Raw genomic sequence first — 133,484 nt, 5'->3', positions numbered from 1 at the left:
AATTGAATTGAATTAAACAAAAAATCATGGAAACGTTTGGGAAATAGCCTACATTACCAGCAATGACATATTTATTTAGTAGGCTATGTCTACTTATTATGCTGGAAACTTTGAGAATGCAATGCCCATAAAATGATTAATTTAAGTAAGTAATTTGAGTAACTCTGGGTTGAGTAATCATTGTAAGTGTCATGGCCATTGGCCATTCATTGGTCAAGATGTGGGATCTCTTTATCATTTAAATCATATGTTGATGAATTAAAGGTGTGGCGGAGGATGGTTAACGTTTGCATGTGTTCATTTGTTGGTTAAAATATAGGCTACCTTTGTCCTCATTGACTTTTCAATCTTTGTGTCAAAAAGTAATCTCCCCCAGACAGGTAAAAATGTTACAATAATTTCGAAATGTTTTAAATCATTGTTAATTAATATTAGAACCGGTTGAATTTTGATACACATTTTGTGATCCATTAATAAGGGGTGAATTCAGGGTGATTAGGACAATCTTAGCCACTGAGACTTGTGTCTGATGAAAAGAGTGTGAGTGGGGATTTTGGGTTTGATAAATGTAATATAGGAATAATACATTTTTCATAATGGATCAGAATGGCATAGACACATGATAAATAAAGATAAATATGTAATAATAATAATAACAGAATACTTAGCCTATATAAACACTATATGTATATCTGCATGTGTCTCTATGAAGGCCTGTTGTTCTGCTTATGTGATGGATGTAAAGCAGCTTAACTCATGCCAAATTACTCTGATTAATCGCTAATGCGCCGTCCACACACACTCAACTCCTTCATACTCTGATATTAAACTATCTAGCACTAGGAAGATTTCCAGTGTAAAACATGAGGACTCCAGAGACAGAGAAAAGGCTTCAACATCACAAATTGAATGTGAGTTAACTCAGTTATTGTTGCTTTGTGCTGGATGGGAATGAAGGAGAACAGATTGCTTTATCTGAGAACATTTAATTATGTCCTGCACGAGGAAAGCCTGCATATGTGTGAGTGTTGCATAGCTCAGATGAGTGTTTGCGTGCGCACATTATCAACATGCATATAGGCAGCTTATGTTGAGCCTCGATATGCATGCATGCTTGACTAAATAGATTATGCAGGACTCAGAGCAAACCCTTGTTGTGAAGCATTTATATCTTATACAAAGTCCTCATATATTTAAGAAATATCACACGAAAGTCATTTTACTGAATATCAGCACGGCTGACTGTAGCTCAGTGAATATAAGTTAATATTGAGTTAAATATTAAAGACAAATCGCACAAATAAGTAATGAGGAATATTAATTAACAACATGCACTTACTATAGGCTTAGGGTTAGATTGTAATTATAATTTACTGTCATTACTATAATAAATTATGTGTAAAAGTGTTACAGTTTGAAAATAGATCCAGTAGAATTTGTTTTGTCACCACACTGTAAAAAACAAAAACAAAACAATATATCAATATATATATGTATAATTTATGTAATCATAAATTGAAAAAAAAATATAAAATAAAGCTGTTCACAGTGCAATAAAAAAGTGATTAATACATGAAAGTTCTTACATACAGCCTCTTTAATATTCCACATTTTATTTAAGTCATTAAAAGATAGGCTAAAACACAATTCAGAATTATGTAGTGACAAAAATATAAGAACCAAATTAAATCACATTTGAGCTTCTTCTGTGTCTATACTCCAGCTCTGTACACTATGATGCTTGTTAAACTGAATTGAATTTTAAGGCTGTTTTTCTTCACTATCTGCTCCAACTAATCAATAATAAAAAAAAGAATTTAAAAAAATAGTTTTGTAAAAAAAATAAAATAATAAGTACATAGACATAATTTCAAGGTTTTTAAGATCTGTGAAACGTGTCCAAACCTTTGAGTCACTGGTACTCAGCTGTGTCTCTACAACCCCATATTGTTGGAAGTGTGTGTGTGTGTGTGTGTGTGTGTGTGTGTGTGTGTGTGTGTGTGTGTGTGTGTGTGTGTGTGTGTGTGTGTCTTGTCAACACTGTCTTGTACAGCACTAAATAAATTCCTTCAAAATCTTGTAATGAGCTCCCCAAGGCTCGACAGATTCAACCGTGTGACAGCGGTAGCCATGGTGAGGGTCATTCACTCACACACACACACACACACACACACACACACACACACACACACACACACACACACACACACACACACACACACACACACACACTTACTGTTCACAAACGTGTTTTAGGATCACGCTCAGTAAATCTCCGCGAGGCCCCTGAGCATCAGAGCTTGTTTCGCTCTACATTTGGAGATTCTGCTTGGGATGATGAAGACTGTGAAATATCCTGTTAAATGTGCATGTTACTTTCTCAAACAGCGACATGTCAACGTGCCGCCACACCAATGCTGTGTGTGTGTTTCTCCACTGTGAAACAGTGGAAGATTAATTTTTTCACAATTCGGCAGACAGAAGTCCTGTGCAATTTTATATATTTGACAGTGAGGAGACTGACTGGCCATCTTTCACAACATTCATGCCTGAGAACCTTTTGTAAAATAAATGATTTTGCATCCTTTTCTTTCATCATTTCTTTTTTCCTTTGTCTTATATAACTTTATTAATTTGAGTTTAATCAACTTAAATCATTTACGGCAATCGGTTTCCTAAACCCTTTTGAGTATCTATATAGTTGTTAAGACTTGATTAGATTTATTAAATGAACTCAAACCAGTTAGTTTAAATGGTTGAAATTACTTTAAAAGTTTAATGGAATGAACTTATAATATTCAAGTTACATGTACTCAAAATGATTGACTAAACCAACACTAAATTATAAGTGAATATGACTCAATATATATAAGTTCACAATACTCATATGCATTTATTTTTAAACTTAAATGGTTTGCCGCAATCAGTTTCCTCATTCGGTTTGAGTTGAGTTAACTTGTTGGGTTTTACAATGTGCTCTTATGTCTGGTGAAGTGTTTTTTGTCAGTAAATGCACACTGTGTAACGCTCACATGGAGCGCAAGGTGAACGCTGTGACTGGACTGCATTGTTCGAAACATTTCAATCAATACTGTATTGAGTGTGCAAAACCAGACTCTTTCTTTATTGCTCTTTTGACAACATCTCTATTCATCTTCAGTTCATACAGAGAGAGAGAGAGAGAGAGAGAGAGAGAGAGAGAGAGAGAGAGAGAGAGAGAGAGAGAGAGAGAGAGAGAGAGAGAGAGAGAGAGAGAGAGAGAGAGAGAGAGAGAGAGAGAGAGAGAGAGAGAGAGAGAGAGAGAGAGAGAGAGAGAGAGAGAGAGAGAGAGAGAGAGAGAGAGAGAGAGAGAGAGAGAGAATTCAAAAGATTGAGGTTGATAAGATTTGTTTACTGTTTTTGAAAGAAGTCTCTTATGTTCACCAAGGTTGCATTTATTAAAAAAAGAAAAAAAAAGAAAAACAGTAATATTGTGATATATATATATATATATTATTTCAATATAAAATAACTGTTTTCTATTGTACTATATTGTAAAATGTAATGTATTCCTGTGATCAATGCTGAATTTTCAACATCATTACTCCAGTCTTCAGTGTCACATGATCCTTCAGAATCCTTGATGCTCAAGAAACATTTATTATTATTATAATGTTGAAAACAGATGTGCTGCTTTATATTTGTCGTAGCCGTGATAAGTATTTTCAGGATCATTTGATGAACAGAAAGTTGAAAACAACAGCATATTTGAAATAAAATACTTTTGGTAGCCTACATTATGCACATCTTTACTATCACTCTTGATCAACTTCCTTGAATTTCCTGACTCCAAACTCTTGAACAGTTATATATTCATATACACTCTTTAAAATAAAGGTTTCCATTATTGGTATTCCATGAAGAATCTTTAACACTGGAACCTTTCCATCGCACAAAAGTTCGTTATAGTGGAAAAGTGTTCTTCACGCTAAGAAAAACACGTTATTTTAAGAACTGTTCTCTAGAAGTTTTTTTGAGGAACCCAAAACGGTTCTTGTATGTCATCGCTGTATGTATAGCAGTTCTGTACAGGCAAACATTGAAAATCAAGTTAGTCATATATGGATCGTTGAGGAGACAAGCTACTTTCATGAGCGATCAGACTTAAGTTTTCACCAATCAGACGATAAAAATAGGCTAAAAATGCGGCAGACTTACATTGAAGGAGATCAGGCTAGAGACCAGCACAATATAGAAACTGAGGGTGCCAGAAATGGTCACATTTCACCTTAGAACTCAGAGTCAGAAATGTTAAGGAATCCTTAATAATTATAATTAGAGTCAGTTTTCTGAGCCCAATGTATCAACAAAGTAATTACTTGGAAATCAACATAACTTAAATATGAACTTGACTAAAGCATAGCATGAACGTGAAACTCAAAGCAGTGAACTAGCATCAAAAGATGACAAAGCTTGACAAACACACATGGCAAAATTAGGGCTATAAATACACAGACTACTAATGAGCAACACCTGAATGTAATGAAATCAATAAACCAATGAGAAAGTAACAAATGAAAACAAAAGCACATGGCATGAACACAAGGGAAACGTGGGGATCACATGACACATGACAACAAATAGCCCAACCAAAAACCAGCCTTACAATAATGGTCACTGGATAGATTTGTGGCTTTGACTGTCAGCTAAATTGACTGATTTATGAGGTAAATCCTCAGTGTGTGAGTGACTAGCTCTGACGGCTATCATCGGCCAGTCGCATGGCTGTAATTCAGTCCCAATCCCAATCCCCTAGAGTGCAGTGCTCTCAGAATGAACATTAGCTTATGACAGCTATCCTGATCGTGGCTCTTCCAGTTTTGCCGTGACCCATGTTACAATTTCACTACTTGTCAGGTCCTCTCTCCCCTTTTTAACGTTGCAGTGAAGCATATTCTCGAGAATGGGAAAAAGACGTCCTTTGGGCTTTCTCTGACTGCTGGTGATTTTCCCTTCCAGTGATGGATCTGACCGAGATAAATGGGTAACACTTTATTTTGATGGTCCCTCGGTTGACTATAAGTAACTTTGCAACTACATGTCAACTAACTCCCAGTATTAGTAAACTCTCTGCCTAATATCTGCTAACTCTTTATTGTGATGCTCCCCAACAGACATTCTACTGACTATAAGTAACTTTGCAACTACATGTCAACTTATTATAACTCTCTACTAGTACTTTACTAATACTCTAAAGGTGATAATACACAGGGCAACTTTTTGAGCAATGTTGCTGAGAAATGTTACCATCTCTAATGAGAGTAAGCAGACATGTAAGTGCAACTATACTTATAGTCAACAGAATGTGTTAAAGGGACGGTGGACCATCAAAATAAAGGGAAACCGATAAATGTTACATAATTGTGCCTTGGCAAATGAGTGTTTGAATAGTGGAAGGGCGCTCTGGAGGGAATTGGACGGGTAATATCTTGGCTTTTTTAGCGAGTGGCTGACAGACAGACTGTGACGTTTGCAGTCTGTTGTTCACGTGGCGCCCAGCCACAATCGAATCCAAGACAGAAGCACGTTCTCCTCCTCTCAGACCCACAGGTTCAGAAAAACAGTCCCCAAATCACAGCAATTCCCTCTGGGACCAAATCTCGCCGCGCAGGAGCCGAAGAACAATGAGCAATCTCTGTGAACAAGGCACTTCCTCTGAAAACAAGCGTCCGATAGCAGTAATGGGCAATTGTGACACCCCACCCATTTAGAGAACAAGGGTCGTGGTCAGAAAATGGTGATTTTTTTTCAGCATTTCATTTGAAAAGGTTACTGACTTTCAAGAAGACGTATTTTCCCACCACAGGAACAAAGGAACAGGGCCCTGATTGTAACTGCAATACATATTGGTGGACCACCGTACAGGGATTAGAGGTCAACAAGTATGCGTTTTCAGTTATAAAACAACAATTCCCAATGCTAACTCTTTAGTTTACAACTCTAAAAAGTAGCAATACTTTACCCTTTACCCAACATTATTCAAACTTTGTCATTAAGTTTGGAATTCATTCTGATACTGATATAATCTTTCTGTTTCAGAGAGTCTTACATTATATCACATATTAAAACAGCAAAAATGTTATCCATGACATATTTCTTCTTGGTTTTGTGCCAACCCTGTTACATCAGATTTGAATCATTCAGGGTTGAAACATTTCTTAATAATATAAATGTTGAATACGGTTGTGCTGCTTAAAGAGATAGTTCATCCAAAATTGAAAATCTCAGTTGATGGGCCCCATTGACTTCAATACTATGGATATCAATATCAACTGTTTGGTTTATACTGACATTCTTCAAAAATATCTTCTTTTGTGTTCAGTAGAAGAAAGAAATTCATACAGGTTAGGACAAACTTGAGGGTGAGTAAATTACAGAATCTTTTTTTTTTTTTTTTTTTTATGCAAGGAGTGAAATTACAGTGAGAACAGTGTATGTATATACAGTGGAAACAGTGAAACATCAAATTGGATCTCAACAGAACAACAGTTGAATTGTTTAAATTTCTGAATAGAAATGTATGTTTGTGTACATATGCTCTATATAGCTAATGACCTATTAGCATTAATAACATTAACAATATAAAAAAAAAACTATTCAAGGCAAATAAAACAAAAACAAAATAATTAACAAAAGAAAAAAAAAAAAAAAAAAAAAAACACTGTCAGCATTCCGACTACTTATGATAGCGATAGTAACAATAATAAAGATGATAATATCAATAATTACTAACATTACTTCCACCAGCATCATAATATACAATAAATAACTAAATGCAGTAGCAAATAATTACCGCTATTATCCAGTCGTGTTGTGTTTTGTCACGTCTCCGCCCTGCCACCCACAGCCTGTAGGATGTGCCCAGAACGTGCCGCCCATCAACAAGGGAAGATACCGCTGAGCCCAGAACACCCCAAGTACCCTGGCAACTCCCACCATCGCAGACAGGCCGCTATCACCAGATTGCCAACCCTGGCCTAGTTAATGTTACAGAATCTTAATGTTTGGGTGAACTATTCCTTTAAGTTTTTTTTCTTCTTCTTCTTTTTCTTTTGGAAACCATGATACTTGTTTTCTGAATTCTTTGATGAATAGAGTTCAAATAAAAGTTCAAAAGAACAACATTTATTTGAAATAGAAATTCAGTGAATCCTTTATGAAGAAAAGTGTTAATTTCTTTAAACAGAATTGTACTGAAAGAATAAATATCGAGTTCCAGTCATGAAACTTTGGAAGGCACAGACTTTGTTTTTAAAACACAAATTTTGTTTATCATGAAGTCAACCTGTGGCCTGTAAAACCTGTAAACACAATGAAAGTATAAATATAATCAAATGCTGGAGGAACCTGAAATATAAACTTACTTTTGTTTGATCTATGTGGTTCAAAACGTGGTGTGATGTCAGAAATATCAAACAACTATTGTTGGGGGGGGGGGTCGCATCATAATAGGGTTGAACAGAAAGCGAAGGTAAAAAAAACAAAAATGCATCTGCAACTTTTTTTTTAGAAAAACCTCAAATAATTACTTTAAGTATACATTAATTTAATATGTAGGTAGACTATTTTTCACAACCCACTTTATATTTATAAGATCTGATTTTCTATATAACCAATTAAAATGTAGATAACAGATATAAATGGTTACATGCAAACTGGAAGATATTTAGATGAAAAACATCACAATATTTTTTATTGAAAATTTACAGTACGCACTTAACCGAGTCCAATCTATCAAAAAATGTGACTATGTTGTGTACCCTGTTAAGTCATGAGGACACAAATGGGGTGCAAATGGCACCGTTTCCTGAGAATGACTCACAGAAAACAGACAAAAAGAGCTATTTGTGTGCGACATAAAATAGGATTATATTGTAAAATGGGATGTTCAAACCCATCAGGCGAGCGCTGCCACACGTGAGAGGTGAACACGTTTGGCAGTGGTTCCTCCTGTAGCTCCTGCCATGTGCTGAATACACAGACAACACGGGATGGTGCTATATGGGAGAAGCTGTCCTTCAAGATCTGGGTATTTTAGTTCGCAAGAGTGTGAGATTTGTATTCAAGTGCCGACCCCACCACCCTTTCACACACGTGAATGAGAGAATGAGATGCTGCTATCGTAAAAAAATTTAACTCATTTTTGAGGGCACATTATATGCACCCTCAGGGGCTGTTATTTAAAACATTATATTGCTGTCATTTTGGCTTCAGAGCATTTTCAATGCTCAATGTGAAGGATAACTATCAAATAATTAGGTATGTGTTCTCATTTCAATTTTTTTTTCTTCCCTTCCTGAAATTGCTTGTTCAGTTCAGTTAAGGGTTAGTTCAGGGTTAGTTCAGCCAAAAATGAAAATTTAATTAACTGAATTTTTATTTATTTTTTTCACTCACCCTCTTGTCATTTCAAACCCATAAGACTGTCATTCATCTTCGGAACACAAAGGAAGATATTTTTAATTTCTGTTTCTTCATTGAAAGTCTGTTTCACAAAAACCTTGAAAAGGTTCATAAATGTGCCATAGAAATAATGATTAATCAAATGGTTCAATTATGGGAAACAAAAGCTCCAAAACGTTTTGCTGTAATTAACTTTCAAAAGAGGGACAGAAATCTCCCAAGCTTCATTAAAAATATCTTATTTGAGTTCCCAAGATGAATTAAAGTCGTATGGGTTTGGAACCACATGGGCAAGCAATTAATGACAATTTTCATTTTTGGGTGAACTATCCCTAGATAGGTATATAATGATTTGGTTTCCCTCATTAATGATTATGTTCACCTGTGTCTTGTTTGGTTCCTCAGTTCACCATGTACATTTATATCCCAAGATTGGTTCTGCTCTTTGTCCGTTCTGGTCATTGTTAATTGTGATTCTGTGTTTGCGTTGATCTTGAGTTTGCTCGATCTTAGACTCTTTCTGTGTTTTTACTGTTATGCGGTAGGTGGCGCTATTACACATCTTCTGAAAGACTACAGAATCTCCTGGTCAAAACACAGGTGAAAAAGAAGCAGAAACAAGCGATTTCATATGAAATCATATGTATATGTAAAATAATGCGATGTTGGATATATAGACAGTGTGGTAGATTTTTCTCTATTTCGCACCTGACCTAAGTCTACCTGGGTCTCGTCTAAAATCAACGTCCCCGAATGTCTACAGTCGACATTAGTTTCTCTGGGTCTCGTCAGTCGACGTCCCTGTTCAATAATATTTATACTCTAGCGCGTCTACAGTCGACCTCGGCCGAGTCCCCTAACTCTAACTTTGTTCCCCCATCTAACTTGCTGTGCAGCAATAATAACCAGACAGACTTCAGCAAATGTCCTCTAAATGCTTTAATCACAGCCGGGAGAGTTCTCGAGCAATTCTCAGAGAATCTCCCAAGAAGAAGCACGACCGGAGGATCTCAGACAAATTTCAGAGAGAATCCCCCCAGCAAATGGAATACATCAGGTTTTATAGGATAAAGACAGACACAACAAATAAGATCAAGTCACGAACTCATGACTCAACTCACGTCACCTTCTATCAATGTGATTGGTTCAATTGGTAAAGCAAGCCCCCACCTTTTTACCCTCTGTTACTGGCATAAGCAAAAATATCATTGTAAAGGGTTAAGAGCTCAGTTGATGACTCAGTATATCATGACATAATAGAGAAAGTATTTTTGATTTTGTCATGGTCAGCACTTGAGAACACAAACAGACAAAGAACAGAACGTCTTAGAACATTGTGTTTCAACGTGTTAGATCTAAAAGGGGAAGTCAGGTTTAGATGTTAAAATTGTTAGAATCATGGATAATTTAAAATATATAGTTTATTATCTTATCTATTAAAAATCCATCACAACAGCATCAATGGATCCAGTCTAGACGTGTGATTCTTCTCATTTATACCCCGTCTGCCACATGCAGATCTTGTGCTGTGTTGCAGGACGTTTGAAAAGTCACAATCACGTCTTTATTCTGGGAGAGCTGGCTGTCATTCTGCTGGAGAGAGGACACACGTGACATGATAGACATTGTTTGTTCACACACAGCTGAGACGTCCACACCTAAAGTCGAGATTTACATTAATTCAGTGTGTAAGCTCAAGGAAAAGAGAGCTTGCACACTAGGTCAATGAAAAAAATCTCACAAAGAGGTCAAAAAGTGCTCAATGGAAAGGACTGACCTTTAATTAAGCTTTTTCTCTTTTTTATCAGCTGATTTAAAGACTTAAATATAGACATGGTCAAACTGTCGAGAGTAAACTGTGCTTGAGCTGTCTGGATCTGACATGTCGAGTGAAGTACTTGATTCATCTGAGAGGAGGAAATAAGCAGTCTGTTCTTCAAGAGAGACTGTCTTTCCACATCTGTATATCAATGAGTACAGCGCACGCTCTTTTTGATTCAATTGAAAGTGAAAAAATGTGAGGACACTTTTAAAGCACTCTAAGGTATTGTAAGGTATACTTCAGACTGGAAATGATGTTGGTACGGTTCACGTTTCACATTACCATGCAGTACGAGCTTCAATACTTCATTTGCTATTGGAGTCTGGCACTATAAACGGAAAGCGCATGTCTGTGCCTGAAGACTCAACAATAATCAAGAGTTTTAAAGTCACAGACTCCAAGACATTATGTTAGTGTAGTTCACAACTCGTTTTACTTCTGCAATCTAATACTTTTCCAAGTGAAGCAGAGTATCAAAAGTGAAAAAAGTGAGTGGAACTTAATTCTATCCATCGGAAATTGATTGGATCACGAGTAAGTGAGTTGAATGGAGCTGAAAAGGAAAGTAATTACAGATATTGAACTAGGTATTACATTTTGATTTTCCTTTGTCTTTGAATTAACATGCATGGATGAATTGTGCATTATAAGAGAAACGAGTATTAAAAATCATCACATTTTAATTGAAACATTGTGCCTGATATCTTTTGCTCATTAAGAAACCACAATTAGATCATAATAACCTAGCAAATTACAGACCCATTTCAAATCTTCCATTTATGTCTAAAATACTAGAAAAAGTTGTGTCCGCTCAACTGGGCTCTTTCTTGCAAGAAAATTATATCTATGAAAAGTTTCAGTCTGGATTCAGACCGCATCATAGCACTGAAACTGCGCTCGTTAAAATTACAAATGATTTACTCTTAGCTTCTGACCAAGGCTGTATCTCAATACTAGTTTTACTCAATCTTAGCGCTGCGTTCAACACTATAGATCACACAATACTCTTAGATCGACTACAAAACTACACTGGCGTTCATGGACAAGCATTAAGCTGGTTTAGATCATACTTATCAGACCACTACCATTTTGTCTGTTTAAATGGGGAAAAGTCGAAGATAACGTCAGTAAACTATGGAGTGCCGCAAGGATCTGTGTTAGGCCCTCTGCTATTCTCAATATATATGCTACCACTTGGTAAAATTATAAGAAAACATGGAATTAATTTCCACTGTTATGCTGATGACACTCAATTATATATTTCATCACGACCAGATGAAAACAATAAATTATCTAAATTAACAGAGTGTATTAAAGATATAAAATACTGGATGACATGTAATTTTCTGCTATTAAATTCAGATAAAATGGAGGTATTACTAATTAGTCCAAAAAACTGCCCACAAAACCTCTTACAATACAACTTTAATTTAGAAGGGTGTCCTGTTACTTTATCCTCTACAGTAAAAGACCTGGGTGTTATATGAGACCGCAACTTGTCTTTTGAAAATCATATTTCATATGTTACAAGAACAGCCTTTTTCCACCTTAGAAACATTGCTAAGCTACGTAACATGCTATCAGTTTCTGATGCAGAAAAGTTAGTTCATGCATTCATGACCTCGAGACTAGATTACTGTAATGCTTTATTAGCTGGTTGTCCTGCATCCTCAATAAACAAGCTACAGTTAGTCCAAAATGCAGCTGCTAGAGTTCTTACTAGGTCAAGAAAATATGATCATATAACACCAATTCTATCATCTCTACATTGGTTACCTATAAAGTTCCGTATCAAATACAAAGTATTGCTACTGACTTATAAAGCCCTAAATGGTATAGCTCCTGGGTATTTAACGGAACTTCTATCGCCCTATAATCCACCGCGCTCTTTAAGATCACTAAATTCGAGGCTTCTGGTCATTCCTAGGATATCTAAGTCCACTAAAGGAAGGAGGGCGTTTTCACATTTAGCTCCTAAACACTAGAATGGCCTTCCTGATATTGTTTGAGGATCAGACTCGCTGTCCCAGTTTAAAAATAGATTAAAGACGCATCTCTTTAGCCAAGCGTTCGCATAATACTTACCTTTTATACTACAGTTGAATCATATCGAATGCATTAATATTATGAACAGCAGCTATGCTAATTATTTCCCATCTGCTTTTCTGTTGTTATCTCGGGACGCTAGTAGTAAATAATTGAATTGAAATAATAAATAAATAAATAATGGAATTGAGTTCGTCAATTCCAGTTTGTATCCAGCCTCTCATGGAAACTTCAGATGCCCCAACACCTGTGAACAGACGACTCGACGCCTGTGAAGAGATGACTCAACACTGGCGATATATTATGCCCTAAATTAATACATGATTAACTAACTGTATTTTTCTATGTACATTTCTGAAATGCACTTTCTGTCAAGCTGCTTTGAGACTATATGTATTGTGAAAAGCGCTATACAAATAAATTTGAATTGAATTGAATTGTGTGCTCCATAGCCAAAAGAAAGTCATAGGTTCGGAACAACATGTTCATTTTTAGATGAATGTTTTTCCAAATGACCTAAATTTTTTGCCTATTTATTCAAGGGTACAGAGCAAAAATTATATCAACAGTTCACACGCCAATGTTTGTTTAAAAAAGGTAATTGATGCAATCAAATGGTTAATTTGTAACACCAAAATACTGTCTTTCCTTTAGTACTATCTTAGTTTAATATAGATGGCACGCTGGTAATTAAATTAGCAAAATCTCCTTTCCAAACATCTACAAAAATCAGTGCACACACTCATTCTCTGATATTAACAGCGGTGAATACAGCAGTGATCCAGTGCATGGGGAAAGGGTTTGATGTCCAACATGTAATCGCATTGTCTCCATTGTTGTGTTTTTGCTTTCAGGCTGGTCTGAAATTGAAAGGGAGAGAGAAGGGAAAATGGCTTAAAGATGTGTGATCTATTCACATATGTGTGTGAACACTCATCCACCTCGTGTCTGCCTATGGTTACATCTTTAAACAGAAACAGCATTTGGCTGCTTAACCTGCATCAGGAAAGCAATCATTTGAGCTTCAGCGACACAGCAGAAAATGACTCTATAACACAGAGAAGACCACAGGCGAGAAGTAGAGGGGATTTAAAGGGTCATGAGACCCTAAAACTGAGTCGGCATGAAGCAGAAGTTGGTCTTGTCTCCCCTACTGTGACATCCAAGTGAAATCATCAGAGAAAAAAGTTCACGTAGTGTAACAGCGCAGCGCTTCTGTGTTGTACGTCACACGTAGGCTCACTACTGGTCATGTGTGTGATGTGTGTGATGCGTGTGACGTACAACACAGAAGCGCTGCGCTGTTTTACTACGTGAACTCACTCGAGGCCCAGAGAGAAGGAAATGAATAGTGGAATAAAGTCGGTTTTTTTTTCGCACATAAAGTATTCTCGTCGCTTGATAAACTTAAGATTGAGCCACTGGAGTCACTTGGACTATATTAACGATGTGTTTAATAACTTCTCTGGGCCAGCAAGTTCCAATCCCTTAGAAGTCTATGGAGGAGTGATCAGCTCTCAGATTTCATCAAAAATATCTTAATTTGTGTACCGATGATGAACGAAGGTCTTGTGCGGTTGGAACAACATGAGGGAGAGTAATTACTGACAGAATTTTCATTTTTAGGTGAAATATCCCTTTAACACTCTTCAGCAACAAAATCAAACAATGAAACACAAATGTGATGTTCAGTTAAAGTCATTTCTTCTTATTATTAGTATGGTCACATTGGATCATCGAAGGCCAGCAGCAAAGACAACTGGTTAATAAAGTGAGATTGAATACATAAAGTATACGTGTGTAATTTAAAACATTTCATTATTGCAGGTTTTGAAAAATATTCTGACTTTGCATTTCAGTTTGTATTCATTTTGAGGAATACTGAATCTGTTTTTGTGATGAGTAAATGCCAGCTCACAATTAATACTAATCCAGTGCTAATAGGGCTTTAGTCTAAAACTATCATGTTTACATTCAGCGCACACACCACCAGACTCACGATTTCTGTCAACATGGAGACAGGAGAGCTGTCAGTCATTAAATGGGAAAACAAAGTAACTTGCATTACTTATTTGAAAAAGTAACTCAGATATTTTGTGGTAAATTTAAATGTAATGTGTTGCTTTACTAGTTACTTGGAAAAAGTTAAATCTGATTACTTAAGTCACGCTACTTGTAATACGTTACCATCAACACTGCTCCTGTCGTTCCAAACCTGTATGCATTTCTTTTATTCTGTGGAACATGAAAGATGTTCTGAAGAATGTTGATAAATAAAACATTGAGACATTTCTTTAAAAAAAAAAATCCAATTGTGTTGCACAGAAGAAAGGAAGTAATAAAGGTTTGGATCGACATGAGGGTGAGTAAATAATGGCAGAATTTCATTTTTGAGTCAACCATCTGTTTAAACCAGTTAAAAAAGCAAACCAGTTAGGGATTATCATTGTTATACTTTTAGTTTTAGAAGAGAGCAATCATTATCTTTATCATTAAGGGGAAATCAATGCAATGTCACTGTTGTCTTATAGGGCTGCTTTGGAGCTGAAATTGAAGTTGTTTAATTAGTGATGAATTTTGCAACATTGACTGTTATTTTCCTGTTCATTACTGCGAAAGCTGCTTTGAAACAATCTGCATTGTGATAATTGTAAATAAATGTGACCCGAAACACAAAATACATAAAGTCTGAAAGCCTTGACATTTGTGAAAGCATCTCGAAGCCACGCCGCCGACCATCTGCCGCTGACAGGTTTGGTGTGTGAATGCCAGAGCCGCTGAACTGCTGTGCTGTAAAGACTGAGAAGCCTTCTGACAGCATATTGGGACACAGTGAGAGACATGACACAGAGAGCAGGGGACAAACACAGCCAGAGCAGGGCGCCACCTCCTGGTGGACTCAAACACTGCAGGACAGGCCTCAGTGAAGGATGCCGAAACACTGAGACGGATTATTTCAAGACAAATATTGCCAATCATAAAAATGCTCAGTTTAGATTCAATAAAGCAGCACATAACTAATTTTTTGTTGTTGTTGCAAGGATCAAACAGATATCTCAGTGTGAATAAACATTATTGATCTGATCTCTTTTTATTTTAAATATATTTACACGTAATCTCTTCTCATGACTCACTCTTGAGTCTGATGTCTTCTCATGACTCACTGCAGCTGGGGAGGTAAAAGCACGAAACATCATGATCTTTCCCCTGAATTACAGTCAGGATGAGTCAACACAGCCAAATTTAGAGCCAGTCTGCAGATATCGGTCAGTTGGAGTTGACGGATTTCTGAAACTGCAATATATGGCTCCGTCCCAAATATTATATGTCAATGCTTTTTTCTTGCATTCTTTAAATGTCTTGCGTTCCCCTGGGGAAAGGCAAAAGTTTTGTGAGGGAATGCAAAGTTTTCGCGAGCGAAGGCAAAGTTTCTTGGGGGAAATGCAGAAATTCTTTTAAAAAGAGAACGCAAAAGCATTAAAGGCACACTATGCAAGATTTGTACCTTAATACAACAGCTTCGAAGTCATTTCGATGGTAAACGAACTCGTAGTTGGGCGAATCATCCTGATAGCGACTTGCTTTACGGCACAACGACACATACGTCAACAACATATGAAGCGGCCTCTGTGGAAGACACTAGCACACATTTCAGACGTGAATCATGGCAGAGTCGACGAAGAAAGCGAGGTCAGAAGAGTCATGGAAAAGAAAACGAGAAATGTATTTAAATACAAGTACTCCACAGCGACTCTAGGGGTCACTGTTTGACAAAAACGGAAACTGCATACCGTAGTGTGCCTTTAAATCGATTTTTTTCCTTCCACAGTCCCATCCAGTCGGAAAAGATTAAACATGTTTCACATTTTGAGCCGATTTTGGAGCACAATTTCAGAACTATTGTTTTCATTTGTCCAACATCTCCCAGAAACAAGGCACATTTCTGCGTGAGTTTGTTGTGAAAGTGGTCAGATCCTCAGTGCGATGGACGTTTTTTCCTCTGTAACATCTGACAAAGTTGGCAAGTCTATGTTTCCTAGTGTTTTTGCAATCTGTTCAGTTTTTAAAGGTTGAGTAGTGTATTTCAGACTTAATTGGACTTCAGTAACATGGAGCGCAACAACCTACACTCAACAGAGAGACAGCACTGAAGATCATGTCATTTATTGAAGGCAAGGCAGCACTAGCCAAAGAAAAAGAGCTATTGAGGCACATTTTAGCTTAAAGTGAAATGATGGTGGATAATTGTATGTGGCTCTATTTTACAAGTCATCGTCTGACTGACACATGGGCTTCTTAAGAATGAGATATAAGAGTGAAAACTGCTCTGTCGGATCATCTTTCCACAGCAGATACTGTACGTATTTCTGTCAGGGCTTTTGCTTTCATCATGATAGGGAGAAACGGGCTGTGTTTTCTTGGTCAAATGTTATCTGTTCTGACATCTTTGAAGATATTTCAGCCTTTTTTGCATTTTTCCAATGAGAACCAATACATTCTGCCATAAAAATCGGTTCAGGGAAGCCCATGTTGTTTTGAAGAATATTGAAACGTGATATAAAATGTCATCCATTAATTCTGAAGGATATACTGTACAAAGAAACGTATGTGCAAATATGCAGCTTTACAGCATTAACATACTGCATCTATTAGCAGTATTTCTGTTAATATATGTGAATTTCATAAAACCTGTCAAGAACACTCTTGGATCATATTTCAGCCCAAAAAGAAACAAAATAAATACATTATTTTCTGCCTTTTTCTGGCATTGTGACAATATTTTCATGATAATAGCATTTTTGCTTATTACCTTAATCCAAAAAATAAAAGTAATAATAATAATAATTCTCAGTATAATGTGGAAAGAAAAACAGCAATATATTTATTACAATAATATAATATAATATAATATAATATAATATAATATAATATAATACATCATGGAGGCATTTGTTGACTTAAATATTAGATTTTTTTTTTTGTTTTTAAGTTTAAAAAAGACAGTAACATGAGTAAGCTGTCATTGGTATGACGCAGAAGCTCTGTTCCTAACAAAACTTGGTTAATGTCTATGTTAAAGAGCATGTAATGCATAATGAGTTGTGTGTTTGCAGTGTTCAGTGTTGTGTGAAGTTAGCATTTAGCTTCAGGTTAATACAAAGACACACAAAACAATCTCTAGTCTGAGAATCATGTTCTATTCTGATATTCTTTGTTCTAAGTATAGGCACAACATGACAAGTTTCAGGTGTCGAGTGATATTTCTGTTCTCACGAAGCCTCAAAATCACAGTCAAATAGAGCAAATCTGATGTTTCAAACACAGCTAACTGAAGCGGGATTTTGGACCAATGAGGTTTCACTGTGGGCGGGGCCAACAAGATGTTTTGTCATACTCTGCTGCAGGATTTACGTTCACACATACAGTGATTTCATCAGCTCATCGAGTGGCAGTATATTTGGTCATTCCTACTCTGTGCTCAATTGATAATTAATCATTTCTTTTAGAAGGGTATATGTATATTGTAAATGTTATTTATATATAGGCTATAATTGCATAACGCATAATTAGTCATTTAAACAAGATTATTGTTTGCATGAACCAAACTCACTCAATTCGTCTAAACAATGACTGCCAGTTTTCCCTTTCAATAGGTAATATGTAGTACCTTTAAGGTACCAATCTGTGTACCTTTTCTGAGAGTGTACAAAACAGTGAAATCGCTCCTTTCCTCTCTCACACAACACAAATCACATGTGCTCTAATGCCTTTACTCCTAGTTGTAGTTTGTCAATTGTAATTTGCATAAAACTAAACCCTCCCGGACACGCCCACATCACATCATGTTGCCTGATGCCCGCTTGATTTTGGAAATCACCAATTCTCATTGAAAATGAGTGACTACTGTAAATCACTATATGTGTGAACACCCGTTAACATGGAAGAGATCGCTTGACACTGCTGTACTAAATGACTCAGTTATTTCTACAAGGCTACTCAGATAATTATTTTTCAATAAGGAAAAGTAATTGAGAAGTCAAAGTAGAAAATGACAAGTGTAAAACTACATACAGATCATTAAATCGTCACACTCAGATGGTACTCTCTCTCTGCCCTCAGAACTCATGTCTGTGATACATGTCTGGATCGTAGTATTTGGTGACCACCACACGGTTAGCAAACTTGCGTCCCGTCAGCGCTTGCATGGCCTTCTGGCATTCAGCAGCAGAGACGTACTCCACGAAAATCTGCAACAGAGAGAAACTACCGCTATAAGACAAGCCTTGGAGTATAAATAAGTGTTGAGAAGTATCAAAACAGCATTACTGAGATACTATTATAGTTTTCGTTAATATTTTGAATTGCCAATTCAGTGATAATCACAAAGCTAACTGCATTAGCACATGCATGAGTGCGTTTGTTTGCTAGCAGGGATTCGCGCTAGTTTTAATCATTTAGCTTCACTAATTTTGTTTTAAAAAATATTATTTTTTAACGCACTCAAATGAAATAAGTTTACAGTACTAATTATTACTAAAGTACAAATATTTAATATTTATATAAATGGCAATTTAAGACAGTTTCCTGAGTTAATCAATTTCATGGTATTATAACGGTAACATACTATAAATAAAATTACAGTAAAGAACTGTAAATTAACAGCTGGTCTTGTTTTCCTGCTTTCGCAGTTGTGCTTTGCTTTTACAGTACAATTGTAGTTGCTGATTTATGGTACTTTTGTTAATTTACAATCTTACTGGCAACCAAAATTGCCAGTAAGTTACTGTGAGTTTTACAGTGATTTTAAGTGTAGTTTTTATTTTCATATTTTTAATGTTAAGTTATTTTAAGTTTTTAGTTTGTAATGTTAAGTAATTTTGTTTTTGTCTTTTTATTCGTTTTTTGTTGATGTTTGAATGTCTATTTTGTTTTATGTTTTATTTTATTTGATTTAAGATTTAGCTTTAATTATTTTAGTACATCAAGTTCAAATAAACGAAAATGAGAAATGTTGCCGTGGCAACTACCCTAAAGTAAATAAGTTTTTAATATTTTGTGTTATTTCAGTTAATGCTTATTTTATTTCAAGTAAGAAAATGTTTTTTGGTTTTAGTTTTACTTAATAATAATCCTGTATTAAGAATAACTACAATGATGCAAACAGAGGCTATGCAGCCTCAGTAATAAATGAAAAAATGAAATAAAACTATAATTAGAATTCGCTCAAAATTTGCATTTTGTTACCATTTATTAATATTCATGCTGTTCCAAAGTTATATGTATTTTTTTTATAAATATCCAATATGTGCTCTTTTATAAAATAACAAGGTAAGTAAATGGCAGAATTTTAATTCACTGTAGAGCTGAACTATTCCTCGAATCCTATTAAAATCCGACCATGGTAAAGGTTTGGTTGGGGAATATTGATTATGTGAATGGACAGATAGTTTTCAGGTTATTTCCTACTCTTGAAGGCGCTCATCACCTTCCCACAGCCTGGCACCTCCACACCATCCACCGGCCTCGGGATCTCGATAGAGCGCACTGTGCCGTACTTGCAGCACTCCTCACGGATGTCCTCCAGGATCTCCTCATAGTCTTCGTCATCCAGCAGCTCCTCCGGCATGACCATGTTCAGCAGACACAACACCTCGGTGGGCAGGCCGGAGTTCTGCACCCGCTGCAGTCCCGGGACCTGGAGCGTGACTGGCGTCTCTACGACAGCAGTCTGCATGCAGAGAAGACGTGATGCGAGACTCCACCTCTGACACAACTGAGAGCTTGAAGATGGCCATATATAGTACTGTGGAAAAGTCTTAGGCATGTTAATTTGAGATTTGAGTATGCACAAGGAGTCTGACAACAGCCGGTATGATCTGATCTCACCATCATCGAGTCCGTCTGTGATTACATGAAGAAACAGAAGAAACTGAGACAGACTAAATCCAGAAGAACTGCGGGAACGTCTCCGAGACGCTTGAAGAAACCTATCAGCAAAGCTACCTGAAAAACTATGCGCAAGTGTACCTGGACAAAAGCCGTTTTAAACGCAAAGGGTCGTTACACCATATATTGATTTTAATTAGTTAAAGGTATAGCGGAGGATCTTTCCGAATTTTAGATAAGAACCGCCCTCTCCACTTTTTGAAAAAATGCACATGCGCAACACTCTGCTCCCGAGAGGGAACGCCTATTAAACGTGTGCGAGGTTCTCCTCGTGCACGCTCTGTTTACAAGTTGCTGTCGGCATCGCTCATTCAAGATTACTTTCCAAAAGAAGATTTGCACTTTTTCTCCAAATAGCATGCCAAACTTTACCTGTCGAGTAGAAACTTCGCGACTGAGGCATCAGTGGGAAGCCCAACCTGTGTTTTGCGCAGAAAGCGAAAACTAAGGGACGAGCACGTACGAAGGCCTTACGTAAACATATCACCAGAATGATTGACACTTAGGTGGACCAATAGTTTACACTACCCACCCGGAAAAAGAAAACCTTTAATAGAAGTTAAATCATAAATAAATTCAATTTGTGATTTTATTTTTGAAAGCATTCTCACTTTACAGCATTTTAACACAAGTGCCAGTACTTTTCCTAGTACTGTAGGTTTGCTGATAGGTTTCTTCAAGCATCTTGGAAACGTTCCCGCAGTTCTTCTGGATTTAGTCTGTCTCAGTTTCTTCTGTTTCTTCATGTAATCACAGACGGACTCGATGATGGTGAGATCAGATCATACCGGCTGTTGTCAGACTCCTTGTGCATACACAAATCTCACTGGATTATTACAATTAATGGCAAAAAGAATGTTTGGAAATGTAAACTGATATTTCCTACTGACACACTACAGCAAAAGATATAAATAACAGACTTAAAACCATTTTTTTTTGGGGGGGGGGGGGGGGGGGTATTAACATGCCTAAGACTTTTGCACAGTACTGTAAGTAAACAGCTTCATTGTTCTTGTCAATAATGACCAGCTGTTATGGCAAAATAATAAGACATTCACAAACTGCTGTGTTGAAGTGTTGAGGGCTGGAACTTACAGGATTGGCATTCTTGGCGCCCACACTTGCCCTCTGGACGATGAGCTTTTTATCGCCGAGCTGCATGCCATGTAATCCAGCTACTGCCTGAACAAAACACAACCGCTATCTGAGTCAATCTCATAAAGATATTTACAGGACATTTTTCACACATCATTGACCATCCTTAACATAATAGTCTTAGGGTACGTTTACACGACAACGATATGCTTAAAACTGAGAAGTTTTTACTTTGAGTTCTCCACTTTGAGTTCTCCACATACGTCGCTCTGTATATTTCTATGGCATTTCTGTCCAGGAGTAATTAACTTTTGAAGTGGATTTACTTAGTGTAAAGTTAACGAAAGTCATCACGAGGAATGTAATGTTTAAAGCAGATGACTTAACAAACGTCAGTCGACCGGGAAGATTTTAAAACGAGCCGTTCATTAATAAACACGCAAAATTCGCTGTGAAAATACAGACCGGAAGTCAAAAGACAACGAACGCAGCGCTGAAAAGGGGCGGGGCTACATCAGGTCTATAGACTGAACACGTTATACGCATGTACGTGACGTCATCGTCTTCAGAGATTCACGTTTTTGTTGTTTACATGGAGACCGTTCTCAAAAACGTGCACTTTGAAACCCGTTTTCAAAACTTTGCGTTTTCAGGGACTCAAAACTCTGCTGTCGTGTAAACGAACGGCCAAAACACATAAAAAGTTTTATGTTTTTAGTTGAAAATGGTTTCGAGAAAACAGTAAACTGTAAAACAAAATAAAAAAGTTAATAATAAAATGTATATACTGTATATATACACAGATGAGCCAAAACATTACGACAACCTGCCTAATATGATGTTGGTCTTCCGCATGCTGACAACAGTCATGCTGTGCCTATACTTAGAACAAAGAATATCAGAATAGATTGCTGACAACAGCCCCAACCTGTCGAAGCATGGACTCTAAGAGATCACTGAAGGTGTCCTGTGGTTTCTGGCACCAAGACATTAGCAGCAGATCCTTCAATTCCTGTAGGTTGTGAGGTGGAGCCACAGTGGATCGAACTTGTTGGTACAGTAAATCTCACAGATGCCCAAATGGATTGAGATCTGGAGAATTTGGAGTCCAGGGCAACACCTTGAACTCTTCATCATGTTTCTCAAACCATTCCTGAACAATGTGTGGCAGGGTGCCTTATCCTGCTTAAGGAGGCCACTTCCACCAGGGAACACCATTGTCATGAATGCTCAGGTGCCCATTGTAGGCACTTTGGGCGATGGACAGGGGTCATCATAGGCACTCTGATTGGTCTGTAGCTACTCTGCCCTATACACAGCAGATGCACTGTGTGTTGTGGCACATCCTCCCATAACCATCATTCAAATTGTCTGTGACTTCTGGTGCCACAGTAGATCTTCTGTTGGCTCGGATCAGACAGAATAGCATTCGTTTCTATTGTGCATCAATGAGCCTCGGGCGCCCAACACTAAGTCGACGATTTGTGGTTTGTCTCTCTTCGGACCACTGTTGGTAAATTCACACCACTTCTTACTGAGAGCAACACACAAGCCTTGCCGTTTCAGAAATACTCTGACTCAATCGCCTTGCCATAACAATTTGGCCCTTGTCAAAGTCACTCACATCTTTATTCCTGCCCATGTCTCCTGTATCCAACATGTTGATTACAAGAACTGATTATTTGCTTACCATCTAATCTACCCAGACCTTAATATGTGGCCTTGGAGATGATCAACGATATTCGCTTCACTTGTGTTTGGTCATAATGTTTTGGCTCATCGGTGTAGAGTCCTTGATATGTAATAAGCAAATAATTAGATAAATATATTTTTATATGTATGTCTTTGACATTTGGGATGAAATATAACCCGTATATGTCCTTGACATCTTTTATGAGATTCATTTTGACTTTTTGACATATTTGACCAATAATGATCCATGTAAACTAAGAGGATGTGTTCCTTTGATACTTAAACCTGAATTGACTGACCTGGTCAGTCGCGCTGACATCCACATATTCACAGAAAGCATAGCCTTTGGACAGTGATGTGGCACTGTCTTTCACAAGGTTGAAGGCTTTGAGAGGACCGAATGATGTCAGGAGCTCTTTAACCTGCACAACAGTCGAGGACGCACAGGTATGTGAACACAACAGCAGCAGAAAGCTCAAATCCTACCCAATCCTGTCCAGTGAACCCATGATGGGGGTGTACAAGATGGCAGGTCCAATAGAGCGCAACAGTGGCTTCTGGGAGTTAAAATCTCATTCACTGTCTCCAAAGAGAAATAGAGATTTTTTTAAACAATAATGGATAAAACTGCTTAAGCTCATGATTACATGATTCAAAATGCTTCATGGGTTGAACTTCATTCCCTCAAAAATACCTTATTTATACAGTCTTATACTTTTGTATACTCACTTTTAGGTTTTAAAGTCCCCCTGTGCTGAAAATCCAGCTTTTAATGTTGTTTATATGTCTGTGTGGTGTTTTTAATATGCTTAAAAGACAAATCATGTGTAAATTCATAAGTCTATTTTTCATAAGAGTATTTTCTCCTTAAAACTGCAGTGAACCAAAGACAGTCTCAAAAACAGTTTGAAATCGCTGGTGTTTCTGACGTCACAAACTACCTTGTAACCAATCAGATCAACGTGTGATCGTCAATGATCTCTGAGCTGGTGCGAGTGAGTGGTTCATTTGCATATTCATAGAACCACGTATACTAAATGAGGCAAGGGTGTAGAGTAATATTCAAGCTATTAAGGCATGAAGAAATTTTAAATATGTAATTTTGGTGATTGTGAGTTTTAAGGGATAAAAATATTGACTACAGGGAGACTGAAATGAAAAGAAAATATACTTCTGAAACCAAGGCCACCGAAGAGGTCAGCTGTTGCGCTCTATTCCTGCAGTACATCGACACACCATGACACATGTTGAACACAAGAAAACATCATTATCTTGATTTTCCCTTCTTTTTATGAATGCAGAAGGGGACGATTATAGTGGTCTTCACTCCAACCCTTCTCAATACTACAATAATTATTACGATTTGTGCTATACGTTTATTCAATTTAACTACAGTTGTGTTTCTGAGTCTCAAGGGGCGGTTACTCTACACTTTTTGTTCCACTGGCAAATGTGGAACACAAGAAACTAATTCATGTGAAGGTTTTGATGAAGCTTGAGGAACTCGAATTTGTCACATGAAGACGTGTGACCAATAGAAGAATGACCCGTCACAGGATTTGAAAAATGTAAAAAGAGTCATATGACGACGTCATATGTCGTCCATTGCAGTGTCCGAAGAATTTCACATGCTCAAAGCCTAGTGTAAGCGCCCCTTCAAACTGCCCCTCCTGGTTTAGACTATGACAAAGCGCAATTTCTTAAAGCAGTCACATACAAAAGTGCCCCTATTATGCTATTTTAAAGGTTCCTAATTTTGTTTTGGAGGTCAGGTTTACATGCATCCAAGGTAGAAAAAATAAAAATAAATAATATTTGTATTCTCATAATATATATTGCTGCATCACCTCTTTTTTCACAGTGTCTGATATTGTAATTGGTTTACTCTGCTCTGATTGGTCAGATGGCCCAGTCTGTTGTGATTGGTCTACTCTGCTCTGATTGGTCAGATGGCCCAGTCTGTTGTGATTGGTCTACTCTGCTCTGATTGGTCAGATGGCCCAGTCTGTTGTGATTGGTCTACTCTGCTCTGATTGGTCAGATGGCCCAGTCTGTTGTGATTGGTCTACTCTGCTCTGATTGGTCAGATGGCCCAGTCTGTTGTGATTGGTCTACTCTGCTCTGATTAGTCAGATGACACAGTCTGCTGTGATTGGTCTACTCTGCTCTAATTGGTCAGATGGCCCAGTCTGCTGTGATTGGTCTACTCTGCTCTGATTGGTCAGATGGCCCAGTCTGTTGTGATTGGTCTTCTCTGCTCTGATTGGTCAGATGGCCCAGTCTGCTGTGATTGGTCTACTCTGCTCTGATTGGTCAGATGGCCCAGTCTGTTGTGATTGGTCTACTCTGCTCTGATTGGTCAGATGGCCCAGTCTGTTGTGATTGGTCTACTCTGCTCTGATTGGTCAGATGGCCCAGTCTGTTGTGATTGGTCTACTCTGCTCTGATTGGTCAGATGGCCCAGTCTGTTGTGATTGGTCTACTCTGCTCTGATTGGTCAGATGGCCCAGTCTGTTGTAATTGGTCTACTCTGCTTACGCTTACAGCATGTGTCGGAAACTAAACGACCATTAGCATACCTGAATTTCAGCTTCAGATCTTCCTCAGCACTTGATAAACAGTGGCTATGTTGACATGCACAACTTTTGTTTCAATCAGACTGAATTCATTCCAATTGATAAATCTGAATGTAGTGTTTACATGAACACTAAACGTGATTGGGTTAATGTGCGCATTTATATGTCACAAGCTTCAAATCGGAATAGATTTTTTGACATGCGCATAGAATATACAGAGTTTCAAGCTGTTTGTGCATAGGCCTACTAACTTATATATATTTATCACGCAGTAAAAATGCCCAAACCAGTCGAAAGGAGAATTTTAGAATGATGGAACACTCAATCCGATCAAGTGTTTACATGTCCTCTCGATCGGATTAGAAAAGGAATAAACCACCCCTTTCAATCCGATCGAAATTTCAGTCGAATCGAGCTAAATCGGATTGATTAAGGTGTTTACATTTTAGTTTATATTTTTCGTTTACGGACTTTTCAGTCCGATTGAGCCGTCAATCTGATTTTTTGGTTGCATGTAAACGTAGCCTGTGATATGAACAGTAAAAATGGCGTCAAATTTACTGTATCAATTTGAGCGCGAGTAATTATCCTTTGGAAGTGCATGAAAAGTGGTTTTGCTTTTGCAGCGCAGAAAATTGTCAACATGAACCAAACTCTAACTCCAGACGTACCGTAGGTTCGAGCACGAAGTAAGCCTGGAATTACTGACGACATGTTTCAGGCGGTTCAGATTCAGTTCTTTCTTTTGGAAGACAATAATAAAAAGCATAATAGGGACACTTTAAAATAATGTAAAAAAGGTGCCTAAAGAAAGGTCCTTTCTTTGCATGCAATGATAAAAACATTGTTTAACAATCAAAGTTTCTGAAAAATCATTCAGACCAGTCAAAATGAGCCCTACGGTAGACATGAACTGGTCTAACATCAATGTGAGTCACTTCCCCGTTTGTTTTATATGCACATTGCAGAGAGCTGAATTTGCTTCAACCGTTCCAAACATTTCACATTCACAGCCCTCCAAAAGCCCAACCCAGTTACCCAAAGACCCTTTAGTGGTGTTCGCGCTCCGAGAGAGTGAAGGAAGAGAGAGGACAGCGAGGGGAGGGTCCCTGCTGACAGGAGGTGAATCCGTGTGAGGAACTGAATGTCTTACTTGCCTTGTGTTACATGTTGGCATGGCAGCAGTAGATCAGAACTACTGAACAAATTATGAGCGCAGACTTAACGATCTTACGGGCCCCTAGCTGGGGGACAAAGTGGGGGAACAAAAAATGAAAGAGCTGTGAGTTTCAAAGCAGTAACAGCGACTGCAAGAAAGAAAATATATGAGAATATGAATGAAATAAATACCAGGGTACATTCAGCTCCAATTGATTAAATTAGTTAGTTAGCTAAAATCCAATTAGATCAATGAGGTGCACCATTACCCAAACCCCCTCGGTTGTGTCTGCAATAGAAACAACAAACTTCTGCAAGCGCACTTATGAAATATGGTGTGTGACTTCTATCTTTACTCCATCTTCACCTGCACATATAACTGCAAATTTGCTGTAATTACGGGTCCTATCAAAGATCTAATCAGCTATATTCACACTGCAGCTGAATGTGGACCAGATCCCTCTCATGTGACACAAAATATGTGTGGACATATTCAGTTACAATTTTGTTTGCATCATTGTGAACAGTCAAGTCGGAATTCATTTGATTATTTCAATTTTAACTAATACATCACTTGGACATAATCATAGCATATTATAAGTTAAATATTACATTTGTGGAGGCACTTATTGTACCGTATTTATTTATTATATTCTTATTTTGTGAGCATTTTTCTGCATTGTCAGCCATTAAAATGCATGTTAAAAAGGTGACATTTGGCACAGTGGTTGGGGAAAACTGGAATATTCCTTGCACTACCAATTGCTCTTTTCATGGGTCAGAAGATTGGGTCAAATAATCAAACACATCATGACTATGACACATAGCCGCAGTTTTTGGAAGATATTGACATGAAACATATTTATAATTGCAAACAGAGTTAACAGGGTTGTTTGTTGTTTACAGACAACAAAACAATGTTATTTTACAATATTATAGTATTTATTAATATTTTGAATTAGCTTTTACTTTTATATTTTCAGGTTTAATTTTAGTTAAGTTTTAATTTATTTTAATCTGTGTTTTTGTCATTTTTAAATTGTATTAATTTAATTCCAGTTTCCACTTCAGTATTTTTAGGATTTTAAGTTGCCATGGCAGCTGCCTTTCTAATTTTCGTTTAAGTTTTTAATGTAAGTTTTCGGTTAAGTTTTATATATTAATATTTATATATTATTCAGTTAACCACATTTAATAGTTTAATTTTTATTTTTAGTTAACAAAAACAACATGGGCCAAAGTGAATGAAGGTTGGCCAAAAATCATTATAACCTTGGAATAATTTGGCCTATGAGATATATATATATATATATATATATATATATATATATATATATATATATATATATATATATATATATATATATATATATAACTATATATATATATATATATATATATATATATATATATATATATATATATATATATAGTATTTAAATATAGTCTGCAATTTGGAATGAATTTGAGCAGAAAATTTTAAATGGGCACATTTGCTTGCAGTGTGAACGTAGCCTAAATATGAACATGTATCCATTTCACTCTTTCAATGTGGTTTTAACATTTAAAAATGATCTACCAGTTAGATTAAAAGTGTCATGGCTGATGATGTTACACTAAAGGGATTTCAGCTACAGACTTTCTGTATGTCAATAAAGTAATATGTACTATTTCCACACATGTATATATTCTGACAAACACAATTTTGAATGGGCAATAAGAACATGGGATACTCTTTGCTAGTGTACACAACCAACTGACCTTAGGCCCTAATAACTGATTATTTGATGGAGAAGCAAGGTTAAAGTGTACCTGATCATCATTGAGATAATTTGGTAGACCTCCAATGAAGAGTTTATGAGGGGAGTCCGGTACAACTGTGGAAACAACACCTGAAAACAAGAACAACAGGATTTTAATGCCCTGGAAAATGCAACATAAAAAATGGTTGTGTTTAAGTCAGTTTTCTATATCTTCAAAATATGAATTCAAAACTCAACCCTTCTTGCGGTCTACTGACTCAACCAATGGCATAATTTTTTGGTGTGTCAGAAAAACAGGTAATCCCAACACAAACTGACACCATTAGTTGAGCCAATGTTGTTATGTCTAATCCATAAAAAGAAATCCATTGCAGTTCTGTTTGATGTTGCCAGTGGTGCATAAATTGCAAACTTCCCCTTTAAAAAAACACTGTCATGATTTACCAAAGACAGGCAGAGAGAAATTAGCGATGAAAAGGCGTGAACAATTACTTTTGTTGCTGACCTTACTGCATTTCCTGCTCTTGGTAGATTGCTTTGGTCTTAATGGAAATAAGCTTCTGCGTCTGTGTACTTTAATTAGTGCATTGACTGTAGACCATCTTTAGAAATTTACAGCCCCGTCGATGCTTATATGGGATTGCAGTCTCACGCTAATTCGCCCTGTTTAGTAAATCTGGCCCTTTATTTTGATAAAGCCCTGTAGAAAGTTGTACAATGTTTAATAGTCTGCTGATCTAAAACACATGAAAAGGTAAAACATGGCAAAAGTCTTGACCTGGAACATGAAAAGCGGGCTGCTCAGAGATACCGGGAAGAGGGCGGTAGTCATGTGGACGTCTGATCTTCAGCGACTGTCCTTGAAAGATAATGCCATCAAATGCCATGGCCTGAGTGGTTTCATCCACTGATCGAAACTGGGGAAGATAGACAGTCTGATTCAGTCAGGAATAGCTCAGAGTAGCCCAGTTTCATTAAATGTGTTAAATCCTGTATTCACACTTGTGGTTCGGTTCTCTTGGTTCTGAAATTCATAACAAAAAATAGAAAAAAGCAAAATGCCCTTTTGAAATATGTGAGATGTATGGTTTCTTTGAATGGCAAGGGTAAAACAAACATTTTAATTATTGTGACAGATGTGAAGGAGAGGATAATTTATAAATGCGTCAGGATTTACACATATACATATACAAAAATCCAGTGTTAAATTAACACTGCTCAGTGTTCATTCATTTGGGTCCACACTACAGGTTTAAAATACACTGAAACAGTGTTGGAGTTAATGAGATAATTAAGTGATTAATTGAGTGACGATTGAACATTAATGATGAACACCTGCTGTCAACAAGCAGAATCACTGAGGAAAAGGAAACAACAGGAACAGGAAAAAAAGAGAAGAGACGAAACACAACCACAACTGGCTTCCAGCCATTAACCTTATTATTAACCAGTTTGACTTATGTCATACATCTACAAAAATTCTTATTGAGAAGTAACAGAGGTTTAGATGTTAATGTTTTATTGAATGTTTTTGTAAGTCATCGTTATGATGATCAGTGTTTGCTTTAGTTGGGCTCTTGACCCTTGGCTTTTTAACATCTCTTGTCTGCTGCAACTTCGTATTTATAAAGCAATGCAAGAGAACATAAGATCAGGTCATGATGGTTAAGTTTTGATAATGGCGTAATCATCATGTAATGACCTGATTCACTGATCTCATTCATAGTCTAAAGCTCTGATTATGATTGATGTGTAATTTTAGTAAAGATGATTGTAGCTCTATGATTCTACAGATTGAGATCCAGCAGTGATAAACTGAACTATTTAAAAAAAAAATTTGCACAGAAACTTCTAATACATCCATTTAAGTATTTTAGAAGTACCCCGGGTATCCTTAAGCATTCGGTCCTTTTTAGAGTCGTGTCTTGAAATCACGTTTAGTTTTTGGTTCGTTTAGATGTCTTTGGTCCATGTAACATTCATATTTCAGTCGAACGGCACCAGAGATTGTTTGGTAGTGGACTGAGACACCCTGAAAAGTTGGTAAAACCGACTTTTTTAGAAAACAGAGCAATCACACCAGAGTTTTGTTTAAATCAAACCAAACCAGCCAAGTGTGAACACACCCTCATTTGTGCTTTGAACGTCATTTCAGTCGATTTCGTAAAGCTTTGGTTGTCTTCCGATGTCATCATGTGTTAGAAACATGCACAATATTGAAATGCCTAGATAGAACAACAATATGGAAAGATATTTTTATGGCATAAGGCCTATGGATTACATTTGTTTGCTTGCTAAGCAAAACTACAATGGATGGAAACAGGACTTTTAATTAAAACTTTTATTGACCAAATTACATTTGAAATTGAAGTGTCTTTACTAATATTAACACTCCACCATTATTATTGTCTTTACAAATATATTCTTTATCATTCTATTGCAGTCTATTTCTGTCAGACTACTTAACTGAGTGACATCTGTATCGTCTCACCTCTAAGAAAGCAAAGTTCTTGTCCTGGTTGATCTGCACTGCGAGCACAGGATTGCTGGGAGCTTGAGACAGTCCTGCAAGTCTCATCTGGGTATTGAAGAATTCAGCCATGGACTCCTGAGAGATAAACATAAAAGCAGGACTTTCCCAGAGAAATGTCTTTCTTTATATATATATATAAAAAAGTGCATAGAGGAACACTTGACACAACTCTTTACATCAAAACAAACTTCAACTCTCATTTCTAGAAATAATTTTTCATCTGTAACTTTCAAGTGAAATGGCTGATTCATATTTGCACAAGAGGAGGAGAACTGAACTGTACAAACAAAATGTTTTGATGGACACTATTCTGGGACACTTACCTCAGTAATGCCAAACGGGATGTTGCCAACATACAGGCGTCGTGCTTGCCTGGTCATCTGGCTGCCAACGGCGGGCACTTGTGTGGGTGCGACTGCCAAACCAGCATTAGTGGATGCAGCCAGCAGGGCAATGCTGGGGATCTGCCCAGCAGCTACATTACAACACAACCAATTCAAGCACAGTTCAGACAAATATTCAATTATTTCATTTGAAAACATGGTGTGCTGTAAAACACCAAAATGTAAAAAAAAAAAAAAATTCCTTTCAAATGTTAAATGGATGAGACTGTTGACTGAGTGTTTCTCACAAAAGAATAGCTACAACAAAAACTCTTAGTCTATCAACTCTTTTACTTCAAATTTAATGTGGCACATCTGAACATTTATGCCCGGTTTCACAGACAAGGCTTAAACTAGACTAAAATGCATGTTTGAGCTCTTTTAACTGAAAGCAACTTGCACTGATATATCTTAAAATATGTAAATGCCGTTGTTTTGTCTCAAGATGCACACCAATAATGTTTTTTTCTAAGGCACGTTTATAAAAACTACTTGAATGCCCTTATTTAACTAAGGCCTAATCCTGGCTTAATCTAAGCATGAGTTTTATAATGTTTTACATAATTTGTTTAACTCAAAATTATACCCTGCATCCAATGGAAGCTTGTTTCTGCCATGTAATAAAAAATATATATATTAAAAAGGTAATTGAGACTTTTAATCTCACAATTCTGACTTTCTTTCTCACCATTGTGAGGCGGCCAGTTGGAGATGACTTGAGCTTTGTGAAATGGCATTATATCCTGCTGGAAGAAGCTATCAGAAGATGATACAATGTGGTCATAAAGGGATGGAGATGGTCAGCAACAATACTCAGGAAAGCAAAAAAGCATCCTTCACACCAGCAGCAGCCTGAACCGCTGATACAAGGCATTATTGATCCATCCTTTCATGCCAAATTCGGACCCTCCCATCTGAACGTTGCAGCAGAAATAGAGACTCAGACCAGGTAATGTTTTTCAAGTCTTCTACTGTCCAGTTTCTTGTTCTCATCTGACATGAGAGTCACCGGTGTGTTTTCTGCTGCTGTAGCTCTTCTGCTTCAAAGTTTGATATGTTGTGTGTTCAGAGACGCTCTTTTGCATTCCTCCTTTGTAACGACTTGTAATTTGAGTTACTGTTGTCTTTCTATCAGCTGAATCTGGTAATTCTCCTCTGATCTCTGGCATCAACAAGCCATTTTCTCCCACAGAACTGACTCTCACGGGATATTTACTCTTTTTCTGCCCATTCTCTGTAAACCCTAGAGATGGACCAGCCCGTCTGGCACCAACAACCAAGACACATTTAAAGTCACTTAAATCACCTTTATTCCTCATTCTGATGCTCAGTTTGAACTTCAGCAGATCTTATTGATCATGTCTACATGTCTAAATGCATTGAGTTGCTGCATGGGATTGGCTGATTAGATATTTGCATTAACAGGTAGTTGAACAGGTGTACCTAATAAAGTGGCCGGTGAGGTATAAGCTCGCAATTGTGAAAAAAATATCAGAATTAAGAGATAAAAAGTCACTTTTTTTTTATTCCCTGGCAGTAAAGAGGCTTCCATAGCATCCACTCTGAAAGGTGTCAGTATAAGTAAAAAAATAAATACACACTGAATACATCTTTAATACAGAAACCATTATTTCAATAAATTTTCAGCAAAAACAACTGTATCATGATAGATATGGCCACCTAAGTAAAATCATCCCTTATCTATCTCTACTTTAACTGAGGTATTTTAAGTTCGAGCTGCAATAGTAAATGTCTTTCTCCACACATTTTTGCTGCATTTTATTTCCTCTGTGTGCATGCACCATCAGAAGTGCATAGGGAATGGTGATCACGGCAATTACTGTTATCGTGATCTTTGATTACTCATGCCGCACCTTGCATGGCTTTGTACTGCATTGGAGTGATGTGCTCAAAGCCTGAAGGGGGAACATCCCAATACTTGCACATCTTTTTCTTCCTGGTTCGACGTGGAGAATAGCTGAGGAAAAAAAAAATCAGAGTAGATGGGGAAGATGCCGCACACTTAATCAACTCTGCCAACTATTGTTGTGATGTCAACTTAAGCCCTGTTCGGACGGGACTAGTTTTCCAAACGACGTTTGAGTTACAATTCTTAACAACCTACGTCTGTGATTTCATGTATGGATTCGGACAGGACTAACATCTCCGTGTTTATTACCGAGGTAGGAGTGTCTGACATGTGGGCATTCCAGAAGATCACGTGTTCAGAATGCATGGATTGCGTATGGTCAAACGTATCAAATGTATTTTGAAATGAAGTACTTTTAAAATTAAGCACTTTGAAATGTAAAGTAAAACGTCCTAACGTATTTAGTGTTTTGTAAACATTTTATAAAAATTGTAGTATAAAAAACTAAACATACATTTATCATCATGATTTTATAGAACTGGGTTCTTATAAACCCACTAGAATAAAAAGTTTTAACTTATATAATTTACACGTTATGTAATTAAGTGCAGAAATTAAAGTAATCTTACCTGAAACTGATATTACAGTAGCCAGTCTTAACAGTTTACGTGATTTACCTCTTCTTGTTGATTTCATTTTTTTATTTCTTCGCAGTGTAACGTTAGGCTACCGAACACATCTACATCCATTATCTGAATGAATGATTTTATTTGGTCACATACCCACAAGTCATATCAACAAATAAACACAATCTACACAATTCACACAATGTATTTTGTGACCAAAAAGGCATAGGCTGAAGCCAAAGGCTTATTTTTTGCCTATCCTAGAGAAAAAACTGAAAAAAGAAAAAGAAAAAAATAAGAAATTAAATAATAAAATTAAGTATACATTAAATAAATATTAAATAAACACTTCAACCACGTTATATCTCTTGAACAAAAACTCTTTAAACATTTTTTTAAATTGTACCAATTGTGATGATTCCTTAATAAACCTCGGTAGACTGTTCCACAATTTTACACCACATACAGAGACACAATAACTTTTCCGTGTAGTTCGGGCACAAGCGGGTCTGAATTCAAATTTCTGTCTTAAACTGTACACATCTTCTTTTATATTAAACAGCTTTTGTATGTTTCTTGGAAGTAATTTGTTTTTCGCTTTAAATAATATCCGTGGTCTGAAAATCAATCAACTCTTTGTGTTTCATAATTTTAGATCTACAGAAAAGTGTGTTTGTGTGCTCCCTATACCCTACTTTATGAATTATTCGTATTGCCCTCTTTTGTAATAGGAATAGTGAATGTATTGAACTTTTGTAATTATTTCCCCATATCTCAGAGCAATAACTTAAATATGGCAAGACCAATGCAAAATATAAAATTTTCATTGAGTCATAATCTACTAAATATTTTGCCTTGCTCAATACACCCACACTTCTTGATACTTTAGAGTGTACATGTCTTATGTGAGGCTTCCAGTTGAGTTTGTCGTCTATAATTACCCCTAAAAACTTGTTTTCTCCCACCCGTTCAATAACAACCCCCTGAACTTCTAGCTGTATATATTCATTATCCCCACGGCACCCAAATAACATTAATTTTGTTTTACTTAAGTTCAAGGATAATTTATTTTCATTAAACCAAGTAACTAATTTATTTATTTCATGTTTCATCATAGATAATAGCATTTCTATGTTATCCCCAGAAGAAAATAAACTAGTATCGTCAGCAAAAAGGACCGGTTTATTATCGGTGCGCAAAAAGCAGAAACGTGAATACCGGCGCGATAGCGAGAGATTGTATGGCAGTTAACGTTGACCAAAACACACAAGAAAAAGCGTTTTGGAAAAAAACATTTTCGGCAATCACAGACATTCGCATTCGGACGGGATTAGATTTCTCTGAGGACCGCCGAGTTTGACGAAAAACAGTAGGTAATTTGCTCTGGAATTTTTACAGAGGTCGTGTGAGAAAAAGACAGACATGGCAGATTCGGAGAGGATTAAAATCTCAAAGTACGTCTGACTCTGTGAAACAGAAATTTCTCTAACGTCCCCATGTGAAACTAGTCCCGTCCGAATAGGGCTTTAGAAGACTTTATAGTTTTACAGACAGCAGAAACAGTAAGGGTGCAAGAATAAACAAGTTTTCTTGTGTTGGTTCTGATGGACAGTGTCAGGCTGGTGTTGAGTGTCACCTGTGTTTCTTCTGATCCCGTGAGCTGCTCCTGTGGTCCCGGCTCTTCCGGTCCCGACTGCGACTGCTCTTCCCTCGGCTGCGACTGCTTCTGTCTTTGCTCCAGCTGCACCGCTTCTTGCTGCGACCAGGAGAGCTACTGCGACTCCTCCTCTTATGCCTCTCCCTCTCTCTCTCTGCATGAATAATGTTTCATATTAATGGAAATATCAAGTCTTTAAAAGTGAAAATATAATGTAATCCTAAATGCCAGAGGTGCGCTGTTTCCAAACTCCCTGAAACGCCTCCATTGTAGTCTTGAGTTTTCATCCAGGAACGAACACGTCACAATATTCCTCATTTAAATAATTTCCGCCCAAGGCATACGCTAAATAAAGGAGCGGGGCCAGGTTGAGTTAGTTAGTGGTTAGTTGAAACTATCAGTTATGATAAGGGGCGGGGCATTTCCCAAACACGCTCAAAGTGTTTGACCAATCACAACACACTGATCCAGTTAACCAATCAGAACACATTGTGCTTTTCAGAAGGAGGGGCTTCATAGAGACAGGAACTAAACCGGGACTGTCTCCGAAATAACCTCAAATAGGGCACTATTTAGAATAGAATAGAATAGAATAGAATAGAATAGAATAGAATAGAATAGAATAGAATAGAATAGAATAGAATGAGGCATTTATATAGCGCTTTCATATGTACTACTGTACACCCAAAGCGCTTTACAATCATATCAGGGGTCTCTTCTCAACCACCACCAGTGTGAGCATCCACTTGGATGATGCGACGGCAGCCACAGAACAACGGCGCCAGTGCGCTCACCACACACCAGCTATAGGTGGAGAGAGGAGAGAGAGTGATAGAGCCAATTCAATGTAAGGGGATTATTAGGAGGCCATGATTGGTAAGGGCCAATGTGTGGAATGTGGAATTTAAGAGAACCGCCATTTGGTGTCCGAAACCATAGTGGATGTTATCGAGTGCACTCATTCAATCCCACAATGCACCGCAACTAGTGTACGACTGATGTACACTCAACAGCTATTGAATACCCATAATGCACTGTGAGGGTCGTGTCGAATGAATTCCCACATCTGACCAGAAGATGGCGCCCCCACCTGAATCATCCATCCATCCTTTTTCTAAACCGCTGGTCCAATGTGGGTACAGCGTAATATCACAGGTATAAAATCCAACATAATTGTTTAATTAAGGTTCATACATGCTAGTTTCCATGACAGAGTTCAAGAGAAATCTTTTCATTACTACTGGAGCTGCCAGTTTGAATTATTAAACAGCAAGCTCAATCTATGCAAAAGCAGCAACTCTTCCAGCGCTCAGTGTCCGAATTCACTCACTCGTTTTCATTCACTCCTTCAAGTGGACTATATTAGTGGAGTAAAGTAGGGAATAGTGAATGAGGGTATAGGGGGCGATTTCAGACACAGTCTGAGCGTTACTGACAGACTGGAAAGAGAGGAGCTGCAACAATGTCAAATATGTGAAAAATAATGTGTTTTTGAACCTTCAAGCATGAAAATCTGTTCTAGTACAACCTAAAAACAAAATCAAGTCGAAATATGTCCTGTTTTAATTCCTGTTTAATAGCTATGCAGTTTTTCTGGGTGATACTAGCTCAAATCAAAAGATCCCTCAAGTAAGATATTCTGTTGTCTAGATATGGCTCGAGGTCTATGGGATTTTTCACTTGTTGTATGCTTGCCGTATTTACACAGAATTGAGATGGTATGATAATATGTTATTATTACATTACAAGTATTTAAAGGTCCCATATTGTCAAAACTGAAATTTCCTGGCTTTTCTCATAACAGAGGTCTAGGGGCTATGATACTACCATATAAGTTTCAAAACAGTCAATCCACAGACAAATGCACACAGTCTGCATAAAGTAGCTGTGCCTTTTGACGAGCCGTTGTGACTTCCGTATAGCGTAAATGTGATGTCAGAACTACTCAATCACCACCTTCAGTCACCACCCCCACCAATGGTGGGTCACTCAGAAAACAACAGGCCAATCAGAAGAGAAGCTCATGAATATTAAGTAGACAGACCAAAATTGGCATGTTCTTGGTAGAGCTCCTGAGATAGGAGCTGTAAAAATATATTGAAATGGTTTTTGGTACTTATACTGCAAATATATATTCTTAAGGACATCAAGACCTAAAATAAAACTTCAGAAAGTTGTACAATATGTGACCTTTAATAAAGAATGTGCATTTGTTGCCATCTGTCAAACCACACACTGTTAATCACAAGAAAAAACACCTATTTATGAAAGGAATCTGTTTTGTATACATTTACAAGGCTTACATTCATTATACTGTACTTGACTGGACATTATGCAAGCAGCTCAGTATCATATATATATATATATAAGTCATATCAGATGTCACTGTGTACATAAAAGCCACTAACAATACGCTTGTGTCATGATTCGGTTCAAAATATGATACTGATCTCACTATGCTTTCAACCAAATCAAAAATGCAATCAAAGTCAAAAGAGAGTTAAAACGGTAATTATTACTTCTAACATACGCTGTATATTAAACTATTACATCAGTCATAGACCTGAATAGGTTTGGACTTGTTCTTCTTCCCCAATGCACAGGGCAATAGTGACACCAGAATATAAATATTCATAATTCACTTAGCTAAAAATAAAGTATCATGTTAGACACATATGCTTGAACTCTGTCCCCGACTGCATACATTTAACATGTTTTAAATGAATTTGTTTGCGGAGATGCGTCCGAGTTAAATTAAAATATTCTCAAAAATCTTTTAAAAATTAAAAATATATTTTAGTAAAATAAATAATTTCACTATTTAAAAAAAAAAAGTCTACATACAGTAGCTAGTTAAATTATATATAAAAACAATAATTTTAAAAACAATTTTTTTACTTATTTAATAAAATGCATAATTTCAGTTTCAATTTTTTAAATGTAGTATTTTAGTAAATAATGTGTTTTATTTTTAATTTACCAATAATAATAACGTTAATAATAATGCTCAAAGGTGTGACCTTGTGGTTTTGCCATATGTGACATTACCATATCTGATGTAAACTTTAATTTCGAGTGAACTATACATGATACATATTGTTGCATCTTTTTATTGTGATATATTGTGAGACAGTTTATTGTTACATCCATATAAGCCAGTGTAAATAACTAATAGATGAAACTGTAACATTTGGATATTTATAAGCGAGCACACACACACACACACACACACACACACACACACACTGTATTAACCCAGCCTTATTATCATAACAGTGCTTATGTTAGGTTTCTAATGATGTATTGAATACTGAAGACGACTAAGAATTATGTTATAAGAACAACTTTGTGAAATGTTAGAGGATAATGTTGATAGTTTTGATTCTCCACACCTGTGGTTCCTCTGCTGGACTTCAGACGGGCACTAAAAAGGTGCGGTAAAGTAGGTTTTATGTTGGACATTCGTTAGACATTCGATCTTTTCTGCAGCATTAATTGATATGTAATGGCTTAATAGTCGTGGATGATGCTGTATCTCGTCTAGGTCACATTGTAAAGCATAATGTCAAATGTGAATTTTAATATTATTCGATGATGTAATTGTTTTAAGAATTGGAAGTGAAAATGTCCTCACAACTATCCCCACTTGGGCACTTAAAGTTAGGGAGTGTCTCAAAAGTGCCAAATCGGCAACAAAGTTGGTAAAGTATGTGCATTATTCCACAAAAACACTAAAAACGTGATCCTTTTACGTATGTAGTTGATGTTAGTAAATGGATTAAAAATAGATTAAGCCAATTTTAAATTAAATACATCTAGGCTATTTAACTTTGTGGTTGTTTTATGTAAATACCTCAAATGACCAACAATGTATTTATACACACATGCAGCATATAATACACAACTTAGATTGGTGAAAAATGATGATGTCACACCACATGTAATGTATTCACCAACCCTTAGAGCACACCATACACGACTTGGATTTGGAAAATGTCATTTGGTGTATTTTTAATGAATTTTTGAAATGCGCAAATCTATATAACTTCCTGGTCATGTGACCTGATGATGTCACACCATATGGGATTTATTCACCAACCCTTGGAGCACACCATACACGACTTGGATTTAGAAAATGTCAATTTGTCTATTTTAATGAATTTTTGAAATACGCAAATCTATATAACTTCCTGGTCATGTGACCTGATGATGTCACACCACATGTAATGTATTCACCAACCCTTGGAGCACACCATACACGACTTGGATTTGGAAAATGTCATTTCGTCAATTTTTTATGAATTTTTGAAATATGCAAATCTATATAACTTCCTGGTCATGTGACCTGATGATGTCACACCACATGTAATGTATTCACCAACCCTTGGAGCACACCATACATGACTTGGATTTGGAAAATGTCATTTCGTCAATTTTTTATGAATTTTTGAAATACGCAAATCTATATAACTTCTGGTCATGTGACCTGATGATGTCACACCACTTGTAATGTATTCACCAACTGTTGGAGCACACCATACACGACTTGGATTTAAAAAAATGTCAATTTGTCAATTTTTTATGAATTTTTGAAAGACGCAAATCTATATAACTTCCTGGTCATGTGACCTGATGATGTCACACCACATGTAATGTATTCACCAACCCTTGTTGCACACCATACACGACTTGGATTTAGAAAATGTCAATTCCTCAATTTTTTATGAATTTTTGAAAGACGCAAATCTATATAACTTCCTGGTCATGTGACCTGATGATGTCACACCACCTGGGATTTATTCACCAACCTTTGGAGCACACCATACATGACTTGGATTTGGAAAATGTCATTTCGTCTATTTTTAATGAATTTCTGAAATACGCAAATCTATATAACTTCCTGGTCATGTGACCTGATGATGTCACACCACCTGGGATTTATTCACCAACCTTTGGAGCACACCATACATGACTTGGATTTGGAAAATGTCATTTCGTCTATTTTTAATGAATTTCTGAAATACGCAAATCTATATAACTTCCTGGTCATGTGACCTGATGATGTCACACCACCTGGGATTTATTCACCAACCCTTGTTGCACACCATACATGACTTGGATTTGAAAAATATAATTTTGTCTATTTTTAATGAATTTTTGAAATACACAGATCTATATAACTTCCTGGTCATGTGACCTGATGATGTCACACCACATGTAATGTATTCACCAACCGTTGGAGCACACCATACACGACTTGGATTTGGAAAATGTAATTTCGTCAATTTTTAATGAATTTTTGAAATAAGCAAATCTATATAACTTCCTGGTCATGTGACCTGATGATGTCACACCACATGTAATGTATTCACCAACCCTTGGAGCACACCATACACGACTTGGATTTAGAAAATTTCAATTTGTCTATTTTTAATGAATTTTTGAAATACGCAAATCTATATAACTTCCTGGTCATGTGACCTGATGATGTCACACCACTTGTAATGTATTCACCAACCCTTGGAGCACACCATACACGACTTGGATTTAGAAAATGTCATTTAGTGTATTTTTAATGAATTTTTGAAATACGCAAATCTATATAACTTCCTGGTCATGTGACCTGATGATGTCACACCACATGTAATGTATTCACCAACCCTTGTTGCACACCATACACGACTTGGATTTAGAAAATTTCAATTTGTCTATTTTTAATGAATTTTTGAAATACCCAAATCTATATAACTTCCTGGTCATGTGACCTGATGATGTCACACCACCTGGGATTTATTCACCAACCCTTGGAACATTTTTACAGGTTTTCTAAAGTTTCCTATTTTTTTATTTTTCTAATTGATATTAAAAGAGGAATTTGACAAAGCTGTGAAATTAGATTGATTTCACAAGTAATGACCATTCACATTAAGAAATACATGTTTTGTCATATTTTCATAGAAGAAAAAGAAATTAAGTGCATACAGTTAGCTCATGACATCCCTTTATTGAAGAAAACATACAGAAGTTAAACAATCAAGAGTTTTATTTAATTTTCATCTGTTTCTTTAAATATTAACAAATGTGAACTTATGGTATAGGGATTTTGTAATATCACCATTATGTAGGCTAGTATAACAGTGAAAAAAGTAGTTGCATGTCTTATAACTGTAAAACCAAATGCTATATTTCAAAAAGCACCAGAGTTTTTACTAAAATGCAATTTTGATGTTAATAACATACCAATTACACTTATACACTCATAAATAGGTTTTTCTTTGTACAATAATAATTTCTTCCTCCACAAAGGATTAATGCACAATTTGGAATAGTAAATAAATCAAGGTTAGAAACAAAAACTTTTTTTTAATGACAATTGGTTTGGGAATTTTGGTTGTGGAAATTGATTAAAGATGATGGTATCTTTAGTTTTATAGAACTTACAAATATTTAGCTAATATTTAATTGTATGCAATTCCCAGAGAACTTTTGAGGCTTATTGGATTAGAGACACTTGGAGTACTTCCCAATTTAGGCTGAATAATAAACATTTTTTAAGTTACGGATGTAATAATTGCCTATGCTCCATACTCTAAACAAAATATATTCTTGATGTTACAAATACATTGAACTCTCTGTTCAAGAAACATGTTTTAGATTGGAGTAAATTATAGATGACACCTCATAGATATTCTATAACGAACAAAGTTAATGAGTTTTCATATAAGATACATAACACTGAGTAGTAGGCCTACACTCATTCGACACTTGTGCTTTAAAGTTGATGTGGAAGACAATTGTATATTTTATGCCCATGAGCCACTCATATTGAAGCTGATATTGTTTTGAAGAAAGTGATATTTAAATGTTTTACAATTGATATAGATAAATATTTATATGTGATTTCATAACTATTATGGCTTATTACTAGGCCTATAACCAAAGTGGATTGAAAAATAAATATTTTTAAACAATTTAAAATTGACATTTACATATATGGAAACTATTTATAAAAGTAAAACTTTAAAATCAATACGAACCATGCAACTGTTTAGTATTATTATGTATTTAATGTTTAAAAAAAATAAAAAAATCCATTGTCACTATACATTGTTTTGATGTTTTCTAAAAAAGAGAAAAAAATGTCTTTGATACATCAAACAAACAAATAAAATAAATTCATATATAAATAGAAGGACATCTCTATTCATATAAGATGTGACGTGATCTATCATTTTGATATCACAATGTTTATTTATAATGCTTCATTCTCTTTCTCTAAAGTAATGACTAAAAATGTTTGATTTTTTGTTTTGATAAAAAAAAAATTATATATATATATATATATATATATATATATATATATATTGAAATATTGAAATATTATTACAATTTAAGACAGCCGTTTTCTATGTGAATATACAGTAAAGTGTAATTTATTCCTGTGATCAAAGCTGAATTTTCAGCATCATTACTCCAGTCTTCAGTGTCACATGATCATTCAGAAATCATTCTAATATGATGATTTGATGCTCAAGAAACATTTATGATTATTATCAATGTTGAAAACAGTTTTTTACATTTTTATTTCATGATGCTATGATGAATAGAAAGTTCAAAAGAACAGCATTTATCTGAAATGGAAAGCTTTTGTAACATTAAACACTACCCTTCAAAAATTTGGGGTCAGTAAGAATTTTAATTTTATTTTTGGGGGAAAGAAATAAAATAAATCAATACTTTTATTCATCAAGGATGAGTTAAACTGATCAAAAGTTACAGTAAAGACATTTATAATGTTAGAAAATATTCTATTTTAAATAAATGCTGTTCTTTTGAACTTTCTATTCATCAAAGAAGTTTTGAAAAAAATTGTACACAACTGTTTTCAACATTGAAAATAATAATGAATGTTTTTTGAGCATAAAATCAGCATATTAGAATGATTTCTGAAGGATCATGTGACTGAAGACTGGAGTAATGATGCTGAAAATTCAGCTTTCATCTGAGGAATAAATTACAGTTTAAAATATATTAAAATAGAAAACAGTCATTTTAAATTGTCATAATGTTTCACAATAATACTGTTTTTTTTCTTTTCTTGTTTTTTATCAAATAAATGCAGCCTTGGTGAGCAGAAGAGACTTCTTTTAAAAACATAAAAATTCTAACCGATCTAAAACTTTTGACCAGTAGTGTATATATAAGAACAAAAAGTGTTAATGACAGCAAGCAATTTAAAAATTGTGTCAGAAAAAAAAAAAAAAAAAAGCCTAAAATTAAATTTCACAAAAAAACAGAGATTTAATGGAAAAATTGTCTTGGTCAAAGGAGCAACTCAAAATGATGATGGGCCATGTCACATATTTACCATATAGGCTAACTGTTTACCTGTTGTTTGTCCCTTTTTACTGCGTCCTGCACAACACACAGAACCATTCCGTTTCAGAACTACTGCACGGTAGCTGTAGGCCTACACATAAAATGTGAAACAACCTACAACACCTGTCACATTGAATCTGCAAGAGAGCAAAGTCATGATCTAAAACTTCACTGTTTTCCCAAACCAATTGTCATTAAAAAAAGTTTTTGTTTCTAACTTTGATTTATTTACTATTCCAAATTGTGCATTAATCCTTTGTGGAGGAAGAAATTATTATTGCACAAAGTAAAACCTATTTATGAGTGCATAAGTGTAATTGGTACACTGTAAAAAATAAAATCGTAAAAAAACGGTCAATGACTGTCAGCTGCGGCTGCCAAACAAAAACCGTAAAAATAAAGTAAAATATCCTAATTTAAATGAAATGCAAAAAAATTTTACAGAAATTTTCCTTAAATGTTTTATAGAAAAACACTGTTATTTTACAGCTATTTCCTGAATTATTACAGTCAAACACCTTCCCTGTAAAAAAATCCTATAAAATAACAAATGACTGTCAGCTGCGGCTGACATACAAAAACTGTAAAATTAATGTAAAATATCCTCATTTAAATAAGTGCAAAATACTTTTACAGAAATCTTCATAAATCTTTTTTAACAGAAACACACAGTTAAAACACATTTATTTTCTGATTTTTTTACTGAAAAACATGCAGTTAATTATATGCATGATTTGTTGTGACTATATGTCACTGCATCAGCAACTACACAGTTACTGTCAGTTAAATAAAGCAACATGCAGCATATCATCAATGTTTATCTGCTCATCCTGAACTGAAGCTCAGGCTCTACTCTTCAACACAATGGTGACACACGACACACACCATACAGAAACACTTTAAACCCCAACAGATCATTAAACACTACCAGATCTCTCAGGATCTCAGCATCTTCACTTATTACAATCCAGACTTTATTTCTTTCATACTAACATTCTTATTGAGAATTAACAGAGGTTTAGAAGTTGAAGCTTTATTGAAAAGAATAAAGTTTGATGTCACCATGGTGGAGATCAGTGTTTGCTTTAGTTGGGCTCTTGACCTTTTAGTGTTTAACTTTAATGTTTCTCTAGCTGCTTTAACTGTGTGTCTCTGATGCATATTGGTAATTGTAGCAATCCAAGAGAAACTCAGATCAGATGATGTTGGTCATTTTTTAGTGAATCATCATGTAGTGTCCTGCTTTGTTAATACACCTGAATGAAACATCTGATTAAATGGTTAAATATTAGTTGTTCATTTTGCATGATAAAACTGCTATAGCAGATCCTGCAGTGCTGTGATACTCAGATTTTATGAAGTCATTATACAGAAAATGTTTTGACAGGATCATGTAGACTCACTCAGACATCAAGAATCAGCGTATGAATCACAACAATGGTGACAATGAAAAAAAAAATCTGAATTACTATAAAGTCACAAAAAGGCTTTGTTGGTTGTCACCATTGTTGAGATTCATATGTTGATTCTTGATGTCTCTATACTACTAAAAAAATGAACCAGCTCAAAACTTTTTCTGTATAATATATATATATATATATATATTTTCAGAGTGTTATAATACTGATGCTACAATATTTTAAGGATTATGTGAAAAATTATGACATTAATTATAGACTTTGTGTAAATCTAAACTCAATCTACATATTATGAAATCTAAGCTAATATATTCAGAGATTTGACTGATACATCAGTGAATCAGATCATCATATGATGACTGTAACATCATCAATGAATGAATGATTAAGATCATCTGATATTTTCTCCTGCATTTATTGCTATAACAAATGTGTATCAAATACACAGTTAAAGCAGCCAGAGAAAACTAAAGTTAAAAACTCAAGGGTCATGAGCCCAACTAAAGCAGACACTGATCTCAATCATGGTGACATCAAATTTATTTTAAAGTTTTTTACACTTTATTTAAATTAGCATATTATACTTTAATTTTATGTTTTTTGTTTGGCAGCCGCAGCTGCCAGTCATTTGACCCTTTTTTTACGATTTTCTTTTACAATGAAGGTATATGATCATAATAATGCAGGAAATACCTGTGAAATAACAGTGTTTTTTCGGTTTATTTAAATTAGAATATTTTACTTTAATTTTAAGGTTTTTGTTTGGCAGCCGCAGCTGCCAGTCATTTGACCCTTTTTTTACAATTTTTTTTTACAATGAAGGTGTATGATCGTGATTATTCAGGAAATACCTGTGAAATAACAGCGTTTTTCAGTTTATTTAATTTAGGATGTTTTACAGTTTTTTGGGGAGCTGACAGTCATTTGACCATTTTGTCATTTAACTGTTTTGTTACTGTTAAATTACAGATTAAATTTAAGAAAACAGAAAAAATACTGTATGAAAAATACAATCAATTTTCTGTATAAAAAATGTGAATTACTGTAATTTGTCATTAATGTCATAATACCTAAAATAACAGCTGCATTTTTATTTTACAGATATTATTTGTAATTTTACAGTGTTTTGAGTACAATTTAAAATGAAAGAAAATGATCGTCAAAAAATCACAGTTATTTTCTGTAAAATTTTTTACAGTGTATGTTATTAACATCAAAATTGCATTTTAGTAAAAACTCTGGTGCCTTTTGAAATATAGCATTTGGTTTTACAGTTATAAGACATGCAACTACTTTTTTCACTGTTATACTAGCCTACATAAATCCCAATACCATAAGTTCACATTTGTTAATATTTAAAGAAACAGACGAAAATTAAATAAAACTCTTGATTGTTTAACTTCTGTATGTTTTCTTCAATAAAGGGATGTCATGAGCTAACTGTATGCACTTAATTTCTTTTTCTTCTATGAAAATATGACAAAACATGTATTTCTTAATGTGAATGGTCATTACTTGTGAAATCAATCTAATTTCACAGCTTTGTCAAATTCCTCTTTTAATATCAATTAGAAAAATAAAAAAATAGAAAACTTTAGAAAACCTGTAAAAATGTTCCAAGGGTTGGTGAATAAATCCCAGGTGGTGTGACATCATCAGGTCACATGACCAGGAAGTTATATAGATTTGGGTATTTCAAAAATTCATTAAAAATAGACAAATTGAAATTTTCTAAATCCAAGTCGTGTATGGTGTGCAACAAGGGTTGGTGAATACATTACATGTGGTGTGACATCATCAGGTCACATGACCAGGAAGTTATATAGATTTGCGTATTTCAAAAATTCATTAAAAATACACTAAATGACATTTTCTAAATCCAAGTCGTGTATGGTGTGCTCCAAGGGTTGGTGAATACATTACAAGTGGTGTGACATCATCAGGTCACATGACCAGGAAGTTATATAGATTTGCGTATTTCAAAAATTCATTAAAAATAGACAAATTGAAATTTTCTAAATCCAAGTCGTGTATGGTGTGCTCCAAGGGTTGGTGAATACATTACATGTGGTGTGACATCATCAGGTCACATGACCAGGAAGTTATATAGATTTTCTTATTTCAAAAATTCATTAAAAATTGACGAAATTACATTTTCCAAATCCAAGTCGTGTATGGTGTGCTCCAACGGTTGGTGAATACATTACATGTGGTGTGACATCATCAGGTCACATGACCAGGAAGTTATATAGATTTGCGTATTTCAAAAATTCATTAAAAATACACTAAATGACATTTTCTAAATCCAAGTCGTGTATGGTGTGCTCCAAGGGTTGGTGAATACATTACAAGTGGTGTGACATCATCAGGTCACATGACCAGGAAGTTATATAGATTTGCGTATTTCAAAAATTCATTAAAAATAGACAAATTGAAATTTTCTAAATCCAAGTCGTGTATGGTGTGCTCCAAAGGTTGGTGAATACATTACATGTGGTGTGACATCATCAGGTCACATGACCAGGAAGTTATATAGATTTGCTTATTTCAAAAATTCATTAAAAATTGACGAAATTACATTTTCCAAATCCAAGTCGTGTATGGTGTGCTCCAACGGTTGGTGAATACATTACATGTGGTGTGACATCATCAGGTCACATGACCAGGAAGTTATATAGATTTGCGTATTTCAAAAATTCATTAAAAATACACTAAATGACATTTTCGAAATCCAAGTCGTGTATGGTGTGCAACAAGGGTTGGTGAATACATTACATGTGGTGTGACATCATCAGGTCACATGACCAGGAAGTTATATAGATTTGCGTATTTCAAAAATTCATTAAAAATAGACGAAATTACATTTTCCAAATCCAAGTCGTGTATGGTGTGCTCCAACGGTTGGTGAATACATTACAAGTGGTGTGACATCATCAGGTCACATGACCAGGAAGTTATATAGATTTGCGTATTTCAAAAATTCATTAAAAATAGACAAATTGAAATTTTCTAAATCCAAGTCGTGTAGGCTATGGTGTGCAACAAGGGTTGGTGAATACATTACATGTGGTGTGACATCATCAGGTCACATGACCAGGAAGTTATATAGATTTGCGTATTTCAAAAATTCATTAAAAATAGACGAAATGACATTTTCCAAATCCAAGTCGTGTATGGTGTGCTCCAACGGTTGGTGAATACATTACATGTGGTGTGACATCATCAGGTCACATGACCAGGAAGTTATATAGATTTGCTTATTTCAAAAATTCATTAAAAATTGACGAAATTACATTTTCCAAATTCAAGTCGTGTATGGTGTGCTCCAACGGTTGGTGAATACATTACATGTGGTGTGACATCATCAGGTCACATGACCAGGAAGTTATATAGATTTGCGTATTTCCAAAATTCATTAAAAATAGACTAAATGACATTTTCCAAATTCAAGTTGTGTATGGTGTGCTCCAACGGTTGGTGAACAAATTCCAGGTGGTGTGACATCACCTGTTTCTATAAGATAAAATGAAATTTTGGGAGTACAATGTAATAACCATGTACCCATTCATAGTGAATATCCCATGCACAGCTTAAAACTATCTAAGCCTATTTGACAAAAAAATAGGTTGTCCACTTAATTCACATCTTTACATTTTATTAGTATGCTTTGCGTGGTTTCGCACCTTGGAATGCTTATTTGTGTGTGTGTGTGTGTGTGTGTGTGTGTGTGTGTGCAGTTTTGAGACAGTCCCTTAATTTGCTTGGCGAATGTCTAACGAATGTCCAACATAAAACCTACTTTACCGCACCCCACTAAAAATCACCAAAACACCAGCAGATTAACAGGGATTGAGCAAAAATGATCAGTAAATGAAGAAAAAAGATCCTGTAGCATTTGAAATTATGTTATCTATGCAATGAAATTCATATATTTATTAAAATTAAAATAGTTTCAATAGTGTTCATAAACCTATATTAGCCTGGTGACAGTTGCTATCGTTTGTTTATCATTCATCATCACAGTCATTGTTTGTGTTAATTGTGTTATGCTGTTATGTCCAGGCAGCTGTTTAATAGACTGAAGCAGAGCACACACACACACACACACACACAGGTCATGAACACTGCAGATGTCTTTACTGTACCTTGCCGATTCTCGCTCAGCTGTTTCTCGAACTCCTCGAAATCAGACATGATCAGATCTGACGGATCAGGCGTTCATGTGAGTCTCAGCTCATAAACACAGGCACTGAACAACACTGTAGTGATCCGCTCTCTCATCTGATAACGGTGGCGCGATGTCAACATGTGCTGAAAACGTTTGTTTAGGAAATCAGTCCTATATTTTATAACAGACTTTGAAGCTTCACTGCAGGTCTGGGCGAGTGGGCGGGGCTTAGCACTGTGGGTGTGCGTTTCGGCTATTCTAATTGGCTGACACTGCTGTCAGTTACAGATGCAGGCGTGTACGCGTCTTCTAATTGGTCTACACTTGTAGCAGGAAGTAACAAGCATTATTAGCTGTTGAACTACAATAACGTCCGAAATCACATCCTCCACACTTAGGAAAATATTTTATTATTATGTAGAGTATTTCTGGACATGATATAAGACATATTTTCTAGGCTAAATCTTTTTTAGGCCTCAAATAAAAAAAATGTAAAAAAAAACAAATTCTTTCAGCTAATTACTGTCAAAGGGAACATAACACCTTCTGCTTCAAGATAAATCTCAGGTTAAATATTAAGGCATAATTATAGCCAGATATAAACGTGTAAATGACAACCCTAAATAGAAAAGCCTTTAAAGATATTTGTGGTTGCAAAAAGACTTGACCTTGAGAGGTAAAGCCTGTTGAGTCTTTATAGTGAGTTCAGGATCATCTTTGACTAATAGCATGCTTTAAAGATCATCTGAATCACACAGACACAGCAATCCACTTCATTCTGGAATTTCCCTGACTTGGGGACATTTTTGCTCTAAATTATGTGAGCTGCCATTTGTCATATAGATTTTATTCTACTTGTATCATTCTACTTTTATATGACCATTTATTTAAAGCAACATTTCTGAAATCACCAATATTTAATTTGGAGCAAAACATTTTTTTTAAAAATATTAAATAGACGTTTGTATGAAACATTTTGTTAAATTAAAGATTGCTTGGAGAAAAAAAAAACATTTACATATTATTTATTTACATATTTATTTTTGTCTAAGTGTAATTCTCCAATCAAATGTTTACCCAGTTGTTCCTTTAGAATCAGATATGAAACTCAGGTTGGAATATTTTGTCATTCACCATAATATAAGAGTTTTAAATATTATTTATTTTTCAAAAATAGCTCGTTATAATTCTACATGTTTTATCACTAACTAATAATGTAAAGCATAGCAAATTAATCATTGCATTGATTTTCTCATATGCACATATTAACAAATATGCACATGATTAAGGTTGACTGCACTTTCCCCCCAGTGATACTACATTCCTCAAAGAGAGAAATGTATAGAGAAGTTTAAACTGGTTACTGGTGTCTCAGTCTGATGTGATCTGTAAAAATGCAAACCCAGATTTTCTTCCAGTTGTTCTCCAAATTATTATTAGTTCAACTTATATTGGACTTTTGTACATACCCTGGATAATTAATTTCTTAGTTTTGTTCTGAAATCATGGTGAATTTCACTTTTCTGAGGAAGAATAATCAAACATTAACACCAGTCTCAGTTCAAAGACTCAATCCATTTAAAGCTATACTTCTAAACTTAACAACAGTTTCCCATGCTGCTATATACAACACAGGACAGCTTCAGCTGTGGGCTATTAAAAGCACCCAAACCCTGCAGTGTGTGTTTAGAGCTGTGCAAGTGAGCTGACGATCACTAACACTGATTCATTTAATCCTAAAGAACACGTTTAAAGACTCGTTTTAGTGGTAAGTGATGAAGAACAGTATGAGCTCTGTCTAGTTGTGTTGACTGTGTCCTGTTGTGCTGATTTGACGTTCTTTGTTCAGAACATGTTAACCTCAGTGTTGTTAATAATGACCAAAAATTATTTGTATTGATTTTTAATTTTGCTGTTGTTTTAGTCAGTCCTGCAGTAATCCAAATGTAGAATGGGAATTCGTGGCTAATTCTAGGCATGAATATATTTAGAGCTTTTCTCAACATGGAGAAAATGGTTTGAACACAGATAGACTTTAGAGAGTTTCACTTTGTGACTTTAATACTGGTATTGTTTAATATGATGACTGTCACAAATATCTAACCAAGGCATATGCTTTTTGGTAACATATAAATAAACTATTCTTATTTTAAGCCAAATTAAAATAGAACTGATCAACCAAGGCAAAATGCAGTAAATTAAATTATAATCTGGTTTCATAGATTATACTTTGTCCTGTTATAGACAGGGTTGTCCAAAATAAGATTCAGAGAGTTTGATATAACATTTAAATCAATCCATGACTTTATAAATGGCTTTATCTCTTATTAATGTATATACTTTTTCCTTTGTTTAAGGTCTAACATTAATGAAACACCATGGGCATAAGTGATTTTATGGTAAGAAATTATGTTTCATTTTAAAAGCATTTAAGCAAATGTATTTAAAGTGTCAAACCTGAATTTCTTTCTTTCTTCTGTTGAACACAAAACACAGAATGCATGTCAAATGGACTATTGATAGTGTTTTTGACCTTTTTGGAGCTTTTGAGACCCTAGTTGTAGTGAAATCTCATTACAGGACATTCTACAAAACAGTCATCGAAACTGTATAATATAATGTGTTTTGCAGAAAAGAATTCATACTGGTTTGAAATGACGTTAGAGTGAGCAAATGTTAAAATATTTTTTTATTTTGATGGAATAATTCTTGTAAACATTAATAATGAATTTGCATTGTTTGAATGTCTCTTCCAGAGTCTCTCAGTTTGGCCTGTGCTCTCAGTGGTGGTGTTCGCAGCTGGTGTCTTTTATCTCTACAGTCTGATACTCAGGCATTTAGCCAAGACAACTGTGAGGAACAAAGTGGTGCTGATTACGGATTCACTCTCAACACTCGGAAATGGTACTGCTTTTTCAGAACAACTGGATCATTCCTGTCATGCAGTACCTTAACATGAATATGTCTCTATTGGGATTTAAGGAAGTAGTTCTATAAAAGGGTAAATCAGAAATGTGTAAATATAGAAATATGATCTTAACTTTATTACTGACAAGTTGGCATGAAAATTTAGCAGGATAAAAATAGAGAGCTATTAGCCATTTGTCATTGAGGGATTGAGAGTTATACATGAGGATAACTAGTCATTTCGACATTTAACCATCTTTTGAAATCTTTTCATACCGAATTCTGCAATATTTTTTGGTGCAAGTTGAAAAAGGAGAAGAGGTGGATAGCTTTTATTTCTGTTATTTGCTAGAAAAACAAATGAAAGAGAATACAACTGTGAGAGCAAAACAAACAACAACAAAACAGCTTTACCCTATGTAAAGACAACACCGAATTAAGATAAATAAGATAAATAAACTGGGGGCATACAAACTGAACATGAAACAGGTGCACAAAACAATCAGTTATGAGGAAATGAACACAAGGAACTGAAATGAACATGTGACAAACACGGAAGAGAAACTAACAGACCAAAGTGAAGCCGAAACAGACCTCTACTTTGATATCCCTCTATATCAAACTCGGACTCTATGGTGAAAATAGCATCTTTGGCTCTAGACACGGGACAATGACTTCCTCCTCTGGATTCGCAGAAGGCATCAGCTCTGTTGTTGACTCGGACTCTTTGTTCTTGGAGGACTGGAGTGTGGGGACGTCCTCTGCACTGTAAAAAACTTTTTTACAAGCTAAATTATCTGCCAGTGGGGTAAGAAAAATAATCTTGTTTTCCATTTGATTTAAGATTTTTCTTACCCCACTGGCAGATAATTTAGCTTGTTTTAAGCAAAAAATTACTTAAATTACTTTCTGTTTATCTGAAAACAAAATAGAATATCTTATGTCATTTTACTTCTCTAGTAAATGCTTCTTGATTTAAGAATTTTTAGATATTTGGACTGGAAACAACACAAAAATACTAAGTAAGAAAAGCATTTTTTGCAGTGTGGCTGGACAGACCCTGGAATATGATGAGTTTGCAAGGAAGTGATGGCATTGGTGTTGTCTTCAAACACCCCAATGGTCACGGAGGAAACATCCATCCAAAGCGCATAGTGATTTTACTGCTGTAGTGAACAGCCGGACTTCCCTCGACTCCCACGGCATCATCATCAGGAGGTGGTCATCAATCCCACTCCAAAAACAGGTCTTGAGTGTGTCGTCATTCCAAGGTACATGATGGCACATGTCCATGAACTTCTCCACATGCTGTTCCAGAGGACAACCTAATGGATTAAATCCATTAATGAGTCCTCTGTATGAAAGTAAAGTGCTGAGTAGCGATCCATACCCATATTGACAGGTTCGGTGTTCTGTCACACTTTTGTTGCTGTGGTTACAAAGGAGGAGAGGACGTGGATCGCTTTTAACTAGCAAATCACTTTTCTTCAATAGGAAAACAAATGAAAGGGAATCAAACTGGGAGAGGAAAACAAACAACAAAGAAACAGCTTTATCTAATGTAAAGTCCATACCGAACAAAGTCTAAACAAACTGAGGGAATATAAACAGACACAGGCTAATAACACACTGAACAAGAATCAGGTGAACCACATCATGACAACAAATGAGGAAATGAACACAGGGGAACTGAAATGAACATGTGACCAAGATGAAACAGAAACAGAAACAGACTCAAACCCTGACGAAGAATAACAGGATGGGAAATTGATGTTGAGGACATATATAAGAAAAATGTATAAATTATTTTCAATTATAATAAAAACAACAATGTAAAAATGGTATCAAGCTCAGCTTAAACCAAAGTAGAGAAACAATTTAATATAAACTCAATATGATTATTGAAAACTCATATAATTTATAATTTTATCTTTAAAAAATGGTGGGATATGTTATGCAGTATATTGACACATATATAATGAGGACATGAAAATGTACTGCATGTTAGGAATGATAGACTCTAAAATAAATGTCCTTGTGAGACTGTGATGAACCATGATGATATATGTGTGCAGATGAAATGTATATTTGTTAGTTGAACTGTGTTTTTTTTTTTTTTTTTTACATTGTTGTCACTTTAGAATGTGCAAAACTCTTTCATACTGGTGGAGCCAGACTGATCCTTTGTGGAAATAACTGGGAAAAGTTGGAGACTCTTGCTGAGCGTCTGATGAGTCAATCAGATCCAACACTTGTGAGTGCAGAATTTCCATTAACAATATGAACGAACATTGTCTGAAATATTCTGCCATATTTTGTTAAGACTGTGGTTGTAATATGTGGGGTTAAATTCTAACTTTAGACGTTTCCACCCAAACTGGTGGAGCTGGACTTCAGTAACATGGAGAGCGTTCCTGAGATCATCTCTGAGATCCTGGAGTGTTACGGCTGTCTGGATGTCCTCGTCTTCAACACCAGCATGAAGGTGAAGGCTCCCGTACACAGTCTGTCCCTCCAGATGGACAGGATTGTCATGGACGTCAACTACTTTGGGCCCGTCACACTGGTTAAGGGTAAAATGTAACTCCCACACAGCTGTCAACAATAACTCTCAGTTGTGTTCAAGCATTTTAAACTGATCTTACTCACGGTCACAGGTGTTCTTCAGTCGCTGATCTCCAGGAGAACGGGTCACATTCTTCTAGTCAACAGCATTCAGGGGAAACTGACAGTGCCCTTCCGCGCCAGCTGTGAGTTTTACAGGGTCAATTCTGTCATCATTTACTCACATTCATGTTGCTCAAAACTCGCATGCTGCTATTTTCTGAAACACATCAGGAGAAAGTTTGAAGAATGTTCATAAATATCTTTTCCAGCTTAAATCAACATCTCTACGGAAAACACAACAGCATAGAGTTTGAAATGACATTATGAGTTTAACTTTTGAAAAAAGTGAACTATTCCTTTAATGTTCACACAGTTAATCGGCAGTAATAAATCACTGCATATGTTGAATATTTAGATATCTTTGTAAGTGTAAGTTGCTCTGCTTTGTTCAGATGCTGCGTCCAAGCACGCCGTTCAGGCTTTCTTTGAGTGTCTGCGGGCTGAGGTTCAGGAATATGGGATAACCGTCAGCACCGTCAACCACACCTTCATAAAAACTCCAGACACAAACCCAAAGGACGAGGACTCAGCAAAACCCATGAGGACACGTGAGTGAACGCCACCGTCAGTTCATCATGTAAAGATCACGGTTTGTAGCTCTGAACATCTTTCTTGTTTGTTTGTATTGTCCACTATATTCCCCTGGACCTTCTGCTTGGACACTGATGGAAACTGCAGACCTCAAAGAGAAGTCCTTTGGTGTGAACGCTGAAGAAATGGCCACTGAGATCCTGAAGACTCTGAGTAGCAAGAAGAAGGAGATTTTAATGTCCCGCTCCTTCATCCCTACAGCAGCTCTCTATGCCAGATCTCTCTTCCCAAACCTGTTCTTCTCCATCATGGCAGCAGGAGTCAGAAACACTGCAGCTGTGGAGATGTCTGAGGATTAAAGGACAACACTGTGTAAAAGTTTATGATGTGTTACTGTGCTGTAGTGCGACAATTAGAAGAGAATGTAATAAATAAATCAAGCAAGATTCCGGATGTTTAATAAACTGCTGGCTATGAACACTATCCATCCATCCATCCATCCATCATCTATCCATGCCTGTGTTTCACAACCTTTTTTCAGTCATAGCACCCTTTGAAAAAATAAATTGTGTCTCCCTGTTTGTCACGATACTGGAATTGAACTTGGATAAGAAAGCTTGAAAAGTAACAATATTTGTACATGTACCACAGGGAACAACCCCCATATAGGCTACAGTCATTTATTTTAAACATAAATGTGATTTTTTGTCCATCCATTGAAAGTCTAGACAATCAATACTTTATTCTGAAGAGATAACTTTATATGGTGACAGATTTTAATTTAGTCTTTTATTCATTTATAGACATTGCGCAATTACCATTATAACTATCTCACCTAAACGTTTGCTCACTCAATACTTGTGTTTTTACAATGGGGTAATTTTGTTGCAACAGCACAAGATAGTTTGATTTTAAACTTTGAATTGATTTTTTTTTTTTAAAACAGACAGTAGTAAAATAAGAACAAATAAAAAAATCACCAACGATAGCACAAATAAATAAAATGAAATAAAGGTACAAATTAAATAAATAGCTTGAATATTTTCAGGTAAGGTAGTAGGGCTATTCAGGTAAGAAGTACTACAGACACTGAATACAGAAATAAAATTAAATGTAAAATGATTTTGGATCGTTTTCATTGTAAAAATTAAGTGCAGATTAGTCAAATAAAGTTACAAAAGTTATCTATCTATCTATCTATCTATCTATCTATCTATCTATCTATCTATCTATCTATCTATCTATCTATCTATCTATCTATCTATCTATCTATCTATCTATCTATCTATCTATCTATCTATATCAGATATGAGAGATAAACATGATCACAGCGCCCTCTGCTGTTTTTTAATTATTATTTATTTTACAAAGAAGAAACAGCACTGCATTGAATACATTAACAAAACAAAACAACTCCTCAACACTCCTCAACAAGTAAGAAAAAACCGTACATAGTTCTTAAGAAACTTGTTATTCTTACTGTTATCAATGAGTTTAAGAGATTTTACAATAAGGGAAATCTCAGCAATAAAGACATCAAATCTTGGCAAAGTCTTGAGAAATTTGTTTTTGTGAATAAAAAATGTACAATGCTACACAAAGTTGCAAAAAAAAAAATTGCAAATAACAACATTATCAATAGCATAGTCACTCCCAGAAAAATAGAGGAATATATCCTTCAATGAAAAGTTTAAATAAAGTGAGAAAGATAACAACCCAAGCTCTCCTAAAGAGATCACAGCGCCCTCTGCTGCTGTTGTTGTTGTTGTTGTTAACACACACTGTTTGGTGACGTCACATCATGGCGCGACACTTACTGTCTGTAAACTGCATGTTTCGGTTCACTCGAGGATATAAGATCAGTCAACGACTCCGCAAACACACATGTTGTGGATCATGTACTGACGCCTCGAATCTGTGTGTGATTCACGACAGACAGAATCAGCGCTTCACACTCACTCTCGACTGCGACGGTAAGAGAAAATAACGTTATTCATTCTGTCTCAAACCTAGTGAGCATCAACACAGCAGATTCAGTCGCGCTGATGTCCACTAGATAGGCAGCACTCTAGGTTATGAGCCTGCATCACTGATAACAACATCCCCCTGTGTGTCTGTGGTGTGAGCAGGAGCAGCGAGTAGTGCAGTGCTGAAGTACACTATCACACATGATCAGCTGGTGGAGTTGATGTCTACTGAGGTCCCTCAATCTCACAGGGGTAAAGGTGTTGCTGCACACCTGGCGAAGGTCAAACCGCTTTAAACTCCCTCACTTACTCAACTTCTGCTGTTTCCTGTAACTCAATCATCTACTTCTTTTCTTCTTCAGGCTGCGCTGGATTTCATTGTTGAAGAAAACATGAAAGCGAGGATCTCCTGTTGGTACATTAGGAAATATGTGGATGAAAATCAACATCTGAGATACCAGGCCCATATTGAAGATAAATAAAGGCAGAGTTAAACCGAATATAACGGATTCTACCTCTGTGCTTTTTCTTTATGATCATTTTGTATTGCATTTTGATCAAGTTTTTATGTTGATACATCAACCATATAAGTGACCAATCTACTGCTTAGAAACAGGCAGCCTAGCAACCACCCAGAAAACCCTAGTAACCACTCAGCAACTGCCTGACAATTCCCTAGTTACTATACAAAACACTATACAAACACCTAGCAACCACCTGGAACACACTAGCAGCTGGCAGACTATTATATATATATATATATATTTTTTATGTACACAAGTCAGACATTTGGAATAATCAAGATTACAGTACAAACATTAATGTTGTGAAATATTTATTTATTTTTATAATATATTGCAATAAAAAATCAAATATATTTTGCAATTGTGATCAAAGCTGATTTGTCAGCATCATTACTCCAGTTTTCAGTCACGTGATCCTTCAGAAATCATTCTGATTTGATGATCAGTTATTAAAAGAATTATCAATGTTGAAAACTTGAAAGCTTCATATTTTTGTGGAAATTGTGATACATTATTTTTTCCAGGATTCTTTGATGAATATGGGACAGGTTGAGTGTCTCTAATATTTTCTCTGGCTCATTAGAATTAGTTTTTCTATCTTGTATGTGTTTGTGCTCATGCCACATTTGTATTTCAGGTGCGACCTGAGACTGTTTTATATGATGTTTCACAGTCCTGTTCGTACGGCTCACTGTTTCAGACGCTGGTTTTAACCGCTGATTTACTGAGTGTTTTAGGACGATTCTGCCCTGTGGATCGATGTACAGTATCTGTGATGTGAAGTGTTTGATATACAGTATCTGTGATGAGAAGTGTTCAACATTTTTGTCCTTTGTGTTATTAAATTAAACCAATAGGTCTGTAAATATAATTTTTAATTGCGATTTAGCCTAATTTCTTTTGAAGTTGGACTGTTGTTGTTTTTTCTTCCTTTTTTAATATTAAGTCTCTTTGCTGTGTTATACACTAATTTGATAATTGATTTTGTCCTTTCTGTTAATGTTGTATTTATTATAGTGTCTTATTAACTTTTAGCAAGTGCAAGCGCACCTTGTACTTTTTGCACTTTATTCATGACCTCTGGACAATAAAATCTTGGAGCTTTTTGGCCAATTTTTGTCACTGGTGAAATAATCTATTACCTGTAGTCTGGCTTTCTTAATACTTTTAGCCAAAGGTTACAAATAGATCAAAAGTTCACAATTTATTTGAAATATAGAACATTTGTAACATTATAAAAATGTCTTTAATGTCACTTTTGATCTATTTAATTTACTGTCCTTGTTGAATAAAAAATATTTGTTATTTTTATTTTTATCATACTTCTGAACATTATTTGATTTTTTTTTTTAATTAACTTCACAATGTTAATTTTCATACTCTTTGACAATGGTTCCGCTCTCCTCAATGACATGAAAAACACTTTACAATCCAGCTATAATATGGCGATATTTACATAGACCTGCTTGTCAAGAGATACCTATAAGCTTAGGTGTCCCACATTGCCCCAATTAACCCAATTCATCTATCAGTTAAAAAGCGATGTATTCATTTATATTTTTACTTTTGAAATGAATAAGTACTCACTTGTTTATAAAATTGTAAGTGGCACTTCTAGTCTCTAGTCAGGTGCAATTGACGTAGCGAGAACGTAGAGAGCACGTAGTAGCTCGACGTCATCACGTTCAGTCAGTTTGGGCGGGGCTTGATGTTGATGATGACGCGTCACTCTCCTGTCACCCAATCAATACATGTCTGTATCAGAGAGTGAAACCGAAAGCGGTCGATTCAGACAAACAGACTCCATTTTAGAGAATTCAAGATCAGAAATGGCCTCAAATGTCACGGTAAGTTTGTTAAAACGTTTTATATCTATACTATCAATAGCATTATCAATAAAATCTACCTAGAGCATATAATATTTATAAATATAACTCAAACACGTTAAAGCTAATTGTTAGCTAACTTACTTCACGGTGGAAAAGGTAACACTCATGAAAATGGATAAACGTCTAACGAATCAGACAAAATAAACGCCATTTTAGAGAATTCTAGATCACGGTAAGTTTAAAACGTTTAAAGGGTAACTAAACCCCTGGTCAGAGCCTGACTCCACCCACTGGCAATATTTGAAAAATGCTAGAAAAGTGGGCAGACCCCAGCGGAGATAGAGGGGACGAACCGTGAGCGGGGGGGGGGCGTGCACCTGAGACCTGCTGTCAGACTCTCTAAAATGGAGTGACTCACAGGGTCGCAAGACGACGTAAAGTACATGCATCTGATGAGTTTTATCGAGTTGATGTCAATAGCGCGCGCTCTCTAAAGGCATTTTCATATTTTGTCGCTATTTGAAAAAATCCAGTAAAATGCGCTGACGCGTTTGTCGACCCCAGAGGATTAACTTTAGCCTAACCATAAATTGTGATTATATATATGATCACTCACATCAAGATGCCGCTGCAGTGGTGGAGTCCTCGCAGGAGGAGCAGCGTTCGGCACTGCGTCGCTGTTCAGCGCGAGCTGTGTGGAGAAGCCCATGTCCACCTCTATTGCGTTGGAAAAGCAATTCCGCGTAAAATGCAGGTTTCACACTCACGGTCTTCCAGGCCAAGTGCATGCAACCACTGGCGCCTAAGCTATGCAGTCCAGCAGTGCTGTTGCCACTAGCAACACTACACCTACTACCAACCACTGTACTAAATACAGATAAATCTACGCTAGCTCATCCAAGGGCGTGGTAGCTCGTACCAAGGGAGGGCGTGGTGAGCTCGTACCAAGGGAGGGCGTGGTGAGCTCGTACCAAGGGAGGGCGTGGTGAGCTGGAACCTGCCTACGTCACGCAGTACCGCTTACGTCACGCAGTACCGCAACATCCACTAGGAAAATTCAACTGCAGTAGCCACCGTTCAACCTTAAGAGGGCAGCACTCATACGTTTTTACACCATATGTTGTAGAATTAAAACACTTTATACCCAAATGTTAAAAAAGTTACTCGAATCAATGAACAGCACTAATAAAGCCCCTTTCTTACAGATCATTAACTAAAAAAAGTTGGTTTAGGGTTTAGTTACCCTTTAATAGCTATAAATATCATTATCAGTAAAATCATTGTAATATCAATAGCATCTATCTATAGATAGGCTAGAGCATTTGTGTCTAACATGTCGAACTCAAACACGCTAAAGGTGATCGCTACTTCACGGTGGAAACAGTACCCAGTCAGCAAATTACCTTTGGCACAGATGTGGGCCAGATAAACAGCTGAGCTGTGGCCCAGATTAGTTTGTGTTTGCCGGCCCAGATATGGCCCACATCTCCTTTGCCAGAACTGAACCAACGGACTGCCATAACTCCACCAAGCATGAGCCAAATACTACAAATTCATGTGGCCCATATGTGGGCCTGGTATGCAACTTTAGTATGGTTGAGTTCTGTTAAAATCTAACGGCCCTTATGTGGCCCACATGCAGCTGACAGTATTTAAAGTCTTATTAACTCACAGGTAAATTAAACACTCAACAAATGTACTCAAAACTATTTATTTTGACAAGCATTTAAATAATTAAAGCTAAAGTGTTGTACTTAATTACAGCAGTATTCAGTTGAAAACATTTCTTAAAAATAAATATAATTATAGCAAGAGTTGAATAATAACAGTAGTATTCAGTTGAAAACATTTATCAAAATAAATATAATTACAGCAACAGAGTTGAATTTAATAATTACAGTAGTATTCAGTTGAAAACATTTAAGAATATAGAATTACAGCTACTCAGTTGTACTTATGTTAAGTAGAATTCAGTTGAAAACATTCAAGAATACAAATTAATAATATAAATAGCATTCAACGCTAATTTTTTACTCCAAAGTTCAAAACACTCGATCAAAGCTTGTATTAATGTTATGTTTAATTAGTCCAATGAGAGTAATACAAATAAATCACAGTTGGTAAAGAGAACTTTAAAGAGAAATTGAGAAAGTTAAAGCAAACTTGAAAGGTAAAGAGTTGAGAAGTGTGTTGATGTGCAGAGAAGTCTCCAATGACGGTCGGCAATGCGTTGACGAAGGGGATTCTGCCTGACTGCACCTGCAATAAAGAAGAATTTAAATAATGTAAGCAGCAATACAACCTGGAAGCTAGAGCTGCAGGATAATAAAAAAAAATCATTAATGTAAATATCCTTTAATATTTTAATTGCAATTATTAACAAATTAAACACCTCTGAATTACCACTGTATGAAAGTTTTTTTCCAGTAAGTTTTCAAAAGGAATTGCAAATTGTATTTTTCAATATGTGGGCCAGAATTATACCGTAATTTCTTATGACAAATTATTTCGATTTTTAGAATACTTTTGCACCAACCGGTTGAAAATTAACAGCACTGCATGTATTCTGCTTCTTTTAAAAAAAAAAAAAAAAGACATGCACAATCTAATGTAAAAACACACCAACACAGATAGCATTAATGTCATGTTTTAGTCCAAAGACAGAGTCTACAAAAATAAGTGTTTTTACTAACACAAAATAAACTCAAGATAATCTGCAATGATGCGAGACAATTTGGAAGCAGAAACACACAAACAATAATGGGCCAAGTACTGAATGCAAGGAGGAACATAAAGGGTTAGTTCGCCCAAAAATGAAAATTCTATCTGTAATTACCCTCAAGTTTTTCCAACTTCTGGGTTGTACGTCAGAGCGTAGACTCACTATTGGCCGACGCTGGTCATGTGTGGGATGCTGGCCAGTCGTGAGCCTACGTTCTGATGTACAACACAGAAGCGCTGTGCTGTTACACTACGTTGAATAAAGTCTTTATTTTAGCTTGTTTTGCGCACAAAAAGTATTTTCGACACTTGATAAACTTAAGGTTCAGCCACTGTATTCTTGGACTATTTTAACAATGTCTTTACTAACTTTCTGGGCTGGCAAGTTTCAATAACAGAGAAGCCTATGGAGGAGTGAGACAGCTCTCAGATTTCATCATAAATATCTTAATTTGTGTTCCGAAGATGAACGAAGGTCTTACGGGGGTTGGAACAACATGGGTGAGTAATTACTGACAGAATTTTCATTTTTGGGTAAACTAACCTTTTAAATACGCAGTGATAATGAACTAAATACAGATAGTTGTAGGCATGCGCTGGTATGAGACTTTGACAGAATGATAATCTTATATTGTGATTACAGCTTTAAAATGTATGATTGAAACGATATGATTCATATATAAAAAATAACTTTCTTTAAAAACAAAACATAAAACTTCAAAATAAAAAATGCAGTCACTTAAGTGAGCCACGGATGTGATCAGGTAATGACAAAAAAAGTTGTTTGGTTCGATACTGAGATAACAGAAATAAAAATACAATGTTCTGTAAAGCGGTTTTGAAAAGTTGTGTATTGTGCAAAGTGCTATACAAATAAAAGTGACTTCTAAAAAAGGTCTCACCAATGACAACTTCCTTTACGACCAGGCGTTGGACACCAATCTTCCCATTGACTTCTCTCCAATTCATAACGTGCCACAGCAGTAGTAAAAGTGCCTTTCAGCACTCTCCAGACGGTGTTATCCAGGTCAAAGCCACCAACCAGACCCAGATAGGAAATCTGATAGGAAAAAAAAACATTGTGTAAGTGGTTGAAATATGCATTTAAATAGACCACCCTAAAATGAAAGTGCTTTTATATTCAAAAATGAACTATAAACTATTACTTACTCTATCTGAAACCATATTTTCTAGGTTTTTAATATGGAAATTATTGTCATTGCCCCACCCATACCACACATTAGGGCTGGGTGGTATGACAGTATACCGGTCCATAGCATGGTATATAATCACTATCGTGAGAAATTAGAGTAATTATAAAAATGTCCTGCCTCTTCCAAGCTTTATAATGGCAGTGAATGGCTGCTCAATTAATTGATAGTTAACAGAAATACAGCAATTGATTGTTTGTTCATGTTTTTTCACAGTGCATACTAAAGTTAACAAGTAGCCTACAAATTTTGATTTTGAATGTGTTAGTAAATGTTGAAATTAACATTAACACATATTAATATATGCAGTATAAGTGCAGTTCATTATTAGTTCATGTTAATATTCAGGTATTGTATCGAAAGTCATAATTTTGGTATTGTGACTTGACACTAACGTTAGCATTACATTAATTTTAAAGAGGGAAAAGTAATGAGAAAAAGTCTTGGTTGAATATCATTTCAGAGTTAAATAAAGATACATACAATAATGCACACGTATTAATGTGTTTATTCTTGGCATTTTTATGATTAGTTGAATGATTGTGAACACAAATTAGCCTAGGATTTAGGTTTTTTGACAAACAGTCGCCTTAATTCACAAATAGGCTACTACACATGACAAACTATACTATTTTATATTATGTACGACAGTGTGCTGTTGATTTATAAACAAAAACAGCTTAATTTAAAACGGCAAACCAGCGAACTGCTATAGCCTAACGCACATTAAACTTTATTGTAAGTTATAGGAGGAAAATATTAGCTAGTTCAACCCCTTCCTCGATGAAACGAATAACTAAACGCATAATAACATGCAATAATGACATATAATGCTGCATATTTCAATTATATGACTTTAAAATGCCCAAACATCACTTACCTGAATGTACACAGTCGTGAGGAAAGCAGAGTAAATGGCGTCAGCTGGCCAGCGTCGCAGTCAAACTCGCGCCGTAGTCTCACTCCACCAATAGGAGGGAAGATGCAGAGCAACCTGAGGTGTGGAACGGCGGATGTTTGCCGCACTTGATTTCAGGATTCCTGTGTTTTTCCACGTATAAGCCAAATGTTTACCACAAGTCGGTGTTTCTCACTGTGTGCCATAGCTCAACCACATATGGTTCTCATGTGTTCGTTGTTATCTGGGCCATATACCTCAAAATCAGTTGTGAACCAAGAGAGCATTTCCCGCAGATTTTAAAGTTATGGCAAAATCAATATGGCTCCAATTTGGCCCATATCTGTTTAGCCATGCCACATCTAGGCCATATGTGCCAGATAATACCCACATGTGGCCCACATGTAATTGCTATCTGGGTAGCTGCTAGGCCTAACATATTTTATTTGAAATCCTGGTCTAGATATAGAATTGGTCGTGGTTTAGTTTGACTTTAAATAAAACATGTGAATATAGCCTATTGATAATCTATAAAGCGCAATAGTAAAGTTATATAAGTTTGTCTCACATCGAATAATGACCCGAAGGTTGCTTGAGGAAAGTAAACCGAAGCCACGCCTGAAAGAGTCCAAACAGCAGCCGAGACTGACATGAACTGTGCTGCAATCTGCTTACAAAACTGATGATGAGTGTAGATTTATGTGCTGGTACCTGAAAACAATAATAAACAAAACAAAAAAATGTGAATATGGAAACACGTAAGAGCAAAATATTTTAGACTGAGAATATAAAGAAAGTTGAAATTGGTCTGCAGTAGCCTATCATTTAGGATGACAATTATAAACTACCCGATTTTTGTGCTTATATGACAATCTAAGGTAAAATGAGAACTGTGCATGTGCATTGAGTGTCAGTAAGATTCGACAGGTGAGAAGAGATAACCGCTCTGTCGACCTTTGTACTTTTCCTTTTATTTCCTTTTATATTTTGTAACCTGAGTTGAATGTTTATTTGTAGACTTTCCCTCACTCAATCCCCATGTATGCGGACGAGTGTGACGTTTAAGTCATTTATTAAACCCGGGAAAAATATGCCATCTCTCGTCTCTCGTGCATCTTTTCCTCCGACCCCAGATAGCAACATTGTTTCGGCCCACATCTGGCACTTGTGGAATGCGGATCTGGCCCACATGCAGCGTGGAATGACGGCACTTGGGCGGACCACTCCTGTTTGCCAGATCTGGACCACAAGCAGGCCATAGCAATGCCACATCTCAGCCAAGAGCAAAGAAATAAACCAGAACCGACCTTATCTGAGCCACAAAATCTGTGTATATTAAATGTGGAGTAATTTCAGCCTTAATAAGCCTGTTAACAAGCAGAATCACTGAAGGAAAGAAGAGAACAGAAAAAGAGACGAGCAGAAACACAAGAACTACAACTGACTTCAGACACAGCCTTAGATGAAATCAACTGAAGAGAAAAGAAGACATTAAATCTGTGAAGATCTCAGCAGAGGAGGATTAAACAACTCCACAAACAGCATTACCAGCTTCACTTATTACTAACCAGACTGACTTTATTTCTGTCAGACGTCTACAGAAGCTCTTATTGAGATTTAACAGAGGTTTAACTCTAATGTGTTTCATTTGAAGTCACCATAACAGTGATTAGTGTTTCCATTAGTTGGGCTCTTAACTCTTATTGTGCTCCACTTCACAGATGCAGTGAAAGGAGAATTATAGAATGACCGGACACTCATTTATGACACTTTATTCAACAGGAATGTCATACGCCATTATGCTATTTTACGTCATAGCACATGTGCAGTCCTTTCAGTTTCAGTTTTCAATTCGATCAAGTGTTTACATATCCTTTCGATCGGATTAGAAAAGGAATAAACCACCCCTTTCAATCCTATTGAAATTTTATTCAGACTGATTAAGGTGTTTGGCTTTTCAGTCTGATTGAGCCGTCAATCCGATTACTAATGGATTACAGGGCTTAAAGTATTCCGGCACCGTGCCGGATCTCCGGCGTGCGGCCGTGAGGAAGAAAAAAAAAAAAGTGGCACTTGCATGCAGTTTAATATTTTCAAGTCAATTGATTTCACCTACCAATCATATGAAAGGAACGCAGCTCTACTAACGTTACAAGCCTATCAGAAGCAGAGCAGGGCGGGGCCTGGCAACACAGTGTGATTGAGATTTATACGTCACGTTAGCGTTGTCGGTGAAAGGAGCGCTAGTTCATGAAGCTTGGGGATGATGTCCTACCCACGGGCGTAATTTCCTATGGGCACACTTTCCAAAATCCCGTTGTCCCCCCCACCCCCACTCAAATTCGTTTGTTATGATGTTTAACCGCACGCCGTCATTGCCACGGAGGAGCAGGACCGAGCCTGTGTAAAATAGCTCACTGAATGTTCTAATGAGCAAGTAGCATCCCACAGACAGGGATGAAACGCCAGAAACAACAACAGGTGACTTTAATGTCATCATGGATGAAAAGAAAGAAAAGAGATGTGAGTTGGTTGATTCAGTAAATTAGCTCAGGTCAGGATAATCATAGTTTCTGTCTACACCTGTTGATAACTGAGCTAACGTTAACATACACTGCTGCTTGGTAACTTCAGACTTGGCTAAATATTGCAATTTAATATTTAATTAAATATTCTGTGTAGCTTACAAAAAAAAAAAAACATTGTGTGTAGGCCTACCATGAAAATGAGTCCACTTTAAACCGCAGCATTTTCTGTCAGCAATGTATGACAAGTAGCCTAACGTTAGTGCTGTCAACGTAAACGCATGCGATTAATTTTTGTCCAGCTTTAACGTGTTAAAATATTTATCGCAGCATCCGTTCTTTCTGTCATCCTTTGGGTTATATGATCATGCTCTCCTTCACGCAAATGTTTTAACCCTTGTGTTATGTTGCGGGTCAATTTGACCCGTTTAGATTTTCTAGTTGTTGGAAATACTGGTTAACCTATGTTTTTTTTCTTGATATTTTGTGACTTTTTCTCATTTATCATCATGAACATGCATGCAAAGTTTCAACATGCTGGTGTTTTTTGACATATACAAACAAAATAAATGTTCCTTTCGTGATGTTCGCGGGTCAATTTGACCAGCATATTTTAACGCTCTAAGGCAACTGTACGGACCCAAAATTATGAAGCTAAAAAAATAGGTTTTCCACACTTATTTCAATGCAGAAAAATATTTTGTCAGCCACAGATGGTAAAAATTACCTATCATTTATTTTTTCAAGCTACCTGAAATAATATTAAACATTTTTTTTCTTGATATTTTGTGACTTTTTCTCATTTATCATCATGAACATGCATGCAAAGTTTCAACATACTGGTGTTTTTTTTTTTTGACAAATACAAACAAAATTACTATTACGTCTGTGATGTCCATCATAGGCAGCTATTCAAAAGCAACTGTACAGACACAAAATAAAAACATTTATTTTATGTATGTCAGGGCATCAACTCCAGTTCTAAAGTGTAAGTGTATCTAAAAGTGCTCTAACCCAAACCAAACACACTTGAAAAAGCTAAATCATGGTGTTCAGAATTAATTGCAAATTACAAATGAAAATCTTTGACAGACACAAATAGTAAAATAAGCTCTCATTTATATATTCAAGATATCTGAAATATCTTGAGACTTCGACATAGACAGCAGGAAAAATGAGCTCAGATTAATTGATTAATTGTTCAGTTATGATGTTCTAAGGAAAAAAAAAAAAAATTTGAAAAAATGTATATGCATATATATATAAATATAACATATATTCAAATTTTAAATAGTTTTTAAAAAATGGTTAAAAAACATTTTCATTAAATCATATCTTCAGATATATATTTTTTGGAATATTTGACAAATGCTGATATTAAAAGTTTACAGTTTGAACCTGAATCTTTGTTGTTTTTCATAGTGTGATTTTTGAGGAATTGTATTGAATCCAATGCGGGTCAATTTGACCCGGACCATAAGGGGAGTGCACAGAATTCCAACATAACACGAGGGTTAAACTATCAATGCACGAGAAGATAAAAGAGAACGCGCTGTCAGTGAATGTCCTCGTAAAACACACATACACACACACACACACACACACACAGAAAGACGCGCGCCAGTATCGCAGTCGACAGCGCGCCATCGAGTTCTTTTTCGCGCTTGAACGAACCATAACACACACATTTATGCCAAAATGTCAGTTTTGTCGAGTATCTTCACAAGAACAGTCAAATGAGTTAAATACAATCTTAAATGGAAGTGAAGAGTAAAGAATGAGATGCGTGAGATCCTGTCAGCAGCGGCGGGTATTAAAGTGACAGCAATTCTCTCTGTTAGTAAAGTTAACCAAAGAACAATGGGAACAGAGGAAATTACTAACTGCTCAACAGTTAGCAGATTAACAAATTAATAGATTAACAAATTAATCGACTCAATAGATTAACAAATTAATCTATTTTTCATTTATAATTTATGCAGTGCGGACTGCTTTATAAACGTATTAAATTTCTATATAATTCACATCGGTTAGACAGGTAAGGTACAGGTAAATATGACATTTATTATGGGTTTAAGTGAGGATTGTTTTAAGTTCACTTAAATTAAAAGTTGTTAGCCTATATTTTTTTAAGCCTAATAAATGTTTCAAATTTTGGAAAAATACATTTTCATTGAGACATAAGTAGCTATATCAGTGATACTGGTCTTCATTCATAAAAATATGCCATTAACATGCTTGAAAATAAATGGTGCCAATGAAGCCCCCCCCCCCCAACCCCAAAAATTTCAGGCTCAGGATTTTTTTTTAACCCCTTAATCACTTTAATTATTTGGTTGCATTGATTATGCGGTGCCTTCTAGTGCAGTGGTTCCCAAACCTGTCCTGGAGGACCCCCAACAATAGGATAGGATAAGGATAATCATATTTTCTGTCTACATCTGTTGATAACTGAGCTAACGTTAACATACACTGCTGCTTGGTAACTTCAGACTTGGCTAAATATTGCATTTTAATATTTAATTAAATATTCTGTGTAGCTTACAAAAAAAAAAAAAATTCTGTGTATATATATATATATATATATTAGGGGTGTAACGGTTCACAAAATTCACGGTTCGGTTAGATACGATACACTTGTGTCACGGTTCGGTTCGGTACGTTTTTGATGCAGCAAAAATAAATAAATGCCAGAGAAATTTCCTTGATTTAATTTTTTTATTCTTTTTTATATTAAAACTAACATCATAAAGTATGATATTTTTTTTACTTTGAGCAATTCTAGAGCTATAATTGACTCTTCTTATGAGCATATAAAACAAAACCGCTCCTTGGAAAAAATGAAATGTAATATTGTAGTAGTTTATTGTAATACAAAGGTTTATTTTAGTTCAGATTAACATTTGAGGGCAGCAATTGTATTCATAATGTCAAAATAAAACCGACGTAATGTTACTTGAAGGCATTATAGCCTACTATTCCTGCCAAACTTCCATGGTTGCAGACAGTAGTGTTACTACGTTACAGTAAATCCATGGTAAATGTTGCAGATCTGTGGACACTGGATAGTTCATTCATGGCACAATGTTTCACCCAGGTTTCCACATCAGCGCTGTTTGATCCGTTAATAACGGAGAAATGTGAATGTTTCTCACTAGATCTCGCAGCGATGTTATTACTTCAGTGGCGAATTCAAATGTTTTCTTTACTGAATCTCTTATTAGCGCTGTGTAACAGTGTCGCATGATCACGATCGGCTCGCGCTGCACTGGTCCAAACTGATAAATGGTCCTTCAACCACACAATAACGAGCAGTTTCATTCCGCTTGCATTACGTTTGCCATTTGATGTTGGGCAATGTTGTGGTCGCGCCGGCGTCACATTATGAGCGCACTTGCCACATTTGAAATAACGAAATTTTGGTTGGCAGGAAAAATGGTCCAACGAACCGTTCGGTTTGAAAATGCGTACCGAACACCGAACCGAAAGCCTCGTACCGAACGGTTCAATACGGATACGCGTATCGTTACGGTTACACCCCTAATATATATATATATATATATATAAATATATATATATATATATATATATATATATATATATATATATATATATATATATATATATATATATATATATGCAGCTTATCAGTGAGGCATGGCTCTGTGATCAGTAGTAAATGCTGCTCCATCTGAACGCCAGAGGGCACTCTCGCACAAACACTCCAAATATCACCCGCTGCAGAAATACAATAACACACATCATTTCAGGAAATCCCTATGGGCATCATTTCACAGAATGATGCTCAACTGTCGGTATGAAGTGAGTTTGGAGTAAAAGCATGTTATTAAATGTTGATTTTTGTTGGACAAGAGATTCATAAATGCTTCTCAGGTTTGGAAAGATGTTTGATGCGGGTTGCTTTTTCAAATGCTCGTCATAAGTGACTCACAGTGCTTTCAGATGGAGCAGTGTTTACAGAGCCGTACATCAATAACAAATAATCGCAGCCTTATTAAATCGCGATAAGCCAAATCGGTTTAAGTGCGATTACATGTAAATTGCGATTAATTGTGCAGCCCTACTTCTTACACAGAAAAAGGCATACTACATATTATTTCATTGTATTCTATACAGTGATAAAGGCTATATCGATTAGCACTGACTGAAGTATAAATATCTTTTATTATAATGAAAATACCCATGAAGACTTGAAGATAAACCATACATTGTTGTAGTTGTGTGTTTATTTAGCCTGGGAAAACCCAGACAAACTTCCGGCAAATTTAGATTTGCTCTGCAATTAGTCTGGCAAAGAGCTCATTCAAGCCGATTTCTAATCCGTCCAAATCGAGGCACCAATCAGAAACGTTGAGGCGGGCTTTACACGATGACGATCTCTCTGATTGGTTTTAGGTCTATCCAATTGCACCCAGAGGCATTTGAGTGACATCCGTTGGTGAAGCGCACCAACTTTTAAATGCATTATTATATTCAAATTGCAAACACATGAGGACAGTCTTCATGAAAGACCCACTGGCAGATGAACGTGCTACTACATTTCTCTCTGAAATGGTAGGAAATTAAATTAGATTTAATAGAGGATTTTTTAATAGAGATTTTAACTGTGACAAGATGATTGACAGGGCAGTGACAGGATGCATGCAACAGATCCGTCCGATAAAGATGACGAAGTAGTATGTCCCAAAGCTTGCCTACTTTTTTGCTACACATTCAAAAGTAAATACCTTTTCTTCACAAAAAGAGTATACTTTTATGGCGTAGTGTAACTTAGGCGAATTGGGACGCAGCATTGGTTTTAGGTCTATCTAATTGCGCCCAGAGGCATTTGAGCGACGTCCGTTGGTGAGGCCTCTTTGGAAATGAGTTATTAATGAAGCTTTGCCAGACCATAACTCAGTTACTACTGAGAATGGTCTGGTTTTAACCAGGCTAGTGTTTATTAGTTTAATCAGTCAAAGCGTTCTCTTTCAATGCCCATGGGGATTTGAAGACAAATTGTATAAAAATGATTAGCATATGAATAAAAAAAATCGTAAAGATCAAGAAATCCAGAAAAAATACTTAACAAAATTTAAAGTAAGGATAAATTATTAGAGATGCACCGATTGATCGGCTGGTGACCGGAATTGGCCGATTTTCACGTGATCATGTGAAAATTGGCCAATTCCGGTCATATGGCGATTTTATGCTGTTCAAAATGCACTCGGGCGCCGCATGATTAACCTTTTGAGCGGTACGGCCTCATATATGGGATTTTTATTTCTGTGCCCCTGAGAGTGGGTGCCACATTTAGAGTGTTCAGTGACGTCGCATAACTGCCAGATTCAAAATGTGCTTTCGCGCGTTGGCTGGCGCTGAGCCAGAGTCGGACGCGTTCAGCGCTGTCATATATCACAACTAAGCAGTGTTTTCAACCTCATAATGTTTATTTTAGGTTTCAGATATTTAAATACACTTAAGCACTAGTAAAACAATACATTTGGAGTTTGTAAAATACACACTGATGTCTGTGGAAGCAGCAGTAACAATCTATTCAAATATAATTTGCCGACATGTGTTATTCATATCAGACAAACATAGTGGAAGTAACTATAAAGTTTACTCTATTCTTCTCAGTTCACCGGCCACTTTCTTGCATGTATATTTCGGGAGAAACTGATGAATTCACGTGCTGTAAATCCGACTGACAGGACAACATTGCGGCGCCCATCTCAGATCAAGATTATTTATAAAGGTTTTTAAACGACCAAACACACTCACTTACACGTATTTGAGAATCGGAATATCAGATAGGCTATTTGATGACATGGTAAGCAAGTTTGTGAATATTTTGAATAAAAAAGGAAAAGCAAAATAAAAGCGACACATCTGTCATACAGTATTATTGTGGCTGCGGTGTATCACGTGACGCGTCGCCATGGAAACATTAAAGGGAATATTCGCCTTGAAAAAAACTCACTCTTATGTCAGTTAGAATTTTTTAAACTTACGCGTGAAAGGGTTAAAGAAAAGATCGAAAATAAATATTTGTGTGTGATGTAAAGTGGTTAGAAAAACAAATCGGAATCGGCTAAAATCGGTATCGGCAGGTCAAACTCAATGAAAAATCGGAAATCGGAATCGGCCTAGAAAATTGTAATCGGTGCATCTCTATAAATTATGCTTGACAAGGGAACGCACCTCAAAGTCGCATAGACACTTGTTGCCGTTAGAGCAGTCAGCGCCAAACAATATTAAGCTAATTAATGTTCAATGAGGGATTTTCTCTTTGTTCTTTGATCAACATAAGGCTAATGGTGGCAGCAAGTATAGGCTGTCAATCCACTGATTTAATAGACATAGGCCCACTGTTTTACTTTCTCAGCCGTTTAAGACAAAACCGACCGTGTTTACGGTGATATTTTGAACTTGAAAAAAGGTGTGTACTGACATTTTTCTGTGGTTGAAACAACAATTCTTCTGATGTTTATTCATGTTTATTTGATGCTATAAATAAAATAGAAGGATAATTGTGAGATATAATTGTATATGTATTTGTCCATGCACTATGTGAGAGGCGGCTCTTTGCTCGCTTTGGATGTGTGCGCAGCACAGAAAACAGCACGCATGCAAAAGGGTTCCCTTGCGTCTTGTGCTTAAAGAATGCTATCAAGAAGAATAGATTTTCTATTGATAACCCTACTAAATACTATAGAAAATAGTTCATTCATGCTGTTGCATGTGAATAAATATGTGTATAACTAAAGGGCTATGTGAAATATATTTGTCATTTTTTCCAGATATTGAGGATTATCGTCGGGAAACATACTGTTATAATCAACATCGCGATACTTGCTTGACATCGTCGATATACGATAATACCGTCATATCACCCAGCCCTAGTCCATGTAAACCAGGGGTCTCCAACATGTCGCGCAACCCGTTCTCATCAGTCTGCGTATAAATAACACGACTTTACACTTTCAAATTGCGTGCAATGAATACGCCAAAATCCAATTTTGCGTGCATATGATACGCCAATCCTTCCCATTAACTTCGGTGGAGAGCAGATGCGTCTAAATACCACGCATCACCTTCAACTGCAATGACGTCACCAACGAGGCTCAGTTCGCCTGCACCTGATGCGCGTATCGTAATCGTTACACCTTCAAACAGGTAAGTAAGGGCAGCAATCCTTTTTTTTGTAATGAGATCACGGTGTTAACTGTATTATTTTAATTATTTCAGTGTTTCTGTTACATGGGTCGCGTCAAAATGGCAGCGTAATGCGTTAAAATTAGTTGTTAGTGGAACCGTGGGCTGCTCCGTTAGCACAGCTGGTATCCTACCATTGACATTAGCCTAAGCTAACTTCTGCTGTATGCATGTTGCAGTTTGAAAGAAATAAAAAAGTGTTTTTAATCATGTTTTGACATGGCTGATGACAGCACTACAAATCAACAGAGTGAATTAGTGTTTGCTAAAGTTTTTAGCTAAAGTGGCATGGTTAGCCTAAGCCTACGGAACCCCCTAGGGGTCAATATTAATAATGTGGACTAATTAGTGCGCATGGAGGGGAGAGATGCTTTTTGCATTGCATAGGCCTATCGTTGTTCCGATTAATTCGGTTCGGGAGTAGAGATAAACTAAGAGTTTCGGGATTTTTTTTAATCGGGAGATTTTAACTAATTTGCGGGCATCAGGGAGTCAATATGCGGTAGACTCCCGGAACTTCCGGGAGACTTGGAATGTCTGCCATTGTGTCATTCCCACTATTTCACAATAGTTATTGGGTAACAGTACTGTCACACAACCTCATCTGTCCTCAAGAATATGGAAGTTCCATTACATAGAGAAGGTAGTAGTAAGCCAGTGCTTCCAAAGTATTACATCAATTTCTACATTGATGATGTAGTACTGTTGTAATGCTAATAATTACACATTTTTGCCAAAAATATACACATTAATATTACAAAAGTTATTTGTCATTACCATAAAATAAGTTACTTTGTGATATTACCCTATAGGCCTAATGTGTGTTGTGTAAAGTGCTACCCATACTAACTTTGATATCACACACTTACTTTACCTTGCATTTCAATATCATTAACATCAATTGGATTACTTAAGTTAATATGCAGTTTGTCTGATGTCACCCATCCCTAGGTCCAAAACAATTTATCCATGGTGGACAATAAAGAAAAATTTATGTCGTTGTTTATCTTTGTAGCGACATTGGAAAGGCATAGGATATGCTCACATCAGGCCCTCCCACAAAATTAAATATTTTGTTATGTTGCATGTCGATAATTATAATTTATTTTTGTTTTGTTTGTAGTGAAAATGCCAGGTGGATCAACTCTTCGACAGTGCACCCGTTGCATGGAAAAGATAAATTGTGCCAATAGAAGATGCACCAAGGTAAATAATGTACAATAGGCTATTGAACTGTCTAACTGCTAACCCCCATTTTCATGCATTAAATCAACACCAAGGAACTTTTCCTCTGCGGTCGCCCTACAGGTTGGAAGCAGAATTGTCCATTTCCGCTGTCGTAAATAATTTAGCCTACCGCATCCTACTGTCGCACGCGCACGCTCGCTCAAGTACGCTCCACCTATCGGCAATTGTAGCGCTTGCCGTAAAGCAAGTCATATTTGTAGTTTTCTTATGTCTCATTAGAACTACAGAAACGTGACCCGATCTGGCAATCTTACATAGCTAATATACCAGATAAAGGACCGCAAAGCGGTGGCATAAGTGCCTTTCACCCTGTCATGACTTGAACCACTGAAATGATTTTGGAAACATTATTTGAAGGTAAACAATCCTACTTGGTTTTGCTTTAAAGCCAGAGTCATTAAGTCCAAATTAAAATAAAGTATATTTATTTCTAATATCTCAGTATTTGTTGCCCATGCAATAGAGTGACAATAAAACAGGAGTTTGCAGTGGAGACATTAAGTTCATCATAAAAAAGAAAGAAAGAAAGAGTTTTGTTACCATACAAATTTGCATCACAGTAGGTATTTTTCAAAATGTTACATTTCCCACCTGATGGAAAGGTACCCGGCCCGCTGTTATTGCATTTTTGACTATTGGTTCCTTTAAATGACATCCTCTTACAAGGCTATATATTTGACATTGAATCTGTCTATTACAGACAGTACTTTATATTGCAGTGAATCTCCACTGTGGTCACTCAGTTCTTTTAGATCATCCATATTTTAAGAAAATGGCAACATCTACACTAGCGCATACCACAATGACAACTTAAAGGGATAGTTCACCCAAAACTTGTCATTGTTTACTCACCCTCAAAGTTGTTCCAAACCTGGATGAGTTTCTTTATTCTGCTGAACACAACTGAAGATATTTTAAAGAATGCTGGTATCCAGACAGTTGAAGCACCCATTGACTTCCATTGTAGGAAAAAAAAAATACAATGGAAGTCAATGGGTGCTTCAACTGTTTGATTACCAGCATTCTTTAAAATATCTTCAGTTGTGTTCAGCAGAAGAAAAACTCATCCAGGTTTGGAACAACTTGAGGGTGAGTAAACAATGACAAAATTGTCATTTTTGGGTGAACTATCCCTTTAAGTTATAATGTCTGTGGCCCGATAATGGACATTTGTATTTTCCATTAAAATATGGATACATATCTAACTAGGTTTTAGCATTATGCCTTTTAATATTATTAAAATGTGCCAGTGCATTGACTCAGCTGCATATTTAGTCTGTCTGTTCAATGAATTGCATAAACTTGGTATCCAAGTTATTATTTAGGCCCTTGTAAATAGAGGGCTAGAAAATCAGTAATGCTTGATCAACTGGACCCCAGTTTTTTTTTATTCCCGTGAGTCATACCGCTCTCACTTGTCTCTCTCCCTTACTCAGTGTGGGAAGCTGCTGGACATGAAGTCCAGGCAGACGGCCCGTATGAAAGGGTTCCGGACCAGAGCAAATGAATGGGCTCAAAAAGTCAAAAAGTCCCGCAATCAGGCAAAGATTTTTGACAACAGTGCCCTGCTGGTAATAAAAATTTTGTCTTTCTCTTTTGGTCAGGCATTTCAGGTTCCTGTCAACATTACAGAAATATAGAATTGTATTTACATTGTGCAAGGAAGCAGCAACTATGGTAATGTCATGCAGTTATGTTGTCATGATGTCATCAACCCAACTGCATTGAGATAATAATAATTATATTTCAGATAATAATTAGCTAGTCCATATATAAATATTAAAACAATACACAGAATTTAGACATTAGCCTACAACTTGTATTCATTCAGCCCCAGTATCCAAGGCCACTTTACATTAAGAGGTTTTTCTTTTGGTTCACTGCACTGTAAAAATGAAAATATTGGTTAAAGATCGTTAAAAAGGAAATGGTCAATGACTGGCAGAAGCGTTTGCCAAACAAAAACTGTAAAATTAAGGTAAAATATCTTAATTCATAAGTGTTTTACAAAAAACAGTTATTTTACAGGTAGTTCCAAGTTGATTATTGTGAAACATTCTCTATAAAATGGAAATCTCTTGCAGTTAACAATTAGCTAGCAACAGCACACACGAATGAGCTGATATAACTATCATTCCATCAGCAACTACTGGACAAATCAGTTATTTCCTGTAAAATTTGGGGGTTTTTTTACAGTGTGGTCATGCAGTAGAGTAGGTTAAGTCACTTGCTGATGCAGGGGCAGTACAGAATCTTTTAGAATGAAAGTTTGATTTCTTACAGGAAAAGATACATTTGCATATGCCTCAGTTACTCCAGAAAGGACATTCACCCTTATAAAAACTAGGGGTGTAACAATATATATCGTGTCACAATATATTGCAATACAAAAATGCAACAATATGTATCATGGACTGATAGTGACAATATGTATTGTGTATAGTTAGTGTTAGTCAGAACTTCATGAAACTACTATATAATGTTGAATATAATGTATAGTGATGCAATGGGGGAATATGTGTAGGTCTTGATAATGCCAAATGTCTGATGTTACCAGTAAAATGTGGCCAAAATTTAAAATATATCTAGTCAGTAACAGAGTGCAAGCATATTCGTCCAAAATGATTCTGTTTTCAGCTTCAGAATCATGAATATTTTTTGTCCCGTGCATCAGCACCAAGTCCAAACCTATTCATTTACACCCACAATGTAACATTAAATTTAGCATTTTAATCAACAGCACTTTTTTTGTTAACCTTGTACATGTCTTGAAGTATCACAATAGTATCGTATCGTGAGTTCAGTATCGTGATATGTATTGATTCGTAACATGAGGGTATCGTTACACCCCTAATAAAAACCCATAATAACTTTTTTAAAGACAGCTTGTATGTGTATAATAATAACGTCTTTCTTGCCTTTGTAACCCTGTCTTAGAAATCTCTGTGTGTTTGCTTATTATTTTTCTATGTTAAGGTGGAGAAACTGAAGGCCCTAGGGTACTTTCCCCTCCTGCTGTGGGGAAAGTACAGACCACAAAACAAAAAGTGGATGGCCCAGCTCCAGTTCCCCTTTGAGCTGCCAGTGGTAGCGCATGCAGTCTTGGAGAAGATATTGTGCCTATTTGAAGGTTTGTTAGAAGGTAGGTCACATCACAACATCAGTACATTCATGACTCTCTAAGATTTATCCTGTATTGTGTACCTATCCAGTTGGATTGGTTTTAAATGTCAGTACAGAGAATTTTTCACACAATCTAGATTGCTGGTTCTGGGTAATTTTGTTCTACTTATCTTTTGTCTTAAACTTTTTATATTTCTTTGGTTACTCACATTTTGAACCACATACTGCATCTTAAATGTCTTGTTTTGTTTTATTTTTTTATCACAGCATGTGATCTTGAAAGAGAGGAGGTGGGGCAGCAAGAGAGCACAGGAGAAGAAGATGAGTCAGAAAAAGAAATAGATGATGAAGACCAGAGAGGACATGGGGGGCAACATGAAATAGGAGAGACTGAGAGGAGGGACATGCAGGAGATGGAGATAGAGGCACAGGAAGACAGAGTAGAGAGTGAGAGAGTGAAGAGAGGAGAGATAGAGGTACAGGAAGAGAGAGTAGAGAGTGAGAGAGGAGAGATAGAGGTACAGGAAGACCAAGTGGAGAGACAAGAGATGGAGGGACAGGAAGACTTCGAAGAGCTGAGACTGATGGAGACAGACCAGCAGAGAGAACAGGCAGAGGAAATGGGGAAAAAAGAGATTGAGGCGAAGAAGAAAATAGTAGCAGCAAACAGGTAAGTGTCAATACAGAATAGAAGAGGCAGAGCATTAAGGGCAATCTTGACTATGTAGAATATGAGATACAGAATGGTAAAGAATGTGTCCATGTACAAAAAGTAGCAGCACACCACACTAGACTCAGAAGTCAGATGGTATTTCATAAGTTGCTCTTTTTCTACTTTTTCTTATAACATGGAGTTATTTGTATGGCAGCAGTTTGGCATCCGGTGTGCCATAATGCAATGTCCAATGGTGAAGTCATCAGAGAAAGTGTCAACAGATTGTCCTGCATTGTTGTGTACTCGCAAGTATTCACCTGGTATTCAAGGCAGACACCACACACCTCTATTGCAGTTTACACATGTTTTTTGTTTCTCTGTACAGGAAGTCAGCTGTCAAAATTTCAGCTAAAAGGAAAAGTAAAAGAAGCCAAAACAATGACCATGGTAGGAAAATGCTAAGTATTTTTAATTCAAAATTAATTAAATAATAAGTCCTAAACTCTTAACTAATCCTAATCTAAAAGCTTTTTGGCCCACAATATAATATCTTCTTATTGCTAGTTTAGTACATTACAGGTCTGATAACTATTACCGTAATATTAGTTGAAAATGTCTTTTACTTGCTTAATTGACTCATTTTACATTGGAGTTTTCGGGGCTTCGGAATAATCCAGGGAAATTATGATGTGCATGTGCATTTACTTCTGGTCTATTATTTCAAAGAGAAATGCATACAATACCCTTTCTGTGGGTTTATATGGTTACATAGCAATGGTTTGTACTTACTTAATTTGTTCATTTTTCTTTATAGCTTGCCAGTATCACAGCACATTGGACATTTTCCCAGTGCAATATGTGTCCAAATCACGTGAAAAAAAGGTGAGCAGCTATACGGAGAACATTCTGTACGACTGTAGGTGCATAAATTAATACTATACTACACCAGGAGAATAGTGATGAAATTGTTGCCTTTTGTCAGAAAAGTCTAAATAACATGTAAACTAAGTAGTTAACATGTTAAATCATTTGCTGTTAGAGCGTTCTAAATATTAAACCAAAACTTTGATGTATTGGTATTTATATGGCAATTGATTTTTAGAGGCTGGGAGGAAAAATTAAATGAAATATTTCATTATGAAATAAAAGTATGACTTAGGTTTGTCTTTTACCCTCTTCCCAAGGGCTGTAAAGAAGTCTTGGTCCATTGGCTCCCGTGTCCTTCATGGTAACATCAGCTTTCTTGTTTACTTGTTGACTTGTGAGTTGTCCTTAAAGGGACAGTTAACCTAATTAAGAAGCCTGTCTGATTTACCATGAATTGAGAGTTATTTAAGTTTATGTAATAAGCGCCTGGACCACTGTTACATTTCTTTTTGGAAAGTCAGACGGGCTGCTTAATTCGGATGAACTAAGACCTCTCCACATGTGGCATCTGTTTTTGCCTACAGAGAGATTAAGCTACACAACTACAACATACATGTACAGTTTAAAATGTCATTACAAAGTGACAATAATATAATTTGGATATAAATATACATTCTCTTCTGCTTTCTCCACCCCATTCTGTCTGGGAAATTTGTAAAGCCTATCATGGTTTATAAACCATGTCAGAGGCTATCCTTATATTTAACCTATTTCAGAAATTGAATGCATAATTTCTTTACGTTTTATTTTGCCATTTTTTCAGCCAAAAGGCCTGGCCCCCATCTTGGGAACCACAGGAGAACATCAGAATGACTGTGTCATAAAGGAAGGTCTACTAAAAATACTGTTGTCACATTGATGGTGCAAAGAAACAAATGTTCTGAAACAAATGTTGTGTCCATTAAACTGGGCCATGTGGACAACAATAAAGTTGTATTGCATAGAATTAATTACATAAATGTTGTAAATTAAGTAGTATTTGTTTATAAATCTGTTTCATTATTTGTTCATTAGGGCTGGGTGTTGGGAAGGACCTCATCGCATCCAATATTTCCATCATCCAAAAGGCCAATCGTTTTATTGTGCAGTTTGCCTTTTTCACAACCTTTCACCCAGAAAATCTAGTTTGCATTGTCTGGCATTTCCTATGAGCATTTCACAATAAAAGTTCTGTTGCGAGTTTTGTTGTTGTTTGTCCCTCTCTGAAAACATGGAATTGACATTGTTACTGGAGTACTTGAGGGGGTGTATAAATATCTTTCATTTTGTCCTATAACAAAGTTTAATTTTCACCTTTTTCTGGCCGCATATTTCAAGCTAGTTAATAAAGCACAAGCACACCTGCATGTACAATAGTAACCCCAAAAATGTTTAAATACCAAAATAATAGAACATTACACACAAATTGGTATCCCCCTTTATTCATATTGAGCAAAACATATGAAATAACACTTATTTTTAACATTTACTGTCTTTTAACATGGAGGCAAACCATGCTGGGAACTAGAAGTCTTTTGGAACCACTGATTGTAACTCATTCCGTGAATGGGTGTATATATGTGTGTATAATACACATTCACATTTATGGGAACAGATATGTGCAATGTACACAATAGATAAAGCTCATAGACTGTAAAAAAAAAAAAAATAGATAAAACTGCGAAAATTACATGTAATGATATTTTTGTTTGCATTTATAAATATTTAATATGTATCAATATATATATATATAGCCATACATGGTCAATGCATATTGCAGTGTATTGACAAATATAACGTTAAGCACTAACGTTAGTTTCGCATATGTAACGTTATATGAAATATAAGTTATATTAATATATTATAATATTTTGCAGTATATTCCAATATATTTTTGTTCCGTAAGGGTAACCTTTTTAATCCTTGTAGTACTCAAGGTATATAGCCAGCTTTGGTGTTAAGAATAACCTTACAGTTGCATTTTGTTTTCATAATCTTCGCTCAGTGAATGCATTATCTTATGCTCTGGTTGTATCTTTAGTTCGTTGCTATGGTAGTAGCTTGCATTACGTACTTCCGCCCGGAAGTATTTTCTTCACAGACACCCGCTTTTTTAATGATATCTTCAACATTTCTCCACAGAAAAACAAATTGATAACTCAAAAATACGTTATGTTCATTTTAAGGCTATCGCTTTTAATAAGTTCTCCTTGGAAAAAAACTTTTTTTCTTCAGTTTTTGGCAGCATAAGGTTACGGAAGTGCAATTATGTTGTGGGCGGAGTTTCCGCGTTCCTGTTTTGGCTAAAATATCTGAAATAAACCAACATATCTACTTTTTGTTAACATAGATCATCTAGATGCAGTGTAATTACTAGTTTGACTGTAGTAGGTATTTAATATATTCAGCAGATATATCTTTTTACAACCCTAATTTACAACCCTACTTTGCAGACCAGAAGAACTACAACTGTAGTGCCTATTTGTATCAAGCTGCATGGTGTGGATATAAGGGAATTGTAGTTTTTAAAACATTAGTGTTTTTCTTTCAATTGGAGGTTGTAAACAGTGAGTTGGGAGTACAGTGGGGGGTTTAGTGGGATGGTAAACACATCTATGTAATGAGATTTTAAATATCTAATTGTTAAATAGGGTCAAATTAATTAACCCATATTTTATCCATATTTGGTTAACTGCCCCCATATTTTGGTTAACTGCCCCCTATACTCATGTCAAGAGCTCTCTATAACAGTTGGTCCCATATCTGTAGCCCCTTTTGTTGCTGAATTATAAGCCTTTAAACATGCACCGAGGTGACGTTTCAAAGGTCTGTGTTTCAAAGCAGGAGCCATGTAGAATCTTCATACTAACATATGTTACTCTCCAGGTCACGGCCTTTCCAACGATGTATTTGGTTCAGCTATACAACAAAGTTTTCATTTTCTCTTTTCACGGACACAAGCCATCTCAGGTCTAGTTTCAGGGAGCACGTAGACTCAATATAGCTTTTTGTTTGTTTCTGACTGTGTAAACAGATTTACACACACACACACACACACACACACACACACACACAAGCATGCACGCACACACACACACACACACACACACACACACACACACACACGTTTGTATCTATATTTGTGAGGACATTCATTGACACAATGCAATCTCTAGATCCTTACCCTAACCTTACCCATCACAACTAAGTGTCTGACCTGAACCCTGACCCTAAACCTGCCCAAATAAAATCCTCATTATAACCTGATCCCTAAAACCAGCTCTTGACCCTCAAACTTTGCTCACAAAGATAGTTGTAAAAGTACACGCACACACGGCTTATATGAATATCTATTTATGCTAATGCTGCTATGATGGTTAAAAAAAAACGCACACTAAAAGACCATGGTCTATGATGGGTAGTCATCTCTGCTTGTACTTGTAAAAATATTATTGGTATTTAAAAACAAGAGTTCATTACACATACTGTTGGCCCTGTTGTATCCTCTGCATTTATTTCTGTTTAAAGATCTTTTAAAGATCTTTTTGATCTCTACAGAAAAGGGCAAATAGTTTTTTATTTACATTTTCTCCCTTCCAACACCTATCACAGTGAGAAACTGCAAACCCCATTTCCAGAAAAGTTAGGATATTTGTGCATCAGTGCTCATGGCATGGGTGAGAAGGTACCACTGACACAGGGGCATATATTGGGATTTTATATGCCCCTTCTGGCATGCTTTAGCTCTTCCAAACCACCTGAATGTTCCTACATGGTCTGGATTATATAATGTAGTAGCCTCAATATCTCTGTTTATAAAGTTTCCTACATATCTCTGAAGATGACACTGTTATGAACAGTCTCCACATCTTATATGTTGCTTGCTCCTTACCATGGGATGAGTTGATAATCAGATGAATATGGTCATGACATTTACTTTGCATGGCCTCAGATCACTGAGTTTCTTAAAATGATATTCCAAGTTGGGCTGTTGCTAAAAGGTAAATTGCATAACTGATTATATTGCCATGTTGTTTGTATTCAAAGCAATCTGACCCAACCCTGCTAACCGATCATATGTATAACATGTGGTTAATTATATGGTTGATATATATATATATTTAGACAATAACTACAATGGTTTTACATAGTCAATATTGAAGTATATTACACTGCCATTAACTATCAGTGTAAAGTATGTAGACCTAAGTTTCATATATCTATCTTAATATGTGACCTGGTGTGACTGTGACCTCTAATGTTCAAAATGTTGGCAGTTTAGGTTGAATCTGAAAGCTCCCAGCTCTCTCTTTTTGTAAGGGTTGATGTGTGATGAGCCAAAGTCAACTCAATAGTCTGATGACAAATCAAATTTGTATTTCTGTTTCCGTACATACAGTATATATACAGGTATCAGCAAATATTTACAGACATTATCAGTTCACACACACACACACACACACACACACACACACACACACACACACACACACACACACACACACACTCTGAGAGCATATGTAGCAAAATACGGATAACTGCAGAAACAAACAACTGATGAGTCACTGTCACTTTCAATCTAACTCACTTACAAAAACAGGATCTTTTGTCAAGACTTTAGAAACCTTTTCAAGTCATCAAAGTACAAGTCAAAGCAAAAGGGATTACAACTGTGACTTGAGTCCTAAGTCAAGTGACTTGAGTCCCCAGCTCATCATCATCATCATCATCAGAGCTGAGGTCACGTTGCCAGTCCATTTCCTCCATTTCCCCTTCATCTTCTTCCACCAGCCTAGGAGTTGGTTCGAGAATGCCTCTGTATGTGCATGCTACAGTCTGCTGCTTGAGTCTAAGGTTATACAGTCTTCTCTTAAGTAGACTGATGAGGCCCTTGGATGCCTCCTCTGTGAATCCATTGGGATAGCCTAAAAGTTCACACATGAAGAGTAATGGAATTACCATCACACTAAACATTTTATCAGAGAGAGCTTATGTTAGAACAAATGTTAAATACAAAGTCAAATTGGAAAATAATAATTGGATAAAATAATCTTTGAAGTCCATGTATCCTTAGTTCTTGAGCCAATACACTTACTTCCTGTTTTTATGCAATCTGAAATGGTGGCTATCAGTGTCTGGACCTTTGCAATCGAGTCCTTAAGGTACTGACAGTGCTGCATCATCTCCTTCACAAGGATCTGCTTCTCTTCTGTCAGTCGTGAGACCAGCATTAGTTGGTCAAAAAGCTTCTTCTTGGTGAGAATGTCTATACCGTCTGAAGGAATGAAAAGATTATACATTAATAAACTAATTTGATGATGATACATTTAAATAAACACAAAGTTAAATATTAATACAAAACCTGTGTTCTGTTCCTGCCAAGGCCAGATCATGCTCTCTGCAGCTTTGTTGGAGAGTTTATGCACAACTGATTGTGTGTCCACAGGATCACCATCAGGTTGTTTGTTGTATCTCTGGATCTCATCTAGCAAGCGCTTCTTTTCTTGGGCAATCTTCTGAGTAATCTTCTGACGCCTTTTGTTGCGATCTGTAATAAGAGCAAAAAACAATGGTATTACAAAAGAGCTGCCATGACATTTAATGAACAGAAACAATATAACTTGCATCTACATCACTTACATTTACTAATACATACCATTCTGTCTATAAAGGTAGTGTTTCTTCTGACAAATGCTCACAAAGAGTGTGTCGATGGAGATCTGCAAACCACGAGCATCAACAGAACTGGCTGCTGCATTTCCTAAATTCAAGTTAAGAAGAAAGAGAAAAGTTTCAAACATTTAAGTTTGACAGTGTGCAACAAACACACTTTAGGACAATGTTTAATTTGGACAGAAATGTCTATCTCGTATGTTTTTCTCATACCGTACTGGACACTGACTGCATGTTTCAGCAAGAATTAGGGACCAAGCAACATAGGCCAAGAGGCATAGGCATCTAATCTGTGTGATATCTTTATTATCATCACTTTTCAAGAGTGTGTTTATGAGAGTCCATAGTCCACAGTCTTTCTTTATGAAAGTCATTGATGGGGGATTATGTCCCCTATCCATTCCACACATCGAATTTGGTGACCCCATGACCTTTATTGTAGCTCCACCAATAGGCCAAACTTTCAAAGATGAAAAAAACCCTGATATCCTCTGAACTGACAGAAGTAACACGTGGTGCTCTTGCGGATTAAGAAAAAAAGTCAAATCCTTAGGTTCATAGCTTCTCATTGGAAACAGAAACTAGATCTGTAGAAAACTGAGATACTTGCACCAATAATGAGAACCAACAAGTGTCTTTTGAAAATATCAGAATTACAAGTGGAGCATGCATGAATGCTGCAAACATGGAGCCTTAAGGCTGATTTATACTTCTGTGTCGGACCTACGCTGGAGCCACTACACTACAGACTACGCGTCGGTTTTCATATATACTTCTGCGTCGTTGTCCGTGTTGACGCACAAGTACACTTGCAGAGGGAGCATGTGAAACCAGAGGGAGCGGTCCTAGCAGACCAATCACAGCGCTTGCGTTCGCGTAGAGTTGACGTGTTGTTACATTTTTGTAGAGTTGCACGTCAGGGTACGCACACTACACACAGCCTACGACGTTGCTACGGCGGGAGTTCGACGCAGAAGTATAAATTGGGCTTTACTGGCACATTTTGCTTGGTCTGTCATTTCCTACCTCAAATAATATTGTTCCATTTTGGTCTGATTTGCATGAACATGCACCAATCATTCTGTTTTCATTGCTAAGATGTTTACTTTCTTTAAGTCAAAATACTAATTGAAGACTTATGACTTGCAAATAGTGCCCATCCCCACATCATAATTGAACATTAAGCTACAGCTACATGCATTACAACTAAATTACTCCAACACTGTTCATGTATAAAACAACATTGCCCTTACCGCTACTGGCCCACTGCTTGACATCAACAACCCACTGCTTTAGCATGTCATCACTGCAATGCAACTGGTCCTGCATCTTCTTCAGGCTCTCTGTTGCATCTAATGTGTTTTCTGCTGTCTACAAAACAGCAACACACAACACACTGTCATTTCATAAAATACCAAAAAGTATGTTCCTGCCTGATTTAATATGACATATTCGACTACATATACATAGCTGAAGTGATGCATTTTGGGTGGACTTTAAGTTCAAATTTAACGGTTTAAAATAGTCCATCCTTTTTCAATACACGAACATACCTTTTTGAATCTGGAAGACAAGGCAATGTGGAGGCCGTCCTCTTTACGTTGATTCCACCCAATAGCATGGACAGTAAGCATATCAGTTCTTACTGTAAAGAACAATAGAAAAATCACAATAAATTGTAAAATGTTAATGTGTACATTTGCAGGGGAGCAGGGGGCAAAGAAGCTTACAAACCTGACTTGGACATGTACTTTGTCGTCAGGGCACATCGGGAGAGAAAACTATTCACTTGCTCTACTTCTTCGCCAAGAGTGGTTCCAGCACCTTCCTGGTTCCTTGCATTCCACATAATCTACAGGAAGCAGTGGACTTGTTAAACAGGGTGGACAACAGGGTGATCAATATTGATGCAAATCCCAAGGTCACCAGCTGTACAGGAAAGCACATAGGGGCTCATGTACAAATCAAAACACACTCCTGGGATGTTGTTTGGGTCACAACATCATTCATTGTGGTACTTTACGTTAATTGTTGGATACATCACTCTGAAATGTAAAAGTAGTTAAAAGCATCACCTCGCATTTTGTATTGTGGGCTTTGGCATGCATCACGGACAAGCAATGTTTCATTTTCTTAAGAGGTTGAAGATGAGTCAGGGCCTCTGACACCTTCTCAAGGTATGGCACATAACGGCAGGTCACATCCATGGCCAAAAATGCAGCAGCCTGGAACTCTTTTTGGAGAAACATTGGATATGCAAAGATTTCTCCTCTATACATATTCAGACCTTTTGGAAAAATGAAATGATGAAGAATAGGCTTCAGATGTTTCATCTACAAATATTTTTCATTGCAATTTATCAAGACCAATACCAACCTTTGAGGAGGAATCCATGCCTGCATACAGCAATTTCCACACCTTCTTCATCCAACTTGTTGGCCTGCTTTGATGTCTCTCTTGCTGCTGTCCAGTGGGAGTCCCCACACATCGCTCTTCCTGCCGTCTACCAAAGTAAAAAGTTAAATAGCAGGGCTGCACACTCACACACACCAACAATTACAGTCTGATTAGATTTTGTCTTTGATTGCCTGACCCATCTTCCATCTGCAACACCCTGGAGTATAACAAACCAATTGAAATTATTTGCCATTTAGCATGCAGGAGGATAATTGCAATAGACTCTAACTTTGTCAGAAATTGTGTCAGATATACTGTATGTGCGGCAACCAATACTATAGATATACTGTGCCCTCTGGATTAGAATCTAGTTGTATTTTTTCATCCAGCTCTGCAACTTCACTCTTTGTGAAAGTCCGATTTCATCGCTAACATCAGCAACCTACCATTGCCATCTCAACACCTGATCAAAGATTCCCTCATCTGAACACCTAATAAGACTACAGTGTTTCCAACTTTACTTCCAATTAGTTATAAAATAAGCCAGAGATACCCGCTGCTCAGCCTGATTGAAAACTTACACTCTTGACAGCCCCCCGGACTTCCTCAACAAAACTGGACACCTCAGAGTCTTGGGATAAAAACACTCCATCAAAGAACCCTGGCTCTTCACTCCTACAACAAAATGTATTCTGGATAACCACTGTAGTAAGAAGTTTTACATAATAATAATAAATTATAATAATTGTATTTATATGACACTTTTTTTAGAAACAAGGTTACAAAGTCTAACATGGACATTATATTCAACAGCTACAGTATCAACAGCTTAATTTTAAATAAAATGAGAACTATATTATTATTATAATGTTAATAGCAAGTACATACATTAACTACATTGGCTGTTTTTAATATGTACACAAAACTCACTGGTTTGCTTTCTGGAACCTGTAGAGTTTTCTGTTGCCATCCACTGAAACAGCCACCATTTCAGGACTACAGGCTGGACAGACAAATGGCTCCTTTTCCAGAAGTTGGTCCTCTTCAGAGTTGCAGTACACAAATTGCAGAAAGCTCCTCTGAAAAGCATCTGCATTCACTTTGCCAGTCTGAAAAACAATTTATAGAACAACTTTAAATGACAATGAACTATAAGGTCACCCCATTTATGTTTTGTCAATGTACCTTTTCAAACCCAAAAAAAGGATGCAATTGGCAATGCTGTCTAATATGGTCTTCAGTTCAGTTAATTTCAGTAACCTGAAATATTACAGCCACTTGTGGAACTTGACTTCATATGTGGGTATATTTGAATTTGCGCCCTGTTTGGACTCGAACACCCTTTTTGCCATACTGTCTAGCCTTACAGCTACTTATAATAACTTATAACCTCGTTATAATAACGAATGCATTTGTCTTTCAGCTTCAAATTTTCACTCACTCTTCCAAACCGCTTTGTTCTCTGGTCCAACATTGCTGTGAAGGCTTTCACTGACATTCCTGGAGCTGTTGTCTTCATAGCTTCAAAGGAATGGAACAGATCTTGGTGGAAAAGTGTCTGTGCTTGCATGGTAGCGGGCCAGTAACCACTCCTTACAAAGTCACTGACTTCTGGAGCCCATTGCTTATTGCAATGTTTGCATGTTAGCACCGGAACGTGAAGATTATAACGGCCTGAGAGCACATGAAAGACAAATAACTAACAAGGAACTAAAGTAATGTTAGATAAACAATATTTTTTTACCCAATCCTACCATTTATGGAAACCAGTATGATGGATCTACCAACAGAGATTGCAACATCTCCAGTGTCACAGGAGCATATATTTTGAGGAAAGGCTGCTGGCAGCAAACAATCTGAAAGAGCAAAGGACAATCAGGATGACATTAAAGAATGTTTGGATTGTTAGCAAGTACTTGGAAAACATAATGAATTATGTTGTGTGTTGATGAAAAACTGCAAATCAACTGAAAGAGAGACACCAACCTTGTTCACAGATGATGTACTTATCATCATGGAGTTTCACAAACTCTGTTGGGGGAATGTATTTATAAAAGCCATACATGGTGGTCTGCCTACTGTGCAGAGTGTGGCGTTTATGTACCAGTTGATCACAGTCTGCACAAAACCACTCTGAGGGCAAACATTCCATGCAACGGATGATGGCTTCTGTCACGTGACAGTGGTTGCACTTTATCTGGACAATGTTCTCAGCTGACAACAAGTTATGAATGTTTTGTGGCCTCGCCTGTTGCCAGCATCGTTGGACCCCTTTCTGTCTTTGACACCAACTGGACAAAGATGGCTGCTGAGCAAAATCTTGCCCATCAATGCTCTCTGAATCCCGTAGAAGGTCCTCAAGCCTCTGCATATTAAAATCTTCAGAGAGAGAAAGAGAAAAATAAAAACAGTCCAGTGATAGCAGAGAAGGCAGAGGGTGAAAGGATCGTTTGAAATGAGCAATCAAATCCATGACCCTTAAGATTCTGTGTAGGTGCTGGCTGTCAGTAGTGTTGCCCACTTAATTGTGAAACTAAACAACAACCATGTGATTTTTCTGAGAAACAGTGATGCTATTGTCTAAAGTGTTCCTATTTCTGTCATGTTGACAGGGCTTGATGAACCAAATTGTGGTAACTCTAATATTTGAGGCATGTTAGGGGACTGTGGAAAAAGCATTTAGAAAAGGAACATCGTTAGATGAGTTACTAAACATAGCAAAAGATCATGTATAACGAGGCTTCCTTTTTACGTAACTCCTTGTTTTCATTTGAAGCATAACATATTATGAAAAGTGTTTTTTAAAGTAGTTTTTCTACTTACCAGGATCTTGGTAGCTAGTACATGAAGCTGTGATGGTGGAACTAGCACATGCAGAAGTACCGGTACCAACTGTTTGAAAGTAAAAATAATATAAACCCCATTAGAATTCTTATTAGAGTACAATTCTTTCAAACTCTTTGCCAGATGTACAAAAATAAAAGCTGAAACCTTTGGCAAACTTGCAACATGGAAACTATCAAACCTATGTACTATCTATGTACTACTATCAAACCATAATTTACATTATGAATGTGCAAGCATACAGAATATTGAGTAACAACAGCATTATCAAACCAGCACCTACTCTAAATCACACATCATCACTCTCCATTTGAAGTATTTGACATAAATTAGATAAGATGTACACTAACCAGCAGATGAAGCTTTTTTCCTCCGCTTGCTGGTGGTCACACGCTGCCCATCACAGTCCCTCTTCCACCAGGTCACTTTAGATTGTCCTGTGACTTCAGCCTTCTGAGTTTGTAACTCTGTGTTACGTTTCTTTATGCACATGTAATGAAAAGTAGATGGGTGAATTTGAAACATAGGCATTAACTAACTGGAGTTAATTAATTACACATTTGTGTATAACAAGTATGAAACTTGCCTGTATCTCTTCAACAAATGCATCCCCGAGCTGAAGAACAGCTTCTAGTTTGTTCTTATTTCCTCTTGACATTGTACTTAAACCAAAAATAAAGGTGTCAGTTAGATCTGAGATCTGCCTGCAACTCAAACTTGCTGACTATTATAATTGAATGGAAAGTTTGGACCACATCAGTGATATGAGGGTAAAGGTTAAAAAGTTTAATTTTCCGGTAGAGGATAGTGGTGTCTGACTATTTGCAGGAGAATGCAGATTTTCATTTCAACCTGGTTGTAACTATAATGATATTTCTGTATTCAATTGTTTATTTTACCAAGGCCACACTCACAGACAAAGGGTCTAGTCTAAATCTTGCTTAATTTTCCTTTACATTTAATCATGTGATGCTTTTATCTAATGCCACTTACAAATGAAGAGAGCAATAGAAGTAGGGCTGTGAAATGATTAATCACATCCAAAATAAAAGTTTGTGTTCACATAATATATGTGTGTAGTGTGCAGAATTATTTTGTATATATAAATACACACACATGCATGTAAATATTTAAGAAAAAAATATTTATATATAAAATATTTATTTATAATACAAATTATATATATATATATATATATATATATATATATATATATATATATATATATATATATATATATATATGCAAATATTTCTTAAATATATACATGCATGTGTGTGTATTTATATATATACAAAATAATTATGGACAGTGATTAATCATTTCACAGCCCTAAATAGAAGCAACCAAACCAACAATGTGCAATTTAGGTAAAATGCACTTTATATGATGACATTAGAAATCAAATATCTTGGGGAGAGGAGTCTAATCCAACCCTACAGAATCATGCATCTGCAAAGCAACTAGTAATGTCTGCGCGTGCCTGAATTATTCCATGCGCACTAATTAGTCCACATTATTAATATTGACCCCTAGGGGGTTCCGTAGGCTTAGGCTAACCATGCCACTTTAGCTAAAAACTTTAGCAAACACTAATTCACTCTGTTGATTTGTAGTGCTGTCATCAGCCATGTCAAAACATGATTAAAAACACTTTTTTATTTCTTTCAAACTGCAACATGCATACAGCAGAAGTTAGCTTAGGCTAATGTCAATGGTAGGATACCAGCTGTGCTAACGGAGCAGCCCACGGTTCCACTAACAACTAATTTTAACGCATTACGCTGCCATTTTGACGCGACCCATGTAACAGAAACACTGAAATAATTAAAATAATACAGTTAACACCGTGATCTCATTACAAAAAAAAGGATTGCTGCCCTTACTTACCTGTTTGAAGGTGTAACGATTACGATACGCGCATCAGGTGCAGGCGAACTGAGCCTCGTTGGTGACGTCATTGCAGTTGAAGGTGATGCGTGGTATTTAGACGCATCTGCTCTCCACCGAAGTTAATGGGAAGGATTGGCGTATCATATGCACGCAAAATTGGATTTTGGCGTATTCATTGCACGCAATTTGAAAGTGTAAAGTCGTGTTATTTATACGCAGACTGATGAGAACGGGTTGTGTCGCTCGTGAGCTACCAGTAGCTGTCGGCCTGATTGGAGGTAGCTCGCCAAGGGGCCGTTCACATATCGCGTCTTTTGCGCGTTCACACACACGGGTACATAAGCAATATCAGTATTGAAAATACAAAACTTTACCACACAATAATCATTAGAAAAAATAACATTGTTTAGAACAGTCCAGGTCAGAAAGTTTCTGAAATTAGAATAATCTTGTAAAACCCAAGAGTTTCTTTTTAATTTAATCATCAAAATTCAGTGTATTATTCTTGTTTTTTTTGCCACATACAGGCTTGAAATCAAATCTCTCATCTACGTACCTGTAAAATGAGTGTCTATGAGGAGAGAGAGAGAGGAGGACAACCGGACCTGTAAAATGAGTGTCTATAAGGAGAGAGAGGAGAACCGTACCTGTGAAATGAGTGTGTGTGAGGAGAGAGAGGAGGAGGCATTTGTTCACACTCAGAGAGCAGCATCTCCAGTATCCAGCTGTGTGTCCATGAAGAGTAACCAGTCCATGGTTCAGCCCACTTACTTCAGTGATAGACCATCTTCAGGATTCAGCTGTGTGTCCATGAAGAGTAACCAGTCCATGGTTCAGCCCACTTACTTCAGTGATAGACCATCTTCAGGATTCAGCTGTGTGTCCATGAAGAGTAACCAGTCCATGGTTCAGCCCACTTATTTCAGTGATGGACCATCTTCAGGATTCAGCTGTGTGTCTATGAAGAGTAACCAGTCCATGGTTCAGCCCACTTACTTCAGTGATGGACCATCTTCAGGATTCAGCTGTGTGTCCATGAAGAGTAACCAGTCCATGGTTCAGCCCACTTACTTCAGTGATAGACCATCTTCAGGATTCAGCTGTGTGTCCATGAAGAGTAACCAGTCCATGGTTCAGCCCACTTACTTCAGTGATAGACCATCTTCAGGATTCAGCTGTGTGTCCATGAAGAGTAACCAGTCCATGGTTCAGCCCACTTACTTCAGTGATAGACCATCTTCAGGATTCAGCTGTGTGTCCATGAAGAGTAACCAGTCCATGGTTCAGCCCACTTACTTCAGTGATAGACCATCTTCAGGATTCAGCTGTGTGTCCATGAAGAGTAACCAGTCCATGGTTCAGCCCACTTATTTCAGTGATGGACCATCTTCAGGATTCAGCTGTGTGTCCATGAAGAGTAACCAGTCCATGGTTCAGCCCACTTATTTCAGTGATGGACCATCTTCAGGATTCAGCTGTGTGTCTATGAAGAGTAACCAGTCCATGGTTCAGCCCACTTATTTCAGTGATAGACCATCTTCAGGATTCAGCTGTGTGTCTATGAAGAGTAACCAGTCCATGGTTCAGCCCACTTATTTCAGTGATGGACCATCTTCAGGATTCAGCTGTGTGTCCATGAAGAGTAACCAGTCCATGGTTCAGCCCACTTATTTCAGTGATAGACCATCTTCAGGATTCAGCTGTGTGTCTATGAAGAGTAACCAGTCCATGGTTCAGCCCACTTATTTCAGTGATGGACCATCTTCAGGATTCAGCTGTGTGTCTATGAAGAGTAACCAGTCCATGGTTCAGCCCACTTACTTCAGTGATGGACCTGCTGTGACCTCTGACCCTCCGTGAGTATCATTCACTATCTGCTAGAGGTGCACGATTCGAGATGAATTGAGAATCTCAATTTTTTTTTTGTATAAAATAGAGATCACGATTCTGAATAGACAACTAAACAAAATATGTAATTTACTAGAGGTTCTGAAAAAAATATTAATTGCTGCAGTCTATTTAAAAATATATAATTACTTTTAATTAATTATTATTTAAATTTTTACATTTGAATGAATAATTTACTTGTTTCATTTACTGGAGGAGTCAGTGTTTTTGAACAAATCTCTTGAATTAATGATTAATTTTATTAACAGCCAATTCTGGCCACCTACTGGTGTAATGATGTAATTCAGAACATGTTTTTTTAATTTACATCTTTCTATAAGTGTCAAGTTCCTTATCTGTCAGTCATGTTCGACGTTATATGGATACTGACAAATGGGGTCTTACGCCCCGATCACCTCTGAGTAGTAGAATAATGGCCAATGAAATTGGTGAGTGAGATTTTCATGACGGTCCACTCCCCCGGACATCCAGTTATATGAGCTGGCCGGCAGCTCACTCATTCAGATGTTTGCTTCTGAGCCGAGGGGCTGCACACATCAATCAACAACAATCACTCTTTCCAATCACCTGCTATTAAAGATTTTCTAAAAGAGCTGCAAAGAGGAGATCTCTCTTTGTTGGAAAGATCAAGGCGCATTCAGCAGTGTTTCTCCAGATAAGGCAGAGTGCAGAGTTAAGTGCTGCAATTCCCCCCGGGTGCTTTGGCGTGAAAGAACAAACTTGCCTAAAAGAGCAAGCACAGGCGGTGAACGTCTTTTTAAATATGCCTTTCCGTCCTTGTGTTTCTGGATGCGGTCATTTTCTGTCCTCGTCTGATGGCCACAATCAATGTATCACATGTCTGGGCTGTGAGCATGCTGAGACTGTGTTCGTGGATGATTCGTGTCCTCATTGCAAGAGCATGACCATGTCGACATTGCGGTCGTGAATTTCCTTCAATCTCCTAGAGTCTCCTCTGCTGTTACCCAGACCGGTTCCTCTGCACAGCACAGGCTGAGGTGGTTAACACCCAACTCGGTTCTTCTGAGTGAGGAAGCTATTTGGAATTACCCCGGGTATGTTGGTTGTCCCTCTGGTGCTGCTCACATGGAGCCTGGGATCCTGGCTAGTGCTTCCCAGTCCTTCCCCACTGGCTCATGTGAACAATCAGACTCCGCTACATGATTAAATTCGCCAGGTCAGTTCGCCAGGCATCCCCCCAAGTTTCAGCTGCTTTCTTTATCACCTCAAACGCGGGCAAAGATGCCACTGTGTTGGAAGCGGAGATTGTGGTCCTCTTGGTGAAGGACGCAATAGAGCCTGTCCCTCCAGCCGAGATGAAGTCAGGGTTTTACAAGATTGGTGAAACACATAAACACATTACCATGTGCGTTTGCCCCCAAGTAGGGATGTTGCGGTGACGGATTTTTTCCACCGGTTAATCGACGTGTAAAAGAACCGTTGTGTCACCGTGGTTGCGTGTCGGGGATTTCGGGTGGCCGAAAATGCGGACGTGCACACGTCTCAATTTACTTTCACTTTAATTAGCGGCAATTCAGTAGCATTTGTTTGAATTAATCATGGGTTAATTTATTTTATTCTTAATAAAAATACACAAAACAATAAGACACTCGCTTGTATTACACACATCTTTATTGCAAAATGAATAATAACTTAACACCATGTAAAAACTAAACAAAAGCACTTATGAAACACCTTTAACGTGTTTTTATTAACAAAACGAACCACTGCACACATCGTGCAAGTATCAAACAAGAAATTATATAAAAAAAAATCACTATTCGTTAAATAAAGTGCCTGCCTTTTTCAGCAAAAAAAAAAAAAACACCGCACAACGATCGAATATGAAACGAACGAACATCAAAAACTTTGTTAAATAAGGTAGCCTACCCGAATAATCACTGGACACTTAAGTGCAAAAAAAACTAATATAAAAATATTAAACTCACGTTTGCATTTCTCTTTGAAACCAGATCTTCCGCCATTCTTTGCCAGTTAGCTCGCCTCACTCTCCTCAAATGATAAATGAAATCGGACACCTGTTGCTTTACTGCGGCGCTCGTTCCGCTTACGCTAAATTACGAAGGCACGTAGTCACTAACTGAATTAAGTGCTTTATTACTATAGGCTAAAACTTCAACACGATGGGGACGGTGCCGGTGGTCAAGTGCTATGACCGGTAGGTGGGTTAAACACCGTGTATCACCGGTAACACCGACTATCGCAACAAGCCTACCCCCAAGATTGGTTCGCAGCAATTGATCTGAAGGATGCATGCATCTCCATTCTGCCTCAACACAGACCGTTATTTCGGTTTGCTTTCAAGAGTTGGACGTACAAGTACAAGGTCCTCCCCTTTGGGATGTCCCTGTCTCCCTGCATCTTTACCAAAGTTGTGGAGGCTGCCCTTGCCACGCTAAATGTAATATTATGCAAAATTCACTTTTACATTGTGTTTGGATATAATTGTGTGTCAGCAGTGTGTGTACACAACCATATACATATCCACTATAATGGTAAAAATCCACCCACTCCTCTTTATTTAATCCCCATAAATCCTAAGAAGTGCCTCGGAGCAAGCTGTTTGCAGAATGTAGATTTTGTGACATCACAAATGCTTAGGCCCCGCCCACGACTGCTGACAGACTCTGCCCTATCAGCATAGACCTCGCTCTGAGTGAGCTGTACACAGTCCGCCATGTTTATCTCCTCGCCAGAGCATTTAACAGCAGCATTCAAGTAAGAAATTTATTTTTATTAAAGCTACTAAGATATTTAATCAAGAGCAGTGAGTAACTTTCTGTTTTTCTTTAGTTGCTTGATTTTTATTAACAGCATATGAAGAGTTTAGATGCATTAAAAGCCACTTCCGTCACAAATGAGATAATGATAGTGAGCAAATGCTCTCCGCACATAGTATACATTCATCAAATACTTTCGCTTCAAATCCGCTAAATCCCAGCCTCAGCTCATTCAGAATTTTTGCCACTTTCTCAGTAAAATCCTGCAAGTTCACAGAAACCAATCAGAAGACGTGAATCGAATCATGATCATCGAATCATGACTCACCGTCAAGATGAATGACGGTGTGCTTATGGAGCCGGCTTTCAAATGACGAGCTGCAAGTATTTATCACGTTTTTTCTATCGTTACAGTGGCAATGACAGTAATTCGCAAGAATCATGTAAACAACAGTATTCAGTCAGTGCGCTGCTGTAACTCTGACAGAAAAGGACACGACAGTCACTTGCATAACAGCTCCCCCTTCACTCTAAAAAGTTTAACTATTACTTACTCAATTTTTTTGGTGAAACATTTTTACACTCAAAAAAATTAAGTAAATTTTACAGCTGTGAAATCAATGAAATATACTATATGAATTGAGTAAATGCAAGTAAAAGAAATAAGTAAATCTGAGTAACTGCATCTGGTACATTAACAAATAAAATTGAGTAGAAATAATTGAACATTTAAACATTTAAAAAACATTTATGAGTAAATATTATTAATATTAACTGTTTTTATTTATGAGTAATATTAACTTTTTTTATTTCCTCTAAACCTTTGTAAAATAGTATTCCATACATACAACCACCAGTATACATGACATTGGCCTTTATTGTCGATGAGTGTACAGCAATACAGCACATTTTACACTGTTTTAACATGTATACAATATTGCCTACATTTAAACTCATTTAACAAACATTTTAGAAGTACAAATTAAACATTTAAACATTCAGGTAGCCTAATTCAAGTGTCAACCAGTATCAACCAGTCTGTTATCCAATATCCACCGGATCAGCGCTGGTTCTCGTGCCGGAGACGGACTCGCGCTCTGCGGGTGAACTTCGAACTTCATACCACTTTCCTGCGTTTCACTCAGTCATAGCCGAAAGATACTGCGAGCGCAGACAAACAGTGCACAGTTCTGAGGACATTTTATCATCCAAATTAATTGTATTCATCATCATTTAGGAATAAAGTCGTGTGTTTTATGCAAGGCGCTTCAATCACGCGAAAAGACAGGCGCGACTCTCGTTTAGGTGTCACATTACGCCTCTGTATGTTGTTTTGCATTAAATAAAATGATTTAAAGCACAGTAATGATTTTATAGATAAATTAAAACATTCACAAACCTGAATTTCACAGAGAAAATGCACCAATTCTGCGACGCTGAGAAGAGAAGAACTGTTCTGGACTGGAGAGAATTCAAACAGCCCGCGCTCACTCAACCGTTGAGTTGTCGTCAGGTCAGAGGGTGGGGGAGGGGTGCATTGTTTTAAATTTGTTTAAACTGTCTTTATATACCAATAGAGAGCCTAAGTCCTGCCCCTCCGCTTCCGGCTCATGGGACCTTAGTTCGGAAAAAATATGTATGAAAGTCAATGGCGAGAGATAACTTATCTTTTTATTCAGTCTGAACTGTGCCCTGAACTACACATATGATGTTTGTCAATTTAAAAGGTAATTATGAAAGTCCAGAAAGTCGCAGTTTGTCATAAAACAGAAGAGTAACGTTTAGTTTTATGTGAAAATCGCTCAATGAACTACATCTCTCGTCTCGCACTATGTACGTCACAAGATCCGTTGCTCGTATGTGTGTATTCTGGCTCAAAACACTCAGGCATGACGGCGTAACGTTACGATTATAATGTAAGACTATAGAAAAAACGACAGACGTTAGCTTCAGTAAAGTTAGCTTCATTCATTGAGAGAAAAGGTATGACGTCACATGTGCGCCTTCTGGGTTTGTAGTCTTTGTAATTACGTATTTTCACAGTCTTATACCTCAGCAGTTTTACATCAAGCTGCGACTTTCTTGACTTTAAAATGTATCTTTTAAATTGACAAACATCATATGTGTAATTCAGGGCACAATTCAAACGAGATCAAAATATTTGTTGTCTCTCGCCATTGACTACCATACAATATTTTTCTGAACTAAGGTCCCATGGTGGTCGACCGGAAGGGGAGGGACTTAGGCTCTCTATACATAATTAAAATGTAAGTACTCATTTCGAGTGTCTGTAGTCCTCTCAGGGCTTCAATAAACACAGCTACTTATTCCATTCACTCCCACCCCCTCCCTTCTGGGCTCCTTCCAAAGCCACGCCCCCAAAACACATGAATGCGCTATGCCAACCGCTCAGCTGGAGGAGGACGCGTTTGCCAGCGCCGAGCGGAGAGGAGCGCAGTGCATGTACATCATGTCAAAATCACATGTAATAAAATACCTAACTTTATCATTATGAATATAAACAACTAACATGACTGTTAGTACTCACTATCAAGCTAGTATATCAATACTGGTAAAGTTTAAAATATATTGAGTTTGATTCGGGAACGAGCTAGTAACATAAGGCAAAGCTAAAAACAGGTTTGATACACGTTTTCCCATTACCATCAGTTACACTGTGATTAAAGTGAATTTCATGTAAGATTCATAACATATACGGTGTTTTGCATGTAAGAGCTTCCACGATGAAAGCACTGTTGGCTCTGATGAGGACTACACTATATTGACTCTCGTCTGACTTCTTGCTTTATCCAAAGACTTTTTAGTCATAGCCTTTTCGAATACTGTCTTCCTTTTTTTGCCTTCGCTGACTGTATATGTATGGAATTAAAATAATGTCAAATGTTTTTGAAACAAAAATTGAATTGCACTACTTGGAAAAAAAATAGGCATTGCATTAACCATGCTTGCATTTTAATGCATTGTATTTTTAGGGCTTGCATTTTTATGGGCTGAAATTCAACATGGTTGAATATTTAAGCTGTGAATATTTCAATTAAAAACATTTCAAACACATTTTCATTGTTAAAAATTCAATAATCCATATTCACCTTTCATGTTTCACTTCCAAAATATTCAAACTGTTTAAAAATACAACCTATAATATTCAACAGGCAATTTTCGGTCCATTTTATTTCGCTTTGCAAATTCGCTTTCACAAATTCAGTGGTTCAAATTCGACAGTAAATTCAACGGAACTGCAGGAAAAGCAGTAGATTACCGAGATACTCTCCATCTGCTGTTAGTCAACCTCACCAGCAGGTGGTGCAAAAGCGCTTGTTGTTGACGAAGACAGAGCAACAGTTAGAGCAAGCCAGAGCCATAGAGAGAAAGAGTTGCGACACTCTTTGATGTCGCCGCTATGGCTGTCACGTGGTTCATGTAAGCCCCAATAGTTCCAAAACATACGCTGGCTGTCATGTTCTTCTATGGGACAGACAGCAGCGATTGCATTATTGAACGGTAAATATAAAATAAAACACACACCCAAGTACTTTTTCAGCTGTTATTGCATTAGTGCATTTTATTAATATCAGTTTTGCATTTAGAGATAAGTTTTAGGCTATATTTTTGGAGGGAAAAGCTTAGTGTTCATGTTTGCATGGGTAGTAGCACTGGCTTTAGCGGCTCTAACTTAACTTTTCCATATCATTCATCTGATGATGGACGTCTCATGATATTTATTTTAGCACAACTGGGCTGTATTAGGCTATTGATTCCCGTGATTTTGCTTATAAATTTTGATTCAGCCATTAGCCTGCCTTCGTGATCACGCAAAGAGGTCTGCCGTGGCGGTCCATTCAGAGTTCGCTTAAATATTTTTTTATTAAACAATGACAGACAACAAAAATGTGTGCTTGTGTGAGTGTGTGTGAACAAGAAAAACAAAAACCAGGGGCAGGTGATCCATGAAACAGACAGGACTGGTGATCCCATAACAATCCTAGAGGTCCAGCATTGTTCTCACAAGCTGCTTCACTCAAGACAATAAAACATAATGAAAAGTTAGTTTATCCCAAAAAATTAAATAGAATAAAAGTTGCTATAAAGGTGGTAGCGATTCATTACCGAACTCTTACTGTCACAGCTGACGAAGTCGCACTAGCTAGCAGGCAGTGCTTGAAAATTGGTTGAAATAACCAACATAAAATATAAATAATTACGCTGTGCATGTACAAATGAAGACCAGTATAAGCATCGCAAAGGGCTTCTGATACAATATAGACAGTTGACAATTCAAAAGAGGTCGATATTTCAGCAACTTAACTCTGGAACAACTCGACGCGCAGCAATGTAAGTGAATGGTGTCCAACGCCCAAATGACAGTGTTTGGAACTATTCCGATCTTCAAATCCCGGAAGTAGGCGGTTAAAAGCGCCGCCATTTTTTACAACGGAGGTCTATGGGAGTGTCGCAAACTCTTTCTCTCTATGGCTCTGGAGCAAGCCATTCATTCATAAAACTCATTTAACAGCAATGCAAGTGTATTTGTGATTATTATGACGGCGGTTTTATGTTAAATTCAGTGTCACGGTTACTTTCCCTGTGTAGCCTACAAGCATCTTTCTCTACCGTGAACAAGATTATAATGTTATTCCCCGATGCGGATATACAGATCCAATATTACATTTTTGAGGTTGACATATATTTCTCTTGGTTGTTTAGTTGCCTTAACTTTATATTGTGGCGATGTGCTGCATGCAAGCTATTAGTGTTTCCCTCAATACTTAAGGATTCCCCAGCTGGACATATAAAACGCTTAACGTAGTATAGCTTAAAGGTCCCGTTGCATGCGATTCCATGTTTCAAACTTTAGTTAGTGTGTAATGTTGCTGTTAGAGCATAAATAATATCTGTAAAATTATAAAGCTCAAAGTTCAATGCCAAGCGAGATATTTTATTTAACAGAAGTTGACTACAAAAAACGGCTCGATTGGACTACACCCCTCTACATCCTGCATTAGTGATGTCACTAGAACCGTTTCTTGACTAACCTCCGCCCAGAGGAATGCTCCCTCAACTCTACTGGCTACTTGCGCACTTCTTATAACTTAGGCTACTGTGTTTACTCAGCTCTTACGGTGATTTTCTGAAGTAAAACTGACGCTTCATCTTTTGTGTGATGTACAATAAACTTTATTAAACTCATCAGTACATGTTTGATCATCATTCAGACAGCAGACTTGTAGGCTATTAATAAATAATGGATACATAGCCTACAAGCAGATGACAAATACGTTATAATAACCGTAATTAAACTAGGCTACTAAACCATACCTGTTTCATCTCTATACAGCAATCTGACTCTGTAGGCATTATTGTCCGACTCGAAATGAACGCAGTTACTGAGAGTTTCTGATATTATCATCATTCCGTGAGATGAATTTTTCCTGACAGACTGAGCACGAGCTCATGAAGCTCCGCCCCCTGTGTCGTCTAGCAGCACCTCATTTGCATTTAAAGGGGACACACTGAAACGGCTCGTTTTTCTGAGCCCCAAAAAATATCAATTTAAACATGCTGTAAAAAATGATCTGTTGGGTATTTTGAGCTCAAACTTCACATACACACTCTGGGGACATCAGACTCTTATTTTACATCTTGTGAAAAGGGGCATAGAACGGGACCTTTAATGGACTAATTACAGTGATATAAAAGACCAAACTCGCAGGCAAGCAGATGGACTCAGAATAACGCGCAAAGTTTAATGCTGAGCATTTCCCAGTGATAGACTGGCATAAAGTTGGCTTGACGTTGGACATTCGCACATTTAGGGACCGTCTCTAAAGTGTATACGACTTTGGTATACACGTTTCTAACTTCAATATCATTTGAATAGAACGACTTACAGTCATAAAACCAACTGTAAAGTGTTCATGTAGTGTCAGGCATAATGCGCACCCTTTGGATTTTTGATATTTATTCAAATAAATTAAAGTTTGGTATTGAAGTTAGAAACGTGTTTTATGCAACTTTTGAGACGGTCCCTAAATGTGCGAATGTCCAATGTCAAGCCAATTTTACATTTATTAGGCTACATTTATGCTGAGTCCCAATTCGCATACTATCCGTCCTAAATAGTATGCGAAACTAGAATTAGTACGTCCCAAATCGTAGCATGTTGAAATGAGTATTCCAAAGATACCCGGATGGTCTACTATTTCCGGTTAGAATTCGAAGTGCAGATCAATGCACACTCTAACGGCTAATATTGCCCACAACCCATTGCGTGCGGGAGGGAGGAGCTTTGCGGTGATGATGGTGATGTAAACCTGGCAGTCAGATGCAGCAACGGAGATGCGCCCTCCCCACTAAGCAAAATGATGTCCAAAAGACGTCTTTTCAACGTCTTTGTCACAAAAATCGGACGTTGAAAAGACGTCCACTGAGGGTCTAGAATGAAAGTTTTTATGACGTCTTATTTTGACGTGTTCTGCACGTCCGATATAGACGTTCATCGAACCTTCGTACAAGGTTAAAACTAGTTCAGATGTGGCCATTGTGGACATATTTCAACATCATTTATTGTCTTATTTAGACATAATTACTTTGACTATTGCTGTCAGATGATCTCAGTGAGAATTAACAGAGGTTTAGATGTTGATATTTGTTTAATTTGAAGTGTCACCATTGTGGTGATCAATGTTTGCTTTAGTTGGGCTCTTGGTCCCCGTTCCTTTTACTTTAACTTTTATTTGACTGCTTTAATTGTGTGTTTGTAAAACACAAATGTTATGGCAGAGAAAGCTAATAATAAGTAAGATCAGCTGGTTTCAGCTTATGGTTGATAATGAAATCACCACAAAAAAAGCATATAGTGTTGTCAGATGTTTTGGCATTCATAACCACCAACGTCGTGGAAATGCAACATTGGTGCGAAAAGCATTAAAATGATCACTTATTTGAAGGTATATAAAGCATGTGCACATGATGTTTTGAGCAAATGTATCATATAGTCACACACAGACATCAAGATTTTGGATATGATTCACAACAACGGTGACAATCAAAACAAAAAAGCTTGAGAATCAAGGATGAGTTTTGTACTATGAAAGCTACCCATCATGCATTGCAGCATGAAGCTTTTTTTTTAATTGTCACCATTGTTGTGATTCATGTGCAAAATCTTGATGTCTGTGTGCGACTGTATGATACATTTGCTCAAAACATCATGTGCACATGCTTTATATACTTTCAAATAAGTGATCATTTTAATGCTTTAGGCACCAATGTTGCAGTTCCACAAGGTTGGTGGTTATGAATGCCAAAACATCTGACAACATTTGATGCTTTTTTTGTGATGATTTCATCATCAACCATAAGCTGAAAACAGCTGATCTTACTTATTATTAGCTTTCTCTGCCACAACATTTGTGTTTTACAAACACACTGTTACAGCAGGCAAATAAAAGTTAAAGTAAAAGGAACGGGGACCAAGAGCCCAACTAAAGCAAACATTGACCACCACAATGGTGACACTTCAAATTAAACAAATATCAACATCTAAACCTCTATTAATTCTCACTGAGATCATCTGACAGCAATAGTCAAAGTAATTATGTCTAAATAAGACAATAAATGATGTTGAAATATGTCCACAATGGCCACATCTTAACTAGTTTTAACCTTGTACGAAGGTTCGATGAACGTCTATATCGGACGTGCAGAACACGTCAAAAAAAGACGTCATAAAAACTTTCATTCTAGACCCTCAGTGGACGTCTTTTCAACGTCCGATTTTTGTGACAAAGACGTTGAAAAGACGTCTTTTGGACATCATTTTGCTTAGTGGGTCAGTTTTTAAGTGTAAGAATTCAAATGTTTAACCCTAATTAAAGTTATATTTTAATGTATCGTAATATTAATGGGTTTATGTTGTGCCAAAAAAGTACCGTGTTTATCTTGTAGGGTCCGATGAAGATACCGAGCGCCTCATTGCAGGCTACAAAACAATAAATAAAAAGGCTCTAGTACAGTGTCATGCAAGTGTCTTTTTTTATGTATTTCTTTTGATGTTTCTGTCTGACTTATTTGTAGTAATACTGTGGCTGTACATATGTTAACTTTATCAGTCCAACCAAAGAAACATGGTTACTACACTTTTACTATAGTAAAAGCATGGTTCATTTTCATCGGGGTATTTTTAAGTATTATACATAAGTATAAGATTAAGTATAAAATACGTTAAACAATAGTTACACTATAAACTTTAATAAAGTTTAATATTTTAACTCAGAAAATAAGTAGCGCTAGCTTTTGTTACACACATTTGCACATGAACGTCAGAACCAGCCGCCTCACAAACGACCTGCGTTTGGTTGATCCACGACGACGCCCTGCTTCACTCCTCAATTTGGTAAACACATTGTAAATGTATTGTGGAAAAAAAGATGGGAATAGTAAGTAAAATTATATTGGATATATAAGAATGAATGAAATGTTAAATGTTTTGTTAACAGTCGCGGTGTGCGTAACTAACCACGTTCAAGTTCACGTTGCATGACGTCATCGAAGTATGTCCCAGAACGTGCATACTTTTTTGCTACACACTCAAAAGTATGTACTTTTTCATCACAAAAAAAGTACATACTTTTAGGTCGTAGTATAAGTAGGCGAATTGGGACTCAGCCTTAGTCATTTATTTAGCAGACGCTTTTATCCAAAGCGATTTACAGTTAAACTAACAATAGGAGGACAACAATATGCAAGTGCTATGACTCTAATGCAATACACGTATAGGCATAGCCTACTATACTATATATATATATATATATATATATATATATATATATATATATATATATATATATATATATATATATACTGTAGAGAGAGAGAAGAGAAGAGAAGAGAAGAGAAGAGAAGAGAAGAGAAGAGAAGAGAAGAGAAGAGAAGAGAAGAGAGAAGAGAAGAGAAAGTGTTAGTATTGATCAAGTGTTGATTTTATGCCAGTATATCACGGAACGCTCTGCATGAAACTTTGCGCGTTACGTTCATATTCTTAGTCCATCTAACCTATATAGTAGCCTACAGCCTACATCCCCAATAAGGTGCGAGTTTGGTCTTTTATATCACTGTATTAGTCCATAAACTACGTTAAGCGTTTTTCCCGACAGAAGGGGAATCCTCGAGTGTGAGGTATTGAGGGAAACTGATTATAATCCTGTTCATGTAGAGAAAGCTGATGACATGTAGGCTACACAGGGAAAGTAACAATGAAGTTATTGAATGAAACATAAACACAGCTTTTGTGTCTTTATCATCTTTTCCGCATATATACTGACACAGATAATCATTTTCATTTTATGAATGAATGGCTTGCTCTAACTGTTGCTCTGTCTTCGTCAACAACAAGCGCTTTTGTACCACCTGCTGGTGAGATTGACTAACAGCAGATGGAGAGTATCTCGGTAATCTACTGCTTTTCCTGCAGTTCCGTTGAATTTACTGTCGAATTTGAACCACTGAATTTGTGGAAGCGAATTTGCAAAGCGAAATAAAATGGACCGAAAATTGCCTGTTGAATATTATAGGTTGTATTTTTAAACAGTTTGAATATTTTGGAAGTGAAACATGAAAGGTGAATATGGATGATTGAATTTTTAATAATGAAAATGTGTTTGAAATGTTTTTAATTGAAATATTCACAGCTTAAACATTCAACCATGTTGAATTTCAGCCCATAAAAATGCAAGCCCTAAAAATACAATGCATTAAAATGCAAGCATGGTTAATGCAATGCCTATTTTTTTTCAAGTAGTGCAATTCAACAGGCTTTTTGTTTCAAAAACATTTGACATTATTTTACTTCCATATATATGCAGGTACTGGGAATTTTGACTACTCTTTCTCTGCCATAATTGTGATTCTTCCTAGCTTCCGTGCCTCTTCCCCTCCTCGAGTCAAACGGGTGCGCGCATGTGTGCAGCTCCTGTAGCAGCAGGGGTGGTAGCTATGAAGGTAAAACAGTAGCAAAACTCGAGAGCATGTAAATGTGAATTTGAGAACTTGTACAATAAATATTCGTACTTGTACATGAACATTTACACTCACAGCCCCAATGTGAAAACCTGTAAAATAAAAATCTGAAGTTGAATTTTGAAATTTGCACTCGCAGATAATAGTCACAAACCTGTATTCTGAATCTGAAGCTGCAGACGAGTAGACACAAATGTGTAAAATGCCATTCACAGAAATACAACGACAGGCACAAACTTGTAATATATATTTTGCGTTTAATCTTACGTTCACATTCGCGGTACTACCTCAAATAGGCACTTGCAACTTCTCAAATCTGTCACTGCAATTTCAAATTTCGCGCCTTGACTTTTGCTACTCTTTTCGCGATATATCAGGTGCAAAACTAACTTGTGCACTTGAAACTCAGAGGCGGTGAGAGGGAAAGGGGGGCGGGAGGAGGGGGGGTCAAAGGAGACGTTTTATTGGTTGGCACCTAGCCAATGAAATGGGAGTTCGATGATGTCACGAAACCCGCGTGCACTGAAACACTAACATGGCTTAATGCATTAGACTGATATTAAAATAAATAAACGATATTATCAAACTCAGTAGACACAATGCTTATAATGCATACTACAGAAAAGCAGATGAGCACAGAATATGACGTAAAACATATGACGTATGCCATATATATTTGCCATATCTGGTATATATATATACCATAGACTGTAGGCTAAAAGACACACACGTATATATATAATTTATTTATGTTTTGTTTGTTTTTGTGTGTCCAACAGTTAGGCTAGGGTGAATATTTAAAACATTTACAATACATTTTTCCAAAGCGACTTGCATTGCATTTCAAGGTATACATTTTACATTCTTATCAGATAATTTAGGTGCATTTTCATTGGAATTGGCATATGTATGTTCAGTGCAAATAAACTCGCTGCCTGTGTTTTATTAATAAAGGAACAAATTATGTGTTTTTTTATTGTTTTTAATTTTTATTTTATAACTGTTGGTCCATTAAGCCTCATTAAGTGTTTTCTTGGGTTCGAGGAAAACGTACAATTAAACGCGTTGCGTTCATATTCTGTGCTCATTTTTTTCTGTATGCTTTATGGTGTTTCCTGAGTTTGGTCTTTTAATACCACTGTCTCAATTAAACGCGTTGCGTTCATATTCTATAAAACTATTCCAGTAAAACTAATGATATTTCATAAAAATATTTTCCAAGCGTTTTAAAAAATAGCTGATACATAAGCATAAATGTTTTCATTGTGGCTGGCGTTGTTCATTGGTGAGGCATCGACCAATAAAATGACTTCATTCCGACCCCAGCCCCGCCCCCGACTCTGCTCTCTCAAGTCTGCATTTACAAGTGCACGAGTGAGTTTTGCTACAGGCATATCGCAAAAAGAGTAGCAAAAGTCAAAGCGCTAGGATTTGAAGCTGTACTGCCAGATATGAGAGGTTGTGAGTGCCGACTTGTGGTTGTACAACGAAACTGAACTAAAGCACAAAGATAAATGTGTAGTACACAATTGTGCCTGTCATTTTGTTTATGTAAATGACACTTTACACATTTGTAACTATTAATCTGCAACTTCGAATTCAAAACACAGGTGTTCTGAGTATTGTCTGTGTGTGCAAATCGATAGATGCAGCTTTTCACATCAGAGCTGCAAGTATAAATTTCAACTTACAAATACAAATATTAATTTTACAAGTTCTCACATTCAAATTAGCAAGCTTTCGAGTTTTGCTACTGTTTTACCTTCATAGGTAGCCATGGTAGCGAGGGAGAGTGACAGTCGCCCAGCCAATCATTTCATTCGTTCCGAATGGAAATAAGTAGCTGTGTTTGTAGTAGAAGGAAATCCAAGGCACTCTTCTTTAGAAAATTATAAAAAGCCTTTATTGGACTGGCTATTTCATGATAGAAAATTTAAAATACATTGGGGAAAAAAAACAACCCACGCGTAGCGGCACAAACAGCCTTCTTCAGGGTATAAGAAGTATACAGTAGCTGTGTTTATTGCAGCCCTGAGAGGACTACAGACACTCGATTTTTATACTATCCTTTTCAGAGTACTTACATTTTAATTATGTATTGGTAAATAAAGAATTTTTGAAAAAAACTGCCTACCCTGCCTTTAATTGAGTAAACTTACTCAATTTTAAGAGTGTGTTAAATATATGAATAATATTGCTTTGAATTAAGTAATATTTTTGTTTCTTGAAACAGATCAGTTTAAGGCGAGACACGGCAGGCAAAAACATTGATTTTCATGCAGTGGTCAGTTTTGAGATTTTGGGCTAGTTTACTCCTTCACAGTGATGCGCGGGTTGATCCGAAATGAGCGGGTGCCTGCGGTCACCCGCGGTTACCCGCGGTTACGAGTCATCCAAAAATATTTTTAATGATATTCGGGTCGCGGTCGGTCGGGTCGTTTGAAATAAAGATGCCAATTAAACCTTTGTAATTGATATAGTTCTAGACACAATTTTCTATGAATACGTTTTAAATTTAATTTACATTTTATTGGCTGAATAACTGGCGCGAAGATGACGCACGAGCTCAGTCTGCAGGTAGAGATGGAGGCGGCAAGAGAAAAGGTGAAGACTGGGGAGTGGAAGCTCCGCAAATACACAAATAGAAAGAGCAAAGTGTGGGAGACATTTGCCGAAATAATGAAAGATGATGACCAAAGTGCTGGCTTTGTCATGTGTAGGCTACTTCTTGCGATGCTATTTACACATTTGATAACCACAAAACTGGCACGACCAACCAGGCACGGCGCCAGGATTCCAGTTTTGGATAAGCCAGACCAATTGTGGGTGGGCCTTAAATTAAAAACGTTAAATAAAAATAAATAAAAAAAACGTTATCCAATCACTGCTTAACCTAATAAAAAAATATTGACTAATATAGCCTACTGTTATATTATCTGTGCGTATACATAATATAGATTTTAATAGCTTGATGCTCTTTAAATATTGTGTTGCATTGTGAAAGTAAATCCGCGATCGCTCTCCATGGTTCTGACCAAAGAAGAGAGCTTTGGAATCTCCATTATGCATATACCTGGGGCCCGTTCTTCGTACGTTGCTTAAAACATCCGAGATCAAATGAGACATCCAAGATGATATCATCGTGCTAATCATGACCTGGCTAACTCGGTTCTTCGAACACACTTGCCGGATATGATTAGTATAGCTGGTTTGAGTCATCTGAGATAATTGCGCGTTCATGCGCTGGTTAAAAGGGGATATGTATCGATAGTAGAAACATTGATCAGCAACGCTGCTATTGGCTGCTCAGCGTGGGCGTGGCCAAAGAGCGCGCTCAGTTTTTCTCCTTAGCAGAGCAAGAACGTCAAAGTTTATTCGGAATTTTAATGTTTAATTAAAACGCCAGGGAACACCTCAAAGTCTGCAAAAGCCAGGAGAGAGGGCTGGCAAAAAGCAGCAGACAATTTAAATCCGTTAGAAGTGGCCATGTTAGATGTTTTTATCACTTATTAGCCTATATTTTTGTATTTTAATAATTGCATAATTACTTTGTTCATTGTAATGTCAGAGTCACCACACTAGAACATGGGAACAAATAAAAGTGAAGTACAAAAATATTCTACATAATGGTATTTTTTGTTATATAGTCTCTTTTATAAAAGGCACTGTTAAATAAATGGTTGTCTGATTATAAAAGCAATCAAGAAAAAGGCTGAGAAAAGAAAAGATCTTAGTAGCCTACACTGTAAAATAATTTTAGCTGCATTAAATGAAGGCCATATAGTCATTTCAACTGTTAAATCTTGAGTAATGATGAATTGCTTTGACTTGTGAAAGTGAAAACTGATAAACTTATGTTAATGTAAAAATATTAACACTTGTATCTGTTCCCAAGAAAGTGGTGGCTGAAATATGTGCAGTAAGTGGACATTTTCTAACTTTCCAAATTAAATAAAGTATAAGACTTTATAATGTCCATTTGTTTCCATTGCACTGGACAGTGAATAAACCCTCTCAGATAACTGTCATATGGAGGAACTAGCCTACCTGCAAGTGCATAAATAACTTTACTTCATTTATACTTGTATGCTTTATGGCTGCAATATAAGTTGCAGGATTCCACATCTACAGAAAGGCCTACAGAAGAGTCTGCACAGACAGAGGAGACACAGGCCTACAGGTGGGCAGTGTAGAGCCAACTTTTCCTTTTTATTTGTTGCATGAGGCATGTGTCTAATATCACTTGACTACTGGCTTTTCTTTACAAAGAACAACTGAAATAAAACTCAAGGAACTAAGCATATTTGTATTTTATTAAACATTTAATGAAAAGTGTGTTTTTTTGGCAATGTTGTGTAATATGGCACATGCAACAATGTCACAGGCCCTGTCAGGTGTGCAACCCTCAAGAGTTTTCAGACACTGACATCTTCCCTTTAGTTAGCCAAAGTTCATTTCAATGTGTGCCCTTGTCCTGGAGCTGCATTGTAACTGGTTTGGGTCAATGGGGTCATAAAACAACTGTCTGCAGGCAGGAACATGTCATAATCACCTATGAAAAAATGCAGTTCTGTTAGGATCAGCATAAGTGTATGTAATGCAGTGAGCTTGATATTTAATTGTGTAACTTTTCTTACCACTTTCAAATAATGTGCATAAATGTGAATCTCTGAAAATGCTTAAGTCATGCACAGACCCTGGCCATTTTGCTTTCACATTTGTGATATGGAAGATTTTAGTCAATTGCCTTCTTTTTTTTTATATATAATATTACTAATCTGGAATATTAAGAATCACAATAGTAACTGGGCTGCACATTTACATTGTGAACCCCCTATCTGTTCACATAATCCCCTTATTGAGGCCTTGATGGCAGTCTATAGCCTATAGTCTACCAATCACGTTAGTGAAGCCTGAGTGACATATACTGTAATCGGCATGGTCATGATTGCATGATCTTCATAAAAAATTATGACAGCCTAAAAAAAAAAAATAAAAAAAAATAAAAAGCTTTAAAAAAATGCTTTACAACATTGGGTCTTAAGTGGCTTGGAAATTCCACACAAAAAAAACCCTAAACCTGTTTTTTTAAACCTAAAAGCGCCAGGTAAACTCCGAATGACACGACAGACAGCACTTTCCATGAAGTTCTCCGCATCTCCAATAGTGTAAAGGAAAGAGCCACTCGCAAATAATCTTAGGGCAATGCAAACAGTTTGTGCTGTAGTTAAAGCCCGACTCCGACAAGTCGAAAATAAATGTGCGTTTCCAACAAATTAATAATGTAAACGACAATCTCACGAGTCACGAGAAAAAATATATATCTCAGAGAGTGCACTATCGCGCTGCGCTGGACTTCCCGTATCAGCTCCGCTTATGAAGCCGCAGTCTAATCCTGATAACATGAAATAAGCCTGCTCCCGAGCAGGTTTAAGATTGCGCACCTGTTGCTATGACAGCAAGTCCAGGATGAGCGTCGAAGAACCAAACAATCCAAGATCATGCCAAATCCCCAACAATCAAATCCAGCTAAGTGAGTTAGCGACGTACGAAGAACGGGCCCCAGGGCTGCATTTTCCGATAACATTGTCTCTTAGCGCGCTGCGATAACTTAACTAAAGGTATACCACTAAAGGTATATCATTGCTAGGCGTCTTCAGGGCTATCATCCACTCGTGAGGCAGAGGCGCTGAGAGGCGGAGGCGCTGGCGCCCTCCTAGCAACGGCGCTGTTTTTGGTAAAACATGATTTTGACGACTTCATTAAGTTTTGTTTTATAGAAAACTCTTTTTAAAAGATTTTCGTTTTGTATAAATTGTATCTTAATTTTGATCAATGTTTTATCAATCAATTGCCCGTATTTATTAAATAAGAAGCAAATATATAGCAGACAAAATAAGGAGCCGGTACGCAATCACTGCATGTGAACTGGAGGGCGCCGAAACTCAACTTGTGCCTCACAGATTTGATAAATATAGGCTATATATTACAGAAAGCTTGAAATGTCTACTTTTAAACGAAAATATTCAAACCAAAATAAATAGGCTATATTCTCTGATTATGTAGGCCAGGGGTTTTCAACTGGTTCTGTGCCAGGGACCACCATTCTGACTAACAAGTAATCGGCGACCCACTATTGTGTGTGTGTGTGTAGTGTGTGGGTTCCTTTGTCAGATAGCACAGTCGGACGACGAATTGAGGAAATGGCATTAAAAAAAAATAAAAAAAAATGAGTTAGTCATGTCATTTTGCTGTGTACTGAACCTATTCACTGCTCCATCAACGTTTCATGCCAAACCGCTATATTTCCTTGTTTAAAATGTACTGCAAGATGCAGTTTCTTTCCAAACCGATAAGCGCCGAACCTATTTTCAGCCCAAACGCGATATATCCTCTCGACTAATCAGAATTCTCTCTCTCTCTCTCTCTCTCTCTCTCTCTCTCTCTCTCTCTCTCTCTCTCTCTCTCTCTCTCTCTCTCTCTCTCTCTCTCTCTCTCTCTCTCGCTCTCTCACCCTCAAATCACTGGCGCGTATCGCGCCAGACGCTCAATTCGCCTAATTCGCGCGTCCGCGTCGCGCTAAATGCCTCATTCGCGCTGCAGGACCTCCAGATGCGCGTAAACGCGTCTTTACATTGACTTGACATGAAAATCACTTGCGCCAGATGCTCTATTCGCGTTTGGCGTGAACGCCATACTCACTCACTCACACAATGGTTCTACTTTTTATGGGTTCAACACTTTACTGAATGCCAATGTATTTATTACTGACTGACTTGCCTTTTTTTTAAGACAAACTTTTTTTTTTTTATGGAAAAAAAGTGATTTTAATAGTGAAATTACGTAGGCTGGAATGCATGTCACGGACCACATGCAATGCTGCCGCGGACCACCGGTTGAAAACCCCTGATGTAGGCTAATCCATATGAAATGTGCATTTCTCTCTGGCGTTCATGGCGAGTCCGCAATCTCCGCATTGTCAACTTCATCTTTGCAGCGACACAGAAAACACCAGTTTATTACTAAACAATTAAATGTCTCCTTGCTAATTTAGACACATTCATAATCATTACTTTAACCGGTTCTTTGTGGCAAGCTTTAAGCGTGCGGTCATTACGCTTATTCCTGTAGGCTAGCCTTTAAGTAATTAATTTAATATAAAGGGGCGATTTGTCCACGAATGGCTTAAATGAACAACTAGTCAACAAGAAAAAAAAAATAGTCGGAGGCAGCCCTTATTCCACATATTTTCGAACCAGCAGGCCATCTGGTATAGGGCGAGCGACCATGAGCGGAGCGGAATATTCAGAAATGCGCTCTCCGCTCACGAGCTCTGATCGGAACAAACTCGAACCTCACTGTCTGCTGAACTTGCGCAGAAACATCAAAATAGACATAGCCAGCTTTTTAAAATTGTTTTTAAAACTAAACATTTAGACTATTTTAGTACAAATTATGAGCTTATATTGACGATTTTTTATAATTCTTGACAAAATTAGAATATTAAGTTATATTAAGACGCTACGATGAGCATTATAGCTACTTTAAAAAAAATGCGGGTCAGGAAGCGGGTCGGGTACAATATTTTCTTTTTCGTTTTTTGCGGTCCGAGTTGCGGGCGGGTTAGTTGAAAACGTCGGTCGAGTGCGGTTTGTTTATACATTGACCCGCGCATCACTGCTCCTTCAGTATGTGTTCTTTCAAGCTGCTATAAAGAAAACGTTGAAAATATACATTAATATGTTTATTTTATTACATTTTGTTTACTTGCGGCAGTAAGTTTCTCACGAATTTACCAGGAAGTTAGCATTACAACGCGACACGCCGAGATCCGTCTGTTTACTGAAGTCTGTCATGACCGGTATCGCTGTAAAGCTCTGAGTCTCCTGCACAACGCTATGTAACCCAAATATGGGCATTTCCTTTCTATCAGTAACCAATCGTGAATGTCCAAAGGGGGATTTGAAGCTAACGACGATTTCTCATTTAGAGCTATTTAACTCTTTACCTGCCGTTTTCTCAAAATGAGTTTTTTGTCATTCTCCAGTAGAAACATCTCAGCCTGTGTAGCACCTGTGTACACCAAACTTTACAGTTATACACTTAGCAGTATTCTGAAGATATTTTCAGAGGGATTTGTTAATAAATCATTCCTGGCCTGATTTATGTGACATTTTAATAAAAAAAAATATGGCGAAAATCTATTTTTTATGGCTATGGACAGTTAGGGTGACCACCCGTCCCGCGTAGCGCGTGCGCGCACAGCGTTTGAAGCCTAATTCACGCGTCCCGCAAATTGAGACCGTGTCACGCATAATCTATGCTTGTTCAAAAAAAAGTTGGTCGCTCTATATCCTCGAGCCCCAAGCAGACAAACGAACATTACTTGACATTTCAGCACACTATTGTTGCCACACAAACCCCTCAGTTGAACTGCAGCTGACTAGGTTGTTGTCAACTTTTCGTTGTTGTCATGACAGCGCACGCACGCGCATACCAGACACACTGGGAAGGAAGGAACTTTTAGATGCGCGCTTTCCAATTCGAAAAATTCGAGAAAGAGACTGAGTCTGAGAGGCAACGCCATCATCAATTAAAAAGAGAAGGTGTAGTGGGTACAAGAAAGACTGGTGAAATGAATAGGCTATTTGTGGCTGAAAGGTGTTGAGGGGGATACCGAGAGGGCTTTTTGTGACCTTTGCAAAACGTCCTTCTCCAATCGGACATGGAGGGGAATACGATGTCAATCGTATATTTTTTTTAAATACTTTTTTTTACTGTTCCTGTGTTGAGCAATTACAATTCCTGTTAATCCTATAATTTTATATTATAATTTATATAAAGTGAAAAAATTGTAATGAAAAATAAATACAATTAAATAGTAAATCTTAAGTGGAAGTACATCTGTCAATTCACTGAATGTTCAAAATATTATGAGTCTTTATTTAGAAAAAACAAATACACATTGGTTGGCCTATTCATGAGCATACATAAGCAATTACACGTTTAGGAGAATAGGGCATTATTAATATACCATGTAAGGTGGTATGTGCTAGAAATGGGTAAACCACTATCAGTGAGTCTGCCAGTGGGGCACCGGCGCGCCAGGCAGTGTCCCACATTGTCCCTCAGAAACATACCCCTTGTCCCCCCTTGGGCTTATTAGCAGGTGGTCACCCTATGGACAGTATATTTCCCTAGGTAATGAAAGCATATATCCTGAAATCCCTCTGAGTTTTTATTTTCATCTTGTGTGTAAACAAAATGAAAAAATAATTTTGCACCTGGCTTTATATGTTCAGATCCATCTACAGAAAATATATGCAAAATCGTGCATATTTAATGAGATAATGCCTAATTTGCATAATTAAACATACAAATTTCTATAACTTGTAATACATTTTTTAATATACTTGTGTAAGTAATCAACTGAGGAAGTTTCATGGTGATATCTATTATTTTAAAATTTTACCCTATTCACCTAGTGTCTCGCCTTCATTTTCAAATCTCAAATATTTTGATAGAAATTTCACAAATATATTAAGTATATTATAAATAAATAATTTGTTAGTCAATACTAAATTATTTTAGTGAAAAAAACTTAAATGTAACTGTAAATTTTAGATTAAATGAACTGTTGGATTTTTAGTCAATTATTTTGGTATGTTTAACTCAAACAATCAAGTAAACAATATTCAGAGATTTTATTAAGTTAATAAAGTTAAATATTACTGTAATATTTACTAAGCCACAAAATTATTTTTTAGAGTGTAGTGTGTGGATCAGTTTCTTCATTGTTTACATTTCATTTCATTGGCTCTTCATTTCATTGGCTGAAATGGCTCTTTCGGCCATTTCATTTCATTGATTTGATTAAGTTAATAAAGTTAAATATTACTGTAATATTTACTAAGCCACAAAATTATTTTAGAGTGTAGTGTGTGGGTCAGTTTCTTCATTGTTTACATTTACATTAACATTTAATCATTTAGCAGACGCTTTTATCCAAAGTGACTTACAAAAGCAAATACTATATGACTAATGAAATACTACAGATATTTAATAAAGTAATCACTGAATAAAAAAACCCTGCATATTCGACACTGTAAATTAAATATGCATTGATTCTTATTAAAGCGATCAAGTTATTCAGTCAAGAGCAGTAAGTGATTTTCTCTTTAATTTTTGTTGTGTGTTTTAAAGGGATAGTTTGCATTGAACAATTTAACATTGCCTCAAGACTTAAAAACACATGCAAATGATATATTTTCATAACGATGCATTACTGACACAATCAGGCCAGTGAGATTTCGGTCTACATTCCCAAGCAAATTTCACCGACAGTGAAACGTGCAAATGATAAACTTTTACCCTATGATGGTTAAAGTTCGCTGTTAATCCATGAATCAAAAAATCAATTTAAAAAAAAAAAAAAAAATTATTAATTTCTTATTTTTAAATTATTATTTTTGTTTAATTGTATTATTATTTTACAGAGAGCAGCGTGCGCTCACATACACACACACACACATGGAGTGGAAAAGAGCTGCTTGTGAAGTTATTAAACAAGCTGCGCGAAAATGAAACCTAAACGGCGAACACGGAGGGGCGGGGGCGAAATATTTTCAGCTTTTTTCTCTTTCGGCCAAAAACTGTAAATGGCATTTTCGGCCGATAATTTTCGGCGGCCAAAATTTTACTGCATCCCTAATATTTGCCTAATGCCTCCCAGCTGTCTACTTTGGCTCGCTATAAAAAAAAATCGCCACTGGGAAAACCAGCAATGCAGGTTTGAGAGGTGGAGCCCCGAGGGGGGGGGGGGGATGGGGGGGGGGGGCTCAAGCCCCTGCCCCTTTTGTCTCAAAATGTATTGTGCCCCTCTCTGATAAATGTAAATAATAATAATTATTAAAATAAATATTATAATAAATAACAATACACTTATACACCATTGCCACGAACAATAATAATACAAACAAATATTAAATATTATTTTTTGGCGGAAGCATTTGGCGGAGGTGAAGTGGCAGTAGGCGGAGTTCTTTTTTTCAGCGCTATGTACGCAGCAGTTCGCCGCGAGTCTTCAAACTGCACGGGCAGCAGGTAATATTAAGCTAATACGGAAAAGTTACATTTATCCTACCATGCTACTGTAAAAGTTGCGGCAGCATGTGAGTTATGCTTAACAATCATAAAAGTATAACTCAATTTCAGCCGCATTCTGAGTCTGACAATGTCATTCGTTTTTGTCCAGGCCATAAGTGTTATTAGCTTGGGGAAATACATCTAGTGAAAGGAAATTTCATGTCCAAGGAAAAGTCCATGTCCAGCTCTAAATTGTAAGGAATTTATATCTTTGATTTCATAGTACACTTTACAATAAGGTTCATTTGTTTGTTATTCATATTAACTAACATTAACTAATCATGCAAAACAACTAAAAACATTACAGATCATGTACAAAGTAAAAATCATCAATTGCCAGAAAGTATCCAAGGGTTGTTCACAGAAAGAGAATGCCAACATGACTTAAAGGGAACTTGTACAGTTCAAAAAGAACATAGGACCAATGCAAAATACCATTGCATTTCAGTTAAAGGTGTAAATCTATGGAATAGCTGTCACGAGGAACTAAAAATATGTGGGGCACTTAATAAGTTAAAGAAACTATTTAAAAAATAATGCTCTGAAACTATATGAAACCATTTAAAGAATGATAAATGAACAAGCTGCTTTTGTTGTATTTGGATTGTGCAATGGTATTGCATAGGAAATACTAATGTTTTTGTATTCTGTTTATATTTGTTTGTCAACATAATGATGTAAGACAATAATTATTTTTATTTTTTATTAAAATATGAGATGTTTTAAAAAGGTAGGCATTATAAGCAAGAGCTTCAGCCTACACCTGTTTCAGACTGTGCTGTTGTTTGTTAGCTCAACTGTGTCTGAAACTAAACTAAACATCTGTTAGGCTACTGTAGGCCTATTTGTTAATTTTAGTTAATAATAATACAACTTTTAATTGTTTGTTCATGTTATGTCACAGTCAGTGCATTAACTAATGTTAACAAATACAACTTTTGATTTTAATAATGTTTTAGTAAATGCTGAAATTAATATTAACTAAGATTAATAAATTGTGTAGAAGTGTAGTTCATTATTAGCTCATGTTAATAAATGTAACTAATGAAACCTTATTGTAAAGTGTTACTGATTTCATAGCTAACACTTTATTGAATACATAGGCCTACAATTTATAACATCAACATAACTAATCATAAATTCCTCATAATTACCGACTTGATTCTCTGTTTTGTTTGGTAATGTAAATAATAATTAGTTATATTATCATCGTTTCCGAGAGAGGCTCTCTGACCTACTGCTGCTCTCCATCGAGTGAGATATTCCAAATAATTGTGAGGAAGTCATTAAAATAGATAAAACACAACAGACAGACGGATACTGCTTTAAATACAGGTGAATTATTTGAAAAATAAATGTTTTTTAAAAAAAGTGCCCTTTTTGGTCCTTCCGCCCCTGCTCCGGAGGAGGTCTGTGCACGCCACTGTGAATCATGGTAGAGTCGACAAAGAAAACGAAGAAAGCGTGGTCGGAAGAGTGCAGAGACTGCTCTGCGTGAGTGGTATTTATGACAGAAACGTTAAATACAAGTAGTCCACAGCGACTCTAGGGGTCGTTGTTTGAGAAAAACGGAAACTGCATAGTGTGCCTTTAAGGGGGACATGTCCAATATGCATGCGTGTCGGTGATGTGTGAATTTTGTCAGTAGATCAGTGATGTATGAGCTTGTATCTGCCCCTACCATTGCTTTTATTTTGCATTATTTACAACTAGGGTAACTTAGGCAGCTGTGGTATATTTTTCTGGCTTCAGAAATGATCTGAAATACAGACGTTGCCACATTTCGTCTGGATTCTGTCTCAGTTTTTCTGTTTCTTCATGTGATCACAGACAGACTTGATGATGGTTAGATCATATCATACCGGCTGTTGTCAGACTCTGTGTGCATACAATAAAAGTCACTGGATTATTACAATTAATGGCAAAAGGAATGTTTTGAAATGTAAACTGATATTTCCTACTGACACACTACAGTAAAACATATCAATAACCGGTTAACCGGTGAAAATACAAATGTGCCTAAGACTTTTGCACAGTAGTGTATATCTCATTATGATCTGAAATATATCTCTGTTTTTCTCAGTATCATCAGCAAGAAGAGAAAGATAGCAGCATCACCAGTATCCAGATGTGTGTCTATGAAGAGTAACATATACATGGTTCACCCCACTGATCTCTGTAATGAAGCCGTGCCCTATGACCCTGTGTGAGTATATTCATGTACACTTAAAAATGTATTTGTTACTCTTACTTCATTTAATTTAGGAACATTTTTAAACTCGATTTAATTTAATTCATTCAAATTCATTTTCATTGGTTCAACACAATTTAGTTGGATTACATAGTTTTATTTTAAGATAAAAATATTTATAACTAAATCTTCTTACATCATTCAATGTAATTTAATTAATGTACCAAGGTATATTTAATTCATTATTATTATTTTGTTGATACTATTTAATTTAATCAATTTACTATTATTTAATCATCTTAGTTTGGTCCAACTTATATTGTTTCATTAATTTACTAATGTTTAATTAATTGACTTATATTGCTCTAATTTAAAGATCTAGTATAATGTTTATTACTTTAGAATCAAAAATAAAGAACAAAAACAGAAAAAAAAAAACATGAAAAAAAAAGTGTCCTGTTGCATGAAGCTAGCTGAACAAACTTGAGTATCAGAGCAGGTTTAGAGTTAACAAATCCAGATAAATCCAACCTGGTTTAGATCAGCGTTCCAGGAGAGTTTCGTATACAGCAGTGCAGCAATCATTTCCACACAGAGTCCATTTTTGCTGTCCTGCACACACTAAATTAAAGTGACAGCGCATGGCTCGTGGTCAAAATTAACACAGATTGACATGAAAATTCAGTTATCTCACCATAAATGCATCTAATTAAATTATCCTATTTTTCAGACACGTATTTTTCTTTAAGCCCGGGGTAAAGCACAGCACAGCAAAGAAAAGCAAAACACCTACCATGAGTAGCAAATAAAACTAATGTGGTTAAAAAAAAAAATAATTGTGAAATATACTGCACAGTTTGATATATTATGTGTGGAGAAGGGCCTTGCATCTCCTGGTCCGAGAACTACACTGAACAAGAAAGCTGCACAATGGATAACACTCGCTGTTGAAGTGGATAAACAAAGTTCTGTACGACCCGTGGGACTTTTTACATAAAGATTTAAATGCTAAAGAAAAAAGCATGAAAGTTGGCTGTTTTTTGTCAATTGTACGTTTTAATTTAATGTTTGTGATTTTAACAGAAGAAAATTACATGTTTAAATGTTCTTGCCACTTACTTGAGCAAATTAATATATAAATCTATAAGTAATGCATTGAATAATAATTTAGTGTGTTTAAACGTGAATAAGTCTAAGAAAGACTGTATAACTGTTCTGTGTCATGAGAGTTGCAATTCTGACAAAAAAACATTTTTAGTAACAACTTTTGGATTTGAAATTAAAAAAGTGAATAGTTGTTGTGTTTGTAGTCTACAGTGGATATATATATATATATTTTTTTTTTTTTGCTGAATTACTTATTGATATAACTTTAATTTGCCATTAAAACCCTATTTAATATACTTTGTTTATAGAAGTGTCTCTTTATAATAAACCTACATAAGTGAGCAGAGACATCTAGACAAGTAAGTGACACTGTTATTCAAATCGGCACTCTTTGCTGTTTCCACGATTTGGCTCTATAAATCAGTTTTATAATTTATTTATTTTTTGTCAGATACCATCTATGTTGAAATGAAATGAAAGCATGTGAATGAGGAGAAGCGTTAGTATAATAGAATGTCGGCAATCATTAGCCCCTTTCACACAGTGCTTTGAACCCGGGAAATTGCCGGCAAATTGCCAGAATGCCTTCTGTGTGAACGCAAACATGACCCGGGATTGATGCCGGGATCGATGCCAGGTTGGGGACCTAGTAACATTGCAGTGGTCAGTCCCGGAACGCGCGCTGTGTGAACAAAAGCCGTAAAAATGCTGTGTCGTAATGATGATGCTGAAGCCGGGATCGTTTGCCAGCTAGTGAAATATACGTAATGCTCTAGTTTATGATCGAATCAGAGAAAAAAATGCACAAGCAAGAAATCGCAGCTCATAAGCAAACTTAAGACGCTGCTGAGACATTACATGTCACGTGTCTTTACGGGATTTTTACGGCTTGTGTGTGAATGCACTCTCTGATTCCGGAAAATCACTGGCAGTGTGAATGAACCAAAATTAAACGAACCCGGGTCAAATCCCGGGTCACTTTATCAGCAGATTTTCCAGAATCTCTGTGTGAAAGGGGCCATTGACATTCGCATTTGACAGTACTAGAATTCTCAGAGCACTGTTCAGTTTGCTGAAAAACAGTAGAAAATAGTTATTTTTCCATGGAATTTTTGGGAAAGTTGTGTGAGAAAAACACAGACATGGCAGATTCGGACATGATTAAAATCGCAAAGTATATCTGTGAAACACAAATTTCTCTAACATCCCCCTTGAAAACTTGTCCCTTCCGAATAGGGCTAAAGACACATTTACACGTCATGAAAGAAGGATTTTTTTTTACCGTTGTGTTAAGGATCCACCAGCTTTGATGGTCAGCTTTTGGAAGTGGTGATAAGCAAACTGAATTGTTGGACAACTTCGAGAGTTGTGAGGGAAACATTTTGAACATTGTAGAGGAATTGCTTTAAGTGCCGTGTAGTCTCTAGACTCTGATGGCAGAAGGTCTGGACTCTATCACAGCTTTTCTTGGCCAAGGACCGCCCGAAAGGACGTCTGACTGACATGTAATGCAACTGATCACAGTTCGTTTTGTTCTGCGTCATGTTTAGGGGCATGACAATATAATGTTGATGTCCCTACAATAATGCCCCTCACGGTCGACTGCCGCACACACATAATAAAACATATTCAAAAAACAAACAAAAAAACCCTTCACTGTCGTCGCTCCTTTTATGCTTCCGAAGATCCTCCGTGAGAGATGCGAGAACGGTGCATCTCGCAGGTGGCACTCATCAGTAATCACACGCTCTCTCACGGCCCTCTGCCTCATCCTGCCACAATTACATGTAATGCTATTTTTGTCTTGATTTCGAAATATTTTATATGTATCAATATACAGCCATACATGGCCAATGGAGATTTTGCAGTATATTGAAAAATATATGCACTAGTTTCCCATATATAGAAATATATTATGTAATATATTGCATTATATTTTGTAGTATATTCCCATGTATTTTTGTTCCGTAAGGGGGGAGACATACAAATACTGCAATATTGGAGGGGAACAGAACCTTGAGGAACTTTGTCATGAAATCAACTGGCCACAATATATTTATTATATGTAAAAGAGGTTTATGAAACAAACACTTCCTTATCATTTTGGTTGTGGTATGATTTTAAATAACATATTTCAGTATTAAAGATATTTACATATTTTCTCTATTTTGATAAATGTCTTTTCTGTTTGTTTTAATGTCTTTTCAGTGGTGGAAGAGCTAACCAGATCAGATATGTGTCCTGTCAGACCAGCTCATCCTCCTCCTGTCAGAAACACATCAGTCATCATGACACAGAAGCAGCCCTGCAGCTCGACTCTCACCAACCAGTGCATGATGATCTGCAGAGAGTCAAAGACCGGCACAAAACCAGCATGAAGAACAGATATGAGAGAGTTTTTGAGGGAATTAAACTACAAGAGAATCAGACCCTCCTGAACAGGATTTACACACAGCTGTACATCATAGAGGGAGAGAGTGAAGGAGTGAATGAAGAACATGAGGTGTTACAGATGGAGAAAAGTTACAAGACACTCCAAGACACTCCAATCCACTGCAATGACATCTTTGATCCTTCACCTGAACCTGGATATGAGGAGAAGAGAAGAGAGAAGAAAGACCAAATCAAGACTGTTCTTACTAAAGGCATCGCTGGAATTGGAAAAACCGTCTCTGTGCAGAAGTTCATTCTGGACTGGGCCGAGGGAAAAGCCAATCAGGATGTAGATTTTATGTTTGTGCTTCCATTTAGAGAGCTGAACTTGATTAAAGATTATCAGTACAGTCTTCACAGACTTCTGCTGGACTTTCATCCTGAACTTCAACATCTGGACTCAAAGATTTATGATGAATGTACAGTTGTGTTCATCTTTGATGGTCTGGATGAAAGCAGATTGACAGTGAAGTTTTCAGACAGTGAGAAAGTTTCTGATGTGACTGAGTCTTCATCAGTGGGTGTGTTGATGTCAAACCTCATGAAAGGAGATCTGCTTCCCTCTGCTCTCATCTGGATCACCACCAGACCAGCAGCAGCCAATCAGATCCCCTCAAACTACATCAACCGTGTGACTGAAATTCAGGGATTCAATGACCCTCAGAAGGAGGAATACTTCAGGAAGAGAATCAGTGATGAGCATCAAGCCAGCAGAATCATCTCACACATCAGAAAAGCAAGAAGTCTCCACATCATGTGTCACATACCCGTCTTCTGCTGGATCTCAGCCACTGTGCTTCAAAACATCCTGAAACAAGATCTCAGTGCAGAAATCCCTCAAACTCTGACTGAAATGTACATCCACTTCCTCCTCATTCAAACTCATATGAGGAACCAGAAGTATGAAGAGAGAGATCCAGATAAACTCCTGCAGTCCAACAGAGACGTGATTGTGAAACTTGCTGAACTGGCTTTCAATCAGTTGATGAAGGGCAATGTGATGTTTTATGAGGAGGACCTGAGAGAGAGCGGCATAGACGTCACTGACGCCTCAGTGTATTCTGGGATTTGCACTGAGATCTTTAGGGAGGAATCTGTGATTTATCACAGGAAGGTTTACAGCTTTGTACATTTGAGCTTTCAGGAGTTTTTTGCAGCACTGTATGTGTTTTCCTGCTATTTACACAAGAACAGTGAAGTTCTGAAAATGTTCCTCACAGGAATGTCCACAACTCGGCGTGAAAATGTTCCTCTGGATGTGTTTTTGAAGGAAGCAATGAATAAAGCCTTGAAGAGTGAAAATGGACACCTGGATCTTTTCCTTCGATTCCTTCATGGCATCTCACTGGAATCCAACCAGAGACTCTTACAGGATGTGTTGATTCACACAGAGAACAACCCAGAGAGCATCAAGAAAATAATCCAAAACCTCAAACGAGGTCAAAAAAACAATGTCAGTCCTGAAAGATGGATGAATCTGTCACACTGCTTGATTGAAATAAAAGATAGTTCTGTTGTTAAAGAAATGCAGGCATTTTTAAACTCTAAAACAAAAAGAAAAACTCTTTCTCTTGCACAATGCTCAACATTGGCGAACATGATCCTGATGTCAGAGGAGGCATTAGATGAGTTAGACTTCATGAAGAACATCAAATCAAAAGAGGGGAAATGGAGGCTGTTACCCGCTGTGAGAAACTGCAGAAAAGCTGTGTAAGTGTGTAGATCTAAGAATATTACAATATGTAATATGTAAACATAATGTGAAATAAGTTGTGATGGAGGTTTGATGAGTATTCTCTGGACTTGTGTTTTTGCAGCAAATCTTGTTTTAATTTTCAACCAAATTAATACTTTTATTTTAATGAAATAGATTTTTACTTTGACTTGATCTAAAATAGATTTTTACTAAAAAAATAACCACCCTTAAAGAAAAAAAAAAACAACCCATAGATTTCCCATGTTTTCCACGTTATCACAGATTTCACGTGGGAAATGTTCAAAAAACACGATTCCCATGTGAAAGTAAGTGATTCACGTGTTTTGCATGTTTTTTGGGTTTTCCTTTTTCAAAGAGTTTTCCTTTTTCAGATTAACAGCCTGTAATCTCACTGATCAGCACTATGGAATAGTGGCTTCTGCTTTACAATCACCAAACTCCCCCCTGAGAGAGCTGGACCTGAGTAACAATGACCTGAAGGAGTCTGGTTCAAAAGTGAAGCTGCTCTGTAAGGGACTGGAGAGTCCAAACTGTCAACTCAACATATTGAGGTTTGGCTTTCACATTGATTCAGTCAATATGTTCATATTCAAGTACAATTACCCTTCTAGAATACATAAGAAGAAGAATTTTATGGCATAACATGTTTATTGTGAAATTAAATAAAATTAAGTAATTTTTTTTGCACCAAAAGTAGGGTGTTTCTCAAAATCAAGAATGCAAAGAACAGACTTGTGTTCTTGGGGAGAACTCTCTTGCTAGTTGTTCTTGGAAGAATGAACTCACAAGGCGACGAGCACACAGAACGCTGCTGACACTTTGAGACGATGTGTTCTTGCTGGTATTGCGCAATAATACCGCCGCACAGACGCCGTCTGCAGTACCCAATCATAACGAGAATATTGACGATAACAGCCAGGCTTTATCGCCCAAGCCTACCCTCAGCTCAAGGGATTACTCTACAACTGTACACTACAATGTAATGTATATTCATAACAATAAAGCTACGCTTATGAAGATTCTCACTTCCGAAAACGTTTTAGCACATTTTCGATTCGGTCAGTTTTAGTACCACAGCTCCTTTAAGACTTGTCAAAAATGTCCACTGTTATGGTTAGCTAATGTCTTTGCATAGGAACAAGTATCAATGCCAATGTCAGCCCTGAAAGATTGATGAATCTGTCATATTTCATGATTGAAATGAAGGATAGCTCTGTTGCTCAAGAAATTCAGGCATTTTAAACTCTAAAACAAACAGAAAAAGTCTTTCTCTTGTACAATGTTCAACATTGGCAAACATAATGCTTATGTCAGAGGAGGTAATGGATAAGTTTTAAGTCTTAAAAAGCGCAACATTAAATCAAACAAGGGTAGATGGAGACTAGGGCTGCACGATACTGGAAAAAACTTACATTGCGATATTTTGTTTTTCTGCGATGTATATTGTGATATAAAACAATTTCACCAGATGATTTGAATAGCTCTATTTGAAAAGAATTAATAATTCTAGAATAATTGGGGTGATTATGTAGAGGAGTGAATCTGCATAGAAAATTATAAACAAATTACAAGAATAGATTAACACAATAGAAGAAAGATACAATTGAAATAAGCAGTGCTTTGTTTTTCAGGTAAATCTAAAAGTATTCATGCACATACATTGAATTATCAAATGTCTTCACTGTCTAAATGAAAAATAACTAATAAAATTAATTAATTAATTAATCAATTAATACAGTTTATCTTTTTTTAAAGCTACAAAAGTAATTTTCTTTTTCTCTTTTGTTGTTTAATCACCATTGGTGACACAAACAGCTGTGGGTATATTAGGCTGCTGTCCCTTTAATACAAATGCACGGACCTAATATAACATGCATCCGCTTTCTTTCACAATTGTTTACAACACATAACAGACTGTGTTTACGAGGATACTCGCAGAGACGGACATTTTGACTCAATTTTGACTCAACATGTCCATTTAAGCTCAAGAGAAGGAGAACTGAATTTGGCATTCATGTGCTGTCTGCACTGCTCTGTGTGTAGATTTGTAATGGAGGTTTGACGAATATTTTCTGCACTGTATTTACATTTTACATTTACATTTAGTCATTTAGCAGACGCTTTTATCCAAAGCGACTTACAAATTAGGACTAAATAAGCGAGTCATCTAAAAGAGGCAAAAACAACAACAACAACGCAAGGAGTGCTCAAAATACGAAGTTCAGACATTATTCAGAGTAGCATAAGCCTGATAAGTGATGTTTCAAAGGGAAAGGAATTTTTTTTTTTTTTTTTTTTTTTTATTTACTTGAAAACTTATGGAGACACCAGCATGCCTTTTAAGCAGAGCTCTTCTTTTTCAGATTAACAGCCTGTTATATTACTGATCAACACTGTGAAGTTGTGGCTTCAGTTCTACAATCTTCAAACTCCACTCTGAGAGAGCTGGACCTGACTAACAATGACCTGCAGGATGCAGGAGTGAAGCTGCTCTGTAAGGGACTGGAGAGTCCAAACTGTCAACTCAACATACTGAGGTTTGTTTCTCACATTGATTCATTCTATATGTAAATGTCCAAGTACAGTTCACTTTCTAGAATGTTTAAGAAGATGAATGTATGAAGTATTTCACATTGACAGTATTGCCTGAAAGATAATGTTTTTTATTTATTTTTTAAGATATATTTTAATGTGCTACTTCCCAGGTTTTTTTTTTATTTTTATTTTTTTAACTAAGATAAGAATCATCTTAAGATTTCCATAATGGTCTAATGTAAGTTTATATGACATTTGGAGCCTAAATAAAATGGCCATAGTATAACTTTTTTTTTTATGTTGTTTGAGATTCATGTTATAATGTTTATAAGTTAGTAAAAAAAAATCATATATTTGCAAAAAATATTATTTATATTATTTTAAACCCTCTGTCTAAAATGATTAGCTAATGTCATTGCATAGGAACAAGTATAAATGCTGCCCACTTTTGGATGCAAAGTTTTTGAAAACTTTTTCCATATGAAATAATGACCATTATTTACAGAAAGATTATGAAATTGTTTACTAACACTTTGCAATATAGTTCCTGTCAGATCCAATATATTTAACTGCTTCAGCGTTCAATAATTGTTCTTTGTGAATTCTCAATTAAACTCTGCCTCATTTAAAACAAACAATCTGCAGTGAAATGCTCCAAACAAACATATAATCCTGTGGTGCGATCCTGGACGTCATGAAAACATGCTACATCTGTCTACTGTCCGCATCAAGTGTGGACCGCGACATTGATTATAACTGGTTTATATTTGTTTTTGACGCAATGTGATACAATACTGTTAACATTTGGGTTTGACAGGGTGTCATTTCCAACATCCTCATAGTGAGCCATATTAGCACAACATCTGCCAATCTTACCAGACTTCTTAATCTATGTAAAAACTACTTCAAAAGTTGCAGTTAAAGTTAAAGTAGGCGCTGTGTGGAGGCAGTCAGATGCAAATATCTGCAACAGTGTAATATCGCAATGTAGCAGAAATGGAAAAAGAGTAGTTTTGGAGAAATTTTTTAAGTCTAAAGCTCACTTTTTTTTTTTTTATGGTACAATGAACTCTTATTTCAAAAGATCAAACACAATGGTGACATTACAATTGCAATTCAATTACACTGTAAGAGTGTTGAATGTACATTAATATTATAATAACAAACTGAGGTCATACTTTGTGATTTTAAGTTTAACATTATTCTTGTGCATGCACTAACACTGCGTGTTTTGTTTGCCAACAAAAGAGAAACTTTAACTGTCACCCCACATTTTGGCAAGTGGGGCATAAATGACATACCCAAAATAAAAAGGCTGCTGCTCAGAAGTCATTCTGAATAGACACACAACCAACATATATGTAGAAAGCCAACATTTGAGTTTACAGTTCAAGACTCAGAATTACTCAGACTGTTATTAAAATGGAGATATATAAGCTCAAGCATAAAAACTTCTTAATGCGGATTTTAGTCATATAATGTCATTAAAATGTAATATTTAGCATTTTATATTGAGCTATTCGACAAAACTGCTTGGTGTAATGTAAACGCTCTTTATTCATATGATTATACCCCAAATCCCATGAAAATCACACACACACCATATACCATTGTAATTGTGTGTTTATTAGCTTATTGTTTCGTGTGTAGAAATGTTTCTCTGGGTTTGTTCTTCACTGAGCTGCAAAGGAAGAAGTGTACAGGACAGAGTCATGCAAAAGGGCTGGAATATCATCATCTATGATGAGAGTGAGAGAGCGCTAAGATCATAACTGATGCAAACCAGGAAGAGGAGAGACAGAACTTGCAGTGTATGCTGTTTAAGCTCTTCAGATTGCATAATTCAGTGTGAAATAAAAAGAAATTGTATTCTGTATGACAAAATATTTTGCAACGGTAATAATGAATAAATATTTCTCAAAATATGCACACTTTTGTACTAAGAGCTCTAACGGACGCTGTTCAGTGAAGCTATGTGAACACAAATAAACCGGAGCAGATGTTAGTGAATATGAAATAACTTAATTATTCTATTCTAAATATAAAAAATTACAGATTTTGCACTTATATGACATATATTAAGAACCCAGTTTTATCATAAACAGTGGTCCAATATTGAAGCTTGAATCTGATTTTTATTTTTTTATTTTTTTAATGAAATCAGATTTACAGCCCACTAACAACATTTAAATGTCTTAGTCACAACTTAAAATGTATTGATTTGTTCCTGCATTTTTTCGGTGTTGTATTAACAGTCCTGTATAAGGGGTTCTGCAGGACCCTCTGCATCCCATATCCTTTTTCCCTGCTGCTGTATCACAAATCATAGAAATAAATCTAAAATATTTTGTAAAAAATAAAGCACACTAACATTAACACTTACTGTTGTTGTAGATTATCTGGCTGCAAGGTGACAGAGGAAGGTTGTGCTGTTCTGGCATCAGCTCTGAGTTCAAACCCTTCACACCTGAGAGAGCTGGATCTGAGCTACAATCACCCAGGAGATTCAGGACTGAAGCTACTCTCTGATACACTCAAACATCTGCACAAACTCAAGTATGTTAAAAAGAATGCATGTTAAGAATCATACTGTCTGATGTGTATCTTATTATATTTTAATTGCTGCACCTTCCTGCTGTAAAGAACAGAGAGTGAATTGTCAACCAGCTTGTTCTTTTATCTGATGTGGACGGACACCTGCATGCCTTTAACCAAAGTCACATTCTTTAGATTAACAGCCTGTAAACTCACTGCTCAGCACTGTGAAATTGTGGCTTCAGCTCTACAATCACCAAACTCCGTCCTGAGAGAGCTGGACCTGAGTAACAATGACCTGCAGGATTCAGGAGTGAAGCTGCTCTGTGCTGGACTGAATAGTACACAATGTCAACTTGACATACTGAGGTATTTAAGGGGGTATTCAACTCAATTTTGATAAGTACAGTCGGCAGCTTCACTGTTATCATTGGATACAGAGGGTACTTGGTGTGGACAAATGTAAATGTGCTCTATTCAACTCATTTTTGTACAGTGGGTAGCTTCACTAGCCGCGTTTCCATTACAGATTCGCGCAAATGTTTTGCGCTATTATCTAAATATCGATAAAAAACTATTGCGAAATGACGGCGTTTCCATTAACCGATGTTATGCGACTAAAACGTCTTTTTTTTCTCTCGCGAGAAGTCATTCCAAAAATCACGGCAACAGACGTTGGTTATAATATCACAGCCACCGCATTAGACATTATTATTATTAATGGAAGGAGACGTGGCGTGTTATCCAAGCATTAATGACAGGGAAAGACCCCCGAACGACACATATAAGGAGTTTCTTCTGGGTGTTTCGCCCTCATTTCTGCTCCGATTGTGGCATTTCTTTGAGATTTAGAATCCAGTATTCCTATAGGCTAATTATTGTTTCTTTTATGAATTTAATAAAGAATTCTGTCTCGTATTCTGTCCAAACGATCCATGTAGGCTACTTTTGTGTCTATTTGTTTTTCCTTTTTTAACCCCTAATTGAAAAACGAAAAATGAACGGTTGTTGTCTTTTTAAAACGCAAAGTTGAACACCAAAATTTTAATTTGAACTGGCTACACACAACTGCTGTGCTTTGTTTATGACTATTTGCCCCTTTATTAAACATTTAAAATATTCACAAATTAATATGGAAAACATGTCGATTTGACTGGTTTTCTAAGGCCAAATTATAAACTGGAATTGATGTCTTTCCCGCAGTGCTGAATGAGAAGAGCCATTAATATAATTAATAAACTATTGTTTTCTAAGTGTCGGCTAAAATCACATCTCCATCTCCGCTGTTAAGCAGATGCGCTTTTAGAGAGAAATGCAACTTTCATACGGATTAGCCTACATAATCAGAAGGTATTAGCTTTCGATTCGAATTTGTTCGTTTTAAAGTGGACATTTAAAGCTTTAGCCTACATAGGCTATATTTTGTTTCAGTTCTCGCGCTCCAGTTTACGAAGATCATGAAAGTGCGTCTGATTGTTTCTTTTATTTTACAAAAGCACAGCGTTTTCTTATTATTGTGAGTTTACACAAATAAAAGTGGTTGAGAATAATGTATTATTATTTTCTGTCTGACCAGAAATGATAGAGTATTTTAAGTTGTTTCCACTGTTGATAGGAAAATGCAAGTGTTCGCGGCCGCGCCTCGTCATGCAGTGCGCGCTCAACGCTCAGCTTTGTTCCTTTTTTGCATAAAAGCGTCTTCTAAATATAGCCTATTAAATGTTATAATAAAATAATATAAAATTATTATTATTTGCGTAGCTATACATGGACTTTAAACACACTGCGTCTTCTAAGTCAGGTGACTGTAAATGCGCAAAAA

General features: G+C 36.6%; 4 protein-coding genes, 1 long non-coding RNA gene and 1 pseudogene across 16 annotated transcripts in view; 4 read left to right on the top strand and 2 right to left on the bottom strand.

The window, feature by feature from the left end:
* Positions 1-17,339: 17,339 nt before the first annotated feature.
* Positions 17,340-49,723, bottom strand: LOC308687829 (splicing factor U2AF 65 kDa subunit-like; annotated as a pseudogene). The gene is made up of 12 exons (XR_014032271.1): positions 49,553-49,723; positions 35,590-35,764; positions 33,332-33,435; positions 31,398-31,549; positions 31,033-31,149; positions 29,320-29,458; positions 28,591-28,670; positions 26,774-26,864; positions 23,344-23,466; positions 21,353-21,439; positions 19,797-20,039; positions 17,340-18,558 (listed from the first exon to the last, which is right to left on the bottom strand). The product of XR_014032271.1 is annotated as a splicing factor U2AF 65 kDa subunit-like (transcript).
* On the top strand, positions 32,267-56,275 carry dhrs7ca (dehydrogenase/reductase (SDR family) member 7Ca). 2 transcript variants are annotated; one of them, XM_081360622.1, is made up of 8 exons: positions 32,267-32,406; positions 51,933-51,974; positions 52,332-52,479; positions 54,624-54,736; positions 54,845-55,055; positions 55,140-55,232; positions 55,542-55,697; positions 55,828-56,261. In XM_081360622.1, the coding sequence occupies exons 2-8, from the start codon at positions 51,954-51,956 to the stop codon at positions 56,037-56,039; spliced, it is 954 nt and encodes a 317-aa protein (XP_081216748.1). In that variant the 5' UTR covers positions 32,267-32,406; positions 51,933-51,953; the 3' UTR covers positions 56,040-56,261. The 2 variants fall into 2 exon arrangements, with proteins under 2 accessions (XP_081216748.1, XP_081216747.1); XM_081360621.1 differs by lacking the exon at positions 32,267-32,406 and adding an exon at positions 51,227-51,343 and having other exon boundaries at positions 55,828-56,275.
* On the bottom strand, positions 54,606-59,831 carry LOC308687840. The gene is made up of 5 exons (XR_014029808.1): positions 59,759-59,831; positions 57,958-58,056; positions 55,974-56,028; positions 55,132-55,889; positions 54,606-55,045 (listed from the first exon to the last, which is right to left on the bottom strand). It is a non-coding gene; the product is annotated as an uncharacterized lncRNA (long non-coding RNA).
* LOC308687821 (protein NATD1-like) lies at positions 57,477-58,388 on the top strand. Its single transcript, XM_081360645.1, has 3 exons — positions 57,477-57,653; positions 57,810-57,928; positions 58,010-58,388. Exons 1-3 carry the CDS (start codon positions 57,482-57,484, stop codon positions 58,127-58,129), a joined length of 411 nt encoding a protein of 136 aa, XP_081216771.1. The 5' UTR covers positions 57,477-57,481; the 3' UTR covers positions 58,130-58,388.
* A 93-nt stretch (positions 59,832-59,924) lies between the features above and the next one.
* On the top strand, positions 59,925-81,709 carry LOC308687774 (uncharacterized protein). Of its 10 annotated transcripts, XM_081360534.1 has the most exons (12): positions 59,934-60,018; positions 63,187-63,222; positions 63,649-63,804; positions 75,697-75,779; positions 77,258-77,392; positions 78,798-78,963; positions 79,212-79,614; positions 79,985-80,046; positions 80,414-80,481; positions 80,784-80,827; positions 81,290-81,356; positions 81,541-81,706. In XM_081360534.1, the coding sequence occupies exons 4-11, from the start codon at positions 75,702-75,704 to the stop codon at positions 81,348-81,350; spliced, it is 1,017 nt and encodes a 338-aa protein (XP_081216660.1). In that variant the 5' UTR covers positions 59,934-60,018; positions 63,187-63,222; positions 63,649-63,804; positions 75,697-75,701; the 3' UTR covers positions 81,351-81,356; positions 81,541-81,706. The 10 variants fall into 10 exon arrangements, with proteins under 10 accessions (XP_081216656.1, XP_081216659.1, XP_081216658.1 ...); XM_081360530.1 differs by lacking the exon at positions 63,649-63,804 and having other exon boundaries at positions 59,925-60,018; positions 63,108-63,222; XM_081360528.1 differs by lacking the exon at positions 63,649-63,804.
* A 39,524-nt stretch (positions 81,710-121,233) lies between these two features.
* LOC308696405 (NACHT, LRR and PYD domains-containing protein 3-like) overlaps positions 121,234-133,484 on the top strand; it is a gene marked incomplete at its 3' end in the record, with an annotated part of 35,449 nt that continues 23,198 nt past the window's right edge. The window contains exons 1-6 of the mRNA XM_081375127.1: positions 121,234-121,350; positions 124,651-126,585; positions 126,964-127,143; positions 128,956-129,129; positions 131,522-131,683; positions 131,858-132,031. Coding sequence (XP_081231253.1) covers positions 121,283-121,350; positions 124,651-126,585; positions 126,964-127,143; positions 128,956-129,129; positions 131,522-131,683; positions 131,858-132,031 — 2,693 coding nt within the window. The 5' untranslated portion in view covers positions 121,234-121,282. The remainder of the gene's footprint in view (positions 121,351-124,650; positions 126,586-126,963; positions 127,144-128,955; positions 129,130-131,521; positions 131,684-131,857; positions 132,032-133,484) is intronic.

Source organism: Scardinius erythrophthalmus (assembly GCF_964197995.2).
Source record: "Scardinius erythrophthalmus genome assembly, chromosome: 1".
Taxonomy (NCBI): domain Eukaryota; kingdom Metazoa; phylum Chordata; class Actinopteri; order Cypriniformes; family Leuciscidae; genus Scardinius; species Scardinius erythrophthalmus.
Note: the sequence above shows the minus strand (reverse complement) of the source record. Positions and strands in the feature narration are given on the sequence as shown.

Bases quoted from the DNA above. Each gene is read 5' to 3' on its own strand.
- dhrs7ca (XM_081360621.1), top strand. From the start codon at position 51,954: ATGGGCATAAGTGATTTTATG. The intron at 52,480-54,623 runs GTACTGCTTTTT...TTGTCACTTTAG, and splicing joins ACTCTCAACACTCGGAAATG to AATGTGCAAAACTCTTTCAT. The intron at 55,056-55,139 runs GTAAAATGTAAC...TCACGGTCACAG, and splicing joins GCCCGTCACACTGGTTAAGG to GTGTTCTTCAGTCGCTGATC.
- LOC308687821 (XM_081360645.1), top strand. From the start codon at position 57,482: ATGGCGCGACACTTACTGTCTGTAAACTGCATGTTTCGGTTCACTCGA. The intron at 57,654-57,809 runs GTAAGAGAAAAT...TGGTGTGAGCAG, and splicing joins ACTCACTCTCGACTGCGACG to GAGCAGCGAGTAGTGCAGTG. The intron at 57,929-58,009 runs GTCAAACCGCTT...TTTCTTCTTCAG, and splicing joins TTGCTGCACACCTGGCGAAG to GCTGCGCTGGATTTCATTGT.
- LOC308687774 (XM_081360530.1), top strand. The intron at 75,780-77,257 runs GTAAATAATGTA...TCCCTTACTCAG, and splicing joins CCAATAGAAGATGCACCAAG to TGTGGGAAGCTGCTGGACAT. The intron at 78,964-79,211 runs GTAGGTCACATC...TTTTTATCACAG, and splicing joins ATTTGAAGGTTTGTTAGAAG to CATGTGATCTTGAAAGAGAG.